Raw genomic sequence first — 103,282 nt, 5'->3', positions numbered from 1 at the left:
CCTAGAAGACCCCAGAGGGCAGGATTGCAGATCTTTGAGTCCTACTATTTGGGGGGCCATTTGCAAGAGGTGGATGTTATTCAGAAGCAGATTTCCAGGTCAATTTACAGCAAAACTGGGGGCAAAGGGGAATAAAAGACAGTGGGTACTGTCTCCTTTGAAGATTTCTTAATCCTGGTTGCACATTCTGATCACCTGGGAAGAGATTTTAAAATGCTGATGCTTACATGTTAGCCCTAGAGATTCTGATTTATTGGTCTGGTGTGGGGTCCCCATTAAAAAGTATTTTATCAAAGCTCCCCTGCTGATTTAATGTTCTAGGTTGGAGAACCACTGAGTTAGATGACTACTTATCTAGAGGTTAAGTAAATCAAACCAGATGCTTTTACTAAGGTCTCTTCCAAATTTGGGAAGGTAAGTGTAAATGAACACTTACGGGTTACATACTACAGCTAGACACTTTCACAGTGAATCTTCTCTAATAATTGAATTAATATATGTAAATCTCTTAGCACAGTATCTGGCATGTAGTAACTCAAATATTCGATATTTTTACTGTATCCTCTCTAAACTGTTCGATGGAGGTGTTATATCTCTACATTACAGATGAGAAAACGGAGGCTCTGAGGTTAGTTTTCCAAGTACCCTCGTAGTAAATTGCAAAATGAGGATTTAAACCAGATTAAACTAGTTTTAAGTTCTAGAGCCCCTTATCTCCTCCACAGTCCACCTCTAAAACATCTGGAAGTTTATGCAAATTAGTGGTTTACTTGAGTGAACATTTAAAATATTTTAACAAAACCACTTCCTCTTGACCATTTTGTAAGGAATTTCTCTCCAAATGCAATTTCTGAAAAAAAGGAGCATGAAAGTCGACATCCACATTTCTTTCTAACGTGGCCTGAGGGAAACTACTCTGTAGGTCTTGAGATCCTCTGAGGACGGGAAAATGGTTGGAGGTGGCCCTTCAGAGCTCAAACAAAGCACGGGAGAAGCAAGGGAGAAAAGCACTGCTCTCAGGTAAAACACCTCTAGTGCTAAAGAATGGATGAACATCTGTCACTTCTGTACCGCCCAGCTCTGGCAGGTTAATTACAAGCCAAGGCTGAGGAAGCCCTGCGGTGACGGCCCTGGTCTTATCTGCCACTTTCCTGAGGCCAGGTTGGATCAGGCTGTGTGCAATGGCTGCTTGAAGAGAAGGCAGGAAACTTCTCCAAAGGGGCTGTGGCTACTAAGGTTGCAAATCCTCCACCTGAAAAACTCAGACGGATGAGGGGGGGGGGGTTCTCCCTCTCTCTCTCTTTCTCTCCCTCGTCCACCCAGGCCTAGGAGATAAGGTAAATTAAATTTCCTCTTGTGCGTTGTATATATCAAATGTTCTGTTCCTGACCCTTTACCTTTGATTAACATCCGTTCAGTTTGCAGGGTTCAGTGCTTTTGGCTTTACTGTGTTTTGTTAGTACGGTTAAGGCGAGGACTGCTTCTAGATAGGTGATTTCCACCCTGCTGTCTGATAAGAGAGTAAAACCGAATTCGGGAGAAACGGAGGGGTAACAATTTTGGAAAAGGCGAGGGGAGTGGGTAACAGCCTCGGTAGTCAAGTTCTCAACGTTGGAGGAAAACGGTTCCCTCTCCCGGAGCTCTATGGAAGCATCAGCTCCTCCCCTCGGGCCTCCAAAAGTACCCTTCGCCTGGGGGCGATTCTAGAGTTGAACCCGAAGCGCGTGGGGTCATTAGAAACTAGAGCAAGTTGAAGCCAAAGAGGCCTGGCAGGGTAGGGGTGCGTGGAGTCGGGGCCCGAGCGGAGGGGAAGGCCGAGAGCCGCGAGTCCCGGGAGAGGAGGAGGAAGAGAAAGCGGCGCGGGCCGGAGGTCGGGGTCCGGCGGCGGGAAGGGGTCCCCGTTTCTCCCTCCCCGTCCTCGCCTCCCGGGGCGCTGGTGACGTTGCGGTTTCCTCCTCCCTGCAGCTGAGCCTCAGCGCCCGCCGCGTCCCGCCCTCCTCCCCTTTCGCCCACACCCCACCCGCCCGCGCCGGCCCGGCTCGTAGTAGCGCCGCCCGAGGCTGCAGCGGCGCATCCTGCGGCGCGGCGCCCACCCGCACCCATGGCGCGGCGGGCGCGCTGAGGGCTCGGCTCCGAGGGCGCCGGGGTCCCGGGCGCCCTGGAGTGAGGGGGGCCGGGAAGGGGTTCCGGAGCCTGGGCCCAAGCTGGGAGGCGACGCCCGAGAGGACGAAGCCGCGGCGGGGAGCGGTAAGCGGAGGGGCGCGCGAGTGGTGGGCAGGGGCGCGCGGCGGGCGCCGCTCTGGGCCCCGCGCGGCGCAACTTTCTTCCGGAGTTTCGGGCGGGTGGCCGGGCGCCGGCGGGAGGCAGGCGAAGAGCCACGTCCCCCGCCGGGCGCCGAGCGCCGAGCGCCGCGAGCTGCGCGCCCGAGCCCGGTTCCTCTGGGCTCCTGGAGGGCACGCGAGGCGTGAAGCCGGAGCCGTGGGTTTCCCCGGCGGCGGGGCAGCTTTGAGTCCCTTCCCAGCCCTCGAGCGCCCAGCGCAGAGCCGGGCGCACCATAAGAACTCAGATCACTTTCGGTGCGTCGGGTCCGGCCGGCCCAACAGCGATTTCCTGGACGGCCGGGGGGCTCCAGCTTCCCTCTGCCCGGTAGCCTGGCACAGCTTCGCGCCCTCCCTTCCCTGCATCTCCCCGTTAATTGGGGTGGTAGTGGTCGTGGGTGCCGATCCTGGCGCTGGCAGCCCGCCTCTGCGATTGTGGAAGCCGGGCAGGCACGTCCCGAGCCTCCCCCAGACGCTGGATTCCAGAGCCGCCCGGCTCCGCCGACACTTGGAGAAATTGTTGGTAAACCTCACTCCCTGGCAGCCCCTGGTGGTAGGGTGGGGCTGGGGCGTACTTGACTCACAGGCTGGGAAGCTCTGTGAGCAATGCCACATGGGCTCAAGATCTGTTGCGGCTGGAATCTGAGCTAAGTTTGTGACCCGAGAACGTCCTCATTTTCATTGCTCATTTGAGGCATCAGCCTCTGCTTAGGCTGGCGGGCATTAGAGCTGAAACCGAATCCATTGCTTAAAAAAAAGTAGGTGAGCCTCATTTACCTGGAATTCCTTAGATCAGGAAATGCCACTTTTAATTTCTGGGAATCTCCGTGTTATAAAGTTTTTTAAAACATTTTTTCATTAGTCATGGTTTAGTTAATGTTACATTAAATTTGAGAAGGGAGGTTCTCACTGAGAAATAGTTTCAAAACAGTTTTTTTTTTCAGTATTTTATTTTTCACATTATAGACTTAACCTTTCCGGAATTTCCTTTTCTTCAGTTTTTAAAAATTTCTCAATAAATGATAAACGGTATGAAATGAAATATTATGTGCAATATTTTATAGAATATTCTGACACTACTTCTAAAATGGGATCCCCAAATTGTTCGTAATGTGCATGGAAGAAATAAAATACAGGATTATCTGAGTATTTGTGTGTCGTGTACTACAAGGTCCCATACAGATACATGTCCTTTTATGAAGTGTGCAGGTAAGATGTGTTCTAGTAAAAATGGAGAAGAGAAAATATTGAATTTGATGCCTCCATCATCTAGTGACCCCTCTGTGTGGGTTCAGCAATAAGTGCAAGACAGTGCTGGTTACTTAGGAGACATACAGAGGGATATAAGAAACTGCCCTGGCTCTCCCCAAGCTCTTAAGGTAGAAAGGGAGAAACCATAAATAAGCAGCACCTGAGAGTTTGGGCTTGGGAACCATCATTTTTCATTAATTGGTATATGATGTCAGTATCAGTGTCGTCTAGTTTTCATTAAATACAGTGGCCTAACATAGTACATTTTTACATTCAGGTTAAAAAGTATCGATAGTACAGTTACCAAGTAAAATGGAATTCTCAAAAAAAAGAAATGTGGATAAAGAGGGAAATTTGCCACAGAATACGGTTTAGGCCTTTGTCACTGAGGGGATTATTAGCACCTTCCTGGTCCTGCTGGGTAGAAGCTGTTTAAAGTTCCTCCATCTGAGGTTAGGGGCCTGGTTATGGAAAGACACTGGGTAAGAAGTTAGCTAGGTTTGCCACATGAGGTCAGGACCATCATAATACCTAACATTTGTGTGTGCATCTACTTTAGTGTTTATAAAATTAGTCCACAAATTAGCTAATTACAGGTTTTCAATGATATTTGTTTTCCGGTCCAATATCCCACAGTGCAGCCTTGATCTGGTGGTCATCCAGGAGGGAAAGTTCTTAACTTCACAGGTGTTGCCCTGCCCTTCCCAATACCTCATTATAAAGACTTTTTTTAGTCTCTGAAAAAGTGTTTTAAGATCATAGATGAAAATGCATTCTGCAATTAAACAAAAAAATATTTGGTTATACATTTCTTGATATTATTTGTAGCAGAATATTTTGGTATTTATTTCTACTTGCCTTGGATTACACTAAGGCATGAAAGAAATTACATGTTCTTGAAAGAAATTACATGATATCTACTCTATTATGATTTCAACAAATGAATGGACAGGAATAAAGAAAGATACATTTAAATTTGGGTTTTAATATATCAGTAACCTTTGTGTTCCAAAAGGGTAAAGAAACTACTAAAGGACTAGTATTTTGTATTTGCAGCATGTATTAAATATTACTTGTCATTAGCATGTTTGAGTCCTAGATATAACACATTTTCTTATCCTTTTTTCACCCTCCTCCATTTAAAAAAAAAAAAAAAGAAATACTGTTATTGTCCTGGGATATGTTTGTGGCAGGCCTTTGAGGAGATCAAGAATGTCTGGTCGAGGGAACTCCATCATTATAGTGGATACTTTTATTCCATTTACTGAGAGGGGCTGGATCTTTACTATTACGAAGGAGTGGGTAAGGCAGAGATTCCATGTCCAGCAACCCTTCTGAAATAATGGGTCCAAGCGGAGGGCAGGACAGTTCTTATTACTATATTATAAAATGCCTTAGGGTTTTCTCATCTTGGAATTACATTATCTTCACCTACAGTGATTTGTAGAATAAAACTCTTTGGTGGTCACCAAATTACCAGTAGGTGTTTAGATGACACAATGTAATCCTCTAAACCTGAGTCAGTGCCCAACATGGGAATTAGGCAAGCGTATAAGCCCAGAGTACCAAAAAGAAATTATTTTCCAGTAAAATTCATATGATTAATTAAGGGCAGAATGGAAATAGAGATTAAAGTCCTAGATTCCAGAGGCACTGATCCATGCTTCTATTTGGTGATAGCAATAATTAGAAATGGATGAATTTCAAAAAGTCTTGCCAACTCTAATGCCCAACTCTAATAGGAAATTATATTTAAAAAATTAAACTTTGCAAAAAAAAAAAAGAGGTTCTGATGAACCTCGGGGCAGGACAGGAATAAAGACGCAGAGGTAGAGAATGGACTTGAGGACACGGGGAGGGGGAAGGGTAAGCTGGGATAAAATGAAAGAGAAGCATTGACACCTATACACTACCAAATGTAAAATAGATAGCTAGTGGGAAGCAGCTGCATGGAACAGGGAGATCAGCTTGGTGCTTTGTGACCACCTAGAGGGGTGGGATAGGGAGGGTGGGAGGGAGACGCAAGAGGGAGGGGATATGGGGATATATGTATACATATAGCTGATTCACTTTGGTATACAGCAGAAACTAACACAACATTGTAAAGCAATTATACTCCAAGAAAGATGTTAAAAATCAAACTTTGCATTAAGTGGATAATATTTTTAATTGAAGCAATTTTTCTTTAAAGAAAATCTTTTTATATATGTTAGTTAATAAATGTAGTCCCAAGTTCTGACCCATCTAACTTTATTGTTTCACAACTTCTAGTTGCATATGGAAGAGTGGTTTGGTTAGGGGATGGTGGAGAGATATTGCAGGGAAGAATCATACTGGAAAGAAAATTAGAAAGTATTGTGGACGCGATTAAGAGGAGACACTAGCGTTAATAAACTCTTACTTATGAATTCACATACATTTAGACAATTGAAGGAAGAGTCCTTGATAGATCATACAGCTACATGAATGCTTGCATTTTAAAACTACCTAGTAATTTAATATTTTTTCAAATAATTCTAATCTGATATTTTAGCCTAGTGGAAATGGAGAGTGATGTAGAGCAGGTGTCTTATCCTCATTTTAGGGGTGTAGAAATGGAAATACCGTGAAAGTAAGAGACTTGTCCCTCATTTTTTTTGTTTTAATTTATTTTATTTTTGGCTGCATTGGGTCTTCCCTATTGCGCGCGGGCGCTCTCTAGTCGTGGCAAGCAGGGGCAACTCTATTGCAGTGCGCAGGCTTCTCATTGCAGTGGCTTCTCTTTGTTGCGGAGCACGGACTCTAGGCGTGCGGGCTTCAGTAGCTGTGGCTCACGGGCTCTAGAGCGCAGGCTCAGTAGTTGTGGCTCGCGGGCTCTAGAGCGCAGGCTCAGTAGTTGTGGCGCACGGGCTTAGTTGCTCCGCGGCACGTGGGATCTTGCTGGACCAGGGCTCGAACCCGTGTCCCCTGCTTTGGCAGACAGATTCTCAACCATTGCGCCACCAGGGAAGACCTGTTGTCTCTCATTTGCAAGTAATTAGTGGTCTACCTTAAACATGAGATTAACCTAAATGGCGTATGTAATTCTACTTTTCTCCTTTATGACTCCACATTCATGTTGTTAAAGACTCTTACATTTCATTTTCCTACAGATCTAATTTATTATCCCGCTTACTACTCATTACTGTCCCTGAACTGTCAGCTCCCTGGAATGCTTATGTGCTTCCCAGGCTTCTGTAAACTGGCTATTTACAGACCCTCTTCCCACAGCTCTCTCCTCTCACTCTGCCTATCTCTTCTCAACCTCGTCAGGATTCCATCCTGGGGCTCCTTCTAATTCCCACAAAACCCTAGGCTCATTGCTCAGCTCTCATTAGCTGGCTTGACGTTTTTGGGTGCTTTACCAATTGTGTTGCTTCCTTCTGCTTGTCTCAGCAAGCTCCAGCCTGCTGAGGGTGTGGATTTCAGATCCTCTGTCAGATGCCCAGAAGGGTATAAACCTGCAGGAGGTAGAATATTCAGAGAGTCTGTTGAATATCACAGAAAATAAAAGGGAATGATTTTACTTTGGGAAGAGAAGAAAAGATTGTTGAGGCCATCTGTTTATTTCTTGAATGGAGTTCAGTCCTTAATTCCGAATAACACTATGAATTTTGATGTGCTTTAAGATTACCACTGAATTTCCTTCTATTTGTTTCGACTCCCTTGGGGTGTTCCATAAACATGATCTTGGTTAAGTGTTGTCATCAAATGTTAGTAGGTAATTTCTGAAAGAACAGAATTTGCCTCTTTTGTAATATGTAGAAGCTATAAACATCCTGATAATAAGCATGATTTGTTTTGGCATTTTATATGTGAGAATAGTTATAACCATTAGGTAAGTGTAGTCCTGTTTTTAAAAATATAGCAAAAGACATGTATGCAGTTAACTCTCAATTACACATATGTGACGTATCCATTGTAGGTGGCCATCTGCTTTGTCCTAGACAGAGTCAGAGAGAGTTTGCAACTGAGGGTATATATGTGTCTGCATGCCAGGAACATTTTTTGGTATTATTTATGGAATTAATAGTGCCTCTCTTCTCCCCAGTTAATGTGGAAAACAGTAGGATAATCATAGTAAAATTCCTTGTGTGTGTTTAAATTCGTGTACATGATCTTTCAGTAGAAATTGAGTAGGTCCACACTCATTTAAAAAGCTGTCATTTAAATCTTTCCATTTGAAATATTCATTGCATACACAGATGCCATAGGGTTGTGAATCTGTTGATTAAATTAAGGATTTTATGTTTTTCTCATGTGTAACAAACTTAGCTACTAAGCAATAGGCATTTAATGTGTGCAGATGTTATACCACAACAAAATTGAGTCAGCATTTCATACTCTTAAAAGGGATTTGTAAAGGAAGTGGGCTCACCAAGCTTGTGGGTCTGTAATATTTTTATTGATGAAGTACACAGGCAGTATACTGGCTTTACTGTGGGGGGTCTAATTGCTATTGCAAGAAAAATGGGGATATTTATTAGCAATTCCTGAAGTGGGAGATAACAACATTAGGTTGGTTATATAAGTCTTAGTGTAAAATGTAGTAATCTGTAGATTATCTTGTGAATCTGGTAGAGATTACTCATGTAAAGAAATAATAGACTACAAATTGACACCTTCATTTAGAGTAGTCCTTTACATTGAAGTATTGAAAGGGTTATTGCATTTCTAAAGTTAGCTTACATCCAGAAAGTTGCGTCAGTGACAAGAAACTCAAGAATTGCATGATAAAAATCATCAAGTAGTTTAAAAATGTTTCACGCCAAGGTGCACTCAACACCCTGACACCAGGTAGAGCAGTAGTAAAGGTGGCCTGGCTGCAGGATCGCACCGCTTACCTTCTTTACAGTTGTGACCGTCAGCTTTTCTTCTTGACACAGTGCTCTTTTTGTTGTTTGGCTATATCTGAGGACAGACTATAAGTAATGGATTTCTGGAATTCCACAAATTCTGGTTAAGAACTCTTCTTGGGGCCTTGGCAGTTGAATGATAATCATCCTAGGAGGTATGGATGGGGCCAGGCTCACCAGCCCCGTGGATAATCGGGCAGGGGCCAGCTGGACTTAGGAATCACCTGCAGTGTTTACACTGCTCCCATGGGGGGAATGGGCCTGGCAGGAAGGAAAAAGGAGCCTGAAAGGGAATGTTGAACAGCTGTTTTCCATCTTCCCTGAAGAAAAAGAAGAGGAAATCGCCGTAGTGCAGGCATCAAGAGGGATTTATGCTAAATACAGGGAAGTTTTTCTGAATGTTTTAACCTTTAGAATGGATTTATGAAGGAGACCTTTGAGTTCATCTCTGTTTAGAGAGGTTTAAGTGAGGTTGTCCAGAAGGGATGTTAGCATTTATCTTCTGGGGTTCTAATTTTATGACCTCTGCTCATCTGGATTTGAAAATCTTAGAAGTTAAAAATGACTTAATTACATGAATGTAGAAGAAATGGTCAGTTTCAGTGTTTGAAATGTGAGTTGTCTTTATAGTTTCTACTTAGCATTTTTATTTATTAGAGCAAAGTATTTGCTAACTGGTTAAATATTGATTCTATATAAGATTGCTTCAACCTTTCATACAGGTACACATTACAGTGTCTGAAAACTCCTCTCCTCTATGCTTAATCTGTTTTCTCCCCAAACAGGTCACTTTTCTCCACATTTCTTTTTTATTTTAGAAAATCTTTAAAAAGGTCTTGGCATCAGACTATGATGTTCCATTTGGACTTTCAGTAATATCTTTTACTTTTCTCTACCCCATTTTTTTCTAGTAGAACTAGACTGGCAACAGTGGTCACCTGAATGTATGGGGCATTCATTAGCCATGTGGTCAAAACATAGAGGTTGCCCATGTCAGAGAGAGTCTGGAAACTTCTCTCATATTCCAAACTTCTTATAGCAGTATTTTGGTTAAAAATAATAATAGCATTTATAGAAACAATGTGAACTTTGCTTCATTTTTGTTCAGGAAGATAGACTCTCTAGTAGAATTTTTTTTTCCCCCTCCAGTTTTATTGAGATAGAATTGACATACAGCACTGTATAAAAGTTAAAGGTGTACAGCATAATGATTTGACTTACCTCATGAAATAAGTTTAGTGAACATCCAGAATCTCATATAGATAGAAAATTAAAGAAACAGAAAAATTTTTTTCTGTAGTGAGCCAGTTTTTCTACAGTGAAGTAGGAGTTTGCAGAAGAGGAAGGAGAGGAGGCCAGAATGATCCTTGCGGTAATGGATTAGAGCTGGAGACATAAGTGTGAACTCATGTTTAGCTTAATATCAGTACAGATGGTTAAATTGAGAATTGTTTGTAGATACATGTATTATATACACATGGTTTAGTATACACGCATGTATTTCCTCACTCTGTCAGCTGCAAAGGCCAAACAGCAATGATACCCTGGTGGTAATGAGCACACCTAGCGCTCAGTTCTTGGTTTTTAAAATCATTCTTCACAAAAGTAACCAGGGCTCCTTAGAGAAATGGCTGATTGTAGGACTGGGCAGGAAATATACAAGGTGATTCTGGAGCATCTTGCAGTGGCAGAAAATAAGGAAATGTTAAAAAAAACCCAAACCAAATTATATTCAAATTTTCTTATCTTTTACCTAATATCCCATTTCTGTTCCAGGATCTCACCCAGGACACCTTACAAAGTCATGTCTCCTCAGGCTCCTTTTTTCTGTGAAAGTTTCTCAGACTTTCCTTGTGTTTGAAGACCTTGACAATTTTAAGGACTGGTCAGGCATTTTTATAATGTCTCTCGAGTGGGATTTGTCTAGTATTTTTCTCATTATAATACTGGGGTTTTAGGTTTGGGGGAGGAAGAACATAAAAGTAAAGTGCCATTTTCATCACATCATATCAAGGGTACAGATCATAAATATGACTCATCATGGCTGATGTTGACCTTGATCACCTGGCTGAAATAGCGTTTGTCAGGTTTCTCACTGTAAAGTTATTCTTTTCCCCCTTGTCCATTTTGGGAGGAAGTCACTATGCACAGTCCACACTTAAGGAGGGGGAGGTCACGCTCCACTTCCGAAAGGGCAGGGTATCTACACCGAACATTTGGAATTCCTACGCACAAAAGATTTGTCTTTTCTCCCTCATGTATTTATTTATTCAATCATTTTTATATCAGTATGGACTCATGGATATTGTTTTTATACTTTGGGTTGTAATCCAGAACTATTTTATTATTTATTTTGTTGCTCAAATTGTTTCAGCTTTGGACGTTGGGTACTCTTTCAGTTGGCTCCTTTGTCCCTTTGACATACTGCGATCTAGTAGAATTAATTCGTGGTTTCAGACCAGTTGTGTTTTTTCTCAGTAATAAAATTAGGCAGGACTTAAGATGTAATCATCTTAAAAGCAGGCTCATATCGATGCCGCAAAAGGTATTGGAAAATGCACACTTAGCCAATATTGGGTCAGTGGGTTTGGGGGATGCCAAGAAGTGGAGCCCAACAATGTCAGTGTCTTTGGCAACTGGAATTAAATGTTTCTACTTAGTTTCACAGCCCATAGTTTTAAAGCAATTTTGAAATGTTTTTCACAATTACCTTTCTCAAAGGAAACTGGTTCTTGGAATCACTGAAAAGCCTGCAGAGTTAACTTCGGTAAAAGTGTCTTTTGGTGTCTCCCTTAGTTGTGAAGTTAATTTCTTTTCTTCCTCTGTCTTTAAGGTAAGTCTTTTACAAGTAAGAGCCTGTTGGTTCTAATGAGAACCCAGGAGGAGTAGAGAGCAAGAATCGATCTGTTATTTTTATGCAGTAGTTCAATTTATCCTTTCTTAAACTCTAGTGTGAAATTTTAAGATCCACCTTTTTTTCTAAGGAAACCAGTATTGTTCAGATTAGATTCATCTTGTTTACCACACGCTCTGCTAGATTTTCACCATTACAGTTTTTAGATTTCCTGTGACTTGCATAGAGTTATTCTGTATAAAATTCAAATTAACAAATTGTATTTGAGTATCTGCTGTGGGAACTTTAAAAATTCCGTTTCAACTCTACTTGTGAAATTTAATCTGGCAAGTTTTAGGATAAGTTGGACCACTTTCAGTATCTCTTTCTTGGGGAAGAAATGTGTTGGCAGTATTTATACTACTAAATTGCCATAAAATGATAAATTCTGTGCCTAAAGAAGTTGAGTGGAGCTAGAAGTATTAGGGTGGTTATGTAACAAACCCTTCTTTGTGTGTTTACATCCTTTTTTCTTGTTGGTGAAGCCACTGAAGTTTGGTTCAGTGATATCAAGTTATAGAAAAGATAAATCTGTGTTACCAGAAATGAATGCTTTGATATATAACTTTTTTCAATGTACTTTTGAACCTGGAAAGTCAGATGAAAGAACGTTCTACTTTAGCAATAGAAATACTGAAAGGATTTAGTCATTCAGCAAGTACTTGCCAGGTACTTCTGTGTTTGAGGGGACGTCTGGGTGGAGGCAAAGAGGGGCGGCATGCAAAAGAAATATGACATGGTTTCCAGCCTTCAGGAGCTATAAAATCTGGTTGGAGGATAACTGAATATGAAACTTTATGAGAACAATTAAGTGTTGAACAGAGACAAATGCATGCAGCAGGATTGCAGGAAGGAAGATGTCTGTGAGGCTTACGTGGGCAGAGAATACTCAGCTAGGAAGGGGAGAGTGAATTGGGCCTCAGAGGATTTTATGCCAAAAAGGGGAGGGGAGAAAGCGTTGCAAGCAGAGCCCGCCAGCTCAGCAAAGGCACAGGAAGAGGAGTGAGCAAAGGAATGGGGTGGCTGCCAGGTCAAGGAGAACTTCTTAGAAAAATCATGGAAATTCACTTGTCTCCTTTTATGACATTCTCTCTCCTTTCATCCTTACCTTCTTTGTATACTCTTTCATTCTTTTCCACAAATATTTTTGAAGGCCTGTGTTGCATGTAATCATTGGTGCATGACACCATAGGGAAGACAAAGAAGAGTAAGGCCCCTGCCTTCCACCAGCTTATACTTGAGCAGATGAGATCTGCCTCAAATCCCTTTTGGAGCCAGAGAGGACTGAAACAATAAATGTGAGAAAAGAAGATAACAAGTAGCTTCAAGTAACTCAGTATGCATATTGACTCCTTTTTAGGGCCCAATTCAGATACCACCTCCTCAGTGCATCCTTCCTTCTTCAACTCAGCCGGAAGTATTAACTTCTGTAAATTTAAGTAGTACTTTGTAATTCTCATGCAAACTTACTCCTTTTTCTTTCTTTGATTTTTTGGCTTGTGGGATATGAGTTCCCAGACCAGGGATCGAACCCATGCCCCCTGCGATGAAAACACGGAGCCCTAACCACTGGACCACCAAGGAATTCCCTTACTTCCTTTTTCTTTAGTGGTTTGTGTTAATATTTTCTTTCTTTTGCCATGTTATACGATGGCATAAGCACTTTCTTGGTTGACATCATCCCTGAATTCCCAAAGAGTATTGAGCAATGCATATATGGGGCCATAGGGGAGACCACTTATGGATGGAGTTGCTAGGGAAAGCCTCATAGATAGCACTGTGTTCTTTGAGAAAGGTATGCGGTTGAAGTGGAACCCGTAGAGGGAACCCCCAGAGAGAGTAACAGAGGGAATCAAGGACAAAAATATGAGTTGTGCTCAAGCAAGGATGAACAGATAAGTGTGAAGGGAGAGTTTGTGTAGGGAGGAAATGAATGATAATGTTGAAAAGGTGGGCCAGAACTAGACTGTGGGAGCTCTTGGAGGAGAAAATTGTTCATTTTGCTGTGTGTATAGAGGCTCTTGAGTAAGAAAGTGATATGATGATGGTGATTAATTTGGGAGGAACTTTATGGTTTACAAAGATAGTTATATCATGGGTAATATTAGCAGACTGCCTAGGTTTATATCTTGGCTCCTTCACTTTCTGTGTGACCTTACTTATTATGTCTGTGCCTCAGTTTCCTCAGCTGTGAAAAGGGGATGATACTAGTATCTATATTATGGCGCTGTGGTGAAGATTAAATGAGTTAACCCATATGAAGTACTTAGCATAGTTCCTAGGACTTGGTAAGCACTATATGTGTTTATTGTTTATAGCAGCCTTTGGTGTAGATATAATAAGAATTATGATCCCTACTTTAGAAATGAGAAAATTGTAGAGCTAGGACTATGTATAGTTTGTTAGGGCTGCTGTAACAAAGTGCCTCAAACTGGGTGGCTTACACAGCAGAAATTTATTGTCTCACAGTTCTGGAGGCTAGAAGTCCAAAAGCAGCTTGTCAGCAGGATTGGTTCCTTCCATGAAGGAGAATCAGTTCCATGCCTCTCTCCCAGCTTCTGGTGGTTTCTGTTGATCTTTGGTATTTCTTGGCTTGTAGATGCTTCACCCTGATCTCTAGCTTTATCTTGACATGGCATTCTCCCTGTGTATGTGTTTCTGTCTCCAAATTTCCCCTTTTCATAAAGAAAACAGTCGGATTAGGAGCCCATCCTACTCCAGTAAGATTTCATCTTAACTTAATTATAATTATTATATCTTAATTATATCTGCAATGACCCTGTTTCCAAATAAGGTCACATTTTGGTGTATTGGGTATTATAACTCCAACATATGAATTTTTGCAGGACCCAGTTCAACCCATTACAGATTTCAAGTTACATCTTTTGAGCCTACCACATTATGCCATGGTGTGTCAAAAGGATTGTAGAAAAGAGGAGGCATCTGTGGGTTTATATGAGAAATAATCAATGAGCTGTCCACGGCTCTTCTAGCTCCTCTTTGCATGGACCTGCACTGTTCCCTGAACAGCCACAGCAATGGACATGTCGTGGTCGGCCTTGGGATATTGGTGTGCTCCCCGTGTCCTGAAAGGATCTTTTGTGTTCTTTCTTTTCAGCATGGACTTTCTGTGACTTCTTTCCATTTAGGATTAGAGATAAAGACATTAAGAGAAGTTTAGGGACATTATACTTGTACTGGATAATTTCAGTTTTCTCTGTAAATGTGGATGATATGTCACCGTCCCAAAGTATAGGTGATAAAGGAAGAATGGAATGCTTTTGGAAAGAGGCAAAAATCTAAAGTATCACAGTAAAGATTTTACTGAGGAGTTAGCTGGAAATGAGTAAGTGGGTAGATATGCATCTGAGTGATGTAAGATAGAAGTTGATGCCTCCCAGGTTTATAGTAGGGATCGAGGTAGAAAGGGCAAATGATTGAGGTTCCCGAATCACTGAGGGAGTTAGAAATATCCCCAAACAATAAAAATGAGCTGTGAAGATTAAAAAGAGTACAGAGACAGATAGTGATTGCAAATGATGAAAGTACCAGGAGAGTCACCCCTGGCGAGTCACTGAGAGAACTAAGGTGGCCCCAGGAATGGAAGAGGCTAGCTCCCATCTTGCTTATGGCTTGGGGAGAATGGCATTCGGTCTCCATGGGAGAGCACAGCAGAGGATGTATCACTGAAAGAGTCAAAGTTACTTCACAAAATCTTTAATTTGGAAGCATCTTAAGTGATCTCTGCACCCTCCCTTGCCCCGTTTAACTCAGGAATCCCCCGACAGGTGGTCATCTCATCACCATGTTCATTTAGGACAAGACATGAGAAGAAAGTCTAAGACATAAGATTAGTAGTAGAAAAGGACTTTTCTCCAGCATGGATAAAGAAAACTCCATCAGGTTTGACCAAAAGAAATAGCTAGGTAAAATCTGGCCATGAGCAGAGATGGGGTGAAATAGGTAGGGTAGATATGAGAGGTATATTCCTAGATGAGGACATGCAAAGAATGGGGCTAACACTACCAGAGTAGGATGCTAAAGACAGAAAAAAATATAGTTAATTCACCAATATGAGAATATAGACACCAAGTTAAATGTTCATGACCTTGAATATACACACAGACACAAATATTAAATATCTGGCATTTCAGGCTCTGAATTGGGGTGTTTCTGGCAGGAGCATGTTTTTTGGCCTGTGGATCTGTGACCATCAGTTCAGAAATTATTGTCTTGTTCTGCACAGCATGCATGGTCTCCAGCAGTCTAGTAAAGCTTTTCGTTAAAAATTGTTTCTCGACTAGTAACATTTTATAGACAGACATATAAAAGCTCATCATAAGAAGTTTTTAGCACAGGATAATAGGAATAGTGTAGGTGTGAAAGGAAGAATAATTCATTGGAAAGTATCCTTATTATTTTGACATCTCTACATAAAAGAAATGTTGGCAGTACAGAGGATTTTTTTAAAATTTCCAAATAATAGCACTAATAAAACACTTAAACCAAACCATTAAATAATGATGATAATCTTTGGGAATGTGGTTAAAAGTGGGGACATGAAGGGAATCACTTTAAATTTGAAAACAGAAGAACCTCAGTAAAAGTCTTAGCCCCGAAATAGTTATCCCGCAGAAAGGGAGGCCTGGCCAGTCTGGGCTTGAGGAGAGAGGGGAGGGACGGGATGTCTAATCCTGTGCAAGAGGGGCTGAAAGTTTTGAGGTGGCATTTAGGAAAGACCCTGAGAAAACCCATGAAAACCACTCATGGAATGCTGGGAAACAGCAAGGGATGCTCAGGGAGTGGATTGTGGTCAGAGGCGGGCCAGGCACATTGACAAGGGCATGGCAGGCTCGGGGGTACAGGAGCCAGCCGCAGCTGAGGGTGGACATGGAGCTTGGTGCCTAAGCAAGGGTTGGGAGGGCACTGGGCAGGGGGCAGCTCTCAGTAAACTCCATAAGAATCGCCCTCAGCAAGCTTCAAAGGTTCAAGCATTGTAGTATAGTTTACCTCCAAAATGTTTATCTTGGTACACAAAAGATTTTTATTGCTTCTTTTTATGTAGTTATATAGCTATCTAACTATATGTATAGTTATCTCTGAGTATTTAAAGGTTTACATCTTAACACATTCATTAAATTCATCTATTCAATAAATATTCTGTTTCTTAAGTGCTGGGCACTCTTAGATGTTGGGGATATAGCAGAAAGCAAAGTGCCCTCACGGAGCTTACATTCTAGAAGGGGGAGCCAGGCACACAAAAGAAATAAGTAAATTGTGTGATAGATTAAAGGGTTGTAAGTGCCATGAAGAAAAATAAAACCCCGGAGGGAGTTAGGGAATGGTGGTGGTCGTGCGTGGTAAGAATGTAACTTAAATAAGATGGTCACGTCCAGCCTCACTGAGAAAGTGGCAGTTGAGCAAATACGTAAAGGAGGTGAGGGAGCAAGCTATGTGGATGTCTGGGGGAAGCATGCCAGGCAGAAAGAACAAGCACACAGGTGCTGAGGAGGGAGCACACCCCGTGTGTATAAGAATAGCAAAGAGGCCACCTGGCTAGAATGGGGAAAGAGTGGGGAGAGCTGTAGGATGTGAAGGCAGAGATAACACAGCCAGGCCATGTAATGACTTGAGAGCTATTGTCAGTACTTTGGTGGTGACTCTGAATGAGATGGGAAACCACTGGAGGGTTTTAAACAGAGTGGTGACATAATCTGAGTTATGGTTGAACATGATGGCTCTGGTTCCCATGTTGAGGATGTCTACTGGAGATGAGGGTGAAGGCAGGGAGACTAGTTTGGAAGCTATTGCAATAATTTGGGCAAGACATGATGTGGCTTAGGCTGTTATGGTGGTGGCAAAAGTAGCTGGATTCTGGATGTATTTTGAGAATGGAGCCAACATAATTTGCTGATGGTTTGAATATGGAGACAGAGCGGGGTAGGGAAGGAGGGGTAGTTTGGGCCTGATTGGTTGCCAGTAACTGAGACTGAGATGGGGAAGTCTGAGATGGCAGTGCCTGCATCTTTGGGTTAATTACATCCCTGTATCATTGTTTGACAAACCAAGTCTGTGGTATTCTGAGTTTTGATTATGATTCATAGGAGGACATTTGGAAAGTACTCAGGGATTTTGATTCTAAAGAACTATGATCTGAGACAAAAATGAGAATCAACAAAAGTACACATAAAAATGTTTGAGAATGTGAAAGGCAACAACAAAAAAAGTAAAATTTATCATTGGTGAGTATTTGAAGATTAAAAAATGGAAGAATGCTTGAATATAAGTAAGAAATGAAAAAGAGCTTGTGTGTTGTGATAAAAGCATCACTCCATATGTACCCATGCAATAAATGAAAGTTTAATTTTAATCAAATGAACTGGAATTGTATGTTTAATGCCAGCAAATTACTTTCCAATGAAAGGCTTTTAAGCTTTTTGCCTAACATCATGTATTTCATTTTTAGACAATATCTAAAGCTTTTAAGCAGTTTCTGAGTCCAGTATATCCTGCTGTGTCCTTTGCTTTAACAGCAACATCCTTGGACAGAGTCATTTTTCTGGGTTGAAGATGGAAAAATAATAGAAGTTGAGTAAAGAAAAAGATTTGGTGAAAAGTATGACATTTTCTTGTCTAATGGGACAAAGAGTTATGGTGAGACTCTCAGAATTCTAACAGGAATTTAGATGACTGAACTAAAAGGAGGTCAGGGAGTCCCCAAGACCAGTGTTGGGCTCAGTGATTCACTAGAAGGACTCAAAAAGCTGTTAAAATCAGGTTATAGTTTAAAACAGCCAACGGATAGAGATTGAAATCAGCAAAGGGGAAAGGTGCATGGGGCTAAGTCTGGGAGAGACAGGCACTGGCTTCCAGTATCCTGTCCTAATGAAGTTCCACTCCCACCAACAATGTGTGACAACACGTGCAAAGCTTTGCCAGCCAGGGAGGCTCACCCGAGCCTTGGTGTCCAGGGCTTTTATTGGGGTTCAGTCGTGTAAACAGGTAGCGCCTAAAAGAATGACTTCAGATATTCAGATTCTAGCCCCCCAGAGCAAAGACACGAGTTTGTCGTGAATCACATTGTTAGTATAAACTATCTGATCATACTGGTACCACATGGCCCAAGGCCTCAGGCATGCAAAAAAAACCTCTTATCACATAGAATATTACAAGGGCTCAGAGCTCATCTCCCATGAGCCAGACAAGGGTTAGTCCTGAAGACAGGCCTTTCTTGGAAATGTGTAGATTTTGAGTTAATGCCTTTCCGGCATAGCTTGGTAGGGCTTTGAACATGGTATTAGTGCTTCTTAGAGTCATTATCATTAGAGGGTAAATTTACAGGACCTGATGCTGGAGGGGATGATATAAGGACATACCCCAAGTATACATAGTTTTAGCTAAATTTGTAAATGAGTGAACCAGAGTAGATTATAGATGAGAGGTTAAAACGTGTTTTGTGGTACTTTGCCTGAAAATGTATAATTGATGTCATGACACATCCCACATAAGTTTGCAGATGCTGGGCTAGGAGAATAGAGGAACTGACCTGCAATTATATGGTATTGATTGGGATCAGGAAAGAGGTGGAAAGGAGGAACGTAGCCTGGAAGTTGAAGTTGAGGCAGAGGAATTGACTCATGAAACTATGGAGGCCGATCTACTGTCTGCAAGCTGGAACCCAGGAAAGTTGGTGGTGTAAGTCCCAATCTAAGGGCAGGAGGGCACGATGTCCCAGCTCATCAGTCAGGCAAAGAGAGAGGGAGAAAGGAGGAGAGGGGTGGGAGGGAGAGAGAGAGAGAGAGAAAGGAGGGGGGGAACTCTCCCTTCCTCCGCCTTTTTGTTCTATTCAGACACTCAATGGATTGAATGAGGCTCACCCATATCAGAGCAATCTGCTTTACTCAGGCTACTGCTTCTAATGCTAACCTCTTCAGGAAACCTTTTCACAGACACAACCAGAAATAATGTTTAACCAAATATCTGGGCACTCTTTGGCCAGTCAAGTTGACACATAAAATTAACCATCACAACTGGTAAGAAAAGAAGTCAACATATCTCAGAATCAAAGGGAGATTTGGTTACAGAATTAAAGGCACTTATATTCACAAATTGAAAGAATTACATTACCAACTGAAAACTAATGTATAATATCATTTATGGGAAGTAGAAAATATATTTCAATCAAACATAAGATTTTAAAAATTTTAAGTTCAGAAGTAATTTTTTCATCTTTAAATTTCACCAAGACTGTTGTTTCTATGTTTAGGATATTTTTCTGACTGTGTAAACACATATATATCAGTATGGTGTATCAGTAAGCTTTATCTCTGTATATAAAATTTGGTTGGTGAAGAAATAGTATTAAATGTGGAAACTTCTCAGATGTGTTCAGTTACATGGAATGTGTAGCCTGAAAGTTACAAATGTGCAGTTGTGCAGGAAGAAGGACCAACTTCTTGGCATCAAATACTTTATATCTGTCAGAGTATTTGATATTTTTAGGCTCTTGAAGAATCTGCAAGGTTCTGAGTACCCGGTGCATTGTACCTATTTTAAAAATAACTTTCTGTGAGTGATAGTTTGTGAGCACTTCCTCGTGGTGTCATGGCACACTTCCTCTTATGTGGACTGACTTTGGTGTTCTCGTTGACAAGGTGATGACAACGGCTAGCATTTGTTGAACTCTTTCTAAATCCCAGGCACCCTTTTAATGCTTGAAGCTAATTTAAGATCACAGAAACCCTGTGAGGAAGGTATTATTTTATCCGTTTTACAGAGGAGGAAACAGGAACATAGCTAAGAATGTGGTGGTGCTGAGTTTCAAACTCTGGAAGTCTGGCTCCAGCTTGTGCCCTCAATTGCTAATCAGGTTCAGAGGTGAATGATGAGAACCAGCATTTGGGGGAACACTTACCAGAAAGCGTTAAGTACTTTATAGGTGTTATGTCATTTAATCCCCCAAGCAGTCTGTGAGACAAATACCATTTTTATCTTCATTTTAAGTAAGGGAGTAGGTTTAGAGAGTTAGCTTGTTCAAAGTCATACAGTGGTGAAAAAAGCCACTCTGACCCCCGAGCCAGCGCTCCTAACCACCTCACTGGTCTGCCCTCATGAATCTATGGCAGGAAGAAAAATTTTACTTTAGTTTCCATGGGCATTTCGTGGTTTAGTTTAACTGTTATTTGAAACTGTATAAGGTTATATTTAGCTCTTGGCTTCATTATCTTTATTCATCTTTTCATGCTTTATATTTTTAGTCAGTAATGCCAGGAAAGAGTCTTTTCATGGTTAAAGCGATTGCTGAGAAAGCCAGAGCTGATTTTTCAGACTCTTCTAGAAAAATCTTTGATTACTCACTATTTAGAAAAATTTTGAAAAAATAAAAAATAAAAAGATTGCTAATTGTCTTTTGGGGCCAGGTACAATAAGTTAAATAAATTGCTTTGGACTAAGGAAGAATTTCCATTTTGCATCCTCATGCCTAGTATGTAGTTCCTGGATTTAATGGCTGCTCAATACATAGCTGAGTTAATTAACATTTACAAGAAACTCTTACCCCCAATATCGATAGGGAACTGATATTCCAATTCTGGAAAACAAGGCAGTGGAAAACTTAATACACATAAGTTACTACGTTTTAAAAGATTCAGAATACCAAAAAAGAAATACATTCATTAAATTAGTCTGAAAATAATATAAGAGTAAAAAATTCGGAAAATAGGATATTATCGTCCGATGTCATCATTAAGAAAATTGATTAAAATTGTAACAAAGAAGTACCGTTCAGAAGATATGCAATTGTTAGACTGCTAGATAAACTAGAATTTACTCATAGCTTGTCTTATAAAGTATAACCATTTCATTTTGTCTTTGAGCCTTTTTGCAGGCAAAATTCAGTACTCCACTAGTCTCATCAGTGACTTTGTAGACCTTCCCCCCACCTCTACCCTGCTCTCTCTGCCTCCATGAAAATGATACGGATTTTACTTCCTCTCTGCTTTCTGTGGGACAGCCACTCTCTCAAAAGCTGGATCTTAATGGTTTTTAGTTTTGTAGGAATGAGCACCAGGCAAAACTCTCCTCCTAAATTATGCCTTCAGTTTGATAGCCACTAAGTTATTCATTCAAGTGTTGATAGTGTCTGGTGTGTGGGAGATGGAGCCTTCAGACTTGACACCAGAAAATATCTCTGACCATTTAAAACATAATTTAGATTAATTATTCTCATATAAAGAAGTTATACTGTTATCGTTGTTGGTGTAGAAAAAAAGTGAGCTTCAGATTATATTATGAGAAAATGTGGTATCTTCACAACTTTCCTGGGGACAATGTAGAAATGTTCTTTGACTACACAGAGCTGCACTTAACTTAAAAACTTAACCTAAAGTTTCTCCGGTGTTGAGTGTAAAGGTGGTGAACACCATTATTATACACAGTGTGGTTTTGCTGTGTGGGTTCAGGCTTATAATTACTCCCTCAGTAGTGTGTGTAAATTCTTTGGGCTTCCATATGTTATAATTTCATATTGTGGACTTTTGTTTGGAAATGACTTTTTTGGGGGAGATGTATTTCGTTTCACCCTTAAATAAGGAAACAATAAGCCTTCAGTAAAAAGAACTTTCATTTTGATTAAGAGCCCTTGGTTTTTAAAATTTTCTTTTTTGGCAGAGTCCATAGGCTTTACACGTCAGGGAGTATAATTTTAGGGAATGATTGCATAGTACCAAAACCATATGTTTTCTTAACATTTGACACATTTAAGAATAATGTTAGATTCATTTCACTACAAAAATTTACCAAGGACATATAAGGCTTTATTTTGATATTGAGGAAAAATAATTAAAATTATCCTAATGATACCTTTAATAAAATTGAAATAGAAAAGTGAGGAGGACTTTAAACACATGTATATTCCGTTACTTAAAATATATGGAAACAGGGAAGTAGTATGTGTGAGACCATGACAAGATGTTTCTCAAATACTTGGAATTAGGTTTCTTTGAGAGTTAAATCCTAAAATAGATCAGAGAAGAAAATAAGTATCTCTGCTGGGATGTACTAGTGCTCTTAGGCCATTGGTTTGCCTAAACCCTGATTGGAGGCCTATAGAGGGAGGGAACTTGGGTTTCACTGGAAGCATGAAGAAGAAGGAGTTGTAGTTGCTAACTCCTGCAGGGTCTGCACATTTTCCAGGGCAGGGGGTACGGTGTCAGGGTCGTTCAGTTGTCTGGTCTGCTGGACTGTTTCAGCCCTTCATGGATAAGGGCACATCCAGATCTAGTGTGGAAGGATTAGCTGTCCTAGTCATATTATTAACTACCGGGCCTATCCATTGGGTTGGGCAAACCATAACAGCTGGTGTTGGGCTGAGCTTGGTGGAGGTGGTGGCAGGAGCTGTGGGGGGCATACATTTTGCTCTTCTTTCCTAAATATTCACTACAATTCAATTTTTAGACATTGATTTTTAATGATGTCCCAGGGGCATTTGTGACATGCTGACAACACAGACTCCTTTCAAGGGCAGCTATGGTGGTGATCTCGATGCGTTGAGTTGCTCCAGGCCCAGGGCCCTTCCCACTGCCTTTGTTCTGATTCCTTGTACACCAGGCAATTATCTAATAATTTTACTTCCTGTGTATTTTTCTAATGAAGCCAGAAAATATTTCCTAATCTGCTTGATAGTTGTATTTCTCATAAATGAGTGCACTGACATTCTGGTTTTATATATGTGGGGGGAGGAGGGTTTTAGTTTTATTAACATCAGATAGCATCTCCTAGGATGATCAGCTGAGATGCTGATGACATAGACTGACCCAAGACCAGAGCCTGGACTGAGGTTAAATCATCATCTCTGGCAATGGCAGCAGATGTCCTCCAAGTACTCATGTACTCCTTCCGTAATATGAACTTGTTCCTAGGAAACAGCTCCCCAGCCAGAGATTGTTTTTCCCAGCACTTACTGTATCACTGGGCCTTTCTTTCCAAAGAATACAGTAAGCAGCAGTCACCTTTTGTATACCAAGAATAAATAACTGGCCTTGGAAAGCAATCAAATTCAGATAATAGTTTATTTAATGTTTATGCTTTTCTTTGGGGGCAAAACCCCCAACAAATTCTTGAAAAATTTCAAGGGTCATATGCTTTCCTGTCTAGTGAGTGTGGAGCTTACTGTGAATGATACCTTAAAGAGTCAGGAGCCTTGTGTTCTAGTTTCAGCTAAGTCTCTAACACGTGGCATGACCTTGCCCTAGTCAGTGGATATCTTTAGTTCTTATTCTTTTACTATAATATCTAGTTTCTTTCAAATAAAATATTTTATGGGTAGGTTAATATCATCTTGCATGTCTGAAACGTCTTCCCTTTTATTAAAAATGACAAATATTTATGAAGCTCTTCATGTCAGGTTCTATGCTAAGTGCATCACATAATATTTATTTTGCCTCAGGAAGTTGGGACCATTTTACGGGTGAGAGAATGGGGGTTCCGAGAGCAGAACTCAGTTGATCAAAACTAGTAGACAGCAAAGCTGGGACTTATACTCATGCCTGCCCAACTCCACGCCCATAATGTTAATCATAATGCTGTGCTCCTTAGACTTGGCGTGTATTTTAAGGGGTTTTTTAATTCATCTTAATTTGGGACATGGTTTACTTTCTATAGGGTGATTTCTTACTTCTATCCTTATACTTTGTATATTTCTAAAGCCAGAGGAATTGAAAGAACTTTTGTACTACTGTATGTTTCATTTATAAATCGCCCAGACTATTTGGAAACCCATTTCATTTTTGAAACTCGATGTACTCGTATAGCTTTCAGTTCTTGATCCTTCTCAGCATACTCTTTCTGTGCTTTCTTTGTGTAAGGATGACAAAAATGGAACCTTTAATGTTGTTGAATGTTAACAGTTTGGCTAAAGGAAAGAACCTTGGTTTAGGGTTTAGGAGACTGAGGTTGTTTTTCTGACTCTGAAGTTTATGCTAAGATGTTGTTAGATTAACTCTTAATACTGCTTTACCACATTGAGTTATTGTAAAGGGAAAGATCAAATACGTGAAGAGCGTTTCACACAAAATTTCTCTGTGTGTCAGCAATCATAATAGCTGTAGTGGCTTGTTGGAACCAGAATTAAAGCAAAACAACTTTAGGCTTATTGTTGCTTTGTGAGGACCTACTTAAGATAATTGGAATTCAGGCAGTTTGTTAAGTCCTTTTTGCATTATTTGGCTTGGCCTTAGCGTAATGCCAGTTGAGCTGTTGCAGATATATGTAGGGCATGCAAGCAGAGAAGTGATTAAATTGCTATCTGAATTATCTCGACTATACTGTATTCATTGATTAGGTCAAAATTTAGGAATGTTTTGCTTTCTGAGCTGTGTAGAGTGAGACCAAAAAATAAGAAGGAAAACTGGATTAGGAAAACTAGTGGAGAAGAGAAGAGAAAGACTGTTAGGGGAAATGAGGCTTAATAAGGTCATTCAGAACCATCCTGAGAATTGAATTATGGGTAAACTGGGTACTCTTAGGCAGCTGCTATGGGGAGCTCACGATTTTGCCGTATTGAGAGTTCCATGCTCTTGAACTGGGCCAAGGGCAGCTTAAAGTTTTAAGGGAGGTGGCAGCACTCTGCTGTGTTTGCAGCACAACGAACTAGGGGGAGAATGGCTTGAGAGATCATCTGCAGACATCTGAAAGTACAGACTTAATTTGTGCAAGGTGTGTGTGTGTGTGTGTGTGTGTGTTGTGGTAGGGGGAGCCGGAGAGTCAGGGTTGGTCATTTTGGTAAACTCATTAGCCTTTAATGGCCATTGTTTCACTCACCATTTTCAGCATCTTCCAAACTTTAGTCATTCAGGCACCACCTTCAACGGTTTTTGCTTTATCCATTTACTTTTCTTTTTAAATTACTTTTAAACTTAAATGTATTTTAAACAGGAAATTTATCTGTTGAAATCTCAGGTTTGATGTGATAGTTATAGTTTTTTCTAATGTGCATTGAAATAAGTACATAAAATTAGCATAAAACCTGTCCACCTAATTTTTTTTATTGGAGTATATTTGCTTTACAATGTTGTGCTAGTTTCTGCTGTACAACAAAATGAATCAGCTATACGTATACATATATCCCCTCCCTCTTGAGCCGCCCTCCCACCCCCCCAATACCCCCCTGACTCCCCCTCCAATCACCCCCGACTCCCCCACCCAACCATCCCACCCCTCTAGGTCATCACAGAGCACCAAGCTGAGCTCCTGGTGCTATACAGCAGCTTCCCACTACACATAGTTGTGCATATATGTCAATGCTACTCTCTCAATTCATCCCACCCTCCCCTTCCCCCCGTGTCCACAAGTCCGTTCTCTACGTCTGTGTCTTTTTTCCTGCCCTGCAAATAGGTTCATCAGTACCATTTTTCTAGATTCCATATATATGCGTTAATATACAATATTTGTTTTTCTCTTTCTGACTTACTTCACTCTGTATGACAGACTCTAGGTTCATCCACATCACTACAAATGACCCAATTTCATTCCCTTTTATGGCAGAGTAATATTCCATTGTATCTATGTAGGACATCTTCTTTATCCATTCATCTGTCGATGGACATTTAGGTTGCTTCCATGTCCTGGCTATTGTAAATAGTGTTGCAGTGAACATTTTGGTACATGATTCTTTGAATTATGGTTTTCTCAGGGTATATGCCCAGTAGTGGGATAGCTGGGTCATATGGTAGTTCTATTTTTAGTTTTTTAAGGATCCTCCATACTGTTCTCCATAGCGGCTGTATCACTTTACATTCCCACCAGGAGTACAAGAGGGTTCCCTTTTCTCAACACCCTCTCCAGCATTTATTGTTTGTAGATTTTTTTGATGATGGCCATTCTGACTGGCGTGAGGTGCTACCTCATTGTGATTTTTATTTGCATTTCTCTAATGATTAGTGATGCTGAGCATCTTTTCATGTGTTTGTTGGCCATCTGTGTGTCTTCTTTGGAGAAATGTCTATTTAGGTCTTCTGCCCATTTTTTGATTGGGTTGTTTGTTTTTTTGATATTGAGCTGCATGAGCTGCTTGTATATTTTGGAGATTATTCCTCTGTCAGTTGCTTTGTCCACCTAAGTTTAGCTCTTCTCTTTACAGAGAGGATATACAGAATGCCGAAGGTAGAAGGTTAAAGGGGAAACCCAAACCCAAAGCCTGGATATAGGGGCTTTTTGATGAAATTTCCTAGACAGATTTAAGATGGTAGATGGGAATTAGGTCTCCCTTTGGGTGATCAGGCTAAAGCAAGTTTGGGTTAGACTTTAGTTAAGTTTAATTTGTTTACCTCTTTCATTTTTTTTTTTGAAAACCTAGTGAATAATATGCAAATCAATCAATGTGATAAACCATATTAACAAATTGAAGGAGAAAAACCATATGATCATCTCAACAGATGCAGAAAAAACTCTCAACAAAATTCAGCACCCATTTATGATAAAAACCCTCCAGAAAGTAGGCATAGAGGGAACTTACCTCAACATAATAAAGGCCATATATGACAAACCCACAGCTAACATCATTCTCAACGGTGAAAAACCGAAACCATTTCCACTAAGATCAGGAACAAGACAAGGTTGTCCACTCTCACCACTATTATTCAACATAGTTTTGGAAGTTTTAGCCACAGCAATCAGATAAGAAAAAGAAATAAAAGGAATCCAAATCGGAAAAGAAAAGTAAAGCTGTCACTGTTTGCAGATGACATGATACTATACATAGAGAATCCTAAAGATGCTACCAGAAAACTCCTAGAGCTGATCAATGAATTTGGTAAAGTAGCAGGATACCAAATTAATTAATGCACAGTAATCTCTTGCGTTCCTATACACTAATGATGAAAAATCTGAAAGAGAAATTAAGGAAACACTCCCACTTACCATTGCAACAAAAAGAATAAAATACCTAGGAATAAACCTACCTAAGGAGGCAAAAAACCTGTATGCAGAAAACTATAAGACACTGATGAAAGAAATTAAAGATGATACCAACAGATGGAGAGATATACCATGTTCTTGGATTGGAAGAATCCACATTGTGAAAATGACTATGCTACCCAAAGCAATCTACAGATTCAATGCAATCCCTATGAAACTACCAATGGCATTTTTCACAGAACTAGAACAAAAAATTTACAATTTGTATGGAAACACAAAAAACCCTGAATAGCCAAAGCAATCTTGAGAAAGAAAAACGGAGCTGGAGGTATCAGGCTCCTGGGCGTCAGACTATACTACAAAGCTACAGTAATCAAGACAGTATGGTACTGGCACAAAAACAGAAATATAGATCAATGGAACAGGATAGAAAGCCCAGAGATAAACCCATGCACATATGGTCACCTTATTTTTGATAAAGGAGGCAAGAATATACAATGAAGAAAAGACAGCCTCTTCAATAAGCGGTGCTGGGAAAACTGGACAGCTACATGTAAAAGAATGAAATTAGAACACTCCCTAACACCATACACAAAAATAAACTCCAAATGGATTAAAGACATAAATGTAGGGCTTCCCTGGTGGTGCAGTGGTTGAGAATCTGCCTGCCAATGCAGGGGACACGGGTTTGAGCCCTGGTCTGGGAAGATCCCACATGCCACAGAGCGACTGGGCCCGTGAGCCACAATTACTGAGCCTGCGCGTCTGGAGCCTGTGCTCCGCAACGGGAGAGGCCGCGATAGTGAGAGGCCCACGCACCGTGATGAAGAGTGGCCCCAGCTTGCCACAGCTGGGGAGAGCCCTCGCACAGAAACGAAGACCCAACACAGCCATAAATAAAATTAATTAATTAATTAATTAAAAAAAAAATTAAGCTGCCCCATGCAAATTTCCTATAAAAAAAAAAAGACCTAAATGTAAGGCCAGGCACTATAAAACTCTTAGAGGAAAACATAGGCAGAACACTGTATGACATAAATCACAGCAACATCCTTTTGACCCTCCTCCATTTAGGGAAATGGAAATAAAAACAAAAATAAACAAATGGGATCTAATGAAACTTAAAAGCTTTTGCACAGCAAAGGAAACCATAAACAAGACGAAAAGACAACCCTCAGAATGGGAAAAAATATTTGCAAATGAAGCAACTGACAAAGGATTAATCTCCAAAATTTATAAGCAGCTCATGCAGCTCAATATCAAGAAAACAAACAACCCAATCCAAAAATGGGCAGAAGACCTAAATAGACATTTCTCCAAAGAAGATATACACATTGGCAACAAACACATGAAAGGATGCTCAACGTCACTAATCATTAGAGAAATGCAAATCAAAACTACAATGAGGTGTCACCTCACACCAGTCAGAATGGCCATCATCCAAAAATCTACAAACAATAAATGCTGGAGAGGGTGTGGAGAAAAGGGGACCCTCTTGCACTGTTGGTAGGAATGTAAATTGATACAGGCACTATGGAGAATAGTATGCAGGTCTTTAAAAAACTAAAAATAGAACTACCCTATGACCCGGCAATCCCACTACAGGGCATATACCCTGAGAAAACCATAATTCAAAAGGAGTCATGTACCACAGTGTTCATTGCAGCTCTATTTACAATTGCCAGGACACGGAAGCAACCTAAGTGTCCACCATCAGATGAATGGATAAAGAAGATGTGGCACATATATACAATAGAATATTACTCAGCCATAAAAAGAAACAAAATTGAGTTATTTTTAGTGAGGTGGATGGACCTAGAGTCTGTCATACAGAGTGAAGTAAGTCAGAAAGAGAAAAACAAATACCGTATGCTAACACATCTATATGGAATCTAAAAAAAAAAAATGGTTCTGAGGAACCTAGGGGCAGGACAGGAATAAAGACGCAGACATAGAGAATGGACTTGACACAGGGAGGGGGAAGGATAAGCTGGGACACAGTGAGAGAGTTGCATGGACTTATATATACTACCAAATATGAAATAAATAGCTAGTGGGAAGCAGCCGCATAGAACAGGGAGATCAGCTCGGTGCTTTGTGACCACCTAGGGGGGTGGGATAGGGAGGGTGGGAGGGAGACGCAAGAGGGAGGAGATATGGGGATATATGTATATGTATATCTGATTCACTTTGTTATAAAGCCAAAACTAACACACTGTTGTAAAGCAATTATATTCCAATAAAGATGTTAAAAAAGAAAAACAAACAAAACCTAGTGAATATGTTTTTGGCTACAGAAGTTTCTAGGCCTCGTGAGTATTTTTCTCCGTTCGTTTCCTGGCAGAAACTTTTTCTCAAAAATTCTAAACTTGCTTTGGCTTCAAGTAAGGAGGAATAAGGTTTCTCCTTGCTCATTTCAGTGATGAGATCCACTCTATCAGCTCCTAGGCCCACAAGTTCAGCCAGCGTCTGTGAGCTGCCTTTTACATGCCAGGCACACACTGCTAATCCCTGTGATGCAAGGAGGAAGCTGTGGTCCCCTCTTCTGTGAGGTGTGGCATCAACAGCTGAAACAGTCCGATGTGGTACAGGTACACGCCAAACACAGGAGATGTTAACTCTTCAGGTAGATCAGCAAAGGCATTAATAACTTACAGAGAGTGGAGGCTGGGCTTGTTGTGTGTATGCTATGAGGAAAGCAGCACAATTTGTGCCACTGCGAGTGCCATGGTCTTCTCTTCTCATTCTTCGTAGATGATTGTTCAGCAGAATTTCTGTGGGTTCTGCACTGGCCCACATGTATTCCAACAAGAATGTTTTAAATGTGCGGTAACTCAGGCCTTGCTGCCCTGACACCCTCACGTGACTATGAAGCAGTAACTAGGGAACCTTCGGTAACAGTTGGCATATTGAGATGGCATGGTTCCCAAAACAACATCTTAATGAGGTCTGTGCTTCAGGAGCAGCGCTTCTTGTTTAAATAGCCTCAGGCGCGTCCTATGTAACAGGAAGCAATGTGGCAGAAGTGGCTGTGATCATAGCTTGAGTCAGTCCTGCATTGGGAGGGTCACTGTGGAGCCGCCATCTCTATCTCAGTGACTCCAGACCTGGATAGGAGGGTGATATGCATAAGGCAGGAGAAAGAGAATAAAACAAATCAGCCTTAGCCCCTTTTAGGGAATGTGTGTACAGAATCTGAGATGGAGATTCTAGTTTCCACATAGCTTCCAACCCATCCATCCATAACCCACGCCACCCCCTTACCCACCTAGAACTTGAGCTACACACTTAAAAACCAGTAGTTGACGCAAAACATTTTCATCACCCCAAAAGGAAACCTACACCCATTTTAAGCAGTCATTCCCTATTTCCCTCTCTTCCAAACCCCTGGCAACCACTAATGTATAATATTTTCTGTGTCTATGGATTTGCCACTGCTGGACATTTCGTATAAATGGAACCATACAATATGTGGCCTTTCATGTCTGACTTCTTTCACTTAGTTGCATCCATGATGTAGCACGTATCAGTAATGCATTCACTTTTATGGCTGAATTCCCTGATCCTGTTTTCTTCATACTGTTTGAATACAAACTTAAACATATGTTGAGAGTGAAGCTCTGTTTTAATGGTACATCTATTAGGCCAGTTCATTTAAAGAAGGTGAAAATGGAGATATTGTTGTGAAATGATAATCGTTGAGAAGCCTCAGCCAATTTGATAATGAAAAGTTTGGGCAATGTGGCAAAAAATTATTTGCTTTATATTAAAAGCCTTGTAAACAAGGAAAACAAACAAGCAAACAAACAAAAACCCAGTAGTTGAGAGAAGATCTTCAGTTCTATTGTATGCACGTAGAGGTCAGTTAAAGGAGAAACTTCCAAGCCATCCTCAGTCTGGGTGCCTACAACCCCACCCCCCACAGTGCTAATTGCATTGATGCATCCAGTCTTAGACCTTTGGGGATTTAATATATGCAGGCTTAAAAAAAAAAAAATTAGCACACTTGTTCTCTGAAAAGAGCAAAAAATAGACCTCGGGGTGGGGGCAGTGGAGACTGAGCATTACTTCAGACTCAGCCATGTCTCTGTGTTGCCAGAGACCACACTCCTCCTCAGACATAACCACAGAAGACTCTGGGCCAGCTCTCTGACCTTGAAGGAGGCAGCCAGTTGCCTTGAAGATTTGGGTGCTAGACACAATACGGGCAGAGTCCAAGAGTTATTTCTATTTTATATGTTTTATTTAGCATGGCTGTGTTAATTGTTTTTATTCATTACAGGTTCTACTCTTGAAGTAAATCTAAACTGCTTCACAAAATCACTGCCACTGAGTTTTATATATGTAGTCTAAAGCATGTTCAGAAATACAAAGAATACTAGAGATTATGGCAGCATCTACAAGTGATGCCATGTTGCCTTTCTCTTGGACATAGACCAAGTTGAGAATATGGATTGTTCTCCAATGTGTATTAAATCCTTAGTTTTCTTTCTTCTGAATGTGATGAGGCAGATTTTCCTTGGAAAAATAGTTTGTGTTCAGCTGGAGAGGTTGATTTTTCTCCATCAGTTTCTCCGTTGAATAATTGAAAACTACTGTTCATTATTTACATAAAACTGTCTTTTTCTGGTCTGCTTTCTATAACCTTTCCCCTCTGAGGAATTTTAAGAATTCCCTGACTTTCCTCTGGGGGATTTTATGCCTGCTTTATCCCAGATGTGGGACATAGACCAGGCTGAGGGTTTTCTTTCTTTTTTTTTTTTTTTTTTTAATGTTCCTACTTTGAAAGACATTCTTGCTAACCTGTGAGCAAAGCTGCCACTGAAAAAAAGGATTTTCAAGAAAGTTAAGCAGTTAAGAAAATTTGTGAGCTTGGTTTAAATGTCTGACTTACTGAATGACACCAAAATCCCGAATGCAAAATATAAAAGTAGACAGTAGTTTCAAATAATAAGGGGAAAATGCACACGTGTTCTTTCAGCCTTTTAATTCTGGAATTTTATTTTCTGAATGAAGGCATGTCACTCTCTAGTCCCCGCAGCCCCGTGTCTGATCTTGCCCTGCACGCCTGCCGATGTCAGCCCAGGGAACGCATGGGCTTAGCAGATGTTTACCCTGCTTTTGTTGTCCCCACCTTCTGCTGACACAAAGAGAATATTTAGCCTTACTCATAATATTTTGTCTGCTCACATTCATATAGATGTATTGATCCTAATCCCTGGTTCAGAATGGAGAATGCTGAGAAGAGGGGAGAACTTAGAGTGAAGGAGGCTGTATTAAGACAGGATTTTCTTATTTTTTTTTTTCCCCTAACGTCCATTCAGATTCCCAGACGATATTTCATCACAAGCTTTTGGTTACTGTGGTTTTCATATTAATGTCCAAAAATACCATAAAATCAAAACGTTTTTTGTGTGATAAAATGTGAGAAGAATGCCAACAAGAGTTTTTCTTCTCTACTCGAGCAGATATTATACTGTTTTCCCAAGTCCAAAGTTTCTGTTTTCCACAATGAATATGTCTGTTGTTATCATGTGTAATTAATTAATGACTTAATTAAATGATTAGGTTTTAGTTTCTTCCTAGTTCAAATTTTTGCTGTATTTTTGAAAAGTCTAAAAATTCATAAGCTTTATTTTCATAGTAAGCAAGGTTACTACCTACCACGTATTTCCTACTTCACCATGGTCCTCTGGTTGACATATCCTCCTCTTCTCTTTTCTGTCCTGTAGGATCTTTCGAAGATGGTTTGGCTGCCTTGGAGATTTGGAGATCTGATGCCACGATGAGGACTCACACACGGGGGGCTCCCAGTGTGTTTTTCATATATTTATTTTGCTTTGTGTCAGCCTACGTCACCGACGAGAACACAGAAGTCATGATTCCCTTTATGAATGCCAACTACGACAGCCATCCAATGCTGTACTTCTCCAGGGCAGAGGTGGCCAAGCTCCAGCTCAGGGCTGCCAGCTCCCACGAGCACATTGCCGCCCGGCTCACTGAGGCCGTGCACACCATGCTGTCCAGCCCCTTGGAGTACCTCCCTCCCTGGGATCCCAAGGAGTACAGCGCCCGCTGGAATGAAATTTACGGCAACAACTTGGGGGCCTTGGCCATGTTCTGCGTGCTGTATCCTGAGAACATTGAAGCCCGAGATATGGCCAAAGACTACATGGAGAGGATGGCAGCTCAGCCTAGTTGGTAGATTTTTGTCTTTTTCTTCTTACTGTATTAAACTCTGCAATTTAAAAAAATGAATTCATAGTCAATGAAATCTCAGAGGCCAGATTTTCACATACTTGTGTGTGTGTGTGTGTGTGTGTGTGTGTGTGTGAGTGAAGGGGAAAGGATACTTGTTATTTGTGTTGTTAGTGGCTTATGAATGGTCCCTAGTTTCAAAAGACGTAGTAACTTCCATGTTTAAAGTTAGAAGACAAATATTTAGGTGGAACCTAACCAAAGAAAAAATAATTTGCTGCATTGAGTAAATAGTATCATCTTGTTTGTTGAGATTTCTTTCCCCCTTGTTTAACAGCCTTGTATTACCATCATCAGGCCTTAGGTTCTGATTGACCCCCAAGTGGTTAAAACCTTTTGCCAGCAAGAGATTTCCGCCAATTAAGATTTCTTTGCATTTTAGGACAATTAGGAGCCAAAAGTAAATGTGATAGGATTAACTGACAATTTATAAATAAGATCTTATCCAGTAACCAGCAAATTGCCCAAACCTGTAGGAAAACCAATGTTGTGGTATAATTGTGTGAGGAATTCTAATTATGTAATAATTTACTTTCAGAAGTTCAAGATTTGAGAACAAACTTCCTGTCTCTTCTTGATTAGCTTAAATTTATTTTATTTGTGTATAATTAATGTGTCTACCTGCTTCCAAAAGGTATGGGATGAATTAATTAAACTAGGGATTCTGCAGGTATTCTTATTTAAACTGTGTTTTAATACACATGGTCCAATTACACTAAAAAAAATTACAAACTGTATGAAATATCCTTTTAAAATTATGTAGGCTGATACTTGTCATAGGGTTGGAGAGAGCTCATTTTTATATGCTTAGAAAAATCAGTGATGCATTTAATGTTGTGAAGAGTTACATCTCAGATATCATAAGGGTGAATAATGGTAGCTTGCAAGCTTCCTGAATTCTGCCAGTATGGTAAGTAAATTTAATACTTCCTAAATTTCTGCCAATATGGTAAAGAATGTTGTTTGCTTATAGAATTTGAAGGAGTTTCTGGAATTTCTAAACGAAAAAGATTTTGGAAGAGTTGACATTAAATCCGTATCAGAGCTTATTTTTTTAAGGCTTGTTATGAGGTATGTATAATCATTTTGAAGCTTACAATATTTTAGGTTGGAAAGAACCTTTTTATTTGATTTGTTTCAAAGCTGAGCCGTGTATGCCATAGTTTCTGTTCTTGACTAACCTCATTCTACTCCTGACACCAAGAAAGAAAATAAAGATGTATGAAAATTGGATATTTGACTTATAAGTTTCTATTATCAAGTATTACAATTACTCACTTGACATTGTACAGTTAGTTAAAAAGTGGCAACCATATTTACTTTAGGGAAGAAAACCTTTGTTGCCTATAAGGGTACTTTTAAAGTCCTTTTTGTTTTAGATAGATAAGTGAAATTTGACAGAATAAGATACGGATGAAAATGTTCCAGAGAGCCATCTGTTTCACTTCATGAAAGAGTAGCTAACTGTGAAGTACTACTTTTTAATGGAGATTTTTTTAGTACAAATACAATCGCATTAAGAGAATTCACAGGACCAGTGCAATTGTATTATGATGATAGAAAACATTCAGGCATATAAATACCAACTTAAATGAATGCTGTCATTAGAGAGGATTAGACTCCTATGATGAGGAAAATAAATAAAAATGACCATTTTCATAGGTTCTACAAGTTCAGAATTACTGGTTGTGGAGTTTATTAGAGGACTAGTACTTTGTTCATGGCAGTATTGATAAAAATATGTATACCTCTATGCCATTATCCAGTAACCCAAAAGCCAGTCTGTGATTTAATAGAGCTGAACAGTTGACTTCTTTCCCTAGACCTCTTAGAAGATGAAGGTCAGAAATTGAGAATTTACCTTTACATCTGGTTTCTAGTTCCAGAAGTGATCCTAGCATAAAAAGTCGAGCTACTGGAACATTTTTGTCTTGGCAAGTACTGTTACTAGGTTGTACTTTTGAATGATTTTATGGAAATTTTAACTTTTTAAGAGCACCCACACCCAACCCCTAGACCCTTACATTTTTATTAAATTGTAGTTGGATATAATCAATCACTTTCTGACAACTTAAAACACTGCTAAATGTTTTGGTAGTTCAACTGTTCCTATTTAAATCAACTAAATCATATGTCCCCACTGTGCCCAGAGAAGTGTATTGTGGTCGTTGTCATCGTCTTAGGACATAGCTCACCTATATTTGGTTTCAGAGGAAAATAAAAGACTGACTTTTATTTATAAAGATGCAGACCTACTAGACCTACTAGAGAATGGACTTGAGGATACGGGGAGGGGGAAGGGTAAGCTGGGACAAAGTGAGAGAGTGGCATGGACATATATGCACTACCAAACGTAAAATAGGTAGCTAGTGGGAAGCAGCCGCATAGCACAGAGAGATCAGCTCGGTGCTTTGTGACCACCTAGAGGGGTGGGATAGGGAGGGTGGGAGGGAGGGAGGGAGATGCAAGAGGGAAGAGATATGGGGACATACATATATGTATAACTGATTCACTTTGTTATAAAGCAGAAGCTGACACACTGTTGTAAAGCAATTATACTCCAATAAAAATGTTTTAAAAAAAAAACTACTATGTATAAAATAAATAATCAGCAAGGATATATTGTACAGTGCAGTGAAATATAGCCATTATTTTGTAATTAAAAAAGAGATCAATAATTAATATTGATTAATTAATCAATTAATTTGATTAATTAGTTAATTTTAAAAGCTTCCTACAATGGCTTCATCAGACTTAATACATTTGCCATATTCCGTGAGGATCCTTTCTACTCCTTTGAAAACCAGTGACTAAATTGTGTCCACTCACTTATTCAATTAACAAACATTTATTGAGCATCTGTTGTATGTCATGTACCATGCTAGGTGCTGGGGATTCAGTGATGAAAAAAATAGCCCAGTAAGTTTAAAATTTGCACCTAGGGTAAGGGCTGCAAACATTGGGTATTTGAAACCTAAGCTAGGACTATATTCTCTGCTCAGAATTAACTGTAAGGATCACTTAATAGTAGGGGTTCATTAGTTTTTTGTTTTTCAATTAAGCAGAATTCAAGACTATCTGGATTTTTTAATTAATTAATTAATTTATTTATTTTTAAATTAAAAAAAACTTTAAAATAATTTTTATTGGAGTATCTTATTAGTTTTTATTCATGACTTAAAGATTTGAGGATTAAATGAGATAATGTAAAGTATTTAGCACAGTTCCTATCAAATAGTAAGCCTTCAATAAATAAGAATAATGAGAATAATGATAATTATTGTTACTGATATTTGCTTAGTACTTAGATCCTGTTTAGTTTATAATTTGGTGTATGTAGGCTGTAAGGAAATAGTATTTGTTTGGGATTTATTTGGCGATTTTACTTATCTTTGTCCAAATTGCTTTCAAAACTAGAACATCTGTTTAACTCATAACATATTCCTTTTGGCTTTATTCCATTAAAACTTTCAGCAATGCTCCCCTGGGCCCTTTTTTTGGCATATAAGAATCTGATGGTAACACCAGTCATGACGGCTTAGGGGAAAGTAACAGTGATGCGTCTTTTGTCTGGTATTCAAAAGAAGCACATCTGAGATATACATGCATACAGATTTATTAATGTGATTCGTTTCATTTGAGTATTTTGGGGTTTTTTTCTTTTAATTTTTATTGTAGTATAGTTATTTACAGTGTTGTGTTAGTTTCAGGTGTACAGCAAAGTGAATCAGTTGTACATATACCATTTGAGTAGTTTGTAAATAAAGAGCTAAAAGGTCACACCTGTAGATTCACTTATTTAAGAGTCTAGGGCCATTGGAAAACTTAAATGGAAAATATTGTCTAATGATATACTGATCTTATGTGTTCATCTGATATAATGTACTACAAAGTGGAAAGGGAATCTCATAGATTGATAATGATGATGGTGGTGATTGAAAAATAACAACATGCAAAACTTTCTTCTTTTGACATTATAATTCTGTGTGTCAGCGAGTACCCAGATGATTGGGCACCACAGAAAGATGAGACATGTCTACATACTGTATCTGCTTTTGCGGAGATGCCCATATTCTCTCTCAGAAGCTCTCTCCTTTGTTCCTCTGCCTTCTGTTAATGTCATGCACTCTTCATAACATCCTTCATAACAGTAAAAGTAACAGAGTAATTTAATTGTTCTTAGTTCTAAAAATCAAATTTAAAAAGATATTATTTTAACCTGTATAAAAAATGGCAAATTATTTTCAGCATCACCAATAATGTCTCTGACCTTTGAATTAAGTCCCCTATAGATCTCATCTTCCTGATGAAAGCTAGGATTTGGGTTATAGTTGGCTCTGTGTTATATAAAAGCGTGATTAGAACTTAGTCAGACAACTTCTTTAAGAAAGCTTAACGAGCTGAGGTCATAAATCTAGAGCTGGTAACAATAGAAAATGCATTTTATTACACTTAAAGTCAATTCATTTTTTTAATACAGTATCACCTAGTCACCAGAGCAAGTTCTGTGTACGTCAGTTGGCACATGGGGGTATTCTCATTTATAAATAGTTGCTTTCTGCGTTCAGTCCTTACATAATTAAAAAGAGAACATTATTGGATTCCAAATAACTAAAAATTCTCCATCACCTTTTTTTCCCCAAGAGCTTAAACTTTAAGGTGGGAAAATAATAAAAACAGTTCTTAGTCAAGATTGAAGAGATTTCCAAAAAGTCAAATTTTTGGAGTTTTTGGAGTCAGCAGACATTGCTCTACTTTCCTAAAATTTTCATACGTTTGTATATTTTTATTTATTTATTTTTACTTTTTTCTACTATACCTTTTTCCCCAAAGATTAAGGAAATAAAAAACAATATTCAAATAAGAAATATCTGAGAAAGAAAGGAGGAAAGAAAAAGATAAGGGACATCAGCTAGACTAGCAATGAGACAGTTACTGAAATGCATCTTATGTCCCATGGGTGAGTGGGCCACAGGTGGGCCCTGAATTTTTTTAACAGCAAAGACAATAGGCTCAATTAGTTTTGAAGTATAGAGTGTCCATGGGATTAAAAGTAGATCAGCTTCTCTACAGAACTACTACTCTTGACCCAAGGATCAGAAAGAAATTTCTCCTGGAGTTTTCATGAGGAACCTGCACAATAGTTTCATGAACATCCTTCCATTGCATGTGTGATGAATTGCACAGTGCTGGCTTTTTTATGTTAGACTAGACTGAGGGCAGGACCGGGTCTGTTTTGCTCATGCATGTATCCCTCAGCACTTAACACAGTATCAGGTAGATTTCTGCCCAATGAATGAATGCTCTAGCATCCCTGGAGATGCTCCAAAGTGAAATTCACTAAAACCGGGGTGAAGGTAGAAGGGATGGACATACGGTTTAGCCGCAGGCCACTTTTTTTCCTAGTCTAGCTTAGTCCTTCAGTCGAATTTTGAATATGCAGAAAAATAAAATGACCATGTATCTATCGGGCAGCCTCTTTATACACTGTGTATCTCAGCTGAGCTCATGATTGATGGGTTCTGTGAGCTTGGGTATTATACTGCTCTGCCTGTTCTTACGGTGATCTTCTATATAGCTAAAAACAAACATAAAAAACTCACTCAAATGATTACTGGAAAACACTACACACCTGAATCACTTAAGAAAGATAAAGGTAAGTTGACCATATCTCACTTACTATGAAGAGATGAATGCATTGAACAGTGATTGTAACAGAAAAGATTTGTTGTTCAACCTCTGTTGACAGCACATAGTTATCCAACGTGCATTTCTGAGCAGTGGGCTTTTCAAGGCTTTTGTCTAAACCTTGTAAAGCCTGGAGAAGGGGCCTAGCATAGCAGTCCTTGGAGGCAGAGGTGCACTTGCATCTTGACTCTGCTATTTTATTAGGCTTTAGCAGGTTTTTTTTAACCTCGGTAAACCTCATTTTCTTTATCTTTAAAATGTGGATGATTCTTCCCATGCAAATATGTTGTTCCAAGGATTAAATGAGATAATGCATGTAAAGCTCTTAGCATTATGTTCCTGACACATAGTTTTACTAAAAAGTTTATTTTTATTACACAGAAATAGATATGACCATGTAGCTTTATTCTTAAGTTTCTTGACACACAGGACTCCATTTTACCTACTTTCACTCTGGAGTTGTGTTTTTGAGAAGTACTCATTTTGCATCATTCTTTTCCCTTTCTTTATAGTATTTTTGCTTACTTATCATCAGAAAATAAATCACAGAGGAAAGAAATTACTTCACTCTTGTGTTGGTGCCAGTCAACTACAGGAATTCAGAACTGATGAGGGAAACAAAGAAAGTTGAACTTTTGGACAGAGTAGTAATTATAATTTTATTCGCAACAGACCTTGTATTAATTCCCTTGCCTGTGGATTGCAAACTTCTGGAGAGTGACATGTGAGGGCCCATTTGCAAAATAAAATATTAAAAAAATAATAAAGTAAGGGGAAAAAAGGAGAAAGAAAAGCCCCTGGCAGATCGAAATGAACCAATCAGTTTCATTCCTGTACGTTCCAAAATGAAGAGTGCGCCCGTGTTTCTCAGCGTGGCGTGCTGGGCTCCAAATGCAGTTCCCTACAGCTGTTTCACAGGCTTCTTATTTTTCTAAATTGCATGTCAAGGCTGGGAATCAAAGTGGGGGAGGATGTAGCTGGGCCCCAACATGTGGAGCCACAGCACCGGGAGCAAAAAGATCAGGTTTTCCTCTCCTGACTTTACATTGGTGAAGACCGGGAGGCGTAGCCCGGAGTGCACCCGGAATCCATTGGATTCAAGGCAGCAAATCCAGTGGCCCCGTGAAACAAATGCAGGCTCTCCGAAAACCCAGCCCCCAATTCCCCTGGCTTTTTCTCCTTCATGCTTTCTCTTCCTTCTGCCGTTCTCCCTCCTCTTTCTGCCTCTTTTTCTCTCTGTTCCTTTCATTCTGTGATCTGAAGAAAGTTACTGCTTTTACCCTGCTGCAGATCCTTGGAAACAGAAGGCTAAAACTGATGACAGCAAGGCTTTTTATGATGTTCAGATTCTTCAATATTTACAGAAACACATGTGTTAGGAACCTGGCTGTTGGGAATTTCCTTCTTTTACGCCATTTAATAAGCAGGTTGTTGCCAGCACCGTTGCAGAGGAAGACACTGGGCAAGGATTGGTGTCAGGAGACAGCAGGTGAGGAATTGCTCAGGGAGAGGCCAGGTCAGGTGTGTGGGTTAGCTGAGCATCTCAGTGCAGGTTTTCATACACACCAAGCAAACTCCTCTCCATCTATTTCAAGTTGAGTGAGGATAAAATAGTTTTAATAACGCTTCTTTCTAACAACAAATGTGAGACTTACTTATAACACCTCTAGACATACACAGCTGGAAAGAAATGCAACGTTAGTTTTCTTGTGGGATCTGTTTGTTGTTTGAGCCTAACATGCAGTACTGTTGCAACCCTCAGCTGTCTCCATGATGAGCAATGCTCTCTCCTATCCTGTTCCTCTAGTGTCACTTGTTGCCTTTTTAATAAAACATGCAGCGTGGGCTTGCAGAGTTGTCTGAGGGAGCTCTGCTTAAGGCCAGAGGCACCCTCATCCCCCTTCTGATGGGATTCTAAGCCTGTGCCCCTCACCCCATGTATACCGCAAAGATATGAATGTAGTAAGTTCCACACCGACTTTACAGTCTGGCTCTTACATATTACTCAGCCATAAAAAGGAACGAAATTGAGTCATTTGTTGATACGTGGATGGATCTAGAGACTGTTATACAGAGTGAAGTAAGTCAGAAAGAGAAAAACAAATATCGTATATTAACGCATATATGTGGAACCTAGAAAAATGGTATGGATGAACTGGTTTGCAGGGCAGAAATTGAGACACAGATGTAGAGAACAAACGTATGGACACCAAGGGGGGAAAGCCGCGGGGGCTGGGGATGGTGGTGTGATGAATTGGGCGATTGAGATTGACATGTATACACTGATGTGTATAAAATTGATGACTAATAAGAACCTGCTGTATAAAAAAATAAATAAAATTCAAAAAAAAAAAAAACCCAACTTGCTAAGCATGTTGTTTAAATTTTGTGCCTTCCTTGCCCTGTATCTTGAGGGAAGATGTTAGTTAGCAAGTGCTGCATATATATCTGTATTCTATTCCAATAATGCTTTATAATTGTTTTTTAAAAGTTGCCTTTGTCTGTTAAGTGAGACACGTATTTAGTTCTAATACCACTAAAGACATAGGGCCTTGCTGACATTAAGTTCTTACTAATGCTATATAGAGAGATATATATAACTACTGGAGAATAGTAGTGACATGAGTATGTCCGTGGAGTCTCTTGTAAAGCTGCGTAGTTCTTTTTACCTTAGTTACCTTCAGAATGGCATTTTACTTCTTCATTTCCTTCTGCTGTATCCATCAAGAGAACATATTTTAGCCACATTTAACACAGTCTCTCTCATCCATCCTGCCTTTTTCTTTCCATTGTCAACATGCTGGCTTAGGACAGCAGGAGGAACCTTAGTCAGGGGCCAGATGATTGTGTTTCCCACATAAGCCTGTGTGTAGAAGCTTTGTGTGTGGAGGGCTTGGAGGAGAGGAATCAGGAGGAGGGGAACTAGGTGGAAGCTTTTTTTAGTCTAGGGGGGAAATGACCACAGTTAAGTCAGTGAGAGTGGGGAAAAGAAGGAATGAATCTGAGACATTTAGGGCAGGACTTCCTTGGCGGTCCAGTGGTTAAGATTCCATGCTTCCATTGCAGGGGCCATGGGTTCGATCCCTGGTCGGGGAACTAAGGTCCCGCATGGCACACGGTGCGGCCAAAAAATGAAAAAAAAAAAAAAAAAAGAGAGAGAGATGTAGGACAGAGAATCTACAAAGAGATTGATTGGATATGGGACACTTTCTCAAAGTATGGTTCTTTCATCAGAATCATATAGGTATTCTTAAAAACACAGATTCCTGGGCCTGGCCCAGACTCAGTGAATCACGATCATTTGGAGTAGGCCAAAGAACAAGTCCCCCATGTGACCTGAGGCACGCTAAGAATTAAATAGTAAAGAGAAGGGTGTTATGAAGCATGGGACTTGGTTTTTGTCTAGGCATTGTGCTAGGTATTGGGATATAAAAATTTGAGGGCAAGTTAATACATCTTGTTGTTGATCTATGGAAAATATGAACTAATAGACTATATTAATGCAGATGATAAAGGCTGTGATTGAGAAAGTATAGTGTGTAATGGGAAGACAGAGAGGTACTTCAGGATGCCCAACATTGGAGTGCTGGGAAGGCTTTCCTCCTGGGGCCTGAAGGACAAATAGGAATCAGCCCAGTGAAGGGGAAAGAGAGCATGTTTGATTGTTCCAAGTAGAAATAACTGAAGTTCAGAGGCCGTGACAGAAGGAAGCAGAATGCTTTTGAGGAACTGAAAATTTAATGTAGGGAGGAGACAAGCAAGCATTGAGGCTTTGAGTAGAGAGCCAGATGCCGCAAGGCCTTGTCCACCACGTGAAGGAGTTTGGACTTTTTCTTACAAGAACTATGAGGCCATTGAAGGGTTTTAACAGGGCAGCAACATGGTCAGATTTGTGTGTGTGTGTGTGTGTGTATGTGTTTAACTTTTTCATTGTAAAATAAAAGTAGAGCACCATATGAACAAACGTGTGGCTTAGTAAAGTATTTTAAAGCAAACGCCCTGGTAACCACAGCACAGCTCCAGAAATAGAATGTTGCCATCCACCCCGGGAAGCCCCTCGTAAGCCTCGTCCCAATCACAGCTCCCTGTGTCCCTACAAAGACTACCCTGACTTCCAGGGTCATCGGTCACGTCCTTGTGTTTCTTTATAGTTCATTCAAGTGTGCATCCCTAGGCACAAGTTTAGTCTTGCTCATTTTTTAAATGTTTTTTAAGTCTTTTTTATCTGCAGTTTCCCCTCCATCCCTTTATTTTTGTTACAATTTATCTGTGGAAGAATCTGGGCCCTTTGACCTGCTCAGCTTCCCACAGTCTGGATGTTGTTGATTGCAGGCTCAAGATGCAGCTCAGTGAGTTCCTCCACCCTTGGCATTTCCTAGGAACTGACAGCTGGGTGCTGAGGCTTGCTCCAGCTCAGTTTTGATCACTTTGACACAAGCATAGGTGGTGGCTGTTCTCTCATCAGGAGACGCAAAGTGGCTGCTGGTTTCTCCATGTGACGGATTGGTGTTTTAGGAAGACTCTCTGGTCATATGTGGAGAGTAGATTGCAGAGGTCAAACCAGGAAGACCAGTTAGGCCTTTTGTGTTTATCCAGATGACAGCCTGGAATAGGGGCTCTGAGAATGCAAAGAAATGATGGGTTCCAGAAAGGTTTAAGGATTAGCGTGTATTGGGTCGGCCAAAAAGTTTGTTCGGGTTTTTCCATAAGATCTTATGGAAAACACCCAAATGAACTTTTTGGCCGACCCAATATAAGACTTGACAATGATATTTGAGGACAAGAAAGACTAAGAACTTTCTTTTATGGGATGCTGAGAGGCATGGGACCTTTCAATGAGGTCGCAACACTTGGAACTCTTGGAGAGTACTAATAAAGGGTTTGGTTTTGGATCGACTGAGTTTGAAGTGCCTGTGGACCCAAGAGGAGATGTTGAGTTCATGTCTCTCCAGCATTATTTTTAGCTACCTCCTGTTTGCTGGAAGTGTACTGTGACTTTAAAAAATGTCATCACCAGGAAAAAAAAAATTTATCCAGTATAAAATATGCTTTCAAGTACAACAGGCATAGTTTCTGTGGATGGTAGGAAAATGTAGAAGGAAAGTTCAAAGAAGGTCAGATTTAATTAAAGTAAGCTTATCACAACAAATAAATGAATAACAACAACAAGAGTGAGAAGAAAAGGTAAAGTGCTAAAAGAGCCACTTGGGTGTCCTCAAATGACTTTCTGGATGTGAAGCCAAAATGAAACATCATGTAGGCATCACTCCAGGAGGAAAGTATCAGCTTGAGAGAATCGTGCTATTTCTTCTTAAGTTGAAAAAAAAAAAAAAAAAGATTCTTGATGAGGTGTGGATGGCAATTTGGGTTTGTAACAATTTAATGTGCAATTTTTAGTTCATTTCTGTGATTCAATTACAGGGAATACACTATTCCAAGAAAAAAAATCTAAGGAAAGGGAGAGTTAAGAATAAATCCACACATATTGCTAAAATTTTATATTAACTTTAATATCTTTCTGCCCTAAACTTTGGGCCATAATTTTGAAAAACCATATGGAGCTTACTATTTTACCTTCTTTGGAGAACCTGTTGACATGGGAAAGATTTTACACTATTACTAAAGCCAGTTTGAATCTTTTACTCTTTGCTTTTCTATCATAGCCTGTCACTTGGTTAAAGAAGATGTGATTACATTCAGCCTTTGGGGTGGGGTCAGCTTTTATTTTCCATATGACAGATAACTCTAGATCTAAAACTCGGGGAAGTATTTAATGCCCACGGCATGTTGAAGATAGCTCACAAGTTTGGCTCATTTAATCTAAATTTACTTTATCCATTAATTCTATTTTATGGCAAATAGCACATCCTCCAAATTTTTTATGATTCACAAAGAAAAATCCTAAACTGACTTTTTCCACTTCGTTGCCAAATTAAGAAGTACTCTTTAAAACTGTGTCCCCAGGACATGAAATAAAATAAACATTATTGGTACAAGGTGCTGTTCATAGGTATTATTTCATTGCCTCTCTTGAAAATAAATGGCTTCAAAGCCAAACAAACGTTTTGGGGGATGAGAAATGTTTTCTTGTTCTTTTTCTACACAGTGACAAATTACTTTTCGTTCTTGAATTGACTGTGTGGACCCATTTGGTGTTTCACATCTGCCTCTGGCATACACTGTCTACTGGCCTCTTTGAACATTCTGAACTTCTCTGGTGGTCTGGGTTCCTTCCTAATGAACTCATGATGGATTTTCCCTCATGGTGGGCTCCAGATCCTCTGCTGGAAAGTGTTTGGGGCAACCCAGTCTCAACCTATCTCCACGCACTGAAGCAGGCCCTGGGCCTGGGTCCTCTCTGCCTACAGGATGCATCTGATGGGCTGCTTGTTTGGTGGCACATTTACCCTCTAAGACAGTGGCTTTCAAACCTTTTTTGACTGTGACCCACAGTAAGAAATAAAGTTTACATCACAACCCAATACACACATAACTTTAACTCTATTAACTCTACATATGTAAATATATAAGTAGAAGTTGTGTGAATCAGCCCTTGCATTTAAGTCATGCTTTGCACTCTGCTATTTCCTATTCCATGCCATTAAATTCCACTAAAAATATGCTTGTCACAACCCCTTAATTCATGCCACAATCTATTAATAGCTCGTTATTTATAATTTGAAAACTCTGCCTAACATTGTGATAAACACATGATTCCTTTTCAGAGAATCCCTTCTTAATAACCCTCTTCTTGAATATCTCCAGTGAGGGGACTGCTTCACTCTTTGAGGTGGCTTCCTTATTCCATAATTCTAGTGTTCAGTGTTCTTGTTCCTAAAATATATTAGGAAGCGTTGTTTTTTCATTAGGAAACAGTATGTGTCTGTGATTAATGATTACATTTCAGGTTTCCAGGGCTGAGTGGAATAAATTCTGCAGCACGTTATTTCCAGTTGGCACCCAGAATAAAATCAAGAACAGTTCATTCACTGTTTTAAAAAGGCAACTTCAGCAAAACCTTGAAATAGCATATTGTAAAAGAGAGAAATTCTGATAAAGCATTAAAAAGTGGGAATCTTGGGTAAGATTCCTTACTGAGGAAACCATAATAGAAAGTAAAATACTGTTTCATGTATCCTAGCACCTTAAGGTCGGCCTTATTTTGGTTTTGGTATCTTCCTAACATCAGGGTGGCAAGATTTAGCAATTTGATTACCGTTTTTGCCGTTGTTAAAGTATCCCTCACTTTTTAAACTTACTGTCGCAGGTAATTCTCTGCCCTTTTGCATGTGGTGGTGTCAAAATCTTAGAGGATTTCTTTAAAATAAATGGGAGTCACCACGTGTTCAGGCAGCAGCAGGAAGATGGTGCATACAAGATGGCAGTGACGACAAGTCAGATTCTTTTTTTTTTTTTTTTGACAAGTCAGATTCTTGAAGGTCGGTGTATTATTGCTAGGGCAGCCGTAACAAAGTAACACAGACTAGGTGGCTTAAAGCAAACAGAAGTTGATTCTCTCACAGTTCTGGAGGCTAGAAATCTGCAACCAGGGTGTCAGCAGGGTCTCTGTTCCTTCTGGAGGCTCCAAGGAAAAACTGTCTCATGCCACTCCCCTAGCTTCAGGTGGTTGTAGGCAACCCTTGGCATTCCTTGACTTGTAGATGCATCACTCATCTACCTCTCACACGTACCATCCACCACCAACACATACAAACTGCTTGTCCCTCCAGCCTTCCAATATAGATATGTTGTGATTTTGATTGAATGAATGTTGTGTTTGCATACTTTAAGGAGGCAAAAGCTGTTGACAGCTGAACCGTGTCATATACTATGATTACTTTCAGTTTGTGTGCAACTTTTTGTTATCTCTAGGATTAATAACAGCCTTTTTGCTTTATTTGCTTAGTTTCCTATACATTTATCACTAATTACCAACCAGACTCTCACTCAGTTATGTAAGTCTCTTAATCCATTCAAACAAGATGTTCTTAATAAGACATTCTTAACAATTCATCTTCTTGAAGAGGAACCTGCCAAAGCCTTTGACTGGTTATAATCTAGATCTACAGTATGGCTGTTGACTTACTCTTCTTTTTTCTCATGGGGTGGGTCCCCTCTGCAACATGAATCTCATGTTGTCTTCTTTTTGGTATATATCTTAATTTGGGTGGAGAAATTCTTCACTGGTTTCCAGAGGAAGTATTGATGAGCAGGAAATTTTGAAAACGTGGATGTCTTTTTACATTGTGTATCTATTAAAAATTATTGTATAGTTATTTTTTAATACTGTCTTCTTTTAACCTTTATACTAGAGTTATAAGTGATTTACCCACCACCATTACAATATTAGAGTATTCTGCATTTAAGTGTATATTTACCTTTACCGGTGAGTTTTATACTTTCGTATGTTATCACGTTACTAATTGGCATCCTTTCATTTCAGTTTGAAGAACTCCCTTTAACATTTCTTCTAAGGCCAGTTAGTGGTGATAAACTTATTCAGCATATGTTTATCTGGAAAACTCTTTTAACTCTCCTTCAATTCTGAGGGACAGTTTTACTTGGTTGATTATTCTTGATTGGCAGTTTTCTTCTTTCAACAATTTGAGTATATCGTCCCACTTCCTTCTGGTCCCCAAGGTTTCTTCTGAAAAATCTGCTGATAGTATTATGGGAGTTCCCTTGTACATAATAAGTGGCTTTTATCTTTTTTTTTAATTTTATTTATTTATAAATTTATTTATTTATTTATTTATGGCTGTGTGGGGTCTTCACATTGCTGCGAGTGGACTTTCTCTAGTTGTGGTGAGTGGGGGCTACTCTTCATTGCGGTGCGCGGGCTTCTCATTGCGGTGGCTTCTCTTGTTGTGGAGCATGGGGTCTAGGCGTGTGGGCTTCAGTAGTTGTGGCATGCAGGCTCAGTAGTTACAGCTCGTGGGCTCTAGAGTGCAGGCTCAGTAGTTGTGGTGCACGGCCTTCGTTGCTCCGCGGCATGTGGGATCTTCCCAGACCAGGGCTCGAACCCGTGTCCCCTGCATTGGCAGGCAGATTCTTAACCGCTGTGCCACCAGGGAGGTCCCTATCTTTCTATTTTTAAGATTCTCTTTGTCTTTAATTTTTGAAAATTTAATAATGTGTCTTGCTGTGGGTCTCTTTAGAGGCATCTTTTTTGATACTCTGTGCTACCTGTATCTGGGGGTCTGTTTCTTTCTCCTCAGGTTAGGAAAGTTTTCAGGCATTATATCTTTGCATAAGCTTCTCTCCCTTCCTCTCTCTTCTTCTTCTGGTACCCCTATAATGTGTATATTGGTCTTCTTATGGTGTCCCATAAGTCCCTTAAGCTATCTTCACTCTTTTTTATTCTTTTTCCTTTTTGCTCTTCTGATTGGATGAATTCCACTGCTCTCTCTTTAAGTTCACTGATCCTTTTTTCCACTTGATCTAGTCTGCTGTTGAATCCTTCTATTGAATTTAGTTCAGTTATTGAATTTTTCAGTGCTATGACAATGCAATGCTCAGTACTTTTTGATATTTTCTGTCTCTTTGTTGAAGTGCTCCCTCTGTTCATGCATTGCTCTCCTGACTTTGGTGAGCATCTTTATGACTGTTATTTTGAACTCTCTATCAGATAAATCACTCATCTCCATTTTGTTAAGGTTGATTTCTAGAGATTTATCTTTTTCTTTGGTTTGGAACATATTCTCCTATTTGTTCATTTTATATTGCATCAAATCTGAAACATAATTTCATCTCAATATTTATTTCTGACTTATATTTAACTTTAAATATCTGAAATATTTACATGGTTCACAATGTACCATGTCAGAATCATATTACAAATAATGCCATGATAAATAACCTTATGCACATATGGTTTTTTATTTGTGGACATGTGTCTTTGGGGTAGGTTACTATAAGTGGTATTACTGGGTCAAAATATAAAATGTTTATAAAATTTGTTAAATGTTACCAAACTCTACCCCTTAGGATTTATACTACTCTGCACCCCTAACAGCATTTTAAGAGTGTGCCTATTTCTCCACAGCTTTGACTAGAGTATTTGTCATATGTGAGATTTTTACTGATTTGAATGTTAGATCAGTTGTAATTTGATTTAAATTTCTTTTATAATAAGTGGAGATGAGAATTTTGAATGAGGGATGTTTGCCCTTTTTTTTGTTAACTGTCTTGTTTGTCACTTGCTCATTTTTCCAATGAGATTTTGATATTTTTCTTAAATTTTATGAGCATTTGGTATGTTAGGATAAGTCTAACTGTATTCAGGGTATATGATACAAATATTTTTCCCCACTTTATTCATGTTTACTTGTGGTCTTTTTTTTCCCCCTATGCAAAAGGTTTTGTCTTATTTTTTCTTTTAAGCTTTATATGGCCAAAATGATCAGTCTTTTCTTCTATTGCTTCTTGTTTTTGAATCATAGTTGGAAAGGCTTTCCCTTCTCCAGGTCACAAAGGAATTCATCCATGCTTTCTTTTAAGATTTTTTATCTCATACTTTACATTTAGATGCCTAATTAATTTAGAGTTTATTTTCTTGTCTTCTATGAGGTTTGGATCCAATTTTCTCCTTTTTTCAAATGACTATCTAGTTGTTCCAGTATAACTTGTTAGAGGGTACTTCTTTTCCCTATTGATTTTTGATGCCACCTTTATCACATACCGAGTTTCCATACGTTTTGCACCTGTTTCTGAATTTTGTTTCATTCCATTGGTATGTCTATCTATTCATATGTCAGTACCACTGTATTCTGATTAGCGAAGGTTTATAGTATGTTTTCTTCTCTGGCAGAGCTAGCCACCTTCCATCATTGTTTTTCTTTTCATTGACTTCCCTGGCTCTTCTTGCATGTTTAATTTTTTCTTAAAATCAAATCGACTACTTCTAGGCGTTGTTTCTCACATGATCACTGGATGCTTGCATAGTCATTGACTGAAGTGATGACATCTATGAATTGTTCAACTGAACTTTTATTTATTTATTTATTTATTTATTTGTTCATTCATTCATTCATTTGGCTGTACCATGTGGCATGTGGAACTTTCCCAACCAGGGATCGAACCCGTGCCCCCTTCCTTGCATTGGAAGTGTGGAGTCTTAACCACTGGACCACCAGGGAAGTCCTCAACTGAACATTTAGAAACATTTTACATATATAAATATAAAGCATGTTAAACCTATAAAATACCAAGCTACTTTTTTAAAAGGCCAAAAATCATTTGATTAAGCTTTTCTGAACAATGCAGGAAATCTGGGTTTTTCTCTCCTACCACCTTTTCAAGTTTCAGAATTTCTCCATTATAACAGATTCTTTCGTAATTTATTATTAGAATTTGATAGGTGAGCCTGTTTTAAACTCTAGTCCTTTGAGCTCTGCCTTTCTTACAAAGCAGAGGTCTTCTTATCAAATTTGAATCATCTTAATTATTGTGCTTCTCCCTCTTACCTTTTCAGGCTGGACACTAGCCCAAAACACACTTGGCCAGCAAAAAAAGATTACAATTTTGAATGCTGTTTGATTCCATTTAAATAGAATGAAACAGCGTACTTGGATAGCATACTTGGATATTTGGATAAAAGGACTTTGTGTCAGTGAATTAAACACTGGAATAATGACGTGGCAGTGCCATTTCCCATTTAACAACACTACTACATTAGCTTGGTGTATATTTTGACGCTCAGACTAATTCATTTTCTCTATAAGCCATCTAGAATACTTTTTTAAGTAAAAAAGAATATTCTTTTTAGTTTCTGCTTTTGCATAATTGACTCCTCAGTATTCTTGAGTAGGGCCAAACTGACCTAAATTTTTGTATTTTAGAATTTAATATTTGGAATATTGAATTTATAGCTTTAAAATGAAATTAAGTGGTAGTACTCTATATTGAATACAGTGATTTCATGAATATGGAAATGAAGATTGTGGAAGAAAATGATCTTTTATAGTTCATGGTCGATAAGTCATTTTCCCTGAAGATGTCTTAATATACAATCAATTCCCATTCTATCATTGTGTTATCCTTTTAGCGATTGTTCTCTAGTAGGGAGCAAAGTAGATGTTCAAAAAGGAAAGCTCATTGTCTATTTCTGTGTCTGTAGCCCTGGGTAGCTTTAGGAGCTGAACGTTCTCAGCATGCAGGTTCAGGCCCACCAGCCCCTGGACCAGCTGGACCTGGAGCAGTACATTAGGAGCTTCACGCTCACCAGAAGTCTGTGGGGAGAAGGAAGAATTGTTTCAGGAATGCTACATGGTTGGAATCACATGTTCCTAGGGTGGGCCCTGAGCAACCTTGTGAGCACAGTATCATGATACCTCTTCTCATGTCTGCCCCTTTTCCCACACCTCATGCCCTGTTTCTCTCTTGGTATCATGAACAAGGCAGGGCTTTAGAACCCTGTGTTGTATTTCAGCGTAAGTGCCCTTCTGCCTAGCTCTTGGTAGGTTTGCTGACTAGCCCTTTCTTCTGGCTGGGTTCTTATTGCAAAGTTGGTGACTTTCTTTAAAAGCACAGTGCTTTCCCTCACCAGGAAGAAGTAAAAATTCTAGATTCAGGTAGTCCTGGATTCCATTCTTGGCTCCACTATTTAACTTAGCTACGTGATCTTCAATGAGTAATTTTCCTATCCAAATACCGCTTTTACAATCTATGAAATGGGGCTGTAACATCTAATGTGAATTTTGAAGATTAAATGAAATAAAGTATGTAAAGGGCTTGGCACACACTATGTGCTTAATTAATATGAAATATAACTTTTCTCTTTCCTCCCAACTATAAATAGTTAATTTTGCTTCATGATGCAAATGCCACCCCTTAGCCACCTGATCAAACATTTGGAATATGGACTATAAACCAGGCCAGAGTTGAGTCTAACATGCCCCTTGGATAGCTTGCTTACCCACTCAGAGGCCCCTAGATCAAGTTTCTCTATATTCCAGGCTTACTCTGCTCTTCTTGGCAAATCACTCTCAGGGTCCCACTGTGCTTCACAGGCAAGGCCACACGGGTTAGAAATCCACTTCCTTTGGCTAAATGTTACAGGAATTACTTACAAAATTTAACCTATTACTGACATTTAACATTTATGGCTAGTTTTTATGTTTAACTTACAGAGGGGAAAAAAGATGAATCACAATTGCCATGAGTCATATTTTTAAAAGCAGTGGTAACACATGACTCTCCTAACTTACTGGAGGTTGTTTCCAAGCACACAAAGGTATTTGGTTGAAAAACTGAATGACTTTCTGTCAGGTTACTGTCTTCAGGACTCTTTTAGAATGAATAGATTGATTTACATTTTAAGAATAGAACTGACCTTATATTGGCATATTTTGGTGGTGTGAACAAGTACGTGCTGTAGGCAGAGGTGTAGCTTACGTGCAGTAGACACAGCTGCAGCGAAGCCGGCAAATGTGAAGTTGGTGCTGCTCTGCCCTGTAAAGTTACATCTGGGAATTTCTAAAGAGCTCATCGCTGCACTGTACGTTTAAATTCTTAATTCCTTTAAGGCTTATTTCATTTTCTCTTAAATTTATATTTATACATAAACATCTAGTGTCTAAAATAAACCAGATTTTGAAATATGAATCTTCTACTTTATGAATTTACTATGTAAATATTTTAGAGGGTTATAAAACTGTATGTTAGCTCAAAATGAGAAAAAGAAGGATTGTTTTGAGTTCTAATTTTTGGAAACGTTTAACAAACAGTGGAGCCTCATTTAAACGTACTTTTGAAAACACATAGACTTGCTTATACCATGGATCAAATCATGACCTTCAAAATACAGTTACATATGAAAATCCTGGTATAAAATTGTCAAGCTGTAAAATGTGCTCAAAAACAGGACTAATAACCATAATAACATTATAAAGGGAGTTACGAGTTGTCCCATTGTTTCCAGTATTTTTTTTTTTGTATATCGTTGATTCATTTAAATATTTAAATATCAATGACCTCTTGACACCTCTTAGATTTTAAATACAGAACTTCTGTTATTCCAAGTATTTATTTTAACAGTATTTGTATAAATGAAATAGTATAAAAATTTAAACAATATTATACATAGACTATTCTGTGAACCTCTTAATACCTAAGATTAATCTTAGATACCTAAGTATTAATCTTTTCACAGATAATAATTTTCTACAAAATATCTACTAAGACTATATGGAAAAAATTTGAATATAATTATTTGATCATTTAAAACAAATCTATGCAAATAAAAATGGATGCCAACATTGTTATTAGACTTTTTTTATTAGTCGTTTCATCAAGTAAGCTGTCAATTTTTAAGTAACAGACTCCTTAGATTGCCTACTTTTGTACTCTGTACATAGTAGTTCAAAAGCATTTATGATAATGGAAGCAGTCTATCCACATGAAATTGTTATAAAAATTCTGATTAGTGAAGCTACTAAATTTTGGAAAGGTTTTTATGTCTCTTCCTTTTACAGTCACAACTTGATTTATGGAAATAGCACATCATGATAAACCCTATGCCTTTCCCCACCAATACCATGCACCCCAACCCAGGCAATTAATAGTTCCTTTCTATGTTCACATCATTCTGTTTCACATAAATTCACTTAAATTCACCTTTGGAAATACTCTAGGCAGCAGATTTTAAATGTTTTGGACTCAGAACTCTTTCACACTCTTAAAAATTAATGAGGACATCAGACATCAAAGAGCTTTGTTTATGTGGGCTATACCTATTGAAATTTACCATACTAGAAATTAAAACTAAGAAAACTTTAAAAATATTTATTCATCCTCTTGAAAAATCCATTTCATATTAACAGATAACATATTTTTAGGCAAAAAATAACTAGATTTTTGGAGACAAAATATTTAGTGTGAAGGAGATCATTGTTTTATACTTTTGCAAATCTTGCATATCTTCTTCTGTATTCAGTTTGTTGCAATGTAGTGTTTAAGTTGAAAATATGAAGAAAATCCAGCTTCACACAGACATCTGACTGAAAAGGGAGGAGTATTTGAAGAGTCTTTTCAGATAATTATGACAGCTTTCTTTGCTACTGTACTAGAACTTGACAAGTGGTAGTTTTGTAAAAGTTAGTTCTATGTGGAATCTGGATTATAAAAGTTAGTTTCAATGTGGAATCTGAAACCATGTTAGTTAATAAAATTCCTCATATATTTTAATTGGTAAAAAATCCATTAGTATGTTTTGCACTTATAATGAATCTTTTATCTTTGTATGGTTTTGTAATATGCCTTTTCTATTTGAATGTTTATTCGCTGAGTTATTCCCATCTTTCAAATGTTGATGCATTTAGTTATATAATATAAAAATAAATCACACTTGTTATCACTGACCTCATCAGGAAAGTCTTAAAGTATTGGTAAACTTTTAAGCTCATGGTAGCAATACAATTTTTCCAAAATTCTTTTTTTTTTTTTTGCTTGAAAGCTCAAATTTTGTCATTGTCAACAAAACCTTTCAGTTTTTCTTCAACTGGCAGGCTTCCTTGTTTCAAAAAGACTTCTACTTAAAATACACAAGTCTAAAAAACTGTAATTTGTCAGTTGGTCATTCTCTCACGTAAAAACGATGTTTCATGAAAAAGCAAGGAGCTAGTTCAGCTCTCAACTAAATGCACAATTTCTTCTCCTCATGATAGTTATTTACTTTGCTACGGATAGTGCTTTTTACATAACTTCCCATTTCATCATATGGGGTATTAGAAAGATATAAACTAAAAAGGTTGAGATTTTATAAAATTAATCATTTTTACCACTTTATCAAGGATATTCTTAAGTGAAACTGGCTTTTTTTTTTTTAAACTTAGAGTGCACGGCAGTATGCAGAATCATACAAGGATTACTAGAGCAGTTCAGTGCCCCTGCCTGGATTCGTGCTAAGATGCCAACATTTTTAACCCACTAGTACTTTTGCACCATCAGTGCAAATATCAACATATAACATCTTTATATTATTATGAGAATAATTTTTAGTCATGGATCCCCTGAAAGAGTCTCAGAGACCCCAGGGGTCCATGGACCTTAATTTAAGAACAGCTCTCTAAACAGTGGAAAGTATAGCTTATAAAAAGAGGAATACAGTAAAAATTTTCCTAACTAACCTCCTCTTAACTTAGTTAATTTTCTTAACTAACCACCTCTTAACTGACTTGCCAATGAAATTAACCTCCATTCCTTGTATAACTGGCAGCAGCTCTCAGAGACTGCTGAATGTCAAGGCTGTGTCCATTAATTTCTGTTGCCACCCGTAGAATTATGTGCTTAGCAAATGTCAGTTGTATTTGTTCTCAAACCAGTTTATGCCACTTTCACTAATACCTGTAATCACACAATTTTAATAATAATATACAAATAGAATAAGTGTTAGTTTATAAAAAAGAATTAATATTTCCAAAACCAACTTAAATGCTTTGGAGTGACTTACTATACAAAATTGCTGTCATAATTTAATGTGGATGAGATTAGTAAAAGTTTAGGGAAAAACTCATAAAAGTCTGGAAGGATTCTATATTCCTTCACAAGTATCTTTAATTTCTTCCTATATTAAAGAAACCAAGGCTGGAAATTGTGATGATGTGTTATATGTGTTCTTTGCAGGGAAAAACAATGACACTGATCCGTAGACCCACATTCAAAGACAAGGCTTTTAGCTCCCCCTCAAAAGATTGGTAAATATGTACATGTAAATATTTTAAGCTGAAATAAAATTCATAAATTAATACCTGTATCTTTTTTTGTGATTCACCACTTAACATGCTTCTTTAGTAGTTTTAGTAACCGCTAGTTAGGATCACATTGAATACGATAGTTCCTTTGCTGCTATTCATGAGCTAGAAGCAAATTTCCTTTGGTTTCCATGACAGTAAAATATAGTCTCCTCCATAATTACTCTCTGTATCTGAAGATGAAGCTGGGTAAGAATGTATTGGTAAAGAATCTAGGTAACCTCTTAGAAATGTAGCTATTACAGATCAGATTTCATAAGGATATAGTGATGCACCTGATGGTACCAGGAACTCTTTTTTTTTTTTTTAATCAGTGTGCTAGGATTTTGTTGAATTGGAAACTGCTTGGAGTAAGCAACTATACGTGGGAACTTGGAAATTTTCTCACAAATTGCGCAGTAATATTTCCTGAAGAACAATTATATTAAATGTTCTTTTATCTATAAAAAATAAGTTCATTGGTGTATCAGACGTGTCAGGGCTCAGTAAATGGTTGCAGCTCATTGATGCCAGCTTTATCGTGGCTACGTGTATGTGCTGTCATTTATAGATGACATGGTGCAGAGACACAGGGCTGGGGAAAAAATGCCTTGGAGTCTCTGCCTGCCTCCCCAGTCACTATAAGTCAGTGAAGATTGTGTTTCTAACTCCCTGGCAGTGAGCTTGCAGTCTGAGTTGTTTTTTTTCCTAGAAGTAGGGAATTAATTCACACTCTTCATAGTCTGTTTGCAACCAGTACACACACTGGCCAGCTGACTGGCAAGGCAGCTTTGTCCATGGCCAACTGGTTAAGAAGCTCATCAATTTTAGTCATTTTAGCACCAGGCTGTATCACTAGCACAGCTAACCAAACACTGAAGTTATTGTTAAATATCAAGGGATTCTTCCAAATTCCTGATTTCTTAATCATCACATACTCATTGTCAACAGTGTAGCCTAGTTTTATAGGCTTGTTCCTTCATTTTTTTCTTTCTTCCCCAAAATATTTATTGAAAGTCTCCTGTGTGCCAGACACTGTTGTAGGATTGGGGATCCAATAGTGAATACAACAGAGAAGAAAAGATAACCCTGCCCTTGTAGAACTTCAATTCTAGTAGGGGATACATATATGTAAACATATACATATACATATGCATATACATATACATACTTAGGGATACATATATGTAAAAATATACATATACATATGCATATACATATACATACTTAAACACTAAGAGGACAAAAAAGTGAGGAAGGCAAATGAAATACTGTGAGTTGGGGAGTAATGCTGAAGTTCTGACAGAGTGAGCAGAGAAGGCCTTACTAAGAAGATCAGGTCTTTAATATAAACTCCTGAAAGAGGAGCACAGTCTAGAAGAGGTAGTCTCTCAGAACATTTTAAGTATTCTTAACCTAGGGTCTGTGGGGTTTGTATGGGAGAAACATTGCATCTTAATTTTCACTAACTCTAACTGAAATTTTAGCATCTCTTCTAAATCATAAATCTGGATAACTGACTATAGCAATATCAGGAGAACCTGTAACTTTGTCACAGATATTTTCATGTCACATTCAGTTACTGTGTACATCTCAAAATATTATTTATGCTCATCACTACTTATACATTATCTTAGTTACTATCCCTGCCATTAAATCTTGTATTTTAATGCCTTAATAAAGAAGCACATATATCACAATTTTTAAAAATATCTGTACTGATAGTTATATTTCAAAGTAATACCTTTCCTGGTACCCCTATGTATTATATGTTATGAATTTTAAAACATAGTGAGAAAGAGGCTGAGGCTTCACTAGTTTGCCAAAAAGAGGCTCTGGCATAGAAATGTTAAGCTTTAGTTTAATCCCTAATTGAGAGCTTTCTTCCACCTCCCAAAATTACAGCACACCCTTCATTTGTTTCCCTCTTTTAGAGATTACTCAAATACATCCTGAACAGATAGGGAGGGTTTTCTGGATAATTCCCTACAACTGTGATTGTGAAAGATCCTTTTTAGCTTCCTGTGTAACGCAGCCCACACTCTATTCATGTACTTGCAGAATTATATAGCAAGTCAAGCAGAAATTTGGTTTCCTAGAAAATGACAGTTTTAATACTTCACAGATCAGCTTTTATAGACTTCCCTGAAAAGTACTCGAAGAACCTTAAAGGCAGTGCAGTTCATTCTATGAGAAAAAATGAGACGCAGAAATCTGAGTTGGAATCAGCTCATTTTACTCCCTTACACCAGCGTTTTAGCTACTCTCCTCATCATGGCATTGACCAAGTGGGTCTGTCTAGATTGAGAGGTCCCAAACTGTACACCGTGGTACCTTCACCTTGACCAGCCCGTGGGAAATAAGATAGGATATACGTACATGTTGGACAGTTTCAGCACAGCAGCCATAGAACAGAACTGAGAACCCTACTGCAGGTAGACAGGGGAGGGCAAGCACTAGTTAACGGGTACTCCAGAGAATTTTGCTCTGCCACGACATGTTATGTGCTTTCGATCTCTTTGAATATATTCTTCTACCTCTCATGAAGAGTAAAGAAAAAAGTCAAAAGTAAAAAAATCGCAACAACTTGATGTTGCCAGAAGCTGGAGAGAGAAAAGTGTTAACTCTGTAATTTTCACATTAGACAGACTTTATGCTTGTGTCTTATGTGGAGGGAAATCTATCTTTTGTGTCATTAAAACTTTTGGATTGTATCTTCACTTGTGTCCTTTAGTTCTGAGAAATAGACACTTTAAAAGTGTGATGAGGGCTGTGAGCCTGGTGGCACTCATTTGCATGGGCTTCTTTGCCTTTACAGGTTGGTGAAAGATGCTCCTTGGGATGAAGTCCCGCTTGCTCACTCCCTGGTTGGTTTTGCCACTGCCTATGACTTCTTGTACAACTACCTGAGCAAGACACAACAGGAGAGGTTTCTTGAAGTGATTGCCAATGCTTCGGGATATATGTATGAAACTTCATACAGGAGAGGATGGGGATTTCAATACCTGCACAACCATCAGCCCACCAACTGCATGGCCTTGCTCACAGGAAGCCTAGTCCTGATGAATCAAGGTGCGTACGGACACACCGAGGGGATGCCTGAGCTGACATCAGTTCTAGTTACCATGTTGTGAGCAAAGCATTTATATAACTAGTCTAAGTATATGTTCATGCTTGGATCCTAACTAAGCCCATAAGATGAAGTAATATCTGGGACACCTCTTGAAGAGCTGAGAGACATCTCTTTCCTCATTTCTGCTTGTTATATTAGCCTGAAGGTTACTTGAGTATGGCGTTTGATTGTCCCAAGCCATATCCTTACAGCACAGGATCAGTGGTGAATCTTCCTTTTTCCAAAGATTTTTGACAGTGAAGGCAGCCAGCCTGGATAGAGTTTTTAAAAGCTGAACAGATGGTTTATTATATGAACTGAATAGTCCTCATACACAGGTGTGTATCATTACAGCACTACTTTTTTTGTCCCTCTAAAGACTTTAAAACAATCAGTCTACATCATTCAGGTCAAATTTGGAATTGACTTTTGTCGATTGTATAGCTGCTTTACCTTATTGTATTACGTAATTGCTAATATTGCATTTTCTTTGTTCTTGTAATTCTGACTTAATTACAACTCCTGTGGAAGTCTATAAATGACTAAATAAGATTATGTTTAAGAAAAACAACCCTAAGATCACAGTGAGTTATTAGAATTAAATATATACTCGTAACTGGCAAATCTAAAAGAGTTTAACTCTTGTTTATATTCCCCATAAGAATTAGTAAGCATTTTGCACATTATCCAGCATCAGATTTTACCCAAGCCTAGCTTTCTCCCTTGTCATATGAACCATCACTTTTAACTAGGTCTTAGAAGAAAAGAAACTACAATTAATTGAGCATATGGCATGTGCTAATCCTTGTCCATATTTTATTTAATTCTCACATCAACCATATAAGGTAGCTGGGATTTGGACCCAGTTCTAGCCAAACTCAAACTTCATTGTCTTTCCACTATATTTTGTTACCTCTCTCAGAATAGAAATTCAATTTTAGTAACTTAAGGAAAGCTTGATTAAGAGGGTAAATTTTCATGCTAGCTCCCTTTGCCCCCCACTCTCACAAAAACAAATGAAATTTTAAAAGTCAAGAGGTAAGCCATGTGAACGTCTACCATCAAACCATTTATAAATCCACAGGCCTGTGGAAAGACAGCATCATGAATTGGTGGAAAGAACCTTGGAGTGCACTGGATTGCAGCTTGGGGCTTTGAGTTTTAGTCTAGTACAGTTTTATTTCCTTAGATAAATGTTTAGTTCTTTACCAACAGGAATAGAGCTTATTTCTTCATTCTTCACAGTAGATAAAATTGTTCCAGATATTAAGCAGGCACCTACAATACTGGCTCGAATTGGGTCAAAATTTGAATTTTCTTCTGGCAGGAGTTTTCACATGCCTTTGTTTTCTGAGTAAAGTAATGGGTTGCTCTGGGATGCACTCTCCCAGAGCCATTCCATAAGCAGCTCACACATTTCTAAGAAGATGGGACAAAAGAAGGAGTGAAATCTCTGGTCCTGCACATCTCAGTTAATAATTAGACTTACAGCCCCAGCTTTGCTCTAACTTTAGGAGCTACCTCGGCCACGCTGTGCCAATAATTCCATGTTCTCAGAGCAGCCTTGTAGATACTGACTGAGGTAGCTTAGTCAGGTGTAGCTCCTACTGGACTCAGATGAAATTTCAGCAGTGAGAGAGTTAGGATTTTTCATCTGTTCTGCTAACCCTGTCTTAAGGCTTAGGATACAGGGCCCACAGGATCACATGTATGCAGTTTACAAATCAGTTGGAAAGAAGACAGGTGTGAAATGTTTAAATGACTACACCATACTTATAATATTACCACGGAATGAAATAAGGGGGATCATGAAATTATGATTAAATATCAAACGAGTGTATTAAGTTTGAATTCAGGAGAACGAGGTTCTTTAGGTGAGTTTGAGATGGTTCATGGAACTTTGAAGGATGGGTAGGATATGGATAACTGAAAATAATGAACATTCCAGGCAAGGTGTATGGATGATGGAAAAAAATACAGGGCAGAGCGTCAGTAACAACAATATTGGTACCTCGTATTGACAGATTTGAAGTTTACAAAGGTAGACATTGCCTCGTCTCATGAATAGGGTTTTTATAAGGAAAATCAGGTAATATCTGGGGAGCAGTGAGTAGCAGTTCTAATTTTAAACATCAGTCACATTGGTATCTGATTGGAGATGGAGGATACAGAGAGAAAAAAGATGAGAATGATTGGGATTTTAAACTCTAATGACTAATGGAAATTGAAAACTATCCAGAAGGCTGGCAGGTCAGGTGTGGAGCTGGATGGGAGAAGGAGCCAGTGTACAATTAACAGTAACCTCTGCACAGCAGAGCCTGAGAATGGTGCTGCACCCCCATGGGATGAGAGCTTGGTCTTACTTAGCCTGGAACCTTGGATTTAGGCTGGGAGGTACCTGGTGGTACCTGGGCCTCTGGAAGCCCCCATACCCAGCACACCTAGTAGACTGTGGTAGAGGGTTCAGCATGGATGATCACACACACGTCTATGGGAGTGATACAACAAAAGTCCACTCATTAGGAGGCAGTGGGCTTAATTTTATCCTTAGGGGTTGTGTATTTTAAATACAAGCAAACAAAACAAACCTTAAATCTAAAGACCTAGGTTCAGATCAAAGTTCTGTTCATTTTTAGTCATGTGCCAGAGGACAAGTCAACCTTTCTGTAATTTTGGGGTAATAATGCATAATTGAGTTGTTAAAAGGATTAAGTAAGATTATGTTCGGTGCTGTGTAAATTATAAATGTTACGATATGTGAGGAATTGTTATTGTTGCCTAAACGCTGGTCTCACAAGAATTATAGGAAGATAGCATTTCCGAGTCAAAAGGATTTTAGAAAAAATTTTAGACCTTTAATTTTCAGCTGGGGAAATTGAAAAATGTGGCAGGTTGAAGAAGTGCTTGAACAAAATCATGTGGCTCATTTTTGGCAGATTAGGGACTCCCAGTTGATTTTTGTCACCTTTAGATTGCCACTCCAATGGTCTCTCCACCCCACTGTGCTGCCTTTTCCAATGCTGTGGAATCTAAAACCACGTAAAGGGTGAGGTATTGTCTTCTAAGAACAGGACGCGTTGGAGACTATTCATTTAGCATTTATAGTATTTGCAGCTCATTAAAAATTCTGTAAAATAATGGTGACAGTTTTTGTGAAGGGGAAAACTTCAAAAATATTTTCAAACAGTGTTTTCTAGAAAAACTGAGTAGAAGTCTCAATGTACAGATCCTTTCTTGCAGACATAAAGTATGTGCAATTTGTAATCTTAGATGTGGTGTGGTTTCAGTTTATTAAAGATTATGAAATGGCTGATACTTATTGAAAGGTTTGTCTTTAATTAATAAATGACCTGTATTCAAGAACTTCTTAACTTAGATCATGGACTCATCATAAACCTGGGCTAGCAGGATGTTATTTATAATGTTGATAAGTGAGAGTTTTACAAAATGCAATTTGCAGTATAAACTGGTCAGATAACTCAGAGGGTTTTATTTGGCCATACTTTTGTTTTTAGTTTGTTACAGCCTTAGTCATTGTTTCCATCTTTCAGGGTATCTTCAAGAAGCTTACTTATGGACCAAACAAGTTCTGACCATCATGGAGAAGTCTCTTGTCTTGCTCCGAGAGGTGACAGACGGCTCTCTCTATGAAGGAGTTGCATATGGCAGCTACACCACTAGATCACTCTTCCAGTATATGTTTCTTGTTCAGAGGCACTTTGACATCAACCACTTTGGCCACCCGTGGCTTAAACAACACTTTGCATTTATGTATAGAACCATCCTGCCAGGTACAGTGAGGACTTAGAAGTGGGAAAACATTAAACTACTGTAATTTTTTCTGATTGTGACGATGGACTAGACCAAGAAAAGAAACGTGGGATTTGAGCCATATTGAGGTTAAAGGGATTTTTTTTTTAATCAAAGAATAATTCAAGAGTTGTATATTGCCAGGAATATTTGGAGAGTTAATGTGAAGATTTGTGATTTAGGTATTATAAAGCTTAGAGCTTAACAGATCAGATATAATTTGTAGCCTCCACAGTACTTTTATTTTTGTATGTGTACAAACTTGGGCACGTATACAAACTCATTTTCATGAATCTAAACAAAACAAAAATACTTACGATTACATATTAATTTTCCTTTATGTGTGATCCCTAATTGATCCTATTTTACTTTTTTAGTTTTAAATTTTTTGTTCCAAACTATACAAACATGATTCAAAAGAAAGATTACATCTACATATTTAAATTGGGGGTTTAGTATTCTCTTAACACATTTTTGACCAGAGACGTATTACAGGCACAGGCGTTAGTTTCTGCAGAAATCCCCTGGTCAATAATGTGTTAATACTCAAAATATTTTATGGAAATAAATGGTATAAGATATAGAAAGCAAACCAAAAAATGAATTTCTGGGACTTCCCCGGCGGTTCAGTGGTTAAGACTCCGCTCTACCACTACAGGGGGCGTGGGTTCAATCCCTGGTTGGGGAACTAAGACCCACATGCCACGCAACATGGCTGAAAATTTTTTTAAAAAAAAGAAAGAAAAAAATGAATTTCTATGAAACTTCTAATTTCTTGTTGCTAGGTAGCTTAGCCTTTTAAGAGAACTGGCTCACACACACACACACGCACGCACACACACACATATATATAAAGAGTTTATTCATTTCTAGGACAGCCTATAACTCTCCTTATTTCTAAACAGGACTATCGTGTTAGAAAAGGTTTAGGAGGTAAATTTTCATCAGGGTGGGTTTTCCCTCAGTGAAATGCAATTTTTTAGTTGAATGATCCTAGACCTACAGCAAACAATCCAGTTTTTAAATCTTTTTGCTCTGGTTATATACACATGGATTGGATAGAATCTCCATTATTGGATTAGTTATCAAAAAAATCCTGCAGAGCAAAAGAACCATGTTAAGATTTAGTTTAGACTCACATGCGGAACCCTATTGTTTTGGTTATCCTTAAAGCATGTGGGAGAGGCCTCTTTTATCTTTAGTTTATCTTGGTAAACAAAGGCCATCTAAAGCAAGGGCCTTTAAGAGGTCTCAGTGCTTTGTAATTTGATCTGAGTTCTAACAGCCAGCCACATCAGGGCTTGGGTTTGCTGTGAACTATGTATGTGGCTACTTCCTAAGGTGGAAAAGACAATATGAGCACCTCTAAGAGGAGAAATCATGTATTTGTGTCAGTTAGTAAAACAACCTTTATTGAACATTTATGTGCCAGGCACTATAATAGGCAGGGGATTCAGAGTAATAAAACAGCCCATCTGCTTTTAAGATACAGGTTAGTAGAAGATTCAGAAAATCACATTTTATAGTAAGATTTACTTGGACGAGAGTTTACTAAACTGCTAGAAGCAAAAACATTAGCTGTAAATCATGTAAATATGGTCATGCAGGCATTTTTAGAAGGGATTCTGTGTTAAGTCAGTCTGTTCTCAACAACATTTCTTTTTTATTTTCTCTATAATGGCTATTGTAGTAACGATTAATCCTGTCTGACCCAGAATTTTCTCCCATTCTTCTTTTTCAAGAATGCCTGGAGCATTATCTGGTCTTACCTAGTTTTGTTTTTCTGACCTCTTCCAGTATGATCTTTACATTTTCTCTCTTTTCTTCAACTTCTGATAGTACATACAGGCAGGACCTTCTCTGGAATTGTTTCATTTTCTTCCTATAGAAACTCGGTTTCTCCCCTAAACCTTATAATTTCTGCTGTATTGGATGCCAAATTGAAGCACCTTATGTTATTATCTTGGTCTGGGATGTGGGATGAGTTGGTGGGAAAGCTAGTGCTGATTCCAGGTTCAGGGACTCACCATGCACAAGAGGATAGATCTCCCATGTATCCATGCAATTATATTTGCACGTAGCATGGACATTAGAAAATGAGGAAGGTAGGCAACAAACATAAGCCTTAATAGTTGTTTCCATTACCAAAGACAAGTTGCCACATGACAGACTTGCACACAGGTTTGTGGAAGACTTTTAGAAGGATTCTGATTAACTGGCCTGGGGTAGAGCGAGGGCATGGTGGATTTTTCTTCCTTATTTTTATCCAAGGTACACAATTGAGTCTAATTTGGAACCAGGATTGAGAATCATTCTTTGGGCCTTTATGGAAGTAGGCAGTTTTAAACTTATCTTAATTCTGTCAAACTTCTTTCCCCAGGGTTTCAAAGAACTGTGGCTATTGCAGACTCAAATTACAACTGGTTTTATGGTCCAGAAAGCCAATTAGTGTTCCTGGATAAATTTGTCATGCGTAACGGCAGTGGTAACTGGTTGGCTGACCAGATCAGAAGGAACCGTGTGATGGAAGGTCCAGGGACGCCTTCCAAAGGGCAGCGCTGGTGTACGCTTCACACAGAATTTCTCTGGTATGCTACCTTGTACTGGCTTTAAAGAGAAATTGTACCCAGGGGTATAGTGTGCTAATTTTTTTGCATTAAAAAAGAAAAACTAATCTACTTTTTAACACTTTCTCCATGCCACCTACGTACTCGCAGCTTCAATTAAATTCATATCACAGTTTTGAAATTCTGTTAGAAACATTTCCTTCCATTTAAGATCTAATTACTGTTTGCAGTTTTTGCTTTTCGTGTATTAGAATCCTAGGCTCACACTATTTCCTAGATATGCATGTTTTGGTTTACATCATTTTTGAAATCATATAAAGAGAAAAACCACGAAATTTAGACTGAGTTATTCTGATAACCACACCAAAAAAAAAAAGTAGTAAAATGTTTTGTTTTGGTAAATGGAGCATTATAATCTTCTAATAGCAAAGCTGTTGCTAAATTTTTAAAACTACTTAAAAGTGGTTGACAGTATTTGACAGTTTTACTTTGATAATAAAAGAACCATGTAATTTTTTTGCCTTAATCTTTTAAGCCTAGAAGGAGAAGCCAGGGTCTCCTTTTTAAAGTACTGCCAAATACATTTTTGGCATCCAATAAATTAAAATAAAAATTACAGGGAACTGGTTAATCATTAATCCCTGATGTCTTTTCAAGCTATTGAAATTTGCATTCAACTCCAAAGTAAGCTTCCGTGGTTTGATTGCTTCTTTTCATTTACAAAAAAAAAAATTAAACAATTAAGAGGGGAAAAAAAAGTTAGTAAAGTGGTAACTGTCATAATTTAACCAGCATTTTTAAAAACTATCTTCACAGATGAACTGCATATATTAACATGCAACCATTCTTGGCTCCTTTTAGGTATTTGAAGTAATTACTTAATAGTGTTTTTCACTTACCCGTAAATAAACAAGAGCGTTCTATAAAGCTGATTATAGGAGTCAGATTAATGCTAAGTCTAAGTTGATTCAGAAAGTGCCTTTATGCGAATATGAAAACTGACCAAAACCTGAGAGGAGAATGGCCAGTTCCACTCGTTTCTGGATTTGTTAAATCATCACAATTAAGCCAACACTGTACTAGACTGAAGCAGAGAGACAATTGCTGATGTCCGTAACTGAGACTCCAGAACAAAAGACAAAACAGCTCAAATCAAATAAATATCAATAAGATATTTAACTCTACCATAGGTGACTGATTCACTTTAGAGAAAAAGTATCTTAGAGCCTTTCTTCCCTTGAGCAGCAAATCATATGAACCTGTCAAGGCTGTTGTCTCAGATCACCAAAAGTGAACAGTCATCTTCATTATTATTTTTGGAGCCTTCCTGAATCAAAACCTGTGTTCTTAATCATGGTGAAAGTTTAATGTGAATTATTATCTTACTTTGATAAACATCATAAATTAAAATAAGAAACATATCAAAAAAAGCATGACATCATCTGCAGATTAAAACAAAACCAAACCTTGGAATCGGGCTAGGCAGCGGGTGGCATGATCATAAATCCTCCACTGTTAGATCATTTCCTGAATTTCATCCATTCATATTCTTAGATATGGTATTGGCAATAAATTTTATCTAATATGTGAAATTTGACTCTATTTAAATTTATTTTTTTAGAGGGGGAAAAAAGTACTCTACCAAACTTTCAATAATATCAGTTGTTTGCAGAACAGTGCTTTCTGAGCACTCAAGGATTGCTAGAGTCCAAATCTTACCATGTGGTTTCCTAGAATAGGAGCCCCTCAACTAGAGGTTTGGATGAGCTGCTTAATTCTATGAGCCCCAGTCGTTTGGGTGGCAGTTCTGAAATCATTAACTGAAGAGGGTCCACGTAGTGACTATCAGTAGCTGTCATTTCCGGCTCAAACCCTTCACAGTTGTAAAGACCCACTCCTCTCCCATTCACCAAGGGCATGCCCCTACACATGCTGATTATACGTGAGTGTTTTCAGAAATGCCCCTAATACAGTCTACGCTGCCAGTGCTCTGGGTGGCGTTTTTATGTTGTTTCCTCCAGCCACGTTGCTGTGTGGCCTCGCAGCTCTGCTGTGTTCCTTTCACTTCTATCGGAAAACCATTTAATTTAAAAAAATTGATTCTTTCAGGTATGATGCCAGCTTGAAATCTGTCCCCCCTCCAGATTTTGGCACCCCAGCATTGCATTATTTTGAAGACTGGGGTGTTGTGACTTATGGAAGTGCGCTGCCTGCAGAAATCAATAGATCTTTCCTTTCCTTCAAGTCAGGAAAACTTGGGGGACGTGCAATATATGACATTGTCCACAGAAACAAATACAAAGACTGGATCAAAGGCTGGAGAAATTTTAACGCAGGCCATGAACATCCTGATCAAAACTCCTTTACTTTTGCTCCCAACGGTGTGCCTTTCATTACTGAGGCTCTCTATGGGCCAAAGTATACCTTCTTCAACAATGTTTTGATGTTTTCCCCAGCTGTGTCCAAGAGCTGCTTTTCTCCCTGGGAAGGTCAGGTCACAGAAGACTGTTCATCAAAATGGTCTAAATACAAGCATGACCTGGCAGCTAGCTGTCAGGGGAGAGTGGTTGCTGCAGTGGAGAAAAATGGGGTGGTTTTCATCCGAGGAGAGGGTGTGGGCGCTTATAACCCCCAGCTCCGTCTGAAGAACGTTCAGAGGAATCTGATGCTCCTGCATCCACAGCTTCTCCTCCTTGTGGATCAGATACACCTGGGAGAGGACAGCCCCTTGGAGACGGCAGCAAGCTTCTTCCACAATGTGGATTTTTCTTTTGAGGAGACAGTGGTAGATGGGGTCCATGGGGCTTTCATCAGGCAGCGAGATGGTCTCTATAAAATGTACTGGATGGATGATACCGGCTACAGTGAGAAAGGAACCTTTGCTTCAGTGACATACCCTCGGGGCTATCCCTACAACGGGACCAACTATGTGAATGTCACCACACACCTCCGAAGTCCCATCACCAGGGCAGCTTACCTCTTCATAGGGCCCTCCGTAGATGTCCAGAGCTTCAGCATCCACGGAGACTCTCAGCAACTGGATGTGTTCATAGCCACCAGCGAGCATGCCTACGCCACTTACCTGTGGACAGGTGAGACTACAGAACAGTTGGCCTTGGCACAGGTCATTGCCGACCGTCAGAAAATTCTGTTTGACCGGAGTTCGGCCGTCAAGAGCACCGTGGTCCCTGAGGTGAAGGACTACGCCGCTGTTGTGGAACAGAACCTGCAGCATTTTAAGCCAGTGTTCCAGCTGCTGGAGAAGCAGATCCTGTCCCGAGTCCGGAACACAGCCAGCTTTAGGAAGACTGCTGAGCGCCTGCTGAGATTTTCAGATAAGAGACAGACCGAGGAGGCCATCGACAGAATTTTTGCCATATCACAGCAGCAGCAGCAAAGCAAGTCCAAGAAAAACCGAAGGGCAGGCAAGCGCTATAAATTTGTGGATGCCGTCCCTGATATTTTTGCACAGATTGAAGTCAATGAGAAGAAGATTCGACAGAAAGCTCAGATTTTGGCACAGAAAGAGCTGCCCATAGATGAAGATGAAGAAATGAAAGACCTTTTAGATTTTGCAGATGTAACATATGAGAAACACAAAAATGGTGATTTGATGAAAGGCCGGTTTGGACAGGCTCGGATGGTGACGACGACTCGCAGCAGAGCCCCAGCACTGTCTGCTTCGTATACCAGGCTGTTCCTGATTCTGAACATCGCTATTTTCTTTGTCATGTTGGCAATGCAACTGACTTATTTCCAGAGGGCCCAGAGCCTACATGGCCAAAGATGTCTTTATGCAGTCCTTCTAATAGATAGCTGTATTTTATTATGGTTGTACTCTTCTTGTTCCCAATCCCAGTGTTAGCACTGAAGCTATAAATTGCTTGATCATTTTGTGGTCACAAGTCTGTGCAAAAAAAAAAAAATCATTGCCCTCGTTTGTTACTGGATTTTTTTTCTCAGATTCTTTTAACAAATTAAGGGGAAGGTACTTTCACACAAGAAAGCAGGGACGTGGAGAAATCAGTATGGGTAAAGGCAAAGAATTTATCAAAGGAATAAGAGTAGCTTGGTTGTCACATGGTGTTTCTGGAAGTGGCTTGGCTGAATTAGCCGTCCATATACTACTACTCTCAAAAGAACAAAATGTCTGGTTTTAAGTAATATTTCTTCTTAAGAGAAAAAGACTTAGATAGAATTGGATTTTATTAATATTAATTTAATGCTATTAGCGATCTCCAGATACTATTTTATGAAAAGACTGAAGCACACAATTCTAAGAAATACAGAAAAAATTTTTTAATGGTGTAGTCATGTTGAAAATAAATGTTAATAAGTCCTGGTGTGGTGGTGTCACCTTCCTTAGAGAGTAATTCATGAGTTAAGTGAATAACAGCATCTGTACATTGGGTTACTATTCAGATAACATAGTAAAGTGATGGTAGAAGATTATTGAAAAATTTGAGATATGTTTCCAGTGGAAAACATATATCTATGAATGAATTTCCTTGATGATGTTGGTTTCAGCATACACATAATTGACTGCTTTTACACACCCATTGGTTATTCAATAAACGAGACAATTACAGGTAACTTAATTTTCTATTTTCCTTCTATGGAAAACTGTTATAGACCCAATGACTAACTTCAAAATAAATATATGCTGAACATTGATTTCAGTACCAAAGAAGATGGGGAAGCTAAAATTTGGATATGATTCTTACTTTTTTTAATAGAAAACTTTCTTCAATTTATTTTGCTAAATAAACATCATAATTGTGATTTTTCTATAGTGTCTTTCTTCTTTTTTCCTTTACATTCAACATGTATTCAACAATTTTGAAATCTTTTAAGAACTGTTTATTTGAACATGTGTTAATTAAACAACGTAGAGTTGGAATTGAAAGAAGTAATTTCTCTGCTTATTTACCTTTTTGTTTTTTAAACGTATTTTGAACATTTAAAACAAAACCAAATTCTGATATTTAAGTAATACCAAACTTTTAAAACATAAAATTTTCATATTTATTTTCAGTTAAGTCCTCAGGAGGTAACAGCAGCACGGAGTACTGGAAACACATTCCACAGATTGATATTTCAGCATAAGAAAATGATATACTTAAAAGGAACTTAAGAGTGAATTATCGTACATTTAGCATATTTGACTTTTATGTATTTCTCCCTTGAAAACAGAATATATGTTTGGCTCCAGTTTGTAATGAGAACACATTCCCTGATACAGGTCTAAGGTAATAATGGCAATCTTTTCCTTTCACTTGTCCTTTTGGTTCATGGAAATACCGGTAAGTAACAGAAAACAAAAACATTCAGAAACTTATGAGCCCCTTTTTGCAGTTCTAATTTTGAACCTTCTTACATAAAAAACACAAGTCTGACTTTTCACTGTGCTTCACTCATTATGCTGGGAATCTAGAAGATGACTTCTGAGGAAGTATTTTTTTTTCTTTTATGGAAGAAGTCTCTGGGGAGGATGTCATTACACACTGTTTAAAAGAATAATGTTTTCAAAAGAATAATGCTTCCGTTTGTCCTGCATGGATGCTGTTACGGGGCTTTAAACTTGCTTTATGTGACAGATTCTCCGTTTACTTAACCTCATTCGACATTCCTCTCTTCTAGTCTTTCTCATTCAGAAAGGATGAATTGTCTGAAATGATCAAAAGCAAATTTTGAAAAAAAAGGTAAATTGCTCTTTGAGGCTACCAGGCAAACCTGATCTCAGACCCAAAAACTCAGGCATACTTTCTCATAAAGATGAAAAGTGCAAGCGAGCGCCAAATCCAGCTTTCCTTTTGTTTTCACTAGGTGAGGGCAGACAATAAACTAGTCCCCATAGCATGATCCTAGTATAACACATTAGCTCATTTTCAAAGCAACTTTTAAAAATATGGTAATCGCATATCTTTAAAACAAAATTATTTGATGGGTTTATTTTCCTTCTAAGTGGACCTTGTATTTATTTCAATTTTAAAAATTTCCACAGTCAGTGACTTAAGTGGTTAAGTAAGGAAAAAGAATGCTGAGACAAATCACTGCTCTTCATAATGAGACATGTTTTATATCAGGGATAGTTCATATTTGAATAAAACTAAGGAATTCTTTGTATCTTCCAGAAAAGCAAGCAATGTTAAGTCTCTCTTGAAACTGAGTAATTAATTATGGAATCTGTTCAGTGCTGCTCACTGTGAAGGGAGTGTTTCAAGTTCATTGGATAACATGGGAGCTTTTGTCTGGGGGATTGGCAGGACGTTAGTCCTCATCTTAAAGAAAATTTGGGAATCATTAGCAAATAGAGCTTGTCTGTGCAGTGGGAGGGTCATATTCCCTGGTGGATAACTGATTAGCCTCTTAACAGCCATGATGATGGATGAGACCTATCATTTGCTGAGAGAACAGTATTGAGATCATTGTTATAATTGTTAAAGTCAAGTGGAAGACATTCTCAATTCTCAGACTGTTTTAATAAATAGAATCTATTATATCACCTAATTCTTCCACAAAGATTTTAGTCATAGTTTTTAGGAAGTACCAAATGTTCCAGGGTTACTAGAGAATAGTTTTAAAAGGATATTATGCACACAATAATTTTTTAGAGGAAAAATTTATATTACACCTTAATCTGCTTTTAAAAAATTCTTGGTAGTTCACAAACCACCACAAAGGAATTGGAAATTTCTCCAGATTTTTAAGAGAAAGCAAGTCATGAAATGTTATATTTTTAAGTTAGAAAGTAAATGCATGTTTTTCCTTAGAAATATAAAACAAGATTAACTGGGCACTTTTGAGAGTTAAAGAAGAAGCAAGTAACAGATCCCAAGACTGTTCTAGGAAAACTAGGACATGGTCGTCTGTGTCTTAGATTAATTCAGGAAATAAAAGGGGCTAGGGATGTGTGTGAAGGTCTAACTTGAAGTTTAGCGCTAAAAACAGGAACTTGAGATGATCTGATGGAGCCTCCAAAATCTGCAGGTGAGGAAACAGACTCAAGCAAAGGGGGCTTTTATCTGCTTATTCTTGTGCTTACTTCATTTCTGTTGGCAAAGCCCATTGGCTTGATTTTTCCTCTTCAGGCTCGCGTTGAGAAGAGGTCAGTTTCTGCAGCTTATTTAGCCTACTGGCAAAGATGAACAATTTTGCCAGCAATGTTTCAGCTAGATACATGCTTTACGCTATGTAACATCAGTGAAGTACTGACAAGGAAATCATGCATTCCAATACATGGTCTAAATATTTCAATTGTAGTCATCAATTTTGATAGGTTCAAACTCTATTAAGCAAGATGTAGTTGCCATGTGAAGAATAAAAATTGATAAAGTTACATTATGACTTTCCTGTTCTTTTTCTTGGCTGTGCAGTTTCTCTTTGTTTGGGGGGTTTCTTTTTTGTTTTTGTTTTGTGTAAGTTATAAACATACATGATTGGAAAAGTAAAATAGTACTAGAAGGCTCATATTTTGAAAAACCTCCTGCCCTCTCCCTTTTCACTCTTGATTCGTGCTTCCCAGAAGTAACCAATTTCTGACTATCTTAGCCCTTGGGTCTATTACATCCTTGTTTATGTTAAGGTCTAAAACTTCCTACCAATGAAATGAGGATTTATCTCTTTTTTCCATCTCCCCTTTCTTCATACCTGTTTCATTCACCGCCTTCCTTCTAACAGGGCTATCATAATTTTTGGCTAAGTCACTATTCAGTATTTATATGTTAAAACTATGTAAGTATGACTCAAAGGCTAGCCATAAAATGTACTTTCTTACTTTCATAAACAACTTTGGTTTCCCCAGAGTTAATGACTATTTTCCTCATTTCCTTAGTTGTCAAGCAACCTCATTTTATCCCCAAACTTTCCAATGTAAGTATGAATCTCCTCCCTCTGTCCAATCACATCTATGTAATTTGGCAGTTCTTTTTGTTCTTGGGGCCATCCTTGCATGATGGTTGTCTTCAAATCTCCTTTCTCCATCATTCTAAGGATTCTCTATACCACTTTTCTGTGTGAATCTTTTGTTTCCTGGACCCCATGCTTTCCTTTTTCTTCATCAGTGTCTCTTTTTGATGGAGCATACCCTCCCCAAGAATCCCAAGAAAGGATGCATGGGGAGTAAAATCTTGCCTCCTTCCATTTCTGAAAAAAAAAGTTTATTCTCTCCTTCACTTGATTGATCATTTTGCCAACAATTTTAGTCTGGAAATAACTTTTCCTCAGAGATGTGAAGGCATGGCTCTATGACTCTCCAGTTTCTAGTGTAGCCATTGAGAAGTCTGTTACCGAGTTTTCTCTTGGACAGAAATTTTAACCGGAGAAAGTCTGTCATCTCCCTGCTTAGTTCAGCGGAGGGATGCTGGAGAAGGGAGTTGTTTAGTAGGTCTAACTGCTTGTGTTCTCAAAGTCAAGTGGAGAAAGGGGCTAAAAGTCTCACTGTTTCGTAAGTAGACACCTATCCTCTAATTACAGTGCCTCCACTCCGTTGTGCTGTGTCTTTAAACCAGAATCCCTCTTCTCAGTCTCTCCAGGGAGTCGAAGCCTCATCTTCTGCTGGAGTCCAGGTGCATTCTGCTTGCTGTGGTTCCATTTTCCACTTGCATGCATTCCCACTCTCACAGGCACCTACTGCCAATTCCTGAACATCCTTGTGGTTCTGCTGAGTGAACTGGCTTGTTTCTGTCAACTCCAATCCCATTTTCTTGCTGGCTTGTATTTCAGCCTCCTGTTTAGTTACCATTCAACCATCTACTCTCAGCTTCCATGGTCTTGTTCTATTCTTCATTCATTCATTCTGAAAATATTTTTTGAGTACCCACTAAGTGCGAGGCACTGTTCTGGTGCTTGGAATACTACATTAGTGAATAAAAAAATTAAGATCCTGCCTTCTTGGTGCTTACATTCTAGGGATGGGTCTGACGAATTAGCATAATTCATAAGTAAATTATATAATCTATTAAAAGCTAATAGGTGCTATGAAGGGAAGGGAAAGATGGGATAAGGAGATTGAGAAGGGGAGGGTGTAATTTTAAATAGGGTGGTCAGAATAGGCTCTACTGATGTCCCCACTCCCATTCTCTTTTTCATTTTTAAAATCCCTTTAGTGGATTTAGTAGAGTTTCAGGAAGGATCAGAAATAATTCATATATTGAATCCAATATGTTTAACTAGAAGCCCCACATCACTGTTCAGGTGAGCTGACAAATAACAAGAATGACAGTAACGTGTGTTTATTGAGCACCTACTATGTGCCAGGTACTGTTTTAGGAACTGGAGATTTGGTAGAGAACAACAACAACATAAAACCTGGTCCTCATGTAGTTTATGATATGAGTGAGTGGGTGGATGGGAGGGGCAAAGAGCAACAAACTCAACAAAAATACACTAGGTCAAGTAGTGATAAGTTCTGTGGGGAATAGTCTAGATAGGAGATAATCAGCTCCCTTGACTAAGTCCAGAGGGGGAATATTTAAGGCCCAGCTCATAGGCAAAACATGTGACCAAAGGAGTGTCTATTTTGTGGGAGCATGTTGGTCAAAAGATGATTAAGCAAGGGGCCCTCAGGATACTGTGTCTCTGAGTCTCATTTACTGTAGAAGAGCAGATTGCCTGACTTGGCTCTGACCCAATCACCTGACTGTCCCTTAATAAACAGAAAATTGTCCAAATCTTCCTGCCATTTCTATTTTCAGCCTGCCTGTTTCAGGGACTTCACCTAGACGTGTGGCTGGAGTGTAGGGTGTGTAATGGAATGGTGGTGGGAAACAAAACTGGGAAGGTAAACGGGGGTGCAGAGGAGGTGCTCCTTTCTTCCCCCTCCACTTAATTTTTTAAAATAACACCAATTGTATGAGCATTTTGAGTAATCCAGGCAGTTGGAATACCTTCCACATGGGAAAAGTAAAAGTGCTGCTTCTTTTCCATGTTTTATTGGGAAGTCTGTGCTGTAGAAGAATCATATGATTTTCGTGGTGAATCTCAAAGGAAACACAAATGATTTGGGAGGGGCCTTTGAGGCTTTGGTTTAAGGTAGATTTTCTTAAAGCAAGAGCTTCTAAAAACATTTCAGTCAGCCCATCACTTTCCAAATTAAACAATGAAAAGTGATTTTAGTATATATTTAGGAATTATTTTCTGAACAAAAAAGTTTTCGGTGGTTTAGGTACCTTCTTTTTCTTTCAAAGAAATAGTAACAACGGTACTGGAAATACCTTTCTGTCTGAAGGGAACATCTTGTCAATTTTCCCTACTTTTCCTTTTTCTCCATTTTTCAGCATTTATTATTTACCACTTCTAAAATTTTGTCCAGGATAAGAGACAACCGGTAAAATAAAAGAAATTCCCATTTATTGCGTTTCTGGGCAGATACTCTTGATTTCTTAGCTCCTTCACCCCACTCTCTAAGGAATTTGTTTTACTGACGGAAGGATGGACCCATGCCATTTATTAGAGCTCTGAGGAGAATTCTTGGAGCCCTTTATATAGTCCATATTTAAAGCTCTGTTCTTAATACAAAAAGAATTGAAGAGAGGAAAATGTGATTATTTTGAAAGATGAATTCACAGAACTTTTTATCAAAGTTGAATATAAATTGCAATAACAATTTAAAACATTGCTATTACTGAATATTGCCCTTGGGTAGCTCACACTTAGGAGATATAAAGAGATTATAAAAGTCGCTACTCCACCTGTCTTCCCCACTGGACTACACTCCTTGGAGGCTACATTCCTTGGACTACACTCTCTTGCTTATTGTATGTACATGGTTCTTACACAGTACCTGGCACATACATGGTATTCAAAAAATACTTGATGAATTGACTGACTGAATACATGAATGGAGCACAGAAGACTGTGGCCCCAAAAGACCTTAACATACAAAGCTCCAGCTCTTACAACGAGCTGACATCACTAACCTCCCACACACTAGATCCTAGAGCTGTTTCAACATTGTCACCTCTGGGCTATGTGGTAGCCCTAAAAAATCAATGTTCAGGACAGGGTACATAAAAAAGACAGATGTTAACAAGATACACATACAGCTGCTATATGGCTGTTACACATGTGGCGGTCCCCTGTGGGATAGAAAGCCCAGATGCCAAAGCACAACTTAAAATAACACACCATTTGTGTGGGATGTTGTAAACCACCAGTAATCAACAGACTGTTGCTAAGCTTCAGCAGTTACCCATGAGGATGACTTTTGAGTGCAATCCAGCAAGCAAGGCTACGCCAGCACAGCTGACTTCCTAAAGAACACAGGACAGTGCAGCGTGGGTGCAGGGAATGTGGGCAGGCAGTGTGGCTGGGAGGGTGGCTTATTCAGCTGGCTTTACAGCCACACCTACACACGTGGAGAGTCGCACCTTGGCACCCCGGAATACACCAGACTTCCTCAAAAAGACTCTGGCAAGGGCTTCTCACTGCGGTGGCTTCTCTTGTTGCGGAGCGTGGGCTCTAGGCGCACGGGCTTCAGTAGTTGCAGCACGTGGGCTCAGTAGTTGTGACTCGTGGGATCTAGATTGCAGGCTCAGTAGTTGTGGCTCACGGGCTTAGTTGCTCCGCGGCATGTGAGATCTTCCCGGACCAGGGATCGAACCCGTGTCCCCTGCATTGGCAGGCGGATTCTTAACCACTGCGCCACCAGGGAAGTCCAACATTTGCCTTTAATTATTTGGAATGTTCAAAATGCCACATTATAATCATTTAAACTATTAATTGAGTTATCAGCATAGTTATATCAAACCTATTTTGATATAGCAATTTTTTAACTTTAATCTTGTGAAACTGAAGAGAGTAAGCAAATTTTTCTTGTCAAAATAGATTTTTAAAAATAAGATAGACTAAAGGACATCCCTGTAATTTAGAAATTACTACAACTCCGTCAGAGTTTAGGATCCTTCAGGACAGCTTACAGAGAGTGTAAGATACACCATTAGAGCAAAATCAGACTTCTGTTTTTAGTTTCTAGTCTCATCCTGCACTCAAACTGTGAGTTATTTTGACGCTTTCAAAACAGAAGAGCGTCATAAAGGTAAAAACAAATTATTTACTAATTTATTCATATCCATCTTTAATTTAGTATTGTTTTCTGGACTTTGCCCTTAGTCATAGATGTTTGTGGTTTTTCAGGTGGTTGAAATTAATGAAGTCATTGTAAAACTAGTGTTTTTTGTTGGTCAGCTCATACTTTCTACAAAATAAGCCCACTTATCACCCTCTTCTAAAGAAGACAAAGATTTGGCTGAAATAGTTATTAACAGGTGTGGAGATACAGAAGAGGCTACAGAATATTTCTTTCACAAACAATACATCTTTCAGACATCCAGTCGTTTGTCACTCTCATTGACTTTTTAAACTCCAGCATTACATGGAAGAAAAAAATGGAACTTCTGTCTTCTGTTTCGGCACATTTTAAAAATTCTTTGTTTTTCACATTTGATTGAATTTTGTCACTTCTTGGTTGAGTGTTTGTATTTTTGGAGACCATGACTGTTTAATAAGCTAGAATTGTGTATTATAGAATGTTAGAGTTAAGAAGCACCCTGAAGATGATCTAGTCTAACCCTCCCACTTTGCAGTTGAGGAAACACCTTGCTTGGCATTTCTTCACTGTAGTGTGGGTGAGGGCATCACCTAAATCATCACTGCCTGTTTTGACTTTTCTACTGTTAGTTAGTTGGATCAACCCTAGGTTGGGAAATAAGGTTTACAATGCCATCAGTCTGGCTGTTGGACTGTTCTTCCCCAGAATAATTTCAAGTGAGTTATAGACTTAAATTTTTGAATTATATTAATTTATTTCATTAAATAAAGATGGCTGATAGTTTGCTTACTAAACTTCCAGTTCTTTCTTTGCTTCTTGGTTAGAAGAGCAAGTTAAGTGTTAAGGCCCCATAGAGCACAGTAGCCTATCATATGGTGCCTTAGCGCCCTCTAGCACATCTCTGAGTCACCACTGTTGAAAAATCTTTTACAAAGTGTAATTGTGAAACTAAAATGTTCTAAGTACTGTGCTGGGTTCTTTACACTATCTCACTTTATTTTTTAATACAAAAATTGTATGACAAAGGTTGAGACAGCTCCCAGTCAAGGCCCCAAGACAATAACCACTTTCCTTGTGATTCTTAATCACTTCTTTTTCTCTACAGTTTTGTCGCTTATGTATACATCCTCAGAAAGTAAAGTTTAGTTTTGTCTGTTTCTGAACTTTTTATGAATGGACTCATACTGAATATATTCTTTGTGTTTGATTTCTATTGCTCAACATTATGTTTTTAAGAGTCATCCTTGTTGTTGATTGTTGCTATAGTAGTATTTATTTACATTGCTGTATAGTATTCTATTGTTTGAATATTTCGCAGTTTATCTTGTCTGCTGTTGTTGGATATTTGTTCTTTCATTTTTAACCAGTTTTCGCAGAACGCAAACAATACTACTATGAGATGTTTCTACCCTGTTCACATGTGCATAACAGTTTCTAGGGTATATTCAGATTCCTTTTTCATGACTGTGTGGCAGAAAGAGAGTGGGATGAGGTGATAAGGGTCTGTCCACTTTCAGTGCGGATGGAGAGGTCCAATTTGAGAAATGGTCCTCAGGAAGAACTGAGCTGCACAGAAGATGGATTGGCATCCACAGCTGACCCTGAGTTTTCTAGCTTGAAAGACTGATACCCTTAACTGACATCAAAACTCTGGAGGAGAAATAAGTTTTAGGGAAAAGTGAGTTCTGTTCTGGGTTTGAGGTGACTGCTGGACATATAAGTGAAAATATCCGCTAGGCAATCAGAAATGCCTATCTAGAACTTAGGAAAAGGAGGAGCGGGAAATGGAAATTTGGAAATGGTAACATACAGTTGGCTGTCAAAGCCAAGGGAAAGGAGAATACGGATAACTGACAACGCTTTTTGAGCATTTACTATGTGCCAGGCATTGTGCTAAGAATGTTACTTGTAACAACTCACTATCTAAACAACAACCCAATCAGGCAAGGTAATATTATTTTCATTTTACAGATGAGAGAATTGGGGCACAGAGACGCCAACTGGCTTGCCCAAGGTCACACAGGTAGTCAGTGGTGGCACCAAGAGGAGATTATTCGGAAGTTTATGTGGAAAGGATTGAACTTTAGTGAGCACCTATATTAATGGTTGGAAGGCGGAGGAGCCTGGGAAGGAGACTCAGATGAAGTCATCAAGTTAGGAGGAGAACCAGAAGAGTGTAATAAATAGTCAAACTTAAATTAACTTAATAAGGGAAGTACTGCAGGTGCCTAGCCCTACTGGGGGAGGTCAGGTAGCATACCAAAGTAGAGTCACAAATAGTCTGAGTCTAGGTGTCAACAAAACCTACTCAGGCTCAGTTCATTGCTTCCAAGAAAGGAAGTGAAACCTCTTTATGGAATCTAATAATAAAATATAGAAAAATAATTATTTCCCTTTGGTTGCTGTCTACAGCTAAAGTACAAAGAAAAATCTCTCCCCTAAGTAATTCAGTTATGTATGGGTATGGGAAGATGGTGGAGAAATGGGGCAGATAGTGGGGAAGTTGAGCACTACATTCCAGACAACTCTGCTGAGTAAACAAGCTATGCCGGGCAGGAAGGAGGCCAGGAGGAAGTCACGGGACAGTCCCTGCTCTGCCAAGGCCTGTGGCCCTGGCAAACATCCCCCACTGTGGTTTGGTGACGCTGATGAAAGTGGGTGGGAATGGGTGTCCAGGTGGCCCTACAGCTGTACCGGGACCAGCCCGATGGCCTTGTCCTCTCCCTGGTATTGCCCTATTCTTGTCTGGATAGACTTACCTACTGTCTGTCACAAGGTTGGCAATTCAAGATGCTTTACGTTATTCTGAGCTGGGTGGCATGCCCAGAAGGGCTCAAGTTCTGAGCTGAAGAAAGCAGGCATGGTGTTGACTCTGCGGTAAGAACAGAGAATATCCAAGTCTGCTTCTTATTCATTCATTCATTCACTGATTCACTCATTAGTCCCACAAATATTTATTGAACACCTATAATGTCCTGGGTACTATGCTAAGACCTGTGTGACCAAAAAGGGATTAAATCAAACATGGTCCTTGCCCTCATGAAATGGATAATCTAGTTGGGGAATTTGAAAGACATAGTAAGCAGCAAATAAAAGACTATAAAACTATCATATGAAATAAGAAAACAAATATGAGGCTAAAAAAGGTCAAGGGATGGATGGGGGAACTGAAAAAGAATGGTCATAGAAAAAAAAAAAAAAAAGAATGGTCATAGAAGACATGGTAGACACATCCCATGTCCAGTTCTCTTTTCCTCAAAGTCCTGGGAGAGGACCATACTTCTTCTTTCCCTTGCAGTTAGGTAGAGCCTTGTGACTAGTTCTGACCAGATATTGATACCGGAACAGGGCATTTCCATAATAAAAATCTCCTTTTGTCTTCCTCACTACTTGTCCCATTTCTCCACCATCTTCCCATACTCACACATACGTGAATTACTTGAGGGAGGGATTTTCTTTGTACTTTAGCTGTGGGCAGCAACCAAAGGGAGAGAACTATTTTTCTGTATTTTATTACTAGATTCTTTAAAGACATTTCACTTCCTTTCCTAAAATATGTGGCAATAGCTTAGCAGTCCAGTGGTGGATGGAAAGCACGGAAACTGATCATGGAGGCTGGAGAGATGGCATTTCTTCTTATGTGGTTGTTGATAAAACTGACTCATGCCTTAACTTGGAAGGAAGATTATGTAGCTTCAAAAAATGTGACTCTAGGGAGAAAGATTGGAAAACAATGTTTCTAGTGTGTGTTGGTTGCTACTGGCTATGTCTTGGCAAGGCTTTATAAGCTAAAAAAGGAACTGGTTGATTTGTAAGCAGAAATGAACAGGAATAGAGATATTTCACAAAACTAGGGCTTGCAAAACTGGAAAACCTGATGAGTTTAGACTCCAAACACTAAGAGAGAAATTGAGGAAACCTCAAAAGACAAAGTCCATTAAAATAAACCCATGGAAAGGCCAAATTAAAAGTATGGTCTCCACACCTATTGGTAATACCTCTCAGTAAATTAAGGAACTTCAAGGCAAAGGTAAAATTAAGATATTCAATTGGATAAAGAGCCAGGACAAAGATCAAAGTACAATTTTTCTACAGAAAACTGTAGTCTCATGTTTACTCAGGGTACCTGTAATGGCAAGAGAGAGACAGATTATATCTATACCTATACCTATACCTATACCCATACCTATACCTATACCTATACCTATACCTATACCTATACCTATACCTATACCTATACCTATATCTTTACCTAGAGAGAGAATGGAGCAAGAAAGCAAAAGGATATAGCAGATCTGAGAACCATGTTTTGAAAACAACTGAGTATAGGTATTGGCAAATATAGTTTACTGAATCAAAAAAACAAGAAGCTTATGAAAATCTGAGAGACATTTACAGTCAAAGGAATCGTAATCCCAACTGGACCTGTGGTCCTTCAACGTTGTACGAGTAGCACATGGATGAAGAAAACTACTCAGCCACCAAGAAGGGCAAATGTGCATTAAGTAGTATCGAGCCAAGGAAGATAACAGAAGAAGACCTTCCAGAGGGTCAAGTCATGAGAATCAAAGCACGTTTTGCAGTCGGCAGGGTAGGGACCTCTGTGCTGTTTGCCCAGGAGTAACTCAGAATTGTGACAGGTCAGTTGGTGCCTGCCGCTCACTTCCATTTTTCCCTTTCAGGAAGGAGTGTTTCCTGTGGTTGTCCTGGCCCTGTTCCTCCACTAGGCATTGTCTGTGGCAAACGGATTAATCTCTTACTGTTAGTTCATAGTCTGAGCACCAAGAGGGGCCACATGAAGACCTGACGTGGAGACTATCACACACTACCCAGATATTCTGGACCGTGAGCTCCATGTCATGACCGGTTTGGACTTTCGGTTTGTTTCTTTTGGGAAGATTAGTGAGTTTCAGCCTCTCACCCACCTCCTTTCCTCTCCACCCACCTTTCCCCTCAGCCTTGTTTCTGTCCCAACAGTGGGCACACAGAAGACTCTACAGAGCACAGCTGGAGCCTTGTCTGAAAGAGGCAGGTGGCTCTTTCCATCCTGTATCCCCCAGGGCTTGGGCAGACGCCACCAGATCCCGATCCCATCTTTTCCACTTATCCTCCTACTGATTTTTGACACCTTTCAGTTCTCAAACGGTTCTTTATCTTCCATATTCTTTAAACACAGTTTCTCACTAAGATTTATTACTTTCGGCAACAAGAGGTGAGTTATTAGGATTCTAGGTTCAGGGAGCAGCCCTTGATATGAGCCCTGTGTGCAAAGAAAGAGAAAGAAGAGACTGAAAAAGCCTCTTCCCAGAGTTGCTCCTTAGACCTTCTCATTACATCAAGGCATTTTATATTAGTTTTTTTTAATTGTAGAAATAACATATGCATGTTAAAAAATCAAATACTGTATATATATATATCTTAAATTTTTTGCTTTATTTTTACACAAATGGATGGTGTGACATGCAGTGTTTTTGCTTGCCTTTTTCGATTACCATGTCTACTCTGTCTTTTCAACCATACCAGCACATACAGATCGACCTCAGTCATATGGATCTGCTTCGTATGCTATTGCATAGATGCCCATAATTTATATACATAGTTCTCTACAACTGAACCTTATCTGATTGTGAATGTTTTAAATATGCAGCATATTTCATGTGATTTATTCTTTTAGGGAAGATCTTTCACAACAGTTTAACTTCGCCAATGAGTTGATTGAAATTTTTGAGATTTTGCAATAGTCACGTTTATAATTTGAAGAAACACAAATTTTCTCCTATTAAGTTATTTTCATTTTCTTTATCCTAATCCTTCAATCTTAGTTGTTATTCATTATTATTATCTTTGGAAATCCAAATCTTTGGTCATAGTTCATAAACTAGCAAACGAAATTTGAGTTCAGGGGAACTAGGCTTGTGATGAAGCAAAGTATAAATGGCCATTGGCAGTGAAGCTCTATCCCATGTTAAAATCACCTCTAAAATGACTATCTGAATCGATGGGAAAACACAATTTAATGCGTGTTTATCAAGATTCCTAATAGATACAGGTCTTAAGAACCATGGAAGGAAAACTAGGACCTTTAATAGCCTTTTATGGTATCAGATGATGATGATGGTGGTGACAACAAAGACAGGCCACATCTAGGTTCTCAGAGTTAAAATAATCATCTACCATAAGAAAAAAAATTTGGGGGGTGGGAATCACGGAATACTTAAAATTTTGTGATAGGTTTAGGAAATTCATGCTCAGAAAAGGGGAAACTAATCTATTAAAAGGTTACTTGAAATGTTATGGGACTGCCACTTAGCAAATGACACTGCTGTGCTAAGGAAAAGTCTGAACTTTCCTTCTTTCCACTTTATACTTCCAGAGGAAGAACTTTTATAAACATTCAAAAATCTTATTATATTAACAGGTCCCAGACTCTCAAATACATTACTTAACATAAACAGTATATTCCACAAATTACAGCATGCAGAAAGGTATACTCTAAGATTCAGAATGTCAGATGTTCTAAATTTACGTGTTATTTTGGCATCCAAAGTTGTGCCTTGCATATTGCAGATACTTAAAAGATATATGAACCTTAATTTGATTTTACTCTCGTGGGTCCTGGGACCAGGATTGACCGCTGGAATCTAGCAGTTGTATTCCAAGCAGGACCATACAACTAGTTTAAGTTCTCATGAGAACTACAGAGACTAATGTTTGACACCCAGCTCACTTGAGGATGACTGCAAGGAACTTTCAGATTCACAGTGTGAATGTACACTTCCTTTCAAGACTTTCTCTTGCTTTCTTTTCCAAGAAATGTTTTGTGGTTTCTGAAACCCATTTCTGATACCGATAATAACAGTGTTGAGAAACAAAGTACTACAGTTTAACAAAACAAAACAAAACCCATAACCATTGGTTTTTCGCTGTGTTTAACATGAGAGTCTCTCACTCATTTCTTAAAAGCTAAAGTAAATTGGTGTTAAATCATAGGTTTTCAAAAGTGTAAAGTTCTTTCAAATATTATTTAGTGTACTCTCAGAGAAAATTCTTGACTCTTCTTGAATTACTATGTTACTCTATTTGCACTAAGGGCTGAACTTCTGAGCAATGTCCTCTCAGAACAGAGCCAGGTACAAAGGGCTGGACAATCTTCAATAGACCCAGAACTAGAACCACCTACTGCTCCAGAGGTGGTAGGGGTGGGTGTCCGGGCGCTAGACTCAAATCAGGGGCTGGGAGGAAATTCCGGCTGGTGGGCCGCAGCTGGACTCTAATAGTTATGGAAACCTGGAATAAGTACAGAAGGATCGTCTTATCTGGGAGATCTGTGATCGGGGGGAGCACAGTGGTGGCATCCCCAGGAGGTGGTGTTTAGAGACACAAGCTGACAGGATAGTAGGTGAGGATGCAGCTCAGTCTGTAATGAGTTTCTGGGGGCAGGATCATAAACCGCATACTCTGGTCTATAAAGCCCCTAAACCTGACCTTCCACCTGCAGCTCTGCCCTCGTGATGCGCCACCTTCCTCCTCACTCTCAATGCTCTCGTCACTCCGGCTGTCTTTCTAACCGCAGAATACTAAGCTCCTTTACACCCAGAGCCTTTGTCATTCCCGTTTCTGCTTAAATGTCCTCTCCTCATAGAGGCTTTCTCAGGACACTCTGTACCACATGATTGCATTTTAATTATCTGCATAACCTGAGGACATTCCCCCTCATCGTCTATATCCTCTCCACTAGAACATAAGCTCAATGAAAGCAGGGCATCTCTTGGTCTTGTTCCTTGTTGTACCCAATAACACCAGGCACTTTTATAGGTACCTAGCATATTCTGGGTGCTTATTAAACCTTTAAATGAATGACTGAATGAACAAATGAACTGATTAATAAATTGGTTAACAAACGAATTACTCTAGTCAGGATAGTAACTAAAAATAAATGAAACCAAATCCTTGACAGCGGCCAGGAAGAAGAGGAAGGCTGTCGCCAGATGCAAATGTCTTAATAAATGAAGGGAATGAAAACAGATAGCAGGACTGAGGTGACGGAGGAGGTCATGCTGAACAGCTTGAGCCCTGATGGAGAATAAACTGTTAGAAGTGATGGAAAAAGCCCAGGTTTGGATGTAGTAGTAGGGGAATGCCAGCCCTCCCTCTTGTTCTGAGAAATGTGGGAGAATAAATAAATCTCATTCAAGAGAATGGAAGGGTATGTTTGAGTTAGGTTACAATTAAGGGAGATTTGGATAAAGCCATCTGCACAAAGGTTGTGATATGGTGGAATTTGTTCGTGATGGTATGTGGAAAGCGTGGAAAAGGAGGCGACACCTCAGAGGAGTAGGGTGGCAGAGGGTCACCCACAGGAAAAGGGAAGGAAGATTTTTTGCAGATGTGGGCTTACAGAGATGATAGTCATAGCAGAAGTGATTTGCCTCAAACATGCAACTTTGATGCAAGTTTACAGGAAGCCTGGCAATACCTGGTCCAGCTCCAGAGAAGAGGGCCCCAACTGTCCAGCATGACAGAAAGGACCTTGATCTGAGGACAGCTTCTGAACACTCACACAGAGAGAGCAGTTATTCATCCCAGTGCCAGGTGGTTTTGTGCCAGGCACTGGTGGTGGGAGGGAGCTCAGGAGGCAAGTTGAACTAAGAAAAGAATAACATGTTTCCTGCCCCGTCTCTAACAGTTCATTTGGCTCTGTGGGCTACCTGTTCTTCCCAGATAAATAAGGCAAACCTAGGGGATGGGCTTGAGTGGCAACCAGTTGACTGCGACCTGCCCCACCCCAGACTCTGTATCCAGACACCCTCCTTGAAGTGAAATGGACAGCTAAGGGCACACGGATCCTCTGAAGGTCGTGGAGGATCATTGAGTCACTGAATACAATCCTTGATCTAAAAGAGAGCATTCATTTGGATTCTTAAATAATGTACAACACAGTTGTCTGTTGTCTCCTCCTGAAGTTGCAAGGTGAGAGGTAATCCCTCACACTGAGCATTCATTAATAGGCACACCCTGTGTGTAAAAGTGCTTTACAGATGCTACGCAATTTACTTGTCTCAACAATCTTGAAAAGTGAGCACTATATTCTGCTTTTACAAATGAGCATGATGAGTCTAGGGGGAGCTAACTTATTAAACACACACATACACACACACAACGCACCTGACTTCACAGCCCATGTTCTTTCAAGTACACCTCACCTCACTCTAGAGCCGCACGGAGTAAGGCTCAGTTTCACAGAAGTGGTTTTACCTTGTGTCTGAGAAATGCTGCTTTGAGAACACTGAAAGTAGAGGAAATACTGTTAGCTAGATGTGGCTGCAGATTGAAATTTTTTGGTTCAACTAGTGTTTTTTGAGCAACTATGTACCGCTCTCCTCTGCTGATCAACTTGGTGGTCACTGAGTAAGGATTCGACACTTTTCTCCACGTACTGCCAGTGTTAGGACCCACCTGCGTGCGAGGAAGAAAAAAAAAAGAGGCAGAAGTCAATACTGTCTATTCAGGCTAATGTCCTGCAGGAGACCAGGCAGAGGAGAGGACAGTGGCAGTTCTGTCCAGAAGGGGGACAGAAAGGAGACAGACGTCATGGACGTACTGGAATTTGAGCGGGGCTTTGCCGCGATTTAGTTTATGAAAGAGAAACTGGAAATTTGCCCTTGAATAATGTTTCCTCTAAATAATCAGTTTTGTTTCGTTTTTTTGGTTTTGTTTCGTTTTTTGTAATTGTTTGGTCTGCCTGGGAGTGGGTTTAGGAGCCAGGGTGGCTGCCATGGAGAGAAAGCTGGTGTTTTTCCCCGTTTACCCAAGTAAAAAGTATTCTTTTCATTTGGTGACTGCATATGGGTCATTAAGGGGAAGGAAAGTCCCCTTGTCAGTTAGGAGGAAACAAAACACAATGGAACAGGGCCTATCTTCCCTCAGAGTTCCTGAATTGAGGGCTAGGGGTCACCAGTACCTCCGCTTCTGGAAAGGGGTGGGTACTGGGGAGCTCAGTGGTGTGTGTGTTTGAGTCTGCCATACCTAATCTGGTTGAAATAAGAAAGCAAAAGCTCAGGAAGCCCAGAGAAGACCTCTTTCTTTTTTGGAAGGCGCGGCTTAGCAGAGCAGGGAAAACCCGACCCCAGACCCTCCCCAAATCATTCGAGGAGCCGGGCAGCGAAGAGGCAGAAGCACACGGGCCCGTCCACGGCGCCCTGGGGTAAGGAGACCCATGGAGAAGTTTCGGGCGGTGCTGGACCTGCTCCTCAAGCACCGCAATGCGCTGGGTTACGGCCTGGTGAGCCTGCTGACGGCGGGCGGGGAGCGCATCTTCTCCACCGCGGTGTTCCAGTGTCCGTGCAGCGCCGCCTGGAACCTGCCCTACGGCCTGGTCTTCCTGCTGGTGCCGGCGCTGGCGCTCTTCCTCCTGGGCTACGTGCTGAGCGCGCGCACCTGGCGCCTGCTCACCGGCTGCTGCGCGCCGGGCGCGCGCATTGACTGCGGCGCAGCGCTGCGCGGGGCCCTGGTGTGCGCGCAGCTCAGCGCTGTCGCTGCGGTCGCGCCGCTCACCTGGGTGGCCGTGGCGCTGCTCGGGGGCTCCTTCTACGAGTGCGCCGCCAGCGGGAGCGCCTTCGTGGCGCGGCGCCTGTGCTTCGGCCGCAGCCCCGGCTGCGCGGCCCAGCTGCCGCTGGTGCCCTGCCATCAGGTCCAGGCGCCCGACGTGCAGGACCTGCAGAAGGAGCTCAAGGCCCAGTCGCAGGTCGGGCGCCCGCGCTGGACGCGCTGGGGGGATCGGAGAGGGACGGGCTTCTACGGGGATGAACGGGGGAGGTAGAAATGCGTGCCCTTTCTCCAGACATACGACACCCGAAGACTAACTAGAATGGTTGTTGGCTTCTCATGAGCCGATAGGCATTCCTTCCTTCCTCCTCCCTCCCTCCCTTCCTCTCTCTTTCTTTCTTTCCTTCCTTCTTTCTTTCTTTCTTTCTTTCTTTCTTTCTTTCTTTCTTTCTTTCTTTCTTTTCTTTCTTTCCTTCTTTCTTTCTTTCTTCCCTCCCTCCTTCCTTTCTTCCTTCTTCCTTTCCCCTAACCCCCTTCCTTCCTTCCTTTCTATCTCGGTGCTTTTGCTTTTCTTTTCTTTTTTAAATTGAAGTACAGTTGATTTACAATATCGTGTTAGTTTCAGGTGTACAGCACAGAGATTCAGTTACACGTGTGTGTGTATTCTTCTTCAGAGTCTCTTCCCTTATAGGTTATTAAAAAATATTGAGGATAACTAATGAAAGGGAGAAAGGCACTTGGGCACTCGTATAGTGTCAGGCATCCACTCTGTACCAGTCACCGTGCTGGGTCCTTTACTTCCTTTATTATTCTCTTTTGTCTTTACAGCGAATACACCGAGTCCAGGTCAAGTTGTTTGTCCAGTCAGAATTGTTACAGTTAAAATGGGTCTGCCTGGCTATAAAGCCATCACCCCACACTACTTCTGGGCTTGTAAAGCTAAGAGGTTCTTGGAAATGAATGTTTGTTCCATTGGATTTTCTGAAATTCCACGTTTTGAGTTCCAGGGATTCGACATATAAACTCCTCCTTGGGCCCCTGACATGCCTTGGAAAATGACTGTCTTGTCAAATGAGCACTTGTACTGAGGGGTTCGAGAGGTTACTGCCACTTCTTTCTCTTAAGGGATTAAGACCTAGAACTGTTGCTTGTTCATCATCATAACTCTGAGTAGTTCAAACTTTATCTGAGGATTTAAAAATTTCTAAGAAAAAAATGTGACTAAATTGCTACTTTGTTGTGTTTTCCTAAGGTGTTGGGCTGGGCCCTGATAGCAGTTGTTATCATTGTCCTCCTGAGTTTTACATCCATCACCCGATGCCTATCTCCAGTTAGCTTCCTGCAGCTGAAATTTTGGAAAATCTATTTGGAACAGGAGCAGCGGATCCTTAAAAGTCAAGCCACAGAACACGCAACCGAACTGGCAAAAGAAAATATCAAGTGTTTCTTTGAGTGTTCACATCCAAAGGAATACAACACTCCAAGCATAAAAGACTGGCAGCAAATTTCATCACTATATACTTTCAATCCAAAGGAACAGTACTACAGCATTTTGCACAAATATGTGAACAGAAAAGAGAAGAATCGAAGTATCAGATCTTCCAAAGAAGATGCAGTGGTTCCTGTTCTTGGCTTTGTAGATTCATCTGATATCAACAGCACTCCAGACGTATGACCTTATGAATAGGAAAAAAGTTCTTTTGAGTTATTGATTCATTAAAAAAAATAAACATTGGTATTGTTTATGACTTTTTTTTTTTGGTCTTCCAAATTATGGAAACATAGCATATTAAATCAAATAAAAATTTAGAACGTTATCTCTTTATTATATTATAAAAAAAAAAGGAAACAAGGTTAAATGGTTCACTCAAAGTGACAAGCTAGAACTAAATCAGAATTTTTATATCCCTAGCCTAGGGTCTTTTTCACTGAAAAATAATGCTGCTTTCAAATAAAAGAATTAGCAGCAAAAACAGCAAAAGAACAATTGAACTTCAGACCTTGCTTTTAGGGTATCTGATGTTAATTTCAAATTCACTTTCATGCAGACAGCACATTGTTTGGAACTTTAAAATACTGGCATTTTATGGCTACTAAAACAAAATACAAAAAAAAAATCATCATGAAAAGGGAAGTAAATTTTTTTAAAAACAAAATTTGAAAAACTATGATAATTGCAGGCATAACCTGTATTTAGTTTGTAGGATCAGAAGGAAATTTTTAAAGCTGTTTATTGTGGTAAATTTCAAATATACACAAAGGTAGAAAGGATAGTATTATGAACCCTCATATGGTCATTACACAGCTTCAACGGACTGGGGAAGTCAGGTAAAGCCTACACCATACAAATAAATATAGAAATACAAATTGTGAGCTGATTTAGATTGAGGAGGAGGGGATTGGGGAGGTCTGTGAGAAACTGAAATCTGTAGAGTCAGAGAAGAGCATTTCAGTTTGCAGAACAGTATGTACAAAGACTGAGGTGAGGAAGATCTTAGTATAGTCAGAAGCCTTAAAGGTGACTGGAGAAAATGTGCAAGGGACAGCTCGTGCAGCCCCTCGAAGTCATGCAGAGGATTTTGGTTTTCATCCTATGAACATCTCAGGAAGATTGATCTGCTTTTCTTGTGGGAAAAGGAATGGCAGGGGGAAGAGGGAGAGCCAGGGTGGCAACGGAGAGATTAATCAGTAGGCTACTGCCGGGGAAATAGGTGGGAGTGAACTTGAACCTGGTTGATGGTGATGAAGACAGAAAAAGAAGATAGATTCAAGGTAGACTTTGACAGGATTTGTTGATGGAAAGGATGCAAGGATTTTTTTTGAGAACAAAAATATCTATAGGTAAAATTCTGTTGCTTGATAATGCCAGGACTTTTCAGGGGATCTTAGATTGACATTCCTGTCCATCTTCCAAATTTATGGCTGTTCTGTGCATTTAAAAAAATGACTTATGAAAACTTTGTAAAACAACTGAGCACAGATCATATTTAGCCCTTCTTTCTCTTTTGGCAGATGCTTGCTCCTGCTTCTATTTGCCCTTTGTTGCATAGGGGCCATTAAAAAGTACTGGTCAGTAGAGCTGAATATCCTGTTATTGAGAGTCATATATTGCAAGAAAGTTGGCAGAGAAACTGCATGATCAGTTCTTTTCTATTCCCTAATGAATAATTTTGAAAATCATATCATGCCTACTTTCATTTTTGCTTCCTTTATTTTAAAATTTCTTTAGTATATTCTTCTCTTCAAAATTGTTTTTTTCTGGCCTACCATTTATACTTATGTATAATACTGTCTTCAATAGTCTCATGTTCCATTTTATTGACTTATGCTCCACTTTCTCTTGCACCGTCTTTAATATTATTGTGAAAGTATATATGCTTAAGATAAAAAATGATGATGGAGAAATGTGTGAAAGAAAAAGTGAAATCACCTCATTCCTTTGCAATATGTTCTTCCCAGAGGAAGCTGTATACTCCATGTCTAGATAAACATTATCTCATACTACAAATGTGGCTCTGCACATTTTTCATATAAAATATCATAGTTCCATGTATATATACATAACAATTTACCTCCTGAAAAATTACTGCATAATATTCTACTGATTAGTAGGGTATGATTCCTTTTTTGTTAAAAAAAAATACACACGCACATGCACACATATATATGCACACATTCATAAAGTATATAAAGACAGGCACAAAATTGTCAGATTTGATCAATTCTGAGGAATCATAATGGGTCAGGGGATTCTTTTGAACCTCATGCACTTTTGATCTTTGGATTTTAAAATAATAAATAATAAATATTGAGAGTATAATTAGAAATGATTAAAAAGAACCCTTACTACTGGTGTAGGGCTTTACAGTCAATAAAGAGGTTTTGCATCTTTCACTTCATTTTATTTTCAGGAGTTTGTGGAATACCCATGAAACATATCACTCACACTTAACTAAGGAATCGAAGGTTAGAGAAGTCACATTGCTAGGCCAAGGTCACATGGTAGAACTGAAGCTAGGGGACTGCTCCTCTCTGGATCATGTAGTTCAAAGTGGCCACTTGGCTGTTTTTATTACTGGGTTAGACTTTTCCCCCTTATAAACCCATGTGTCCTTGAGAGCGGAAAAGATACAGATGTCCTTAGTGACCCCCAGGAATTTTCATGTCCTTCAGAAACTTGGTGACTACTGATAGCTAAGACCACTTTGAACAAACACAGTGAGATCAGGACACAGCACAGTTATTTCATGGTGGGAACATGGTCACCACTATTTCGCAGGATACATCACTCCTCTGACCCTGGCCCCAAACAGGCCATGTCGTGGGCTCAAGAAGCATTTTTATACTCAATGTATAGTTTTTTGCTGGCTCACCAAATGATTCTTCGTAATCACTCCAGCTTTATGCTGCTCTAAAGCCTTAACCTTAGAAGAGATTCAGACACAGCATCTGCTATTAGTATTTGCTGAAAAGGAGCCATATTGTTCTAAGAGATGATTCCATATGTATTGAGTACTGGCAAGGTGATACAATTTACAGAGCGTAAGATTAGGCATGTTCTCTTTGCTCCATCCAAAGCCCTGGACAGTAAAATCAATGCTCCGTGAACAGATTAAAGAAGAAATTCCCGAGGAAAGCATCTGAAAATAGAACTAGCCTCATACGCAAATGTCTCTGGTTGAAAAACATCTGAGAATCCCCAAATTTTGCAATATCTTGCATCTTATCTACCAGGTGGCCTACTGTAAACAACTCTTCCTACGATAGAAGATGAAGAAAGGCTCCCTGTCTGAGTCAACCCAGCAACAGCTGCCACTGCCTATCTTGTCAGCAGCAAACTCCCACTGTGTGCCTACCATGTGTCCAACACTGGGCCTGCCCTGAAAGCTAAGCCTTTAGTTGTCTTATTTTGTCTCTTCCTCTTCATCATCTAATTATGAAATATCTCTTATAAATTTCAATATAAGGACTGTGGAATTGATTATATTATATTCTTATCTAAGGAAAGGCACATATATCAAAAAAGGGATATGGGGACTTCCCTGGCGGTCCAGTGGTTAAGACTCTGTGCTTCCACTGCAGGGGACACGGGTTCAATCCCTGGTTGGGAAACTAAGATCCCGCCAGCCCCATAGCACAGCCAAAGAAAGAAAGAAAAAAAAAAGGGGATATGGTCTGTCAAGACCCTTTGTCATAGGAAGAGAACATAAAAACTTCCAAGTGAAAGAAAAATTCTACAAGATCAGGCAATTTATTGTCATTTAAAAATTGTGAGAAATCAAACATAGAGAGGGGTATCTGAAACATTTATGTAGAAAGAATAATTACAAAGCAAACCTCTACGTAACCATCACAGAGGGGAAAGAAATAGTACATTTCTAGCATCCCCAAATCCTGGCCCATGTGCCCCTTCACAATCCCAACTCTCTCCCTGTAGAAGTCGGGGTGTTGATCATTTCCTTACTTTTATTTATAGTTTTACCACCTACACGTGCATTTGCATTTCTAAACTGTTAATGTTTAGTTTTGTCTGTTTTTGAACTTTCTATGAATGAAATCATCTTCTAAGAATTGTTTTTATCACGTTCTTGTTTGATTTTGTTTGAGAGATTCATCCATATTGTGTCTAGAACAACTTATTTATTTTGCTTGCTGTATAGTATTCCACTGCATGAATATCCACAATCTAGTTATCCATTTAACTGCTGATGGGTATTTGAGTTTTTCCTAGCTTCTGGCTCTTATGAGCAATGCTGGAGTGAACATTCATGTACTTATATTCTGGTATACACGTGTTGGTTGTTTTTCAGGGTGTGCTCCTAGGAACAGATGAAACACGAGGGCATGTACATATATCATTTTGCTGGATATTGTGAAATATTTGCCCTTATGGTTGTACCCATTTACACTACTGTGAGAGTTTTCAGTGCTTCTCACTTTTGCAACACTTGATATTTCCAATTATTTACTTCTGTCACTCAGGTGAGCATGTAATGGTATTTCTCATTGTGTATTTTTTTTCTTTTCATTTCATAGTGTATAGTGTATTTTATAGTGTGTATATATATATATATTAATTCCAAACTCCTAATTTACCTCTCCCCCTGACCCCACTATCCCCTTTGGTAACCATAAGTTTGTTTTCTGTCTGTGAGTCTCTTTCTGTTTTATAAATAAGTTCATTTGTGTCATATTTTAGATTCCACATATAAGTGATATCATATATTTGCCTTTCCCTGTCTGGCTTATTTCACTCAGTATGATAATCTCTAAGTCCATCCATGTTGCTGCAAACGACATTATTTCATTCTTTTTTATGGCTGAGTAACATTACATTGTATATATATATATATATATACACCACATCTTCTTTATCCATTCATCTGTTGATGGACATTCATGTTGCTTCCATGTCTTTGCTATTGTAAATAGTGCTGCTATGAACATTGGAGTGCATGTATCCTTTCGAATTAGAGTTTTCTCTGGATATATGCCCAGGAGTGGGATTGCAGGAGCAGATGGTAACTCTATCATTGTGGTTTTAACTAGCATTTCCCTCATCATTAAAGGCTTTGGCACCTTTTCATATGTTCAGTAGTCATATATGTAAGCATATATATTTGCTAGGATATTGGATACCCTCTTTTATGAAGTACCTATCCAAGCCTTTTGCCTATTTTTAATATTTGGGTTTTCTGTCTTTTTACTTTTGATTTATAAGATTTCATTATTATATCATTCACTTAAACCAACAAATATTTATTGAGTGCCTGCTTTGTTTCGGGCATATTTTAGGTACTTGGGATACATCGGTAAACCAAACAGCAAAGACCCTGACCTTTTGGAGCTTGCATTCTAGGGGAAAGAGAGATAATAAACAGCAAGGATAATAAATAAGTAAATAATTGGACATGTAAGGGGAACAAGAATTCTAAGAAGGAAAGAAAAAAAAGAACTTTCTAAGATGTATTAGAAATGCTGGAGATTGGAGGGCTGTTTCTCTCATTGAGGAGTGAATTTTAGCAAAGACTTGAAGGGGTGAGAGCTTAGACAGTGTGACCTGAGGGTAGTGAGCTAGGGGACAAAAGTAGGCCATGAGGTCAGAGGGGTAAGGAGGCAGGGGCAGATCATGTAAGACTTTTGGGCCAGTGTAAGGACTTTGGCTTTTACTCTGAATGAACTGAATAACCACCTTACACATTCCCTACAATACCTGAATCAGATGATTCTAACTGCGTTAGACCATTGGCCCTCAGGGATAATCAACAGAAGGCAAGAACATGCTGACTTCAAAAAGAAGTGATGCTCCCTTTTCGACCGTAGATGGCCATAGCCCTGGAACTAGGGAGACGATGCCTAAGACCTAATGAAATATCTTATCGTGGAATTAAAGTCAGATAGGAAGTATCTGAGTGTGTGTGTGTGAGTGTGTGTGTGTGTGTGTGTGTACATGAGTTTTCTTATGGTGCCTCAACTACATTTTTGATAGTTTTTTTGCTAGGAGAATATTAACTTAAGAAAACTTGGTTTGATAAAATAATTGATAGTGGTGAGAAATGAAGTTGTATATTCAAAAGTCACAGATTGCTTTTAAAACTCTGAAGCTCACTTTTCAGTGATTCCCTTTGTCAAGTTTTGGGCTCCATTTAACCTATGCCTTCATGTTCACCATCAACATCTTAATATGTTTATTTTCAGTCATTCAAGAAACATCCAAACATATACTGAGAATAACTACTGTATGTGGGAGTCTTTACAATATCATGATTAAGAGCTCAGTCACTGGAGACAAATGGGTGGTGTATGAGCAATTGAAACTTATTTCTCACAGTTCTGGAGGCTGGGAACTCCAAGGTCAAGGCACCAGCACATTCAGTGTCTGGTGACAGCCCACTTCCTGGTTCACAGATGGCTATCTTCTCACTGTATCCTACATGGTGGAAGGGGCAAGAGAGCTGGGGTCTCTTTCATAAGGGCACTAATCCCATTCATGAGGGCTCTGCTCTCATGACCTAATCACCTCCCAAAGGCCCAACCTCCAAACACCATCACATTGGGGATTAGGTTTCAACATATGGATTTTGGAGGGACACAAACATTCAGTCTACAGTACTGGGTTGTTGTTCTGGCTCAGCCTCTGCTAAGGATATGAGCTTAAACATCTCTCCAAATCTCGGTTTCAGCATTTGTAAAATGTAGAGTTATCATATTATTTACCCAGATGATTTTTGCTCACAATTGAGATAATGCCAGGAAAATGCTCAATAAACATAATATATTTTTATTATTGTAAGGCAGTAGGCTAACTGGATTGGAGAAAAGGAGAGAAATAAGATAACACTCTTAAGGAACTCTCAAGGAATTGGTAGGCAAATAAGTAAACAGTTAACCATTATAGGAAGGGGAATAAAATACATGATAATTAGAAACATAAGCAAGGTGTTTTGAGAAAAGAGAAAATAAATTCTGCCTAGGAATATTCGGAGGAATTTTCACAAAAGAGGAAATAGTTTAAGGCTTCCTAGTGAGTTGGATCCCACTCATCAGGGAGGGACTGAAAAGTCAACCTACTAAAACTGTAATAAACTCCCAGGATACCCAGAGCCTCCCAACGAAGGTCCCTTGAGTTACATTCCTATTGAACAGTGCTGCTCTAGAACATGGTAATCAGCATTAAGTCTTAAAGAATTCTCCCCGCCCCACCCCGATGTGCCATTTCAGGGCTTCTCCGCAATAGCTTCTTTCTCTGGAGTGTTCTTTTCTTGAATTCAACTTCTTTTGTGGGCATGGTGATTGTAGTTTTCAATGTAATGTTTCATTCGCTGTGTGTAGAATTTTGTTATTTTTTTATTTTTTTTTAACAGTGGCAGCTTAAGAATCTATCTAATTCAAACCAATACTGCTATGGAGACTAACTTCCTCAGAACTCTTCCCAGTATGTTCGCAGTGTCTGGTCACCTTTTCTCATGTATTAAACAGTGAGTGTCACAAAGAGCTCAATATCCACAGATGTTTTATTTTGACATTCATTGTGGATCAACACAAACCAATTCAACATATGAATTTTGAAAAGTCACAGATATTCAGTCCATAGCGTCGTCATTTAAAGCTTTTAAAATCTACCTGTCCTCCACTCCATCCCACCTGTCTACCCTTGCTTTTTAATATTCTCCAAAATAAATATAATCTCTGAGTTAATCAGGCTTTGGCATCCTACCACACCCATTAAACAGCGTGAAAGGCTCAGTCTTACCTCTTCACTCCACTGGTTCTCTTTTCAGTCATTGTCCCAATGTCTTGACTGGGATTTGATTTTATCCTACTTACAAGCTAATAGTTAGCCTGTTACTGTATCATGGAGGCTAGCAGAAGAGATGAAATTTCTGGGCCAGTGACCAAAATCTATATTAATCACAGCACAGCAGACTGCATGAGCATTGTGTTTGCATTGGTTCCCCTTGCCCCCAAGTCCTAGGGGGAACAACACAGAAAGCTAAGATGGATACCTGCACACGGTGTGTGTTGTGTTGCTGGAGAGAACACTGAGCTTAGGGCACCACCATTTTATAGCAAGTAGTAATGAAGCCTGCTTCCTGTCTAAGAGAGAGATTTTTTTCTCTCAAGGCAGGTTGCTGCAAACACAGCCCTGAGAAATGACCTCGTAAAAAGCAGTCAGAGCCTTGCATTCCTGGCATACTAGTAAGACATGCAAAAGCATGAGAGACCCAGGGAGGACTATCTCCCATCACACAATATCTTCCAACTTTCAAGCCCCATTTCAAATCATACTTCCCCCTCAAGGCATTCCCCAACTCCATCAGTCCACAGCAACTTCTTCCTTCTCTGAACTCATGACTTCACCTCTCAAACCCACTGTAGCACTTGATCAGATACCTGTTTGTATCATATTAAAATTTTGTGTTTTCTCTTCGCAGAATGATTTTATGACTTCTGAAGACTTAAAAAAAATTATCTTGTAAACGCCACAAAACAACAACAAAACTGATAAAAACAAGTGAGAAAGATTAAATATATTTATTATTTCATTAAGAAGAAAAAAGAGTTTAAGTATCACAAATACTTCTTGAAATTTTAAGACACAGGGTACATGACCATGATAACGTATCAGTAACCAGAGATTGTGTTTTGGTAAATACACTATCATTTCTAGACTTGAAAACCACGTGTTCGTCAATCACGTGATTTTTTATGTTATTTGTTCGTCTTTTGTGTATGGCACTCCGTTTCTTAAAGGCAGTTTATAGCATAAGAAAAACAGTTATACAAATATATTTAATATTTTTCTTGAATATCATAGAGAAACAAAATTTAAAAGCCAAAAGTTTTTTTTCATGGCGTATCCACTAGCAACTTGAGTTACTGATGTTCCACAGAATGCAGTTTGGGAACAAGTACCTCAGATAATCAGAGGCAGATGGAAAATCAACTGTTGTTTGGCTTGCTTCACGGTATTCTCAAATCGCATAGTCTATTCAAAAATAGCAACTTGAATGAACTCACGTCTGAGACATGGTCAAGCTGTGGGGCAACATTTCAATGGCCAAGCAAGTAAATGGATACATAGGGGATTCATTAAACCATAGTTTATTTCATGGAGACCAGATCATCATGTGTCTAGGCATCTTTAAAGATACTTAAAAGCACTTGGAAAGAGGGCAGTGCATAAAATAAAAAACAGATGTTTTTCCTCTTAAAAAATCAAAACAATCCTAACCCCTTTCTCAGCTCCCAGCTCTGCTCAAGAACTCTTGATGAGACAACTGCTTTCTATTCAATTCCTATGCAATCTAAGAAGACTTACTTTGAGTCCACATGCTTTAACTTTAAATCTGCTTGCCACTGTACATACCAACAAAATTCCACAACCCTTCCAGCCTCATAGGCACATTTATCCCGGCTAGAAGCTGCCTAACTCTCCCTGCAGATGTGTGCTGAATCTCTCTCTATAAAATAGGCATTTTATTTTCTAAAAATGTAAACCTTTACTGCACATCCTCTATATCCCCACTCCAATTTGAGATTCAATAATTTATACTTGCTTAAGGAGTGCTTGATAAATGCGATCATTGGCCATGAAAGGCTACCCAAAGAGGTACTTCTGGTTTAAATTGTTGGTTTGAAAGTACATATTCAACCACAAGCAAACAAAATAAAAGGATCTTTTTTCAAGTCATAAAGCAACCAGAGAACAGGAGAGGAAAAGGCAACACTTTTTTTGGAAGTTGGAAAGCAGGTGTAAGTGGTGACTGTACTACCAGGCCTGAGAAATCTGACTCCCAAACCAGAACTGGAGAAAGATAAGAAGCAATATGATTTGTACCGTACAATCTGTACAAAAGGGTCAGGATTTAGCAGCAACAGTCACCTCTGGAAATGGGTCTGGCAGCAGAGTTAAAAGCAGGATCGGTTGAAAGCTTGCTTAAGAAGAACTGGTCCCTCAGATCTCTGCTGCCATTCCAAGCAGCTGGGCAACTGCTTCTCCCTACCTTAGCAAAAATGGGGGTTTTAATCTCTAGATAGAGTTTTTCAAAAAATTTTTGATCTGAGACAACAGGATAGTTGAAGGCAGGGATACTATATTGAACAAAGTGAAATAAAAGTTAAAATACACATACTGAATTTTGTTTTCCCCAACCTGGCTCCCAGAATGCTGGCATTCAGGCTCACATTCTTCAAGCAGTAGGTCAGAAGAGTCATATCTAGCAAATATGACTGCCCAAGAGAAGAGACCTCAATAAAATGGCACATTTCGAGGTTCACGTTTAAATTCCCCAACTTGCCATACTGCTCGGGGGTGGCAGGCAGCTGGGGCAACTAACATCACAGCTGCCCTCTCCATGGTCTGAGTGGCAATCCTGACTTCCTGGGGTGCCTACAGTTCACCAGTTTAAGATGCGAAATTAACAACTGTTTTCTCTCTCCTTCTGCCTTCCCTTTCTTCTAAAGAAGAGCTGTTTGTCTCAGTTATCATTCCTGCCCCTCTCTGAGCCCTGAGTTTTAGTGCCAGGGCTCTCACACAAACCTAGCTTCACATCCTAGATTTATCCTAGTGAAATATTTCACAGGAATGTAATTCTGGAATGATCTCATTGAAAAAGCACATCCAGCAGAGGCCATAAGCACTCACACCCATTGCCCGTTCACACCCAGAGCCAAGGAGATCACAGACCCCTTTCCCTTAAACAGAGAGTGTGCTTGGGGCCCAAAGCAAAGCCCACCAGCTGCCCATGGATATTATCCTGACCACTGCCAGCCCGCCTGCTTGCAGACTGAAGCCTGGGCCCAGAACAGCCACCACCACAAAACATTCTGCACCGTATAAGGACAGACTCAGGAGAGCATCCAAGCAAACAGGCCTCACCTTGCAGATGCTCCCTATGTTTCACGGAAGGTATCTGGCTCCAGGAAAGACCAGCAGAAACTATTAACACTCCCCTGTCACAGCCCCATAAGGCAGAAGAATGTCCAGAAGCCAAGCTGTTAAGGATCCTTCCCATAGCTGCCTGCCTTTCCCAACTCTCTAACTCAGTTGCTATCCAACTCTTGAGAGAGTCAGAAAGTAGGGTATTTAACTCTGAAACTAGATGTCAAAGCCAGGTCTAGACCAGTCCAGCAGGGCTGAGACAAAGTGAAACTGGAGAAGAAATAATGTAGTTTGATGGACTTAAAATCCTAGCTGCAAAATCACCAAGTTGGAATCTTTCGAAAAAAATTCCTTACTCCAATCTGTACCCCACTCCCAATGAATCCTCATAAAACGATGCAGAAGAGGAGAAAACAAATTAATGGTTTGCCGGGTCTATAAATCTAAAGCTATTCTAAAGTAAAGTGTTTATTAAGATAAAAAGTAATATAATAAGTCCCTCAATTTATTATTCTATGTTGAAGCCCATATCTACAAGCTGCACTAAAGTTCATATTTTATCCAATATGGGTGGATAACCAAGGAGCTCCAGAGATTTGAAAAAAGTATGAGAGAGAGGACAGAACAAATGGAAAAAGTTACTTGGAGGAAGCAGACACTATGTACTTTTTTTTTTTTTTTTTTTTTTTTTATTAATTATTTATTTATTTATGGCTCTGTTGGGTCTTCGTTTTTCTGTGCTAGGGCTTTCTCTAGTTGCGGCAAGCGGGGGCCACTCTTCATCGCGGTGCGCGGGCCTCTCACTCTCGCAGCCTCTCTTGTTGCAGAGCACAGGCTCCAGACGCGCAGGCTCAGTAGTTGTGGCTCACGGGCCTAGTTGCTCCGCGGCATGTGGGATCTTCCCAGACCAGGGCTCGAACCCTTTTCCCCTGCATCAGCAGGCAGACTCTCAACCACTGCGCCACCGGGGAAGCCCACACTATGTACTTTTAAGAAAACTTTAAAAAAAGGACCAATAATGATTTTAGAGATGTAACAGGAGACATGACATGTATGAAATGAGAATAGAATTGTATTTAAAAACATTTAAAGGACAAAAGAGTTCTTGAAAATTAACATGATAGCAGAAATTAAAAATGCAATAGAAGGTTTGGAAGGTAAACTTGAGGAAATCTCCCAAGATGTAAAATATTAATATAAAGAGATGGAAAAGAGAGAGAAGTTAAAAAAAAACAGAGAGAGAGAGAGAACTAGTCTAGGAGATCTAACATCCTACTAATAAGAGCCTAGCAGAAAGCAGGGAAAATGGATAGAATAGGATAAGAAATCATCAAAGAAATAATTCAATGTTTTCACCAAATGGAAGATGGATTTCTAGATTGAAGAGTTTATCAGGTGATCAGCACAGTAGAAGGACACAGAGCCACAGTGAGATGCATCATGGTGCAATTTTGGAACAATGGGGATAAGAAGATCCTAAAGTTTTCCAGAGAGAAATAATAGACCAAGAATCCAAAATCAAATGGCGCTGAACTTCTGAAAAATATCTGGAAGCTAGATGATCATGTTTTCACAAACTTTATCCCCTATTCACTCTTTTTCATGAAACTACTAAGGTATGCATTCTTTCAGAAGAGGGAGGACACCGAGAAAGGGAAGTCATAGCATCAAGGAAACAAAGGATCCCATAGAAGATAGAGGAGAAGAGAATCTCTAAGAGGATAGTGAGAGGAGAAGACAAAAACGATGGTAAAATTAACCCCTGATTATAAGATTAGCCCTATCTGGGTTAGTCAAGGGTTAGAAAGGAAGAAAGTTAAAAACAACAAAATTATGCATTCTTAATATTTTACCGGAAAATCACTGCGACATCTTTCAAATAGCATGTGGTGTTTTTAAAACGTTGTCCATAGATTCTTCGAAACTCCTTCCTTCAAGAGATAGAGATGAATTCCCTTACTTGATTGTGAGCTGGGCTTAGTGACTCATTTCTAACGAATGGGAAAAAAGTGGAAGTGATGATATCAAGTGTCTTCAGAACCTAGGTCATAAAAAGGTGTTGCAGCCTCCTTTCTCTCTCTCTCCTGGATTTCTCTCTCTGGTGGAATTCAGTTGCCTGGTTGTGAGGGTGATGGAGCAGCCTCAGGAGAAGCCCATGTATTGAGAAATTGAAATTTCCTACCAATAGCCATGTGAATGGCCTGTCTCGAAATCAAATCCTCCAGCTCTAGTCAACCCTTCAGATGGCTACAGACTCTGCTGACATCCTGATGGCAGCCTTGAGAGAAACCCTGAACCAGAATGACCCAGCTAAGCTGCTCCTGAATTCTTGACCCCCAGAGACTGTGAGATAATTATTGTTGTTAGATCATTAATTATTTTAAAATTATGGGGTGGTTTGTTACACAGCAAAGGGTAACTAATTCACTGCCTTTTGAAGTAACTTATGTCTCTAAGGTCCATTCTCCCACCTGTTGTTTTATGACATTATATCTCATTTGCTCTTACCTGAGTGTCACAGGTTGACACTCTTGCTGACCATGAGGCAATTTTTGGAGAGAGTTTTACACTGTACTCGTGTGTAAAAAGAACTGTGATTTTGATGGGTTAAGGAACCTGGATTTGTAAGTGCCCAACTACTGGCTGGTAATCACCACTTCCTCATTCCTGAATTGCAGTTCTCAGCATCATCAAAACCTTATTTTAAATTTTGAGTACGTCTTTTTCCCACTGCAGTAGGTAAGCAACAAGACAACATCAAAAGGCTTGAGAGAGACTATCACTAAGAAGATTAATTGATAGAGAGCTTAATGTGTTTGAAAATATTAAGAGGAGATTTATGCACGTGGGGGAAGAATTTAAGGATTACTGATAAGAATAGAGAAAGCTA

General features: G+C 39.3%; 2 protein-coding genes across 8 annotated transcripts; both read left to right on the top strand.

Moving 5' to 3' along the window:
- Positions 1-906: 906 nt before the first annotated feature.
- Positions 907-70,201, top strand: DSE (dermatan sulfate epimerase). Of its 7 annotated transcripts, none has more exons than XM_036871810.1 (6): positions 907-1,020; positions 32,981-33,449; positions 58,743-58,996; positions 62,588-62,827; positions 65,227-65,434; positions 67,523-70,201. In XM_036871810.1, the coding sequence occupies exons 2-6, from the start codon at positions 33,034-33,036 to the stop codon at positions 69,276-69,278; spliced, it is 2,874 nt and encodes a 957-aa protein (XP_036727705.1). In that variant the 5' UTR covers positions 907-1,020; positions 32,981-33,033; the 3' UTR covers positions 69,279-70,201. The 7 variants fall into 7 exon arrangements, with proteins under 7 accessions (XP_036727705.1, XP_036727704.1, XP_036727706.1 ...); XM_036871809.1 differs by lacking the exon at positions 907-1,020 and adding an exon at positions 2,041-2,247; XM_036871812.1 differs by lacking the exon at positions 907-1,020 and adding an exon at positions 55,818-55,888 and having other exon boundaries at positions 33,328-33,449.
- Positions 70,202-87,386: 17,185 nt separating this feature from the next.
- Positions 87,387-89,741, top strand: CALHM6 (calcium homeostasis modulator family member 6). Its single transcript, XM_036871817.1, has 2 exons — positions 87,387-88,206; positions 89,260-89,741. The coding sequence occupies exons 1-2, from the start codon at positions 87,679-87,681 to the stop codon at positions 89,680-89,682; spliced, it is 951 nt and encodes a 316-aa protein (XP_036727712.1). The 5' UTR covers positions 87,387-87,678; the 3' UTR covers positions 89,683-89,741.
- The last annotated feature ends 13,541 nt before the right edge of the window (positions 89,742-103,282 follow it).

Source organism: Balaenoptera musculus, chromosome 12 (genome assembly GCF_009873245.2).
Source record: "Balaenoptera musculus isolate JJ_BM4_2016_0621 chromosome 12, mBalMus1.pri.v3, whole genome shotgun sequence".
NCBI classification, from domain to species: Eukaryota; Metazoa; Chordata; class Mammalia; order Artiodactyla; family Balaenopteridae; genus Balaenoptera; species Balaenoptera musculus.
Note: the sequence above shows the minus strand (reverse complement) of the source record. Positions and strands in the feature narration are given on the sequence as shown.

Coding starts and splice junctions, on each gene's coding strand:
- DSE (XM_036871810.1), top strand. CDS start 33,034: ATGAGGACTCACACACGGGGGGCTCCCAGTGTGTTTTTCATATATTTA. Junction 33,450..58,742: donor ATGGCAGCTCAGCCTAGTTG/GTAGATTTTTGT, acceptor TTGCCTTTACAG/GTTGGTGAAAGATGCTCCTT. Junction 65,435..67,522: donor CTTCACACAGAATTTCTCTG/GTATGCTACCTT, acceptor TGATTCTTTCAG/GTATGATGCCAGCTTGAAAT.
- CALHM6 (XM_036871817.1), top strand. CDS start 87,679: ATGGAGAAGTTTCGGGCGGTGCTGGACCTGCTCCTCAAGCACCGCAAT. Junction 88,207..89,259: donor AGCTCAAGGCCCAGTCGCAG/GTCGGGCGCCCG, acceptor TGTTTTCCTAAG/GTGTTGGGCTGGGCCCTGAT.